Consider the following 144179-nt stretch of genomic DNA (forward strand, 5'->3'; position numbering starts at 1 on the left):
GCATGAGAGGATGTCCGTGACGTACTGTTGTGCCGTCAGAGTTCCCTTGATTGATTGATTGATTGATTGATTGATTGATTGATTGATTGATTGATTGATTGATTGATTGATTGATTGATTGATTGATTGATTGATTGATTATGTGACCACTGAAAACATGGCGTTCGTTCAATTAGCGTCATCCAGGAAGTGCTTCCGCCTCTATATGTTATTGCTGCTCAATGAGAGATACACAAGAAGAATTAATGCAGAAATTCGTCGCTGACCTGGCCTCACCTGAAGTGAGACTTTTGGCCCTTCATCAATCTTCTTTTCAAAACAAAAACAAATCGTACATTACAAAATAATGCTGCCGCTTACATAAATTTCAGGAGAGGCGTGTGTGGCATCTTGCAAGGTGACCAACCCAGAGAAATTTGAAGCATGCACCAATCATTGACAATCTTACTTTATTTTATTCGAGAGTCGAAACTATTGAAAATATCTTCCTCCTTAACCTTGTTGTGATACGTATTGAACTCTTCTGAAAATGAAAAACGAAACTGTGTTCTTTCTCTCTGTAATGCACTTACTTCAGCCATGTCGTGACGCCGGTCAAAATAATAAAGAATTTATTGCAGCCAATGGTCATAAATTACACATAAATTACGGTAAATAATTAGGTTTAAGATAATTTTGTTAGTCCCATCTGTCCCATAATACAGGACACAACTTGATATATGCCGCAAGTCTCTTTGCAAAATATACTAATACATTCCTTGTTCGGAGTGTGGAAAGTTTTGTTGGTGCACACTTGGTGATGAAAACTGTATGTTGCTACTCTAGTCACTATCTGCCTATGTTCACAGTCTGCCTTCATCCAATCCGTACTAGCCATGAACTCTGTGGTATAAAACGTTTCCCAAATTTCTTTCTTAGTAAGGAGCTCTGCCTGTAGTGGATTAATTGCATCTGGGCATGACAATATTAGTTTGTATCGGAGATCTTCTTTGTAGAAAAATTCTCTTGTGAACTCATAACATAATCTTAATGGAGTAAATTTAGACAGGCATAGTCGAATTTTCACTTTGTTCTTAGCCAAGAGAAGATTTCTTTTGGTGAAATATTCCCATATATATTCCAGTCCATAGGCCTACGTGATTATATTTTTGCATGGGACAGCTTCATTGCTACTTCAAACTGAAGCTTGCCGCAGCCACTCTATCTTGATTGTATTGTATTGTATTTCATCCAACTGATCATACAGTGATATGGGGCATGTCAGTAATATGTACAGTAACAAAGGATAAAACAGTAATATACATGCCATGAGAAATAAAAAGAAATCAACAATAACACAGATAAACCAATTTTTAAGAGCTAAGTATTCTTCAATATAATAAAAACAAACGTTACAAACAAATTTGAATAATTCTTTCTTAAATCTTGAATATGGTTTTATTCGCTTGCAACTTATTAAACAAATGCACTCATGCATGACTCAAACTTACTTCATAAACCTTATTTTTGTGTGGTTCTATGTGCAGACTGTGTCTATTTCTAGTATTATAATTATGTACATCTGAGTTTGTGCTGAAATTGATCACATTCTCTTTCATATATACAAGTGTTTTGAAAATTTAAAGGCTAGGCGATGGTAAAATAGAATAAAGTTAAAAATATTTCTTCTTCAACTTGAAGATGACTTCCCTATATCGTGAATTCCCCCAGTAAATGACTCCATAGGTTAGTATGGGATGGACTTATGCAAAATACATTATTCGACTAGTCTCTAAATTAAAACTATTTTTCAAAGATATTATCATGAAATAAATTCTACTATACTCCGAACGGCTCTACATCTCAATTGACATTTGGCATATTTTGGCTCCGTCTGGTGGTTATGTGCTGAAGCATAGACATCCAACCAATATCAATCTGCCGTTCATATCGATTTATATCGGCAGATCACGATCTCGAAACCTAGTTGCCAACTCTAATATGTACATTCGCCACCTGTGGTTAACCTATCTCGCTTAGCGTGTGGTATTCAGTACGGTTTGCGATCTTTGTCATTTTCCTTCAGTAATTAATGTGTTTTTCATATTGTTGGAGGGTTATAGTGACTCTAAGATCAGTGGAGTGTTCCCTTTGTAGGCCTTAACCTCCTTCCTGTGCCAGCCATTAGCGCTGAGTTGTGTTTTATTTCCTCATTCTCATTTATTCTTAATATTATATTCTCTTATTAGTGTCAGATGTTGTTATTAAGTGTAGTTTTTGAGAATTTGTTTTCAATCCATATTCATTAGTTTTTCTGAGTACGGTATTAGATTTTACAAGGAATGTTTACCGCGGTACCATTGCATCAGCTGTTCTCGCGGGCGTAGCGTGCTGGCAACAGAGGAAAAGCATTGCACAATTGTTTTGTGAAACTTCAATTTAGAAGTAAGGCCGAGCGGAGTATAAGTTTTCCCCTATAATTTTTTAATATTTTCCCAGGTTAATGACTCTTCCATCCACAAGCTAAGAAACTTTGTTGTGGTGAGTACTCAACTATGGCCTCTCCAAATGATATTGGAAAAATGTCTATGTATATATTAATCTTATAGTGAAATCTAATAACAGAATGCTCTGTCTACTTAAGATTAATTTATTATCTTCAAGCCAGCTCAGGATATTGCTCACTACATTGCCTGCCTTTAATTCTAACCCTTCATCGCTTTCATCAGCTAAAAACAGTAATTCATCTGCAAACAAATTTAATGCACTCCTTGCATATTATCGACAATTAGGTCTATATCATTAATAAATACCTACAATAATAATGGTCCTAAACGGACCGCTGTGAAACACCATGATCTATATTTCTGGCACAGGAATACACATTCTTAGTTTCATTTTTGCTCAAATCAGTATCAGTATATGATAGTTAAGCAATCTGTTTTCAATCCACTAAAAATTATTTGAACCCGTTATAGGCCATTCGCCGAACTCCATACATGTATAACTCTTGTCAATTATATCAAAATATTTCGATAAGTCTCAGAAATAACTTAAACATGCATCATCCCATCTATTGTGCCATATATTCGTTCAACAAAGTTAATGAATGTTGTGGTAGTAGATCTATTTTCACGAAAGCCATTTTTTCAACCAGCTAATATATTATGCTTCTCTAAGAATGATAATTTTCTATCGTACCTAATTCTTTCCAGTATTTTGGAGAATACAGATGGAAGGCAGACAGGTCTATAGTTACCGGCAACTTCTTCACTACCCCTTTTATGTATCAGAACAATTTTAGTTACCTTGAATTTGTCTGGAAATTTACCAGTGGTTAATGACAAACTTATGAAATAACAGAGAGGTTTGATTATGTATTGGTAACAGCCTTTAATAAGGTAGTTTGAATAACCATCTAAACCAGGAGATTTCTCATTACCCATTTGTTTTATTATTTTCTCTATATCTTGCTCAGTCGCAGGAGTAAGAAACACAGATGATACATTCCAATGAACGGATAGTATAGATGAAAGTAAGGAGCCTGGCACAAGTAAGTGGATGCAATACCAGGATTCAGCTGTGGGCCCCGTAATCGCCAACCCACGCTCCCAAGTTAAGAGCCTCTGGGGACCTCTTAGTCGCCTCTTACGACTGGCAGCGGATACCGTGTGTGTTATTGCTTTGTCTACAGAGAGCGATCTTGTATGACATATATTACTCATAGTACGAATTGTAGCGACTGGTCTTTCTCTGACGTGCTGGTTAAAACTCACTCCGTTGGACTGTAATCCTATGCCTAAATATTTGAAATGTCTCACTTCTTGTAGTGCCTCACCGTTATAAAATATTTTGTCGCTCTGTTTTTTCCTGCCTTCTTTTTGGAATGTCATATGAACGATTTTATTTTCGTTTAGTTATAGCTTGTTCATATCTGCCCGTACTGCCATGTTGTCCATGCACTCTTGTAGGTCATCAAGATTAGTTGAGCCACGGCCATCTACCAACAGTTGTGACGTCACGCGTATAGTGTTCACTCTCCGTCGTCGCGTTTAATTCCTACATTGCTGATACGATACTTTTTATCATAATTTGACAAAGAAAATGCAATAATAAGCCTATAAACACAAAACACCGAAGAAACACTATCAAAAGTATACATACGAATACACACGAATATGCACTCAAGGTAATATATTACATATTGTAAAATGTTCAACTGAAGGCTACTCACCTGGACTGTGCGACGACGGTGAATACGGTAGGCGAATGGTTTTCTCTCAAAACAATGCAGTTCTTTTATGCTTGTCTGAGCACATGAATAAATTAAGAAACGTATTTTCCAAAATATGACAGATCTTGGTCACAACACTCATTAACTCAGCAGCACACACCCACACTTGTCAAAGGTTCTTCAACTTTCATTATCAAAACATTGAAAACATTGAAAGAAACATCCCTAGAATTTCCACTGTCTAAAAATATCTTTGAATCAGATATCAAGGTATGATTTAATGTGTAGCTTTCCACAATTTAAAAAGTAGTATGATGGTCACTAAGCAAACTGTTGCTGTTTCTAAAATGCCATTATATTACACTTATTTGACCACATAGTGTTATTAATTAATTATTTATGAATGACAGGAAAATATTTGCTATGATATGATAGATCTTGGACACAACGCTCATTAAATCTGCAGCTCACACCCACACTTGTCACAGAAATTACCAGGTTTTTCATTTTTCATTCTAAAAACATTGAAAGAAAAATCCCTACAATTACTACTGAATGAGGTATCAAGGTCTGTGTTAACGTGTACCTTTCCACAATTTGAAAAGTAGTATGATGGTCACTCGGGTTGTCCTCTCTAAAATGCCCTTATATTACACATTACACTTATTTGAGCATATAGTATTATTAATTATTTATGAATGACAGTTAGCAAAATATGTGCCAGGATATGATAGATCTTGGACACTCATTAACTCTGCAGCACACACCTACACTTGTCACAGAAATTACCAGATATTTCAACTTTCATTATCAAAACATTGAAAGAAACATCGCTAGAATTACCACTGAATGAGATATCAAGGTCTGAGTTAATGTGTAGTTTTTCACAATTTGAAAAGTAGTATGATGGTCACTCAGCAAACTGTTGCTGTCTCTAAAATGCCCTTATATTACACTTATTTGAGCACATAATGCTATTAATTATTTATGAATGACAGTTAGGAAAAATATTGGGCATGATATGATAGATCTTCGACACAACACTCATTAACTCTGCAGCTCACACCCACACTTGTCACAGAAATTACCAGGTTTTTCAACTTCCATTATCAAATCATTGAAAGAAAGATCCCTACCATTTCCACTGTTTAAACATACATCTTTGAATCAGATATCAAGGCCGAAATTAACATGTAGCCTTCCATAACAAATCATTTAATGCTCAATAGGCGAACTGTTGTCTCTAAAATGAATCAATTTTGGTAGAAAATTCAAGTACATTTAGGGTTGTTAACTTAGCCAACAAGTCCTCACAATTTGATATCTTGTCTCCTTCTTCTGGCGATTTTCGTTTGGCAGGTGTTGGTTGAGACATATATGACGGCTGCCCAGGAAATATAGTTGGCACAGCTAGGAAACTCAAATGTTGAGATAGCCACCTCCTTATTTGAACGCTAATTGGATTTAGGCCGACATCCAGGCACTCTACACGTTCGTCCCATTTTACAAAGAGGAGCATACACTACACTAACACACTGTAGTAATAATCATAATTAAATTATAAAATTTAGAGTACTTTAGACAATTCATAATAGCTCACTGGGTACACTTAACCTATCACATAACCTAGCAATACTTCCTAACATCAGGCTGCTCAAATTAGAATTCTGTAGTATTTAACACATACTATTGCTGAAAATACATCCTTTACTGATGCATTTTCATACAGTTATGACTTTTAAACACGAACGAACACTTCTAATAACGTTGAAATAACAACAACGGGCTACAAAACCACCATGTAAACAAGACTCGTGCCTATATATCGCTGCACTAAAAAACTGACGTCATCACTATGGAACTGTCATGCCTAAGGTTACGTCGGCGTCGTCTGCGTAAGTGAATAGGAAAGATTGCCCTTTAAGTACCGTCACTACGTCGGTTGTTGCCAAGTTGAACAGCAATGTGCTGGCTGGACCACCTTGTAGAATGCCGATCATCTGTTAAATGGGAGAAGATGATTGGAGGATATCTTCGTTTGTAATTTTCATTATGGATTAGAATATTAGCTAGGATACTGAGTAGGTCTAGGTGGCTTTCTTCTCCAAGCATATTTATTAATATCTGTCTGTCCAGTTGGTCAAATACCTTCGTGAAGTCAACAAAGATGACGCGGTATTTTCCTCTTTGATATTGCGAGATATGCATTAAAAGCCAAGACTAAACTTCTTTGAAAAAAGAAAATAGAGAAATGCCATCTCGTCTCTCAGTCTCCACACCGGAGGAAAGTGTGATTCAAAGGGGTAAGATTAAAGAGGTTTTCTTAAACCCTCGTGAGTCTTGTGTCATGAGTGCAGGCTATGAATCCAACCAATCTTTGTAAAAAGAACAATCGAACATACGATCCTCTATGATGAAACAGGGGGAAATAAAGTCTCAAAGGAACAGGGAAGTAGAGGTTGCAGACAAAATGCTGACAGCCTTACCAAGTAGAGATACCTTCAATGCAGAATCGACAAACAGTGCTAGTATTTTCGAAGAAGATAGGCTACTGATGGCTTCACAAAAGTGTCGTATAGAAGGGGACGAAGACAACTTACCCGAGCCATAATAGTATCCGGATCCACTGAAGAAGTCTCCATTTAAGCTGGAGTAAGAAGTTAGTGGCTATATGTTGGGTGGTTAACTCAATACACGACATCAGAAGCAATGACAGGCTTCTTATTAAACTAATCATCTTACTCATTTCTGTACCAATAAACTCTTCGGCCACAAAATGCTTCGAGCAGATTTTCTCTGCTTAGAAGCCACACGGAAAAAATAACAATTGTCAGGCATTGCAGATACTCTCGCTCTTCTTTGTAGTTATTTTACAATAAGAAAATGAATAGCATCCAACTATTTTTAATTAAGCAACTCTCAGTCACTGAAAACTTTATAAAACCTCCCAGTCAATGAAGAGAGCACAGTAAAAGCTAAGAAAATGGCCAACTAGCAACACATACCTCTATTATCTACCAAATCAAATCAAAATATTTTATTTGCAAATTAGGTCTCTACCGCGGTGGCAAATGATACACAAAAATACATTATTGTCGACAACTACATTTTAAGTTAAAAAGAAAATAAGCCATTTTCCTAAAATACAGTATTATACAATTTACATTAACATGTTTTCTATTAAAAACTTAGCTCATCCTTAATACATTTATATCATTTCCAAAATTATTCTCCAGAATCTTCTGTAATTACACACGTAATCAACTCATATACAGTTTGTGGAATCACTTCAAAAAATACTATACAATATTGCTGTAAGATTTAAATGTACTTTGCTTTTTATAACCCATTTTGCTATCTAATGTTCATAACGACCTGCTGCGTCTTAAACGGAGCCCCTTTTCCCACAGCTTTTCAGAGTTCCTGAAGGACCTTCCCAGCTACTGTAGAGGTCCTAGGGCCCTCGAATTCCCCACTGTACTTCACCCCTACAGGCAGTCCCCTACTTCAGATGTCCAGTCTCCATAGACAAGGAGATACATTTAATTGGTTCACAAAAATTCTTTATTACAATAACCTACACAGGTCGTATGCCCTCTAACAATGGTTTTCTCTGTTGGCGTTTATTGTTTTATTGAATATCAATACAGATTTTGGAAAATAATCAAACACCTCCCCTGGCAAACTGTTCCACTCCTTCACGCCCTTCCCAATGAATGAAAATTTACCCCAATCATTTCTGCTAAGATCCCGTCTAATTTTATACTTGTGATCAGCCTTGCCGATATAATTATTTTCCAACTGAAGCCTCTCACGGATTTCTCTCAATGCTTCATCTCCTGTATAGGCTCTGTATAATCCTATAAGTCTAGTTTTCTCCCTTCTCTTACTTAAAGCTTCCCACCCAACTTTCTGTAACATTCCTGATACACTACTTTTTCTCTTGAAATTCCCTGTTAGAAATCTTGCTACTTTCTTCTGCATAACATCTATTTCTTTTAATAGGTATTCCTGGTGAGAATCCCAAACACTGTTTACATATTCCAATAATGGGCGAACCATACTTAACTCATTTTTCTTTTTTAATTCGTTGTTGCATCCTTTAAGTAGCCTCATTACGACATGATGGCTTTCCCAACAATGTCATCAATATGACCCTTCCAGTGCAAATTACTTTCAAATCACACACATAATTATTTGCACTTGCCATGTTTTGGGACAATTACCTCATCCAAAGTATATTTAAACTCAGTTTAAGCTCCTGTTTGTAAATGTTGTGACAATTGATTTGCCTCCATTAATCTTCATATTATTCTATTCAACCCATTATTAGATACTGTCAAGGTCCCTTTGTAATTCTGTACAAACCTCTATGTTATTTATTTCCCTATAAACAATTATATCATCTGCATACAATATTATTTTTGATAATATATAGTTCCCTAAATCATTTTCATATATTAAGAATAGTAATTGGCCGATTTTACTACCCATTGGAATTCCTTTCCAAACTTTCTCTTCTCGTGATACATGATTTCCTATTTTGACATTTTGAACCCTTGAATTTAGAAATATACTTATCCAACATATAACCCTTATGTCCAATCCTATTCCCTCCAGTTTCTTTAATAATATTTAATGTTCCACTCGGTCAAACGCCTTGGGAAGGTCTATAGCTACGCAATCAAATTGGCCTCCCGAATCCAACTGATCTGATATGTCCTGTTGAAATCCCACCAGTTGTGCCTCAGAAAAAATATTCTTTCTAAATCCATACTGGCTCCTCATGAACCAATATTTATCTTCACATACCCCTCTAATATATTTTGCTATTAAACTCTCCAGTATTTTACGAACTATACTGGTCAGGCTGACTGGTCTGTAGTTCTCAGGTTACATTTTATCACCCTTTCCTTTATAAATAGGTATTATTATAGATTCTTTCCATTCCTTTGGAATTACACTCTTACTTATGATATAGTCAAAGAGAAATTTTAAATAAGCCACTAGGTACCACTCCATTGTCTTTAATACTTCCCCAGTAATTTGATCACTCCCTGCTTCTTGTTTCCTCATGTGTCTCTCCTTCTCTATCTTCTGTTTTGGTTTCCACTCCTGACAATCTTCTACTGAATCTATGAATTCCCTACTAAATAGATTTTCTTTCTCATTATCTGTTAAAAATTGTTTACCCTCTTTTCCCGCCGTTGTGGGAATTTTGATTCCTTTTCCCTTTTGATTTCTAATATATGAATACAGCCTTTTCCATTTCCCTTTGTGGTCATTACCCTCATGAAGTACGCCATTCATGTAATTTTCTTTTGCTTCCTTCTTCACTCTATTAAGTTCCCTTATTAGCTGTTTTCTAGTTTTTCTGTTCCCCCTACCCGTTTTGATTTTCCTGTTCACAATTCAACATTTTCTTTTTAATTTTCTTATTTCGTTTGTTTAATAAACAGGGTCTGAGGTCATTTTACCCTTCCTAATAGGTACAAATCTCTTCTCTCCCTCTCAAATAATTACTTTAAAGTTTCCCAAAGTGTATCTACATTACTCCCTTCACTTATCCAACAAATGAATGTGATTTAAGGTAAGTCCCGAAATCTTCAACTTTAGTTTTTCTGTACAATTTCTTATCTTTATAACCCTCTTATTAACCTTTTTTGCACCAGTCCTATATCCATTACTACAGCCTTATGGTCAACTATCCCTCAATTACCTCCCCCTCTAGGGACACCATGACCTTGACGTCGGTGTGGGGGCTTGTGTGCTTGTTGATCCCGAGGGCTGTGCCAGCTCAGGGTTACCCATGCTGGAGAGGCCTCGGTGTAGGGCCAGACTAACAAGGTGTCCCCCGAGTTGCTTGAGAGGTGTCTGTGCTCTTTATTTTTTCATCACTATTTCTACCCTTCTATTCTCACCATCTTTAATTTCATTCCTCTTCCTGTCTGGCCACCCTCTCTGCCTCGGGTAGATTAGGTTAGACATTACAGAAAAATAAAAATAATAAAATAAAAAAATAAAAAAATAATTAAAAAAATTAAATTAAAAAAATAATTAGGTTAGTACAGAGGTTTTATCCTCCCCCAATCACAAGTTTCGGGTCGTGGCGAGGTGATGCATGGCTACTGGGAGAGTAGTTCCAAGCGACCCCCTCCAGATACCGGGCGCCCTCTGGAGTATATAGCCTTGCCTCCGGTAAATCTCCTTGGCTCTGCCGGAGGTCGACCTCTTATTTCCGTGAGTACTCGTGGGACAAAAGACGGAACCTCTTTCTCTTCCTTCTTTTACAAAGGGTGGCACCCTTCAAAAAACAGCGTCAAATATAGGTAAAAAACGTAAGCGGTATACTCCAGTTCCTGTAGACTACATGAGTGACGAACGTCTTCCTCGATTCCTGGTTGCTTCCAGGGTCGATGGTAAAAGTTTCCTTGACGAATGTCCTTTTATGATAAGCAATTCAATCGAAGAAATTGTTGCTGGTGAAGTCGACGAGATGCGCAAGCTCCGAGATGGATCCGTACTTATCAAGACATCTACGGCTGAACAGTCCAGACGGCTACTTAAAGCCAAGTTATTCGGTAAGGTAGAGGTGAAAATCGAGAAGCACCAAACCCTTAACTCCTGCAAGGGAGTTATATTCCACAGGGATTTGGTTAAGTCTTCCGATGATACAATGATCCGGTACCTAGCACGTCGGGGTGTAACCGACGTGAAGAGGTTGAAGAGGCGTGTGGGTGATAAGCTACTCGATACGGGTGCTTTCATCCTTACCTTCGACGCTGAGACCATACCTGAACGAATAAAAGTAGCTATGTATCGTCTGACTGTTCGTCCGTACATTCCGGCACCAATGAGGTGTTATAACTGTCAAAAGTTTGGCCACACCTCATTGCGATGTACAGGTTCGGCGACCTGCAAAATGTGTGGGACGTGCGAGCATGCTGGGGTTGAATGCACACCACCACCTGTGTGCGTCAACTGCCCGGGTACGCATGCTCCAATCTCCAAGGAGTGCCCCACATTCAAGCGGGAGAAGAAGATCCAGGAGATAAAAACGCTGGATAAGCTATCTTATCCAGACGCCCGGAGGAAGTTCAAGTCCATGGCTGCTCCGGAGTTCTCCATCTCATTCGCGGAAAAGGTCGCACACGTACGGATCACTCCACAGAGTTTTGTACACAACACCGGTACTGAAAATGCATTGAAAAGTCAAAGCCAGCAACAAAATTCAGTAAGTAAAGAAACTGGAGTTTCACCATGTGAAAAACCGAAAAGAGCGTTACTGTCGACGTTGCCTGGGAAGGGCCCTTCCCAGGAACGTTCGGCTGGGAAGTCCTCCCCCAACAGGGCGGGGGGAAAGACTTCCCCAAATAGGGCTGGAAAGTCCAGCCCTCCTTCCAATGCCAAGATCATAAAGGAGGAGAAGGTGAAGCCACAGAGCTCCCTTAAAAAACTGGAGAAGAAGCCTTCTCCAACTCAGTCGGGGTCCACAGGATCACCGAAGAAATCCGGCAAGCCATCTGCCGGCTCTCCTCCCAAAAAGAGAGAAACGGTGGGCAAGAGCGAGAGGCCCCGACGCCCTCTTGTTCGATCACTTTCTGGAGAACCTAGTTCTCCCAGAAAGAAGGCCCACTGTTCCAGACCAATGAGATCACCGTCCGCGGAGGGTCCAGTCACTGCGCCTCCTTCTTCTGAGGAGACAATGGAGACTGAACCACTCATTGTCGTGGATGGTGACGACAATACCGACAACAACGGCGGAAAATGGCAGGTAGTTGACAAAAAGAAGGGCAAGCAATTGTCCTAATTTCGCAACACTACCAATCCACACAATGGCACTATTGCAGTGGAACTGCAGTAGTTACCACTGTCGCCTGGCTGAGTTACGTCAACTGATATCCGTCTACGCGGCCTCCATAGTCTGTCTACAGGAATCTCGCTTGAGACCTGGACACGACACGACTATGAGAGGATATCGTCTTTATTCCAAAGACAGAATAGCTGTGGATGGCGCGGCAACTGGGGGCGTTTGTACCCTAGTTCGCTCCGACATCTTCAGCGAAGAAGTACCGCTCCGTACTCAGCTAGATGCAGTTGCAGTTCGCAATCCGTTGCCAGTAATGACAACGGTTTGCAACGTGTACTTTCCACCGGATTATAACCTTGATATGCATGCACTACAAGATTTGATCGCTCAGTTGCCTCCTCCTTTCCTCATGCTGGGGGATGTGAACGCCCGTAACACACTATGGGGTTCTCCGTCTTCCTGTTCTAGGGGAAGGAAGCTCGAGCGAATGATCAACCTATTTGATCTTTGTGTGCTCAATACAGGGGAACCGACACATTTCAGTAGCGCGCATGGCACATTCTCACACCTGGATGTCACTTTGTGTAGCCGTGCGCTAGTTCCCCTGTTACGGTGGCAAGTTCACGACGACCTCTGTGATAGTGACCACTTCCCGATAATTCTGTCTCTCTTGAATCAAAGACAGTCCGAAGTACCCAAGCGCTGGTTACTTCGGCGGGCAAATTGGCCAGAATTTACAAAATGCGCAGTGATGGCTGATGATATGCTGGAGTCTGTTGACGACCACGTCTCTTCCATTACTACTGGAATTTTGGAGGCTGCAGAGGAAACAATTCCTTCCTCGTCCGGTATTCGTCGCCGGAAACAGGTCCCATGGTGGACGGACGAAATTGCAGCAGCCATACGTGATCGCCGACGGGCTTTTAAGCATTATCGTCGGAATCCTACAATGGCCAATCATATCGCATTTAAGCGTCTGCGCGCGAGGGCCCGTTTTTTGATTCGAGAAAGTAAGAAAGCTACGTGGGAAAAGTATGTGTCATCCATCACGGCACATACTCCGTCATCACAAGTGTGGACAAAACTCCGCCGCATTGTCGGAATACAGAATGTGCCCTCAGTACCCGGAATCTCCATGAATGGAGATATAGTTACGATTCCTTCAGTCATTGCAGACCACATCGCGTCACATTTCGCAGATACGTCCAGCTCTAGGAGATACGACCCTGCATTTCTTCCAATTAAGCGCGAAGCAGAGGCCCACCATCTCTCTTTTGCCTCTAGTGCTTCGCATCCCTACAACGTGGCCTTCACGGAGTGGGAGTTGCGAAGTGCACTTGCGCTATGCAGAGATACGGCTCCTGGACCGGACAAAATCCATAATCAAATGCTTAAGCATTTGAGTGACAGATGTCTCAAGGATATCCTCACCCTATTCAACAGAATATGGAGTGAGGGAGTGTTTCCATCTCAATGGCGTGAGGGAATTGTAATACCAATTCCCAAGCCAGGTAAAGATCCAAAACTTCTGGATAGTTATAGGCCAATATGCCTTACAAATGGCCTCTGTAAGCTATTTGAAAGGATGGTTAACCGGCGTCTTGTGTGGGCCATGGAAAGGGAGGGCCTCTTGTCTAACTACCAGTGCGGTTTTCGCTCTCATCGGTCTGCCACTGATCATCTGGTCAGACTGGAGAGCGCCATTCAGGAGGCCTTTCTCCGGAAGGAACACCTAGTCGCTGTGTTTTTTGACCTAGAAAAAGCTTACGATACTACCTGGCGATATGGGATTCTCTCCACTCTATACCAGTGGGGATTTCGGGGAAATTTGCCAACGTTTATTGAGAACTTCATGTCCCTCCGTCTCTTTCGAGTCCGAGTAGGGAATGCATTTTCTCAATATTACGTTCAGGAAAATGGAGTACCTCAGGGATCGGTACTGAGTGTCACGCTGTTCGCAATCGCCATCAACGGCATAGTTGCCGCTGCTGGGCCCGCAGTCGTTCCATCGCTGTATGTAGACGACTTAGCTCTACATTACAGCTCCGGAAGGGTGGCGTTTGCAGAGAGACAGCTACAGCAAGCTATTAACCGAGTCGACAGATGGGCCCTGCAACATGGTTTTCGATTTTCAGCAGCGAAAACCTCAGTTGTACACTTCTGTCGACGTCGGCCTGTGCATCCCGAACCAGAGCTCCGCTTGCGAAACAGTATCTTACCAGTGGTTGACACCTGCAAATTCCTGGGTCTCCATTTTGATAAGAGACTTACGTGGCAGCCCCACATCCGTCAGTTAAAGGTTGCCTGCATGAAGAGACTTAACATGCTTAAGTTTCTCAGCGGCACTTCGTGGGGGGCTGACCGTGCGGTACTGCTACGATTTTACACGGCGACGATCCTCTCCCGGATTGACTATGGAAGTGCGGCTTATGGCTCAGCATCAAAATCTACGCTGAGCCTTTTAGACAGTATTCACCATAGTGGAGTAAGGCTGGCAACGGGTGCTTTCCGTACTAGCCCCATTCCCAGCCTGCTCGCTGAAGCGGGAGTTCCACCTTTACGGATACGGAGGCAGCAGTTACTCCTAACGTACGCTGCCAAAATTCGTGAAATGCCGCTACATCCAAGCTATCAATGCATCTATCGCACCCAATACCACCAGCGGTGCCAAGACCGGCCGAATGCCACACGGCCGGTTGGGTTTCGGATTGATAGCTTGTGTCATGATTTGAATATTGATATCGGTGGTTGTCTTGAACGAACTCATAGCGAGGTACCTCCGTGGTTGGTTCCGCGACCGGATATACGTCTAGATCTGCTCCGTGGACCCAAGGTGAACACGGATTCCTCCGTTCATCGGAGGTATTTCCAGGACTTTGTTCACCAATATCCGGCCGCAAGACTTATCTTCACGGATGGTTCTAAAATCGGAGATAATGTTGGTTGCTCTTTTGTCATTGATGATATGAGTACGAAGATCTCGCTCCCTAAAGTATGTAGCGTGTATACTGCAGAGCTTTACGCCATCTTAGAGGCTCTGCAGTTTGCACTGCGTGACGAAGGAAGCCACTTTCTGTTGTGTACCGATTCGTTAAGCTCTCTGCAGTCTATTGAAACCTGTTTCTCGCAACACCCACTGGTGCAGCAGATACATGACCTTCTAGCCAGGTAAGCGATGCTAGCACCAGAATTACTTTCGCGTGGCTTCCAAGCCACGTTGGGATTGCGGGAAACGAACTTACGGATGAAGCAGCAAAGGAAGCTGCACTTTTACCTCCAAGACCCGTCAATGTACCTGCTAAGGATATTAGTTCTCAGCTACGTCGAACCATCTTGGCGTTCTGGGAATCGGAGTGGCTAGATATCCGAACTCCCAACAAGCTGAGAGCAATTAAGAAGACAACTACCGTGTGGCGGTCCTCTTTCCGACCTTCACGGAGAGAGGCCATAGTACTGTGCAGGCTGAGGATAGGTCATTTACGATCCACGCACTCTTATCTCCTAAAGAGGGAAGACCCCCCAGTGTGTTCTTGTGGTGCCGAATTCACCGTGGCCCACATCCTCAGAGAGTGCGCCGATCTCTCTGGCCTAAGACGGAGCTTCGGCCTGCAGGAAACACTCGAACGCATACTAGCCGATGACGCGACTACTGCTGATCTCGTCATCCGCTTTATGTGCGACAGTGGACTTATCAAAGGTATGTAAATTACAAGTGTACTGTTACTCAGGGAACGTAGTTCCCTTTTGATACGTTAGTAATCCTTTCGTCCTAGTTTTATAATTATGTTTTGTTTTATTTTGCACTGCGTTTCCAAATTCCTTTGTTGAATAAATAATTTTGTTTTATATTTTAAATTTCTTTTCCACTTATTTGTTCAGAGAGGATGATTATACCTCGTTGTACTTCCTCTTAAAACAAAAATCACCACCACCACCTCAATTACCTCAGTATTATCAAAAATTTCGCGTAGTTTAACCAAGAATTCATCTAGTAAGTTATTGAGACAAGTACTAATTGTGTAAATCCACCCTCCCAAATTAACTTATTTGCCAGTTTCTATTCATGGGCTTCACTTACATCTCCATTCCATTAAATTTCCGGCAAGTTTATATCTCCTCTAATTATTACCATATCATTATTGTTGTTTTCATGAATATAATCTATTAGTTTCCCAAATATTTCCATGTCACTTTTCTCTCTTCCAAGCCTATATGTTCCTATTATTCCCATCTGCTATATATTATTACAAATTAATTGTATCCCTAATATTTCATCCCTTTCATCGGTAAACCATTCATGAGGGCAATAAGTTTCCTTCACCAGAATAAACACCCCTCCTCCAACTTCATTTCCTCGGACTCTGCGCTGGAAATACTTCTCTATTACCCACCCCTTCTCCCAACCATGACTCCTCTTCTATCACCACATCAGTCTCATAAGATTTCATCAATGTACCGAATTTTAATTGCTTATTTACTACAATTTGACCGTTTACTAGGAGAAATCTCCGACACCCTTCCTCCCTTTCCATTAATTTATTACTATCAAGATCCTGTTGACCCTCTGCCATACTGGAATTTTCTTTATTATCCAAATGATCATCAAGAGAATTTAAACTAAATTCCTTTACTGTTGTTTTACATATGGGCTGGTGCCCTATGATGCATTTCCTTAAGTTGCTAATTGATAACTATTTACATATATTCTTGGATGATTTTACCTTTTTCCTAATAAAGTGCTACCTCTGGGGTTATCTCTAAATTTTATTGCCCATCGATCTAGCAACGTTGGTTTGGCCCGTTCTGATTATTATTCTATCTAATCCTCAGCGGCATATTGAAATCCTTGATCAACTTTCCTAACCTGTCACACACCTGCTTTTCCCCATGCCTGTTCAAGTGACGATTATGTCTTGTAAAATGATGCAAAGATAACCTCTCAGAATTAAAATTAATTCCTATTCTTTCCCTGTTTACAGTTTCAGATGCATTAACTAATCCTATCATATGTTTGTTAGCTCTCTCAATAACAGGATTTAAGTTAGATATATCACGTCTGTGTGCTGCAGCATGCAAAATTACATTGGTTTTGTGTGCTAATTTTAGCAAATGATTTGTGGCATGATCCAATTCCTCAATAATTACATTTTCATTTAGGCCTGCATCATTTGTTTCCCCCATTATCACTAGCACATCTTTCTCTCCTAAGTTTTCTGTCTTACTTTCAATGTTTTTCACAATTTCCCTTACGGATTCATTCGATTTAACAATACTTTGCATTTCATTACCTGGGCCTAATTTGGAACGAAGAATGCCATTACATTCCGTGACTGTCGTCGATCAGCAAGATCTTCCTCATATGGGTTGTATTCCTCGCTCCAGTTGGCGACCCCTTCGGTAGCGTTGTTTTCCATCCTTTCGTGTCGAAGTCGTTGTTCCAGTTGTCTTCTTCTTTTTCGCCTCTAAAATGAATTGTGCACTATTTGTTTCATTAGTGACCACGAATCTGTTCAAAAGTTTAACTGGATTTGAGTCCGCTGTAGCTAATGTAGTAGACCTAATTTTCTCGCTTAACCTAGGTCTAAATTCGGTCTCCCTACGAAGTTCACTAACCTGTTGTGTAAGATCGTCTTTCATTGCCTTCAGTCGAACGATTTCCATTTGTGCAGCGTTTAAATCCTCTTCCATTTCCGTGATTACCGCTGCTTTATTTACACAGTCCAATCGCAATTCGTCACACGCTGTATACTCGCCATCTGTAGCATCCTACATTTCGTCTGATACCTCGTCCACACAATGTTTACAAATCCATGCGTTACTATTTACACTATCATTATCTACTGAAATGTATTCAAAATTATACCATCTAGAACAAACTCTACACTGTAAACCATTTCTCAGACGCTTTTTGTTCAAACCGCACTTATTTCCACTCATTTTACAAAAAAAATAAGGACCAACACACTCCCATGTAGGCGTACACGTTTCCGCCGCCATTTTGACTATTAGTATATTTCTCTTGATAACCATTGTTCAGTATGCTGCTCTAATATTCTGTGCTCCGCTTTTTGTAGCTGATGTAGAACAATTCTTTTGAAGATATGACATTTTCATCGTTATCTGAATACGAACTTTTTGTCAATTTTGGTCGCAATACGTTATTTCAGGGAACTGGATCCTTTCTGCGTTTGACACTTTTCTGTTTGTGAACAGGATACACACTACAAACAGAGGGAAATTTGTTGGGACTATCATAATAATAAACTGAACTGACATTCTGATCTCGCCATCTATCAGTTATTGTTTGCTGGGCGTGACTGTCATTTCAGTATCTTTCGAATCGGATTGTGATTGATTGTGACGTTGCCTACGAGATACACAAGGGTGGGACATAACTAATAATTTATGGCTGAAAAGAAGACCCGACCATGTTCACGGTTTGGTCGGTAGATATCAAGTTTCTGTTCTATTCTAGACGGATTTTAATATTGTGATGTGCGGAGTAATTGTGATGCTGTGTTAATCTTGTGCGATTTATTGTGAGTATTGTTTCTCTTGGTGGGTGTCTGTGACGGTCTGTGAAGGTGAAAAGACGGTGCACTGTTGTGTTCCTCTATGTACTTCTGATACCTTTAAAAGGGTCCATATTTCCCCTTCGGAGTGTGGTTTAGGAGAGAAATGCAGGCCAACTATTTCGAGGCAAGGTGATAAAGTTGGATCTCTTAGATACCTAACAATTCTTCCCGAGTGTGTAAATTGCATTTTAATACATCAGATTTCAGTGTAAACACATCAATCAAACGAATTCTTCCCAACAAATTTTCTTCTGTTTGTAGTGTGTATCCTGTTCACAAACAGAAAAGTGTCAAATGCAGAAAAGATCCAGTTCCCTGAAATGACGTATTGTCATCAAAATTGAATAAAATTTCGTATTCAGATAACGATGAACACGTCATATCTTCAAAATAATTTTTCTACATCAGGAGTACAAGTCTAGTTTCTGTGTCAAAGAAAGGCTACGAGTAGCTCTGTTAAATCTAAATATATATTGATGAGAAAATCAAATATCAGATTAAGATTAATGTTGTTAGTTTTACGTCCCACTAAATACGCTTACGGTTTTCGGAGATACCGAAATTTAGTTCGGCAGGAATTCCTTTACTAACACGAGGCTGACGTATTTGAGCACCTTCAGATAACACCGGATTGAGCCAGAATAGAACCTGCCAAGTTGGGGTCAGAAGGCCAGCGCCTCAACCGTCTGAGCCACTCACCCCGGCTATCAGATTAAGAAATAATAATCTTTAAATTGGGAAGTGGGATACGGGCAATTAAATCAGAAAAGTTTGAAGGTATCTGAACGTCACGAAATAGTAAACCAAATTGCAAAGTACCGTGTGGTAAAAATGGTCATTTAGGAGCTTGTCCCCTAGCAGTGATAGTTGGCTATTTTGGTAAGAGTGGCTGAGGAGCATACACACTGTGAAACCTGCCTACAAGGACTACCATCAGCCACCAGTGATAGTCCTCTAACACACCTAATTAGAATGCGGTAGCCATCAAGAAAGCTTTGAATTTCCTAAGAAACATTTTAAAATATGCGTGCTCCGCGAATTTCCTTGTCACCTCATCCCCTCTGCCAACGATACGGAGTAATATGAGGACTTTTAGCCCTATATCACCACTACTACTGGAGTTGGCTACGTGGTTTGCGTCATATAGCTCTTATATTGCATGCGGGATATAGTGAGTTCGAATCCCACTGTCGACAGCCCTGATAGATGGTTTTCCGAGGTTCCCATCTTCACATCAGGCAAATACGAGGGCTGCTGTGCCTTAATTACGGCCATTGCCACTTCATTCGCGGCCCAAGACTTAGCCTATCCCATCGTAGCGATAAGACATTTCTGAGTGCATGCAAGATAAGGCAAATAAAAAGAATCGGTATTACCAAAATCTTCGTCCAAAAATATCGAAGTGAATTATTCTGGAAAGTATGTGATTTAAAATCATTAACACATGAAGGACTGTCCTCTTTTTAAACAAATAATTTTAAATTGTTTATTCTTCTACTTCTTGTTCCGATTTCATTATTATTATTATTATTATTATTATTATTATTATTATTATTATTATTATTATTATTATTATTATTATTATTATTATTATTATTATTATTATTATTATTATTATTATTATTATTATTATTATTATTATTGTGCACATTGCATTTTTGGGACGTGTTCCAAAATGCGCCTACGGAAGGTATAGACCACTGAAGCTAAAAGAGTACATAACAAAGTCTTAACATTTAAACACAGTAGGAGGCCATGACTTACTCGAAACTACTATATTACGAAGGCGGTGCAGAACAGAAAAAAGTCAAGTAGCTTGTTTCAAAAACAAGTAAAATAGAAGAGATTATTGAGAAAAATCACTTGAAAAATTTAACCCGAGAGAATAAGAAGTGAACTGATATTGCTCTGTGGAAATAAGTAGATTACCAAGATTCTGGTAGAAATACCGAGGAAAAGCTTCGATAATATTGAAGAAGACGGCGAAACAACGTATAAAAATACAGTGGAGGATATAAATTACACTGAGAATTACGAAAATTCATCCAGATTCGTATACTGATTGTCCCGAGGTAGAAGATCAGTTATACTACGAAAACAGAAACTGGAAGCCGCAGGAAGAAGAAACGATAACAGAAAATTACTGCATTAAAAGAGAAGTCGGGAAAGAAATAATATTTCTGAAATTAAATAATTTAATTCTGAATATTTGAGCAAGACGAGGCGCAAATTATTTTACGCGGACCTAGAAAATTGGATGATTATTTTACGGAAGAAGACTGAGAAAAATATATTTTAAAAGAAATATTAATTTAACAAAAGTCTAAAATGAATATGTACTTCTGAGAAATATTTGATTTTATCGGCAGTTTTACCAAGAAGATGATGGTCTGCTAAACACCCAGATAGACCGACCTGGAGGGAGATATCATCCGAGCAGTTAAAACTACCCGAGATGAGAGGAGGATGTCGCCCAGCCAGATCAACCTAAGATGAGGAATCCAACCAGACATCAAACCATGGCCAGAGTACCAGCCATGTGACAAGCGGAAGAAGAGCAACTGAGGCCCGAGATGACCAAAGACGAGCTAAATGTTTATATTAAGTAATATCATTCTTAATTCACATATTTTTATTTTGGTATATGCGGTAGAACAGAATAGCCTAAGCATGAGATAATTAAGTGTGCAAGTGAAACGTTGAAGTGAAGTGCATTATATTTAAGATCCTAATGATATATTAAGTCAGTGTAGAATTAGAAGGATATCTCGTGGAGTATGGTTACGTATTAACAAGTGATTCAACGAGGTGATGAGAATACGGTTAAGAAGGAAAGTAATATAACAGCTGATTTCAAAGTGTGTCAAACGATGAATAATATCTATGAGTTTCGTAAACCATCCAGGCATAGATTACGTCATAGGTGGATCGCGTATTGAGAAGTGATATTTAGAGTCAAGTTATTCCTTGTCGAATAATATTGTTAAAAGTACATATACGGTATTTAGGGTTATGCATCGTATTTTTAATAATGAATTGGTCAATGAAAAGGAATATTTACGCGGAGTAAAAACATTATGTCTCAGTAGTAGCAAATGAAATAAAGAAGGTTATACGTGTTGAGTATAGATATTGAGGAAGTTAAGAGTATATTAATTGAAGGTTATAAATGATAATATGGAGTTTTATGAGATGATTTAAGTATAACATTACGCGTTGTGTTAGTTAATGAGACATATATGTGATAATAATAATAATAATAATTGTATGGCCTCAGCTACCGTGTGCAGACATTTCAATTTGACGCCATCTGGCTGTCTGCTCGTCAATTTCGACGTTCCTTTTTACTCTAGGCCACCACTAGATGGCAGACCGAGTAAACCGAAACTCTCTTGGGCGTCTATGGCTGAGATTTAATTAATTTTGTCGGGTAAACACCAAATGTGTCACCAGAGATATTTTACATGCCGACATCGTACGACATGGAGTGTCGAATGGACTTTTTTCCGCCCTTCAAAAATCCGACTACCTCTGCCGGGTTTGAACCCGCTATCTTGGAATCCGGAGGCCGACACTCTACCGCTGATCCACAGAGGCAGCTATATATGTGATGAATAGACGTTAAATATGAATAGAATTGATGCAGTTAGACGATGCAAATACTGAAAAGGAATACGCCGTGGAAGTTACTTGTAATAAGGTATGGATGGTTAAAATTCGTATACAGTTGAGAATTGAAGATGATTTGGTAGTAATTACAGCTGTTAATAGATAGATATATGTGTTTCGTGACGTATTCTCAGAAAATATAACATGTGAGGTAGGCAATATGATATATGTAGCTGACGTACAAGCATAACACCGAGATGTCACACATCATGTACTTGTTGAATTTCTTGCACACGTGGTATATTTAAGATAAGCTTAATGGCTGAACGCATATTGAACCGAGATACAATGAATTAAGAATTATACAGGTAGAATAGGGAGATATATTATTTTATATGTTGAGTATTGTTTTATATTTTAAGTTAGAATTTTAAATTAAGAGATATTAGACTAGGAGCCGTAATTTAAGTGGCAGTAGGGTCGAAAGCCTTAGTACGTCAGTCGTCATAATGCTGTTCATCAGATTGATATTCGACGCTATCGAATTTAGTTTTTAACATTGTAAAACATGTAAATTACGTGGAGGAATCCTGAATTTTTCTTAATGATGATGTAATTGTGTCATATTTATGCACATGAATGATTAACTTAATTTTTCGAGGATAATTAGAGAAGATTTGACTTCATTTCAGAAATATTGAATTCACAATATCATGATAATTTAAAATAAGCCAGCGCTGACTTCAACTTTAATTTCTACGAAATAATATTTATTTTTAAAACAATAATTATGGGGTTCATGAAGATATTTATTCTCATTCCTTTCAATAATTTATTAGGTTAATAAATATGTTTCTTCATTATTTTCATAATTCAATGAGTGATCATTTATAATGGTAGATAGTAGACTGACTTAGTATGTAAGGTAATTTTATGTGAGTTGCGTTATGAAATTATGGTCGAAGATGAATTTGCGAATTTATGCGGTAAGGTGAAGACGTTCATCAAATAGTATCGCATACGGTCGTTGCGTCTTTCTTGGAATTCACGTAAAACCTAACTATAGAAAAATTAAACATTTTTCTTGCTTGTGGATACACTAAGACTACATCTGACTAGCCGGAGTGATAGCTGTGTCTCACCTGGACGCGGGTTGGGTTCCTTATTATTATTATCACAGTCGATTGGAGCCCTGCAAACGAAGCAGACGTGTGTGCGGAGTGCTGAGTGTTGTGGCGTAAGCATAATGGGAATAAGCATAGAACTCTACCGAGCGGTCATCGGCCGATGGAACAATCGAATAAAATATCAGATATGTGGTTTAAAATGTGATATAAAATACTCTGAAATTGTGCTGGCAGCGTTAGTGATTGCTGCATTATTAGTAATTGGAGGAGTGGAAAGCAACCCTGGGCCACTGAATTGGGAAGATATAGCTAAGATCAAGGAGGTGATAAAAGAGGGCAGCCAAACAGACACAACGAGGGAGCTCATTATGGCACAGAATAAAGATATTCAGGATATGAAAGACAGCCTTCGGGGTGATATGGCAGGTATAAAAGAATCTCTAGATAAATACCAGGAAGAAATGAAAATTGCTAAGGAACACCGACTGGTATTGGAGCAGCGCACACGGGAGCTGGAGATGCAGGTCCGGAGTTCAGTGCTTGCCCAACGTAGCAAATGTCTGGTCATACATGGGATTAAGGACAATAGAAGCGAGGACAAACTGGCGTTACTAGATGCTGTGTTGGAAGTGTTCACACAAGGAGTGAAAGTAAATTGCACGGAATCCGATGTGGACGACGTGCAGAGAATAGGAAGGATCCAAGGGAACAGGCCGATTAAAGTACAATTGGTATCTGGAATGAAAACCCACCAAATTCTCCGGAATGCCAGGAATTTAAAAGGGACGGAAGTCTGGATCCAGAGAGACCTGGGAGTTGAAGAAAGGAAAGAGATGAAAATACTACGATTTCACTTGGGAAGAGCAAGAAGGGAGGGCCTTACAGCGTTTATTAGAGGCAAGAGACTATTCATCACAGGCGATGGTTGGAGAAAGAACTACACGCCATCCCAGCTGGAAGCCCTGGCGCGAGGAGGAAGTGCGGTACCGGCGCAACACGGAAGAAAGAATGATGACGTGCAGGAAACAGGAGCAGAGCTCGTGTCGCCAAGGTTGCTGACACCTACTGACAGTGAGGGCGTTGCCACTACTACGGAGAGACGACCTGTAAGTAAATGTTTAACACCTGATGAGGAACCGGGTAATAGCTCGTGTACTACCCCGGTAGCTGAAAAAAGCAGCTGCAGGACAGAGGACGATAAGAAAAAGAAGCAGGGACAGAGCTTGAAGGACTTATGGGCTAAGAAGTGAGTGTTCTCAGATGGAAAATGTAATAAACGGGAAGGAAAGAAGTTAGGGGAAATTTATAGTTCCCCTCATGGAAGTATAGTACAAATTGATAAAACAATAAACACACGTAGTAAAACAGGTAGTGTCTCAGATAATAGGAAAGTGAAATAACTAGCATTGAAAATTGGTTTTGTAAATATAGAAGGCATATTAAGTAAACTGGGGAATGATGGAGTGTCTGAGCTTGTGGAAAATTTTGAGATATTTGCTTTCTTAGAAACATGGATGCCGGAAGGAAAGATTTTAACATGGAAGGGCTATGTTACGAGAAGTGTAATAAAAAGAAAACGAGGGACTCGAGGGAGAATTCCGGGAGGAATAACACTTCTGATAAAGGAAGAGTTTAGTAGTCAGATAGAAGAATTGCCTAACGATATGCAAGATGTAATTTGGATCAAACTTAAACTGGAAGGGAGTAAACAGAGAGACATATGCTTAGCCTTTATATATAACCATCCGATGGGGTCACCATATACCAATGTGAACTTTTTTGAGGATTTAATAGAGGAGATTAACCTAATGAGAGGTAAATATGAAGAAGCAGGAATCATTATGTTGGGGGATTGGAACGCACGAACTGGAGAGTCAATTCCAGCATATAGTAAAGAAGGAATAGAGCCAGTGAGAGGTAGCAGAAACAGCCGGGATAAGGAACGTAATGTATATGGGGATAAACTACTAGAACTATGTACCGCAGAGAATTTATATATTCTAAATGGATGGTGGCGGGGAGATGAAACGGGAAAGCTAACATATATTACAGCGCAGGGAGGTAGTGTAATTGATTTGGTTGTGTGTACGGGAGATATTTTAGAGATGGTAAAGGAAATAGAGGTATTAGAATGGGCCGAATCACATCATTCCCCGGTATCTGTTACCCTAAAAGTGTATGAGAAAGAACAGGAGGAACGTAACACTGTAACAGAAAAAGATAATATTAGGATAATCAATAAATACAAGTGGTGCGAGAATACCCCAAAAAGAGTAGAGTCATATTTAAAGGGAGAAGAATTCCAGATAATTAAGAGTGGAATAGAGGTTGCGTTACTGAGTAGTAAGGTTGACTTAGCGGTAGAACTGGTAGAGAAACCCTTTAAAACTATAACTCATGTGAAAAGGAAACAGAATAATAATAGTAAAGATAAAAGGAAAGGATGGTACAATGATGTGTGTAAAACAAAGAAAATGGAGGTGATTAGAGCCCTAAAGGCATATAGAAAAGAGGGGGACCCTAAGGTTCGGGCACACTATTGTAAACTAAGAAAAGAATATAAAGTGTTGTTAGTAGAGCAAAAGAGGATATGGAAACAGGAGGAGGCAAAATTAATAAACATAGACTGTAAGAATAATCAAAGTGATAAGGTATGGAATAGAATTAACAAAATAAGTAGAGGTGAGAGAGGATATGCCAATGTTAAAATTGAGAATGGAGTCTGGATTGATTATTTTAATAAATTGCTAGGAGGACAGGATACTTGGATAAATAATAGAACATGTATGGATATCTCGAGGGGCTTAGAGATTTGTATCCCCTGCTTAGATGAAGAAATAACAGAATGTGAGGTTTTAGAAATGATTAGAAAGCTCAAATGTAGGAAAGCGGGTGGCTTCAGTGGTATAACTAATGAATTTTGGAAAGAAGCAGTAAAAAGTCAACAAATGCTGGAAATATTAGTAAAATTGTTCAATAGGATATTTGATTCTTTGGAGTTTCCTAAGGCATGGCAGACAGGTATAATATGTCCAATTTACAAGAAGCGTGGGGAGAGAAGTAATTCAAACAACTACAGAGGTATAACACTATTGGACTCCCTAAGTAAATTATATACAGGAATTCTGGCAAATAGACTGATGAAATGGGCGGAAGAATTCTCCATCCTCTCGAAATATCAAAGTGGTTTCAGAAAACGCAGAAGAACAATAGATAACATCATGATTGTAAAAACAATAATAGATAAGTATATAAAACCGAAAGCAGGAAAATTATATATATATCGGCTATAGATTTTGAAAAGGCCTTTGACACAGTCAGCAGGGGTGCATTGTTCGCAAAATTACGCCTATTAGGGGTATCTAGTAAGATGGTACAAGCATTGGAGGCAGTTTACCGAAGGGTGCAATGCAGTATAAGGGTAGGTGACGGGGTAGCATGTGGTCAAATAGATTCTTTAGTGGGTTTGAAACAAGGATGTAAGCTATCTCCTATTTTATTTCTGTTATTTATAAACGATATATTAAATGGACATGGAGGTGATAACTGGATGAGTCCAGTTTTAGTAAATCAAGAAATACCAGGCCTAATTTTCGCGGACGATGTCCTGCTGATGACGTTAACGGCCGGAGGCATGCAAAAAAGCATTAATGCTGTGACAGAGTTTGCTAAAATGTGGTCATTAAAAATCAACATTTCCAAGACGAAAGTTCTGATCTGTAAGAAAGGCTGTAAACGAGCGAAGAATGAACAATGGACGATTGATGGTTGTCAAGTGGAGGTCACAAATAGATTAGAGTACCTGGGAATATATATAGCAAACAACGGGAAGTGGATCCATCAAATAAAACAAGCCAAATGGAAAGGTCTTGCAGCATTATCAGTAATTAGAATTCTTGAAAATAAATTCCCAAATATAGACTAAAAGATTCAGAGAAATGTCCTGCAAGCCGTAGTTAAAAATCGAATGCTTTATGGAGCTGAGCTATGGGGTGTAGAGAAAGAGTGTGTGATGCTGAATCAGGTTATAAGTAAGTTCTGTAAAATTGTAATGGGGTTACCAAATTGTACAGCAAATTGTGGAGTAAGATTAATATGTGAAGAAAATATCCAAGTAGATGTTCTTAAGAGAGTTCTGAAATATCTGTTGAGATTGAAAGGAAGAGAGGGTGGCGAGCTTCTGCAGATCGCATATCAACATCAGAGAGATAATATCCAGGGAGAGTATTGGTTAACGAAAATCAGAAGTATATTAGATAGGTTGGGATATGGAAGTTATTGGGAGAGGTTGGAAAGATCAACGAATAAACTAATCATTAGACGACTCAGAGATATTCAAAGACAGTGGTTGGTATCCGAGTGTAGAAGCAAGGCGACCCTCTCAGAGTTTATTAGGATAAGGCAGGATATGAACATAAATATTGTGAGTGTAAACAGAAGAGAAATCAGGGGTTTGATATGGTGGTTAATGGGAATTTACAAGAATAGGGGATGGATTAAAGTGAAAGATGCAACAAGGTGCCTTCTCTGTGGTGAAAACAGAGAAGAATTTCACATGTTGAAATCATGTAAAGAAACCATAGCGGTGAGAAGGAAATTTTTGAATAACAAGGAACAATATATGATAAATGAGGATGAGAATGGCTATAGGATTATTAAGATGATAAGCAAAGAATGGTATAAACCTGGTAATCTCAGTAAACTGTTAATTGTAATTAGAAATTCATGTAGAAGAGTGTTGAAAGAGCCTACAATGAGGGTAGGTCATATTACGGATGGATGATTGTGTTGCGAACCGATTAGTTAAGAAATTGCCAATAGGGCTATGTAGTAAAAGGAATATTAGTATATATAGCACTGTAAAGTCGATATGTTAGTAAGCCATAACGTAATTAACTGTCAAACTGTTTGTAATGAGACAGGGCCCAATGGATATAATGTTTCATCCTCAGCTGCTGGTGATCCGTGGCTGTAGGTTGATAACATTCACTCATTCATTCACTACTCATTCCACATATATTATTCATTCAATCATTTATTTAATTCATAATAAGGGCTCTCTCCCTGGTTATCCGTACTGAGAGGGATGAGTATTTTTTCCTAACATGCATGCATGAATATCCATATACCCATTCATAAATCCATCCATACGTGTTTTCTCAATACAGTTAGGGAATTGGTAATTAATTAATTAATTCATTTATTCATACACTCATGTAGATAATCGTAGGCATGGCCCTTGCATGTGGAATGGCGATCCGCCTGTGCAAAGGGCACTATTTTAGATAGGGAATCATAGCCAATTAATTAATTCATTCATTAATTCATACACTTATGTAAGGCTATAACCGAAGTAGGACGGGATAGGACGGGCCTATCCCAATCGAATATGTAGAGTGATCTAAATGCAACAGAGAAAGAAGAATAGGGAGGGGGGCACATGGGGTGCGGGATTTCCGTTTACGTGTGCCTCGCAGAAATTAGGGAATGGTGAGAAATTAGTGTTTGACAGCTATTAGATCAGGTGGGGTCTTCCGTTTGGGCCTCAAGGGAAAGGGCCGGACGTGTTATCCTTGGGAAGGTGGCTCCTTTTTCTCACCAGGGTTGGATAACACGACCGGGCAGTAGTCATACATAATCCCATCCATGCATTTATCCTGCCAACCGAATGCTCTCTCCTCAGTTGGTGGCTATCCGTGACTGGGAGGGAAGTGTTCATTCATTTATTCATGCATGCATGACAATATTACTCGGTCATGGAATCATTAAAAAAACTCATTCATGCATTTATGTACACCCATGTATAGTGTCTGTGAAAATGGAGGAGAACTCTGTACAGACTTATGACAAATAAATATATATTATTATTATTATTATTATTATTATTATTATTATTATTATTATTATTATTATCATCATCATCATTATTATTATTATTATTATATGTCCCACTGACTATTTTTCGGATACGCCGACGTGCCGGAATCCTGTCCCGCAGGAGTTCTTTTACGTGCCAGTAAATCTACCGATACGAGGCTGACGGATTTGAACAACTCCAAATACTACCGGGCTGAGCCAGGATCGAACCTGCCTAGTGTCCGGCTCCTTCCTTGGCTTCAGAGACCCCAGATTCGACCAGGTTGAGGATGTTCAACTGGGTAGTCGATAGCTAATTCCTCTGGAACGAAGACTGGATAACCTTCTTCACCTACACACAACAGAACATACTACAAACCACCACAGAGACACTCTATAGTGAATACATCACTCCACCTAGGGTTGGCGTCAGAAAGGGCATCCGGGAGTAAAATTAGGCTGAATCCATATAAAATGCCAAATCCAGGTAACTGGGAATAGACCAGGAATTATTATTATTATTATTATTATTATTATTATTATTATTATTATTATTATTATTATTATTATTATTACAGTCATATGAATTATTTCTCGATGTTGTTGTCGTGTTCTCATTTTCTTCAAGGTTTTCTATTTTATATTTTCATTGTGTGTAAGTAGGGCTAAATTTGCTTAATGGCAATCAATCAATCAATCAATCAATCAATCAATCAATCAATCAATCAATCAATCAATCAATCAATCAATTCTGATCTGCATTTAGGGCAGTCGCCCAGGTGGCAGAATCCCTATCTGTTGTTTTCCTAGCCTTTTCTTAAATGATTTCAAAGAATTTGGAAATTTATTGAACATCTCCCTTGGTAAGTTATTTCAATCCCTAACTCCCCTTCCTATAAATGAATATTTGCCCCAGTTTGTCCTCTTGAATTCCAACTTTATAGTGTGATATTTCCTACTTTTATAAACGCCACTCAAACTTATTCGTCTACTAATGTCCTCCCACGCCATCTCTCCGCTGACAGCTCGGAACATACCACTTAGTCGAGCAGCTCTCCTTCTTTCCCTCAATTCTTCCCAGCCCGAACTTTGCAACATTTTTGTAACGCTACTCTTTTGTCGGAAATCACCCAGAACAAATCGAGCTGCTTTTCTTTGGATTTTTTTTTCAGTTCTTGAATCAGGTAATCCTGGTGAGGGTCCCATACACTGGAACCATAGTCTAGTTGGGGTCTTACCAGAGACTTGTATGCCCTCTCCTTTACTACCTTACTACATTGTATTGTGATTACTTTGTAATTACTGGAAATGTGTTAATTTTCCTATTTTATACAATATGTACGTATGAGTTCTTCCTTAATTAAGAAAACTGTGAAACGGTATTTATTCTCGCAGCCTCTGTATAGTACGCGAACCTTTCCTTGATACCAAGTTTCGATTCAGCGCTAGAGAGCTCAGGTATCAAGAAAAGGTTCGCGGTAAAACACTCGATGTCGAAGTGGCCGATAGTGATATCGATGCGTGTCATAGACTACCCTCCAGAAAGCCTGAATTTCCACCACCTCTCCTTGTGAAATTTTGTAGCCGCCTCAAGAAAGAAGAATTTCTTTCGGCCAAGAAGATGAAAAACATTAAGTCAAGTGAGGTAAGCATTCAGGCTGCCCCTAGAACTGTTTACATAAACGAACACCTGACACCAACCAATAAATACCTACATAAACTGGCGAGGGACCTGAAGGGGCATGGTTATAAATTTGTGTGGAATAACGATTGCAAAATTTACGTAAGGAAATCGGAGAATCACCGATCAATCCGCATTCAGAACACCGAGGACATTAAACGCCTTCACGGGAAAGAAATTACCAAGTCTATGCCATCCAGGCACATTATTCAACCTCAAAATGGCCAGTGACAGGACTACTTTACGTAATCTTATAACAGGATACCCAAAACTTCCTCTAGGTTGCTATGAAGTCAAATTCAACTGTTTGGACGATTTCATTCAGCAGAAACCCTTGGATATTACCGTGAACACGTGCATAGTTCAATTTCAGTTAATTTACTTAGTGAGGTTAGGATTTTGCACCTTAACACCAGAAGTATCAGAAATAAGCTTGACGATATTGAGTTGTTGTTATTCCTCATTTGTGAAGTGGATATTGTGGTTGTGTCTGAAGTTTGGATAACTAGCAATGAAGCTAAATTCTATAATGTAAGGAATTATGATTGTGTATTTGCTCACAGAGATGGTAGAGAGGGAGGTGGAGTGGGTATTTACGTATCGCATAGTTGGAAAGTAAACTTGATATCAGAATGTGAGTTGAATCATGGCTTGTTGTGAATTGAGATTTACAGATATCAGTTCAAAAGGAAAGGTTGCAATCACATTAACATTATTGCTGGATACAATCCTAACCGGAATAATGCCATTCCATTCCTGAGTTCTCTTGAACAATTTCTCAGTCAGCCTAATAGTCCTAACATGCTGTGTTTGTTCCTAGGTGATGTCAATATTGATGTTTTATCCAGTGGCCAATTAGAAAGGAAGTATCTCAATCTTCTAACTTGCTATGGTTTTGCTCTGTGCGATAGAACATATCCTACCCGAATAAGTGATTCTGCTGGCACCTTACTTGACCACATATCAGTGAATAATTCTGAATTATGCTATTCAGTATCAAATCTTAATAATGACTTAAGTGACCATAATATTTTAGATTTTGACATGCTATGGCCAAACCAAAACACTCACCTAACATATCCTCACTCTTATATTTCTGCAATACCTAGTAGGTGTAAGGAGAATGAATCGAGAAATACCTACATGAACACTGGTGTAGGCCTACACATGTCAGATACATGTCTTGCGAACAGGGGCCTATTCCACGAACGAACTTTGCAACTTTTCACTTTGCACTTTGCACTTTTCAGTTCAGATTTTGTTCCACTATCGCTTTTCAGATTTAGCTTGCAAAGTGAAAAGTGAAAAGTTAGAAATCTTTTCACTTTTCAAGCCTGTTATGTTCCTCTATTGGTACAGAAATGCAAAGTGCAAAGAAATGAAGTGAAAAGTTTTCATAAATCTTGCAAAGAGATGATTCCCTTTTCATATGTTAATGAACAAGTATGTACATTAGTTTCTCGGCGTAGAATTTGGTTTAGCGATATAAACACATCACGACGTGAGCTTTTGTTAGCATCAAGTGAGGACAGTGATGAAGAATCCAATAATGGAACGTACAAAGACAGGATTAATTTTCATAACCTCACTTCGACGTAATAACGCGAGTGATTTCGTATTATCCCAAGAGGCTGACTATATTCTTGAAATGATCGGTAATTTATTGAAAGATAAAGAAGTAAACTCCTTTCCAAAAAAGAACAAATTCTTATGTTTACATTTTTTAGTAAATGGTACCCAGCTGTACTGTGTAACAGCAATGCATGGGACATCAAAATCAATTATTTGCAGAACTGTTACCAAAGTCGTAGATGTTATTGTAAATGTAATATTTGCTAACAGTACGTTGGCCTGATAATCCACTTAATATAGCGACGGGATTTCTAATGAAGGGTGAATGTCCTTCTGTGTGTGAATGTGTTGACGGTACTCTCGTTAACATTGATGTGTGTCATCATTTGAGAGGTTATCTTTAAAGTTGTCAAAAAAGGATGTCACGTTTCTCCTTGACAACTTCCAGCACAGCCAGCTTCTTGTAATAACCTTTCTTTCCCACGATAAAAACTTAAACGGTACGACAATTATACCGCCAAGTTCGCCGCGAAAAGTAAAGCATGAAAATCATAGAGTATTAGGCCTATACAGTTTGCTCATAGAATAAACTCGATCGGATCACTCATTCGCAAAGACTTTTCACTTTGCGAAGAAATTGAAAAGTACAGCCTAGTTCATGGTGGAACAGAAAGACTGCACTTTGCAAGAATTGAAAAGTGAAAAGTGCAAAGTTGAAAAGTTGCAAAGTTCGTTCGTGGAGCAGGCCCCAGGTGCCAAATATATATATATTGGATGATTCATTCATTAACGAAATACGACAAAAGGATAATTATACGAGCTGGCCTAATAAATACAATACAACATTAAAGGGCACAAACAAACCTAGGAAAATTCCGTGGGTTACTAATGATCTTCTTACCATTATAAAGAGACGAGACTGCTTGCATGCGAAACTCAAACATCCTACTCACAAGAATAACATGCTTCTGAGACAAGAATACTGCAGGTGTAGAAATACAGTAACTAACTTAAAAAGAAGACTCAAACATGACTACTACTCAAACCTTTTCAAATCTCATAATAACAATCCAAAACAGACATGGAAACTAATGAACGAAATCATTCATAATAAAAAAGTAACGAATGTCTCGTGTACCACGCTTGAAATTGAAGGCAACGTAATAACTGATAAACAGGTTCTGTGTGACTCATTCAACTCCTTTTTTATATACATTGCCAAAAACCTAGCTCTAAGTATTCCTGAACATAATACTGTAACTTTCAGTGAATTTACTAGTCTTGAATCCCTTTACCTGTACCCAACGGATGTAGCAGAATTAAAGTCAATCATATCTAACCTTAAAAGTATGAATAGCTGCGGAATAGATGACATTACTACCTCACTATTAAAAAAAGCAAAGCATACAACAAACTTCCTGCTGATGTAAAAATTGCCCCTACTTTAATAACTTTCAAACGAAAGGCAAAGGAATATTTATGGAATAGATACTTCATAGGTGAAATATAAATATGTAATGTTTAAAACAAACACTCGCCCCGCTTTGTCAATCCTGTTGCATTGTTACTCGCTTGTAGTACTAAGTATTTTAAGTATCTTAGTATAATTAAGGAATTATAGAATGGTATTTTATTTTTTACACTTTCTGTATTGATGTCTCTACTTTTACTGTTTAAGTCACCTGATTATATCATTGTAAGTATTCAGTGTTTGTAGATCCGCCATTGAATATATTATTCATTGTACAATTCCTCTGTATGAGCCTTTTGCTCGTTGGAATTAATTATTGAAATAAATATCTATCTACTATACTTGATTCATCACCACGCCCACTTGAACTGATCGCTTACAATATGGTGGACGCGGCGTTCAAGTAAATTCAAATATGGCCACTCTAATCAAACCAACACCTCCTAGATAATAAGGCCTAACAACAGCGTAGTGACGTCACGCTACGGAGGCGATGGCAATGCAGAGAAACGCGGAACATAGTTAAACACAGACATGAATTTAATATTTTTTGCCAATGGAATAATTTATTTACTAACAAATAGCGTTTCAAATTTGAAGGATATTGAATTATACTGTCGTTATTACCGTATTTTAGTGACTCTGCCATTAAAGATAAACAGCAGACAGTTGTAAAACACGACAGCATTTTGCAATGTTAACTCACTTAGGCCGAATTGCTAACATCACAACAGAATGTTACAAACATATTTCAATTTAAATAGGTATTACGTGATCTTAAAAGAAAACTAGCACGTATAATATTAGCATAGGCCTAACATCTAAGCTGATGTAGCATCACTGGCAGTATTTGCACATGAGCCTACAATGTTTCCTCTCTTGAAGTTCATGTATGGTTTAATGAGAATTTCACCTGCCATCGATGTTACTAATTTGTAATTCTGTTCGAAACCTTTATGTATTCCAGAAAGTATGTAAGTTTCTAACCTAATATTGGACTACCATTCGGACTGGAGCCTACTCTTTTAAAAGTATTGACATATTGTGGCAACATTAAATTGCTACTGTCTCATAAATTTGTAAAAATCGCACGGCGCAACAGCCCTGAAGGGCTTGGCCTTGATCCTGCTCAGCCCAAAGGCCTGCAGATTACGAGGTGTCTTGGGTTCCGCATGACGAATCCTTTCAGCCGTTATTCTTGGCTTTCTAGACCTGGGCCGCTATCTCACCGTCAGATAGCTCGCAAATGTAAACACGCAGGCTGAGTGGACCTCAAACCAGCCCTCAGATCTAGGTAAAAATCCCTGACTTGGCCTGGAATCGAACCATGGCCTCCGGGTAAGAGGCAGGTATTATATCCCCTCACCACGGGGTCGGCCATAAATTTGTAAACATGAGGAGATATCAGACAGAAGGTTGAACAAATAACAAGAAAATCATGCACATACTCCTTTATGAACTAAGAAATGTTTTAACTATGGCTATTAAATTAACTGTGGGGACATCATCCTCGGTGTCTTTTCTTGACAGTACCTTCTGTCCATGTGGCCGAGTAGTCGGTACTGTAACTCCCATCTTTTTTCACTGTTAGACATATGAACATCACCGTCGCGAATGCATAGGTACGCTTTTTCATGAGGATTACCAACTGTCGTTAAATGTTTCGTGTTTCGTGTCCTAACCGACTTTTCACGTTGTGGACTTAATCATCAATGTTTTTTTGTTGTATGTAACATCCATTTGTAACCTTTTCCTTTCATCTGGGTACGGACTTGCACATAATCACCCTTATATGTGGTCCGGTTTTTGTTTGTTTGTAGTAAGACGTCGTGGCAGACCACACAGACGTGAAGAATTAGAACCTTGTGTCCCAGTGTTTTTGTGCTCTTCCCTGATCGTTTAGCCTATATATCATTGGTATTTTCCTAAGTTTCATCATTAACCGTTGCCATTTGCTTTTTTACATAGCTCTCCCTCCTCTTTCGTAGTGTACTACTTTTTTTTCATTGTTGGCACCTCTCCCCGACATTCATTAACCCGCAAACCAGTGACTGGACGTAGCGTCTTACGACGATGTCCAACAACTAACCAAGAAGAAGAAGAACTGTCCGGTTGTGACCTGTGACAGTTGTGAACTCCTTGGTATTCGTTGTTGTTTTGAATGTGTTACTTGTCGCGTGGTGAGGTTATGTTTGTTTCATTAATCTGTTACATCTTACTTATCAAGCAGCTTTCCGTTCTGAGTTAGAATAATGAAATGGGGAGGGAAGGAACACTAATTGACTTCTAGGTGCTAGAGTCTCACGGACACATTTCATGAAATATATCACCTTTTATATTTCTCTTGGGAACTGCATGCCACCGCTGTTTAAAATAAAGCCCTCTGTTTAGGAAATTGTGGTATGAATATGCTTCACTTCTACTTAGCCACTCTAAAAAACAGCAGTAGTCGGGCATTGCAGTTTCTCTCCAGCTCTCTTTGGCCGGGACGTGATTATGACTGTCACCATTTGTATCTTGTAGGTATTTCTGTGGGTTAGGGGCATCCTGGCTGATACAGTTTGATGGCACACCCTGTCACTCCTCTCCTGTTATAAATCCAAATTGTCACTTACTTGAACGTAACTTATAATACTAATAATCTGTTTCTCTGTAGAGCCTAACTGTCACGGTTCATTAATAAACTCCAGACAAAGCATAACACTTGAAGCCTCTCTTCACTTCGCATAAGTTATGTGCTGCAGACCTAAGATCAAACTACCTGTATATCATTTTCCAGAACTTGGCCTAATTTACTTTTTATACTAAATGACACACATACTGGACATGCATACATCATCTGCATTCTTCTTTCCTTCTTTTCCATTTACCCTCCAGAGTTGTTTTTTTTTTCTTTTTTTTTTCTTCAGACTCAGCGAGGGATCCCTTCTCTACCGCCCCGAGGGTAGTGTCCTGGAGCGAGAGACTTTGGGTTGGGATATACAACCGGGAAGGAGGACCAGTACCTCGTCCAGGTGGCCTCGCCTGCTATGCTGAACAGGCGCCTTGTAGTGGGATAGGAAGCTTGGAAGGAATAGACAAAGAAGAGGGAAGGAAGTGGTCGTGGCCGTAAGTTAGGCACCATCCCGGCATTTGCCTGGAGGAGAAGTGGCAAATCATGGAATACCACTTAGAGGATGGCTGAGGTGGGAATCAAACTCCCCTCTACTCATTTGACTCCCGAGACAGAGAGGACCCCGTACCACTTTTCAAATTTCATGGCAGAGCCGGGAATCAAACCCAGGCCTCCGGGGGTAGCAGATAATAATACCAACGGCAAAAATTCAGAACAACTAACATTTTCCAGCGCACGCATGACGTCATATCCCATTGTGTTTCACCCAACGGAAATGCTGGTACGTAGTTAGGCGATGGACTATGGCGCGTGATAAATTCTGTTAGGTTATTAAAAAAAAATTACTTCTGGGGGACGGTGGGTGGGTTCTTAACTGTCACAGTGAACACATCTATCCTCTACAAGGTATTCCACTGAAGATTTCCAACATATTACATCCTTATCATGCTATAAAAGTAATTTAAGTTTTACTGAATTTCTACCGTATGTGTGATTTTGCTAAATGCCTCCAGAATCCTCCATTTGCAACTAGCTCTGTGGCCGTTTTTAGTTCCATACCACGTATCTTTAAATCATTAGAAACCGAGTCTAATCAATACAATCTTGGTCTCCCTCTACTCTACTTCTCTTACCCCTATGACCGAGTCCAAGAAAACGTCAAATAAGCTCAGACATAAATAAAATACGAACCTGCATAATTGTGCGTACACAGTCTCAAAGGGATATTTGTCGTTTATTTCACATACTTTGCGGCTTACATAGGTAGACTTGCGCAGCAGAAATAACTCCATTTGCACCCCCTGTGTGTGGAGGATGCAGACGAAAAATACACCCACTGTATTCCCTGCCTGTCGTAAGAGGCATCTAAAAGGGGCAACCAAGAGATGATTGAATCAGAACCATGAAACTACTTGTGATTAGTACCATAAATTGAAAGAAGTTATATAATGGTTCAACCTTTTCAATACATGTGGAATTAGAAATGTAATGTTATATTACTAGTTGATTATAAGCGGTATCGGTTTCAACCACTGTTCCGGGTCATCATCAGCCGATCACATAAAATATAAAAAACATTGCACAGGAAAATACCAGGCAATGTATAAATCTTCCACCAGTTGCAGTTCATGAAGTATTATAACACTTTTAATAGTAGCACTGCGTGTTGAAAGTTCTTAAAATCTTGGAGAGGTCAAGGATCAATCATAAAAATGAAGCCAAACACAAGTTCAAGGAGAGCAGCAAAACCTATGTGCTAATGGCACCATGTTTTTAACTGTTTATGAAACTCGATGAAAAATTTATATAGCTCCAGGGTCAAGCTTGTAAACGTTGCTAGGCGTGAAATCGTATAATACAGTGTAATATACTTGACAATAGAAATTTCTATTGTCAAGTATATTAGAAATTTCAAGAATTCAAGAATTTTTGATGAACACAAAGACAGTTGTGCTTCCTCATCCACCCTACTTACCTGACCTAGCCCTCACTCTCTTTTTCCTGTTTCCCAAACTGAAATTCATGCTGAGCGGATGACATTTGCAGTCAAATGCAGCAATCAAACCAAAATCATAGGCAGAACTCTGTGTGGTCCCACAAATTGCTTACCAGAACTGCTTCCATAAGTGGAATCAGCATTAGCACTGAATTAATAGAAGAGGGGAGTATTTAAAAGGAGACAATGCTAAGTAAACTGCCGATAAGCCCTCTAATTAATTATTTTTGAAGTTTGGATATTTTTTGAACAGGCCTCATACTACAGTGACTCAAAGTTTGCTTTGCCATCTGTTTAGCATTGCACTAACACAAATAATTAATCTTGGTGATGTTGGGATAGAAAAGCATTAAAGCTGGAAATGTTGCAACTATTATTCTAATTAAGATACAACTTTGGCATCTGCCGGTCATGAAAATGAGAATCCATTAAACCATCATCTGAGCTTCCATCAGTGGGGTTTAAACCTACCATCTTTCAAATGCAAGCTTACAATTAGATGACCTGTACAGCAAAGCCAACTTACTCGATGACATAAAGGGTGAAGAAAATCTACTATTAAAATGTTATATAAAGGCAAAGGTGATACCGCAAATCCCAACTCATATAGAGGAATAGCGCTAGAATGTACTCTACTAAAGACTTTAACTTCATTAGTAGGTAAACGTCTCATTAAACTGGTGGAAAATAACCTACCGGAGTCGCAATTCGGATTTAGAAAAGGAAAATCAACGACTTTAGCTATCCGCTGTCTCCAGAATGACATAGAAGAAGCCTTAAAGAAACCAGGGGGTAAATTGCATGCCATCTTTATAGATTATTCGAAAGCTTTTGACACCATAAGCAGAACCATACTGTTAGAAAAATTGGAGAGTATCATTGGTAGTACGAACTACCTTATACCGCTGATTAGAAACTTACTGCTCAACAATTCAATAGAAGTAGATGATGGCATTACCAAATCTATTATTTTGGAACAAACAACCGGGGTATTACAGGGATACCCGTTAAGTCCATTATTATTCATAATTGCGAGAGCAGACATAGTAGATTTGGTAAACCAGGAAAGCGTCAAACTATTAATGTACGCTGATGATATGGTCTTAACATCAACGTCAGAGAAGGAACTCCAGGAATCATTCAACCAAACAGTAGGCTGGATAAATAAAAATGAGCTCAAACTGAATGTAGAAAAATCAGTTTCCATGACGTTTAGAAGAGGGGGGCCTCATGGAATCTTCTATTATGAAGACCAAGAACGTAAGTCCGTAAAGCATTTTAAATACTTGGGTGTAATTTTTCAAACCCAAGGTAATGTTTTCACCCTCCATCTCATGGACCGTCTAAATACATCTATGAAAGCAATATCTGACATTAAGCATCTGAGAAACTTGTCTTTAGAAACGGCCATAAAACTCTTTCATCTAAAAATCAGCCCTATAGCAACATATGGCTTGGAAAACATTTGGGAACATTTGAGTATGAAACAGTTAGATAAAATCGAGAAGTTGAAAGCAATCTACTTTGAAACGGGCTCTGTGCCTCTCCAAATATTCTCCTTCCCGGCTCGTGTATGAGCTATTCAGAGAGGGATTTTATGTGGAAGAGCTAAGGTTACAGTTGTTACTTCCAGCAACAACACCCTATATACATCTGCTTCAAGATTTCTACTCTACCGATGCCATGCTAAATCGCGAGTGGGTTCAAGGTAGATATGAACTGCGACACCTGCTGACAAGGTTCTCCGTTCATGGGTTCCATTATAAACTGTGTAATATAAAGCGTTATCATGAACCAGGTTTGAACTGTGTATGTTTAAGATGTGGTGCACACTGTACTAGGTACCATGCTTTAAATTGTAAACAGCGATCAGAATCACTGGTGAAATTTTGCAACGAAGATTAATGTTTTATATAGTAATTCTTTGCACATTGTGCGCATTAAATAAATTATTATTTTTGATGTTTGCAATCCCCTTAAAAATATAAGTATAATTAAAGTGTTCAAATGGAGCATGATAGCTAAGAAGCAGTGTGCATTAATGAAGAGAATGAGACTATTTACCAAGAATGCATACCCCACCTGAGTGAGAGATATAATCTAGCTGCAAATGCACAGGTCTTCTCTTTGCAACTAGAGGATCAGCCTTCAACTACACGGTGGCATTATAAAAGAAATTCGGCATTACTGAAAACCAAATTGATGATATGAATGGAAACATTTTGAAAGATACAGTTCACATATTGCACAACCATTTGTGTGGCAATTTGTAGTTTAAATCTTGTTGTCATTTCTTAGTAATTAATTATAAACCATGGATGTATTTTTCCTTCTGGACCTTTGTGGTCACCTGGAATGCCAGGCAGATGTTACACTTGAAATATGTAGCTATAAATGAAAGAAGAACCAGCGAGTGAACTCTGTGGGGAGAGCCAAGATTAAAAGAGCAGACTGTTGTTGCCCTTTCTGTATGTGGATGCCCACCTCTGTAGTTTAACGATTAGTGCTATTAACTGCTACCCTTGGAGGTCTGGGTTGTTTGATTCCCAATATTGTCAGAAATTTAAGATTAGCAGGAGGACTGGTATGGGGTTAAAAAGGTACATGCAGCTCGCTTTGTTATTTCTTTTGGTATTTCTTCTGATCGGGGACTGAGTGTTTGTACTGTTTTAAACATTAGATTTCATTCAAAGTAGCGCCCCAATCCTTACAGATATATAGGTCACCTATGGGTGTCAACTCGAAAGACCTGTAATAGGCCTTTCTGGAGGCCACACACCATTTCTGTTAGTATGTGGATCTATTTGTTCGTAAGCACATCAAACAAATTATGTTGATTCCCTTTATGGTTGACATAGGTTATCTTAAAAAGATTGTTGAGTGTTTATTTCTCTTGTTATAGAAATTCAGTGTTATCTAATCTCTCAATTTTCTTTTTTTTTTCAGTTACAACTGATATATCATAATATAAAGCTGTTGGATTCTTTGTGAAAGTGCATCTGATGCATTTTTTCCTATGCAAACGGATCCTTGGATTAGAAAAGAGTTGTTATCAAGAGATTTTGTTTTCGTCTTTAAACAAGAAACTATTACATAATAAAACTATAGGCCTACCTGCTAATTGTGCAACTTTGCTTCCTTCTTTCCTTACATCATCACTTGTAGATTGTGCAGTGGTTTATGAAAGATCACAGGGCTATTGCTCAAGATTAAATCCAGTTATCATGGAAGATGCTCAAGTTACAGGTTTGCCACTGAAAGTAGTAGTCGATAAACTCAATCTTTTTGCTCCAAAGTCATTAGCTGAATCTTGGGATAATGTTGGTCTTCTCGTGGAACCTCTAAGGCCTAAAGTAATAAAGAAGATCCTTCTAACTAATGATTTGACTGAGGAAGTGATGGAAGAAGCTATAGAGTTGGAAACTAATTTGATTATTTCATATCATCCTCCAATATTTGCTCCTTTGAAATCTGTTACCACTAAGACATGGAAGGTAAGTTTTAGTGCTGTTGTTGAAACAAAATTTGTTGAGATTATTAAATCATTTACTTGAAAATGTTCATGTAGATTAATAATACATTAATACTTTAAAAAGTTATAGCTTGAAGGAAAATTAAGAAATATGAAAGACTTCACACTAAAATCTTCTACATTCCCATGCTATTTTCATCTGAAAACATCAGTAGCATGAGAAACTTGATCCCTCCATTGCTTTTTGTATGAATCAACTTTGTATATGTCATGAAAGTTTTTGAATGCACCCAGGAAATTTTAAGTTAATTAAAATTACTGAACATTTTCATGTAAGGAAAAAAAGATTGTGTGTAATTTTTGTACATAGTTATTATTGTTTTATTATGTTCTCTTGTAGCTGTACAGAGGCTATAAAATCTCCGGCCCACCTGCCCAGAATGAACATTATTATTATTATTATTATTATTATTATTATTATTATTATTATTTTTTTTTTTTTTTTTGCTAGGGGCTTTACGTCGCACCGACACAGTTAGGTCTTATGCCGACGATGGGATAGGAAAGGCCTAGGAGTTGGAAGGAAGCGACCGTGGCCTTAATTAAGGTACAGCCCCAGCATTTGCCTGGTGTGAAAATGGGAAACCACGGAAAACCATTTTCAGGGCTGCCGATAGTGGGATTCGAACCTACTATCTCCCGGATGCAAGCTCACAGCCGCGCGCCTCTACGCGCACGGCCAACTCGCCCGGTATTATTATTATTATTATTATTATTATTATTATTATTATTATTATTATTATTATTATTATTATTATTATTATTGAGTGTTTCAAGTTTTCCTGGGAATAACTACACTTAAGCTTTGTTTTAATGAGAGAAAAAGTTTGGACTATTATAATATTATTAAGTAGAATCTCTTACTTATAAATAAACTGACTATTGTACTTGTCGTTGAAGGATTAGTGTTTACACATTTGCAACTGTAATGCCATCTATTGGAGATGCATGACTGCAGAAGAGACAAAGCACATGTCTATTAATAATAGTTATTGCAGTAATGTTATAGTTGATTCATTTTTAGGGCTTAGGGCATTCTTAGCCTTTCACGGACATGTACTTGAGAATGTCAAAATGTGCCTGATAACCAGTGTTATTATGGTGGATGTAATGGTGTGGATACTTAACTACAGTGAAGTCTCATTAATCGAAATCAATTGGGACCAGAGTCTGTTCGGATTATGAAATTTTCGGATTAACCAGAGGGAAGTTTCTACAATACATAATTTGAAATGTCCATTCTTTAGCAGTTGCATTAATAAATTACTGTATAAAATTACAGTAGTTAAGAACCTAGAGGACAAAACTACTAAAGTTTTACAATTTGCTTTACATTGCACCAACACAGTTAGGTCTTATGGTGACAATGGGATAGGAAAGGCTTAGGAGTGGGAAGATATAAGCTATGGCCTTAATTAAGGTACAGTCCCAGCATTTTCCTGGTGTGAAAATAGAAAACCACGGAAAACCATCTTCAGAGCTGCTGTGGTTTGAACCCACTATCTCCCGGATGCAAGCTCACAGCTGCGTGCCCCTAACCACACAGACAACTCGCCCGATGAAATGACTAAAACTAGGTTATAACTCGTCTCTTAAAACTGCTAAAGTACGGTAATGGGTTACACTTTTGTTTTTGTTTGCGTTTATTTAAAAGTTCTGCCGCGCTCTCTCAGTGTTAGCACTGCATAACGTGATCACGTGGCTCTCATCGCAGCACGCCACAATTGTGAAAGTCTCTGGATGATTATGTGTCTTTGTCTCAGCTTACTAGCAGCGGTATACTGTGATAAATTCCATGAAGTTAAAGCCTCAAAATTGCAAGCAAACAAAAGCAAAGTTCTTGTACTCTTCAGGAAAAACTTGAAATACTGAAACAGTTAGATAAGAGTGACAGTGCATCAAGATTATCTGTCAAGTTTGGTGTTGGAAAAGCTATGATTTCTGACTGGAAGAAGAACTGTTCTAAAATCAAGCAGTTCTGTACAGCAACATCAGCAGACACACTCAAAACCTGCCAAACATCAAAAGTGTCTAAATTTGAAGAAGTGCTTTATTTATGGTTTTCACAGGAGAGGCAAAAAGGTACTCCATTAAGTGGATCTCCTGTTCAAGAAAAGGTGCTTCAGTTAAATAAATTATTGAATGGAGATGTTTCATTTACTGCCAGTACTGGATGGTTCGATCAATGAAAGAAAAGGCATGGAATATGTTAGTTAACAATAACGGGAGAACAGTTATCATGTGATCATGCTGCTGTAGAAGATTACATAAGTAAATTTAATGACTTGGTAGCATCAGGAAATTATTCACCGAAAGAAGTGTATAACGCCAATAAAACAGGTTTAAATGTCAAGGCCCTTCGCAATAAAAGCCTTGAATCTGCGGAGGAGTCTCGTGCATCTGGGTTTAAGATGAGTAAGGAATGTGTTACTGTATTAGCATGTAGTAATGCTGCAGGAACAAATAAATTGCCCCTAATGGCAAATCAACAAAACTAAGGGCATTCAAGATTGTAACATGAACACTCCTCCAGTTTACTACAGGAATCAAGGAAAGGCATGGATAGATGCACAACTTTTCAAGGAATGGTTTGAAGAACAGTAATAAGTTAAAGTGGTTTGCCTTCTCAGGCATTGCTCTTAATTGACAATGCTCTAACGCATCCAGCAGTGAGTGAATTAACTTGCGGTGAAATAAGAGCAATTTTCTTGCCTCCTAATGTTACGTCGATATTGCAACCAATGGACCAGGGCCTTCTGCAAAATGTAAAACGTGTATAAGCAGAAACTTCTCAAGTATGTGACTGAGAATGACCATTCACTTACTATTCTTAAAAAACTGAAGAACATGGATATTAAGGGCGTGATTTACTGGGCAGCAGAGGCATGGGAGGGTGTCAGTAGTGAGCAGTTCATGAGGAAAATATGGAATAAATTGTGGCTGAGTCTCGCATTCATCGAGAGTCCAGTGGAAACATCTGTATCTGTCAGTCTCCTTGAACTCGTTCCGGGCTGTGAGGAATCCAATGAAAATGACGTTAGTGAGTGGATGGAATCGTGGTGTTGTATTGTCAATTTATTTTGTATAATTGCACTTCAGTATGGAACAAGAATGGAATTTATAGCTTATAATAATGGATGGAAGCTGACGGTGATCAATTCCAAACAGACCAAGAAATTGTAGCTGTGGTGGGGAAAGAATCTGGCGTTAATGGGGAACAGAATGACGACGAAGAAGACCACAATGAGCAACTAGTGTCACATTCAGATGCTGCGGCCGCCTTAGAACTTGCCATACATTACGTCGAGCAACACTCTACTGCTATGCCCACTGATGTGATGTTTCTGAGACGCTGGTTTAAGATTGCATCGTCAAGTAGGTTCCAATTACTGTGGCAAAAGAAACTAACAGACTTTGTAGAGATAAACGACCAGTGATTGATGGTTTACGATGTTTACATCAAATTATTTAGTAAAGTATGACTAACAAAATGCAAGTAAATCTTCGTTCTATAATATGTTCTTTCATTTCATTAAAGAGAAAAGTTTGAAAAACCAGAATATTTCAGTTCAAATTAACTGAATATTCAGATTACAGGGGTTTGGATTAATGGGACTCCGCTGTATAAGTATTAGGGCTTTTAAAAAATTATATTTGTTCGTGGTGTGGACCTCTGCAGATCTAGTATTAGGGCTTACTATCCGAGCATTTTCCTATATAGTGTGGAATTCCTCATGAGAAAACCAGTCAGTATGGTCACATCATAAAATAATATTCATATTATTATGTCCGTCTCCGTGGCCAAATGGTTAGCATGCTGGCCTTTGGTCACAGGGACCGCGGGTTCGATTCCCGGCAGGGTCGGAAATTTTAACCATCATTGGCCTGGGGGCTGGGTGTATGTGTTGTCTTCATCATTTCATCCTCATCACGACGCGCTGGTCGCCTACGGGAGTCAAATCAAAAGACCTGCACCTGGCGAGCCTAAGTCCTCAGACACATCCCAGCAATAAAAGCCATACGCCATTTCATTTTCATTATTATATGTTGAAAAACTGAGAACATTGTTACTGGTCTCCAGTTCTTTGAATCATGAGGGTGACTGCCCTTAAAAATAAGAACTGTTCTTCCCTTTTTAAAATCGTCTGAAACAACTCTGAAATGATCTTTCCTGCCTTCAGGTGTTTTAAAACTTTTATTGATATTCTATTTAGGCTTGGTACTGTGGTTAGATGCATGGTAGAAAGGACTTTATACACATCTTTCTCGGGTATTTTCAAAGTCTTCAGAACGTTATTACAGTCAATTAATCAATTGTCTTTGATTTCCATTAGGGCTGTTGCCCAGGTGGTAGATTCCCTATCAGTTGTTTACCTAGTCTTTTCTTGAATGATTTAAAAGAATTTGGCATTTATCAAACATTTCCCATGATAAATTATTCCAATTCCTCTTCGTATAAATTCATATTTTCTCCCATTTTTCCTCTTGGATAATGACTTTATCTTCAAATGATCTTTCCTACATTTAAATACTCCAAAGTTATTTGTCTACTAATGTCATTCCACGCCATCTCTCCACTGACAGCTCAGAACATATTACTTAGTCGAGCAGCTCGTCTCCTTACTCCTAAGTCTTCCCAGCAACTTTTATGTTATGCTACTCTTTTGTTGAAAATCATCCAGAACAAATTATGCTGCTTTTCTTTGGATCTTTTCCAGTTCTCATATCAATTAATCCTGGTGTGAATCCCATACACTGAGACCAAACTGTAATTGGGGCCTTACCAGAGATTTATACACCCTCTCCTTTACATTCATACTGCAACTCCGAAATATCCTCATGGCCATATGAAGAGGTCTGTAACCTTTATTTACAACCTCGTTAATGTACAGTAATTACCCCAATGAAGATCTTTCCTTATATTAACATCCAGGTATCTACAGTGATCCCCATTAGGTACATTCTCTCCATCAGCACAGTAATTAAAACTGAGAGGACTTTTTGTCTTGGTGAAACTTACAGCCTGACTTTTCATCTCGTTTACCATCATATCATTATCTGCTGTCCAACTCACAACATTGTCCAGGTCTCTTTATAGTTGCACACAATCCTGTAACTTATTTACTGCTATATACAGTATAACATCATCTGCAGATAGCCTTATCTGTTGTTCCAGTTCTTTACTCATATTGTTTATATATACATAAACAGTACTTATAGTCTTACCATAAGTACTGTCCCAAACATTTAAGTAAATTGACACAAAATGGTTAGAGATGTTTTAATATCCTAATAACAAGTGTTACATAGATGCATTATGAACCATAACCACAAATAATTATTCAAAATGGCCACCATTTGCACACACACAGGCCTTAAGTCTTTGTGGCCACTCATCAATGGCATTACGCAACACATCAACTGGAAATTCTGCAACTGCCTTCCGAAGAGACTGCTTTAAGCTTTCAATATTGGAATGTCTTTTCTTGCAAGCCATCTCCTGAAGCTTGGACCACAATTTGTAGTCCAAAGGGTTTAAATCTGGATTTGCAGACGGCCAATCTGAAGTGGAAATGAAATCAGGAACATTTGCCTCCAACCACTGCTGGGTTGCCCGTGCCTTGTCCGCTGGGGTTGAGTCCTGCTGGAAGCTCCAGTTCCGTCCATGGAAGAGGGTGCTTTTGAGATTCTTGACCAGTCCCTCAAACACTGTCTCCTGGTACACTTTAGCTGAAGTTTTGACTCCCTTTTCACAGAAATGGAGCTCCATTGTGCCCTCGAAGCTCACACCCCACCACACCATAACTGATGAGGGATGATGACCCCTCTGGATCCTTTTCACCAGCTTCTCTAGAGGAATGGGCATATACCCTGTCATTTTTTGGGCGTTGAAAGTCTCCTCAACACTGAAAATCTTTTCATCCATAAACAGGATTCGACGATGACCATTAGCCGCGTAACGCTTAAGCAAGCGGGTTGATTTTAGGAGCCTCTGGCGCTTCAGTTCATTTGTCAGGAGATGTCCTTTGCGTCGTTTGTAAGCATGGAGCCCCAGGTCTATCTGTAATTCACGAGCCATCACTGACTGTCTCCTTACCGGATTTCGTCACACACGAGCCGCCACTGCTTTGATGAGTTCTGGCGTTCATACTGTGCATGGTCTTCCTTGCCGTGGGCGATCTCTCACATTTCCAACCTTAACAAATTGATTTATAGTACGGTAAACAAATTCCTTACTAATTTTCAGCTTCTGTAGGGTTTTGAAAATCTCCCCTGGTGATTGCCCTACCACGTGTAATGCTATCACGGCCACACGATTCTCATACTACCCCCCATTCCATCTTGAAAACTTCAAACTGACAACTGTACACTTCTGCAGCTCAACCAACAATGACTCACACCTCACGATACCAGTTTTGTAGCCGCTTCCTCGTTCGGGCGGAAGTACAGCCACCCTCAAAAGTTGGGACAGTATTTATGGTAAGACTGGGTATATATATAAGAAAACATAAAGGCCATCTTAATCATTACAGGATCAAATAGCACTTAACGTACTCTAATTCTCTGAATTCTAGTTTCTAGAAATTTAGCCAACCATTCAGCCACTCTTTTGTCTAGTCCACTAGCCCTCATTCTTATCGGTAATTTCCCATGATGTATTCTATCAAAAGCCTTGGAAAAGTAAATAAAGATAAGAGTCCATTTGACATGAATCTAAAATATTTGCTATATCTTGCTGGGATCCTATAAGTTGAGCATCACTGGAATAACTTTTCCTAAACCTGAACTGCTTCTATCAAACCTGTTAATAATTTGGCAAACATGTCCAATATAATCGGAAAGAATGCTTTTCCAGAGCTTGCAAGCAGCACATCTTAAGCTGACTGGCTTGCTGCTGTGTGGAAATCCCATAAATTAGTACAGATTTCATGGGAAATAAATTTACAGATCTTATTACAGAACCTAATCAGTTGTAATCCTAGTAGTTTAGCTTCTCTTACACTCATCTGATTGAGCTTTAAGTTGATTAATGATGATTAGAAGATACAAAAACTAGGTTCTTTCCATGGTGGATGGGCAAAACCCTGTTAGAAGCTCTTCAGTTTGTCTGTGTTACACCAAGCAAGTAGTTGCGCGGTTTGGGTCTCTTAGCTGTTGGCTTGCTTTCGGGTGATGGTAGGTTCAAACCCTGCTGTGGGCACCTCTGAAGGTCATTTGTGATTTCCCATTTTCACACTAGGCAAGTACTGAGGCTGTACCTTAATTAAGGTCATGGTTACTTCCTTACAACTCCTAGTCCATACCTATCCCATCATTGTCATAAGACCTGTTTGTATCATTGTGATATAGAGCAAAAATAAAAGAATTAAAAATGTATTTGTTAGTGAAAGAAGAGTTCCCTTAAAATTTCACAGTGTAAGCACAGACAGTGCTTCTGTGTATGTAAGGTGACTTTTTGTATGTGAATTTGTGTTTGTGTAAAAGTGAATGTAGGAGATTTAAGGTGACACTGATAAAGTTTTCTACATCTTCAGGATTGTTTTAATCATAAGGGCTTTATAAATATGAAGCAAACAAAAAACTGATCACATATTTTACACTTTGAACAAAGCTTTACATATGAATCAGCTCAAGTGATGAAAAATTTCTCAGTTCTAAATTATGTTGTCCACTTTCTGTGCCAGGGACACAAACACAGAGGTATGAAGAATTCGTAATCTGTTTATTTCCTACAAGTGCTTCTAAACTAGTTAAAAGATATTTACCAATAATTTGTTTCCACCGTTATATCACTTTGGTATGTTATTTAACCACTGATGTGTCTTTTTTTTTTTTTTTAAGTATAGCCTTGTAAATTCATAATATTATGTTGTCTCCTGTAATAAGATGCAATTTCTTCTCTATTAGGAAAGACTGATAGCTGCCTGCCTTGAGAACAAAATAGCCTTGTACTCCCCTCACACTAGTTTTGACTCTGTAAAAGGTGGTGTCAATGACTGGCTTGCCAGTGCCTTTGGTAAGTTGTTTCTAAATTAAATTATGCTACTTGAATGGGATATTTCTGTGGGATGTCACAAACCTGTCCTATGTGCTCTTCTTAAGCGTATTTTTAGATCCTAAGCAGGTTAATTGATCTCAGTCTCTTCTTTCTCTTGCTTCCTCATCCCACACTGACCTACATATCATTAGTTTCTTTGTTTAATAGTGTGTATTTTTATTCCTTGTTTAATAGGTGTGTTATAGTGTAATATTGGTCCGACTCGTTGGTTGAATGGTCAGCGTACTGGCCTTCGGTTCAGAGGGTCCTGGGTTCGATTCCCAGTCGGGTCGGGGATTTTAACATTAGTTGGTTAATTCCAGTGGCTCGGGGGATGGGTGTGTGTGGTGTATTCAACATTCATCCTAGGTAGGGCCCTCATTTTCACAGACATGCAGGTCGCCTAATAGGCGGTCTCCGAGAAAAAGACCTGCACCAGGCCTCTCCGGAAGCCATACGTCATTATTATTAGTGTAATATTTATGTGATGTGTGCTGCGAGACTTTATATATTTGGGCTACTTAAAGGAAATTTTGGATCATTTAAAAAGTTGTATTACCAGGCGAGTTGGCCATGCTGTTAGGGGTGTGCAGTTGTGAGCTCGCATCCGGGAGATAGTGGGTTCGAACCCCACTGTCGGCAGCCCTGAAGATGGTTTTCCATGGTTTCCCATATTCACACCAGGCAAATGCTAGAGCTGTACCTTAATTATGGCCACGGCTGCTTTCTTCCCATTCGTAGGTCTTTCCTGTCCATCATCGCCCTAAGACCTATCTGTGTCGGTGCGACATGAAGCAAAATAGCAACAACAAAAATTGTTGTTTATTGTCAACATTTGTGGGATTCCCTGTACCGTACATGTCAATTTTTCTGGGACTTGCACAAGATACAAGCTTCGGGAAGTTTCCAAGGACAAGACAACTAGCGTCAAATTAAACATTTTGATTTGATTGGTTAAAATTAATCGAAAGGTAACTCCTGTGCAGTCATTGGTCATTAATTTTGCTGTGCCATTTCCTGTTGCACCACCCAGCGCAGGTTACTTTCGGGAGTATGTCGCAGTGTGTTTAATTCTGTTTTTGGCATCATGTAGAGCGGACATGTTGTCTGGGAGGTCTGTGCTCCATGGGAGCTCTGCCTTCTCTTGGGGTAAGCAAATCTTAAATTTCTTAATGTAACTTAATTTTATTTTATTACAAGTTTTAATTTGTCACAGGTCCATTGATCCTTTTATCAGAAATCAATTGTAATTTATGATGGTGTTCAGATATCTTACAGCCATCTTCACGTTGGCACGAGGTCAACTTTTTCTAAGTTTTGTAAATTAAATTAAATTTCTCACTAAGTTTGACCTCAGTAAATCTGCTTCATTTGGAATTATTTTCCTTTGACCTGTATTACTTTTTGGTGAAGGTGGTCGCTTCACATTACAAGTATTTTGCATGAAGACTAGTATCTGTAATATTGTAGACTGCAACTTCATTTCATCTGGGTATTTCTGTTTTGTGTTTATGCTACCGGTAGTGTCCCTTATTTCCTTTTCTTTGATGTTTCTTTATAATAAATAGATATTAACTAAATTATTCTTTGTTGAAGTTTCAGCCATAAAAGTCCTTCAATCCACAACCTCCTCCTGCTGTCCACATCCTGCTGTTATTTTCCGTGTTTTATTTAATGCTCCAAATGTTTGTTCTCTTGTAATTGTTTTAATAAGCCCCCAGTTGCCACTACAATTTATATTGAACTTGTGTGTTCGACAGACTGAAAAACTTTTATGTTACCTTCAACTGAGTCGACACTAGAAAGTATGGCTTCCTTCAAAATAGTTTGTGTGTATTCATACTAAGCAACAATAATGAATCAAATAGAGCTTTTTGGTTGCTGTTGAATTCATTTATGTCTGAAACTATTGTTTGGAATACACTATGAATACATTTTGAGCAGTTAAATAATGCACAGTAATTCAGATGGATGAAATATTAGTGGACAGAAAACTGTTGCACACATATAATTGAACCAGATATCAGTAACAAATTACTAATGGACATTAAAGTAAGTGGGCATACACATTAATAGATGAAATATTGAAATATTAAGAGGGCAAAAAAAATATGGACATACAATGTAGTTGGTTGTAAGTAGGGCCTGGACACGTAACACATTGGACAAAGAAAAGCGTGGACAAAAAGTTAATTAATGAAAAGTCTGCTCATCATGATCAGCAGTTACAGCCAGTTGTTTATGGTTGGCAGAACTGAAATCTTGCATTGTAAGTGACGTACATTGTGGTAAACTTGCAGCTTTTGTTTTTGTGCATGGAAACCGTTAACTTTGCAGTACACTTTCATGCTGGTGTTTGTCATGTCAAAACAAAAACAATTACTGAATTGTTTCTAGGCACATTGTTCTGAGATTACAGGCAATGATTATAGAAATGGACGTAAGCAGTGAACTGAAATATGAAATGGAACTTGTCATTTCTGGTTGCAGGGGAACAAGATTTAATTGCTGAAAAGTAAATGATCAGATTGTGGTATACCCTGAACCGAATAAATAAATTATTGGTCATCCTCTTAGCATTGTATGTTACTGCTGTTGTGGAATAAAGTTTTCCTCAATCAAGAGAATAAAAACATATCTGAGGTCAACAGTACACCTGCAGAGATTGTAAACTTTCACACTCTTACCAATAGAAAGACTGCTTGTTGCTATTTTGTGGTGGATGTAGTATTTTTGCATCTGTCTCGTGGCACAGACCAGAGCAAAATGTAGCTTCCACTGAAGTCTCAGTCACGTTTGTGACTGTGACAGTGTGAAAGCTGCTGAGGTATGTGTGGTGCTTAGTAGACATTCAGAGCACGACTAATGCATCAGAGTGTTACGAAAAATGTTACTACCAAGCAAGTTTTCTGCGCGGTTAAGGTCGCATAGCTGTGAGCTTGCACTTGAGAGTTGGTGGGTTAGAATCCCACCATCGGCAGCCCTGAAGATGTTCTTCCATGGTTCCCCATTTTCACAACAGACAAAATGCTGGGGCTGTATCTTAATTAAGGCTATGGCCACTCCCTTCCCAATCCTAGTCCGTTTTCCATCCTTGTATCACCGAAAACCTTCGATGTGTTAGCGCATTAATAAACCACTAAGAAAAAAGTGACTTGTAGGGCTGATCGAACTGGAATAGTACTTTCTGGCCCAGTGAGGAAAGCATTGTCATCTTCCATAGTACCCCTTATTTTGACACCACCATAAGTTTTTTGTGTTTCTCTGTGACTGCATGAACTTTGGCAGTGCTATTTGAGAATCCAATCAGCCTTTCTTCTGTACCGACATTACTTGAGTCTCGGATATGCTCATTTTCATATCACCGGGCGAGTTGGCCGTGCGGTTAGGGGCGCATGGCTGTGAGCTTGCAATACCAATATAAATGGTCCGTTATTGGACATTATCAATTTTTCAGCTAACTCATTCCTGGTTGCCAGCATTTCACCCTCATGTGCTAGGTTGGGCTCATCAGTTGGTACCTAGCACACCTACCAAGACGCATGGCTAGTGCATACTGTGGAGGCCACTGCATAGGCTACTTAGAGCCACCGGTAGTGCCAGTACACTATGACAGACTTTGTCTCATTACCAAAAATTGATGCCTGCTTGACCATCAGAGAATATAGATGTTGATTCCCATAGGGAATCTGAAATATTTGTCCCAAATGAGTAAATTTATAATACCAATATAAATGGTCCGTTAGTGGACATTATAAATGTTCCAGCTAACTCATTCCTGGTTGCCAGCGTTTCACCCCCGTGTGCTAGGTTGGGCTCATCAGTTGGTACCTAGCACACCTACCAAGACGCATGGCTAGTGCATACTGTGGAGGCCACTGTGTAGGCTACTTAGAGCCACCGGCAGTGCCAATGCACTATGAGAGACTTTTTTTGTCTCATTACCAAAAATTGATGCCTGCTTGGCCATCAGATGATATAGATGTTGATTCCCATAGGGAATCTGAAATATTTGTCCCGAATGAGTAAATTTATAATACCAATATAAATGGTCCCTTACTGGACATTATTAATTTTCCAGCTAACTCATTCCTGGTTGCTAGTGTTTCACCCCTGTGTGCTCGGTTGGACCCATCAGTTGGTACCTAGCACACCTACCAAGACGCATGGCTAGTGCATACCGTGGAGGACCAAGGACCAAGGGGGATGTTTTCATTCCCCTCCCCAAAGGGGAGGGGCGGGCCACCTAGAAGGTTACGCCTTCTCTCTGGCCAGGAGATTTGGCTGGGTTTGGGGATTTGGTGGGGGTTTGAAGTTAAAAAGGAAGAAGCTTTGTTTTGGAGATGCGAAAGGGTTTGGCCTCTTGGCTAAGGGTGCAGTATCTGCTCTTGTGCTTTTTATTGAGATTTTGCATACAATTGGTTACATAAGATTCACAATACATATAGGTTATACATTGGTTACATACATGTTACATTAAGTTGCTTATCTGGTGCTAGTGAGTAGGAGGGGGAGAATTTGGTGGTAGAATGATGTGATGTTACCTAAGGATGTGAGTAGAAGGTGGAGGAGATTGGTATTGTGGTGTGGATTCGGGAGGTGGTGTTGAGGACGGGACTGGTTGTGAGGTGGGTTTGGGCGATTTTCAGTTTTGGGAGGGGAGCGGGATGGTTCAACTCGGTGTTGCTTCCCGAAGAGTTGGATCCCGTGTTCGATGAGGCGCTGAGTCTCTTCGGGAAGCTGGAGTTGGAGCCGCACCATATAGGTCGGCCGGGCTGCGTTCTGGATCCTTGTTGCTTTCTTGGGTTGGAGTCCTGTTTTCGGATTTCCTGAAGTATGAGTTCTGGTGGGATGGCTGGGTTGATGCCTCGGATGGCGAAGCTGGTGGTGGTTTCTTGTGTTGATGGCGGCGGAGTTGTTCTGTGAGGCTCGGACTCGGACTCGGGAGCTGGTGGCGGTGGTATCGGTCGTTTGGTTTCCATAGTGCTGTTGAGGGCTTCTTCTTCTGTCGGTGGCCGGGTTGGACTGGGGAGGGTTGATGTAGTGGGAGACATCATGATGGGAGTGGAATGGGCCATGGTGGTAGTAGTTATAGGGGTATAGGGACCGGTTTGGGCGGGGGTAGTAGCAAGGGTGGTGGTGATGGTAGTTACTGGGGTGGTGAAAGGATGGGTTGACAGCTGGGGTGGTGGGGTATATGGTGGTGGAGGTATCCTTGTTGCTGTTCGTGGTGAGTGGTGGGGTGGCTTGGTTCCCGGGTCTGGTCCGAGGTCATTTGCCATGTGGGGTGGGCATACAGCTACTGTGTAGGCCACTTATAGCCACCGGCAGTGCCAATGCACTATGAGAGACTTTGTCTCATTACCAAAAATTGATGCCTGCTTGGCCATCAGATGATATAGATGTTGATTCCCATAGGGAATCTGAAACATTTGTCCCGAATGAGTAAATTTATAATACCAATATAAATGGTCCCTTATTGGACATTATAAATTTTCCAGCTAACTCATTCCTGGTTGCTAGTGTTTCACCCCCGTGTGCTCGGTTGGGCCCATCAATTGGTACCTAGCACACCTACCAAGACGCATGGCTAGTGCATACCGTGGAGGACCAAGGACCAAGGGGGATGTTTTCATTCCCCTCCCCAAAGGGGAGGGGCGGGCCTCCTAGAAGGTTACCCCTTCTCTCTGGCCAGGAGATTTGGCGGGGTTTGGGGATTTGGTGGGGGTTTGAAGTTAAAAAGGAAGAAGCTTTGTTTTGGAGATGCGAAAGGGTTTGGCCTCTTGGCTAAGGGTGCAGTATCTGCTCTTGTGCTTTTTATTGAGATTTTGCATACAATTGGTTACATAAGGTTCACAATACATATAGGTTATACATTGGTTACATACATGTTACATTAAGTTGCTTATCTGGTGCTAGTGAGTAGGAGGGGGAGAATTTGGTGGTAGAATGATGTGATGTTAGCTAAGGATGTGAGTAGAAGGTGGAGGAGATTGGTATTGTTTTGTGGATTCGGGAGGTGGTGTTGAGGATGGGACTGGTTGTGAGGTGGGTTTGGGCGATTTTCAGTTTTGGGAGGGGAGCGGGATGGTTCAACTCGGTGTTGCTTCCCGAAGAGTTGGATCCCGTGTTCGATGAGGCGCTGAGTCTCTTCGGGAAGCTGGAGTTGGAGCCGGACCATATAGGTCGGCCCGGCTGCGTTCTGGATCCTTGTTGCTTTCTTGGGTTGGAGTCCTGTTCTTCGGATTTCCTGAAGTATGAGTTCTGGTGGGATGGCTGGGTTGATGCCTCGGATGATGCAGCTGGTGGTGGTTTCTTGTGTTGATGGCGGCGGAGTTGTTCTGTGAGGCTCGGACTCGGACTCGGGAGCTGGTGGCGGTGGTATCGGTCGTTTGGTTTCCATAGTGCTGTTGAGGGCTTCTTCTTCTGTCGGTGGCCGGGTTGGACTGGAGAGGGTTGATGTAGTGGGAGACATCATGATGGGAGTGGAATGGGCCATGGTGGTAGTAGTTATAGGGGTATAGGGACCGGTTTGGGCGGGGGTAGTAGCAAGGGTGGTGGTGATGGTATTTACTGGGGTGGTGAAAGGATGGGTTGACGGCTGGGGTGGTGGGGTATATGGTGGTGGAGGTATCCTTGTTGCTGTTCGTGGTGAGTGGTGGGGTGGCTTGGTTCCCGGGTCCGGTCCGAGATCATTTGCCATGTGGGGTGGGCATACAGCTACTGTGTAGGCCACTTATAGCCACCGGCAGTGCCAATGCACTATGAGAGACTTTGTCTCATTACCAAAAATTGATGCCTGCTTGGCCATCGGATGATATATAGAAGTCTCCGTGTAAGGACGTACCCTAAGGGTGCAACCTTACCCTTTCTCCTGTGTAATATTAAGATATTGATTTCTAGTTACTTTTCTTGCTGTTGGGTCTTTTTCAGTGTCGGTAACCATACAGTTTAGGGACCCTACTTGCCGATACGACGTCTTACATTTACCGTTAATCTGGCACGTTGGCAACGTTCAATCACTGTTCTAGCGTGAATTGTGTGTTGCCACCGCATTGCCATTAAAGTCACTAGTGATACATTTGCGGTAATATTTAAAGCATATTTTCTTTTTCTGTGGGATTTTAAATCTATTTGGCTAATACCAGGTAAGTAGAATTGTGGCATGTTCGGATAATGAATTTAATAACATAGTTTGTGTGAAATGATGAAAGTGCTCAAATACGCCAGTCTCTTGTCTAGATCTACCGGTACAGGAAATAACTCTTGCGGGACGAAATTTTGGCAGTAGAACTTATAACATTATTATTTTCAAATCTGCAGTGAACTTGAAAGCTGACCTAATTTCCGTTCACGGAGCTTGGCACATTAGTATTCCTATATGTTTCCTGATAAGCTTGAAGATATGACCAGCCTGCAGGCTAAAAATATGCCCAATAATCTCTCTCCTTACTGGTTACCGGTATTGAAGAGAGAAGGAAATGTTCGCGCAAAAGAAAGGGAAGTCATTGGATGTCTGGAACTTTCGAAAATCACACTGCAAAGACTTATTAAATAAATTGCATCGTTTAACACGCCCCTCTTTTCAAGAATATGGTTATAGTACGCCTGCTGTATATCAAAATAAAGACAGATATATGTAACATTAATTTGAGTAAGAAAGTGTGTTTAATTCCTTAATTCCTCATTGAGTGTGGAAACTGACTTAATTATGAATATCTTGATTTATTTCATCTTAACTTTTATCATTTACGAGGGTAGGGAAACATTCATTATCGGTGTTTACATTGAGGTTAGTTTGTTATGGTTATGTCCGGTGATTTTAATATGTAACGAGGTAGGTTGGCAACAGTGATCAGCCATTACAAAAAGAGAAAAGAAGAGCATCGGGCGGCGATATTTACTTTCTGGGTTATTGCCTTACGTGGCGATTACTATAGATGTTGATTGCCATAGGGAATCTGAAATATTTCTCCCGAATGAGTAAATTTATGATACCATTATCAATGGTCCGTTATTGGACATTATAAATTTTCCAGCTAACTCATTCCTGGTTGCCAGCGTTTTGCCCCCGTGTGCTAGGATAGGTTCAACAGTTGGTACCTAGCACACCTACCATCATCTGATGGTCAAGCAGGCATCAGTTTTTGGTAATGAGATAAAGTCTCTCATAGTGCATTGGCATTGCCGGTGGCTCTAAGTAGCCTACACAGTGGCCTCTATGGTATGCACTAGCCATGCATCTAGGTAGGTGTGCTAGGTACCAACTGATGAGCCCAACCTAGCACACGGGGGTGAAATGCTGGCAATCAGGAATGAGTTAGCTGGAAAATTTATAATGTCCAATAACGGACCATTTATATGGGTATTACAAATTTACTCATTTGAGACAAATATTTCAGATTCCCTGCGGGAATCAACATCTATATCATGTGAGCTTGCATCCCGGAGATAGTGGGTTCGAATCCCACTGTCGGCAGCCCTGAAGATGGTTTTCTGTGGTTTCCCATTTTCACACCAGGCAAATGCTGGGGCTAAACCTTAATTAAGGCCATGGCCGCTTCCTTCCAACTCCTAGGCCTTTCCTATCCCATCATTGCCATAAGACCTGTCTGTGTCGGTGCGACGTAAAGCCACTAGCAAAAAAAAATTTTCATATCATACTCACTGAACCTCTTTTCTAGCACCAGGATATTATTAGACAAGCCAAAATAATTGTCTCTTCTGGAATTATTTCATTTACTAACGATTCCAGTACCTAATCTCATCTTGTGAGAGAGACTTCTCCAAAATTATGGTTATGTATTAGGTTACCATTGTTTCATGTTAATAAATAGAGATGTTTATTTGCTTTGCACTTACAGCACAAAACACACCAGCTGTAGAATCATGTTATGTTTTTTCTTTACGGTGGAAGCCATTTCTTTTCCATTTCAGTTAAAACTGTTAGATTTTTCAGTCTGCCAAAACTCATTTATGATTAAATAAAATGTAGAAAATACCTGAGAAGGAAAACATTTTAACTACCGATAAAGAAACAGTTTGATTAAAAATAGGATGACATGTTTCAGATTCTATCAAATCACAGTTTAAAAAAATTATTATTATTATTATTATTATTATTATTATTATTATTATTATTATTATTATTATTATTATTGAAAATGTAAATCCATAGCCTGTTTCCAGTCATTTGACCGGGTCAGGAATGGAGTAAATGACCTGGCAAGGATGGGAATTGTGCCGGCTGCCGAAGCCTTTTGCATTCCTCTGGGGCAATGATTAATGACTGACAGATGAAATTAAATGATATTGGAGAGTGTTTGCTGGTATAAAAATTGACAGGGAAAACCAGAATACCCAGAGAAAAACCTGTTCTGCTTCCGCTTTGTCAACAAATCTCACATGGAGTGACGTAGATTTGAACCACAGAACCCAACGGTGAGAGGCTGGGGTGCTGCCGCCTGAGCCAAGGAGGCATTATCATCATCATCATCATCATCATCATCATCATCATTATTATTATTATTAAATGTAAAAGCATTTTTGTTAAAATCTGTGCCCACTATCGTAATAATTAGAATGTTGTAACTTATATTAATGAAGTGCTCCCCAAGTGGTTCTTATCTCCTCACTGGTCCACATAGGAGTGCAATGTGGTGGAATGCACTGTCATTGGCATTGCACTAACTGGCTTGTTTACTGGTAACTTTCTGTTATGTCAAGCTTCGGTGACATCATTGCCTTTGCGGAATTGTAATTATAGTCTGTTGTTGATGTTGTTGTTGTTATTATTATTATTATTATTATTATTATTATTATTATTATTATTATTATTATTATTATTATTATTATTATTATTATTATTATTATTATTATTGCCATTGATGCTTTCACGCCCCATACTTATAGACATGATGTAGGCTTTTGGGCTTGTGCTGTGTCAAGAAAATAAGATGAAATTCTTTACTTTTCGCAGAGAACTTTGTTCAGCGCCATCAGAAGAAAATCTTGACTGTCCACGAGAAAGGCTTCTCAAACAATGAGGTTTGAATTTAGACGTTATAAGTGGAAATGGTACATTTATTTGTCACCAGATGGCTCCCCGGATGCGGTACAGTACTAGCGTTCAAAGCAGAAGCTGGCGGAACCATCAGAATCAGTTTGAGAGCGTCACATAACATGTGTACACACGTATGAAGGTCGACTAAACCAGACAAGTTTTTTATAAACCGACCCGGCCTATTTTATGGTCAGTGTTCAGAAATTTGTGGGGCCAACCATAGACATTGATATAAGCCTGGAATTAAACATCTGGCGATGAGGAATGTACGAATTTGGAAAACACAGAAATGAAATAACAAGAGTGAACGGACAGGGAAGGGAACTACCTACGTAAATCCTTAATGGCTGGCAACTAGGTATTACTTAATTGATAGCCAGTGTCCCTGTTGAAATTGTTAGGATTTCTACGTATTTCCACAGCTTGTGATACAATTCCTTTAGTTTTGCCAATTGCCACCTTTTCAATACAATAAAAATATATTACAAACTTACATATTTATTATGATGTTTATATGGTACAGTACACGTTTCGCTCCTTTTCGTGAGCATCATCAGCCAAACTATCATTAATCTAAGATTGTATAAGATCATAAAACTATTCTTTTGGTTCAAGATTACTCCTATAAAACTAATTGATAATCTTATAACATTTTAAAAGTCACACAACAATAAAACTATGTCTTAAGCTAACACTTTTTGTCTAAAATCTTCTTCAGTCTAACATTTTATTGCCGAAACTCATCTTGTGAACATCTTTTAAAAATTGTTTAAAAATAAAAATAAAATAAAAAACTTTTGAAATTTGGCTAGTTGTGTTGATTCCTGTTGCTTAACTTGTATAATTGTCATTAAAACTTCATAACAATATTGAATATTTTCTGCTTTTGATAATTGTCATTATGGTCGATAGACTTGTTCTCGTTGCTGGAGTAACATTAATAAAATGTATTGGTATTAATTTATATTGTCAATGGGGTAAAATTGTTCGTGAACAAACTTGTTGGTGAAACACTTTCTGATGTGATATTGGATTTAAAATGTTCTCGAACGTTCCATAATGGCTCGTTGGTGTATCTGTAATGAAAGATAAAAATTATATGTTTATGGTTTTGATTGTATTTCTGTATAACATCTTATTGGAAGAATTGTCACTTACTTTCCTTTCTGTTGCGTTATTGTTTGGTGTTACTCCTAGCCTCTTGAGAACTACTTGTTGTCTTTTTTGCACTTCTTGTGTTGTATGAGTGAGTGTGGATGAGTTCACGTTTTGGCGGGGAGGGGGAAGGGGAAGTTAAGGTAGACGGCGTATTGATAGCTGCAGTAGACTGTGGAGGGGATAGTCTAGGAGAAGTGAGGGGAGGAGTTGAGTTTGTTTGTGTCAATAAGCCATTAACTTTTATTGGATTAAAATGTTTATAGAATTTATTTATATCTGATTTGAGTATTTGTATTAGTTCTGGTAATTGTAATAAGATAGGATTCTTTATTTCTATTTTGTCATTTAGGTTTTTATTTTTATTGTATTGTTGATCTAAATGAATGTATATGTTTTCCAATTCCGTCATTTCTTTTCCTTTTTCTACTCTTCTTAAGATTTTTAAATCCCTTTCAATAGTTGTAAAACTGTGTCCAGTTTCTTGCATGTGTGTACTCATTGCAGAATGTTTCCTGTGTTTGGCTGCATTTACATGTTCGAGATATCTTATTATAAAGCTTCGGCCAGTCTGGCCAACATATGAAAAATTGCACTCTGCGCACGTGAGCCTATATATTCCAGATCCTTGATATTGATTATTATTTATATTAACTTTATTGTGGTTGAAGGAAACGTTTCGGTTCATGTTTTGGGTCTTGAAGGCAATGTTAATATTTTGTTTTTTGATGGTATTAGTGATTTGGTATATAGCTGGGTTAGTAAATGTGAAAGTTGCAAATTTGGATTTTTTATTTTTATCTGGTACAAGATTAGTGGCCAATTTTATTTTCACCTTATTAATGATTTTGTTAATCATTTCTATTTTGTAACCGTTATTGAGTGCTAGATCTTTTATAAAATCAAGTTCTTTCTTTAAATTCTTGTTTGTTAGTGGAATCTTTAGGGCTCTGTAAACCAAACTCAAAAATGCTGCCTGTTTGTGAGAGTTGGGGTGGAGTGACTCGTTTTTGATCGTTACTGGAGTAAACATCGGTTTTCTATAAATCTGGAAGTCAAATTTGTTTCCTGCTCTCTTTACACTTATATTTAGGAAACTTAATGAATTGTTCCTTTCATCTTCCTTAGTGAATTTTATATTACTGTCTAATTTATTTTAAAAATCCAAAATATTATCACTATTGTTCAGTTTACTGTCTATTATAACAAATGTGTCATGCACGTATCTCAGCCAAAGGTTTAGTCCATCTATGTTATTTAAAATTTTAACATGTTCTAAATGATCCATATAAATGTTAGCTAGTATACCTGATGCAGGGTCACCCATTCCTAAGCACATTTGCTGATATATCTTTTGATTAAATGTGAAGTAATTATTATTTAAAGTAAATCTTAATACATTTATGAATTCTTCTATTTCACACTTACTTAATTTACTATGATTGAATAAATTTATTTTGATTATATTAATGGTTTCATTGATCGGTATGCAAGGGTACATGTTAGTTATATCATATGAACACATTTTATGATGTGGTTGCAGTTCAAATTTATTTAGTTTATCACAGAATTCTATTGAATTATTAATTGTGGAATTATTGTAAAATGTATAGTGCTTTTTAAAAAAATGATGTATAAATTTAGAGGTCTTATATGTTGGGCTATTCATGCAGTTGATTAAAGGTCGCATAGGTATGTCCGCTTTATGGATTTTAGGCATGGCTCTGGCTGCCGGTATCTTGGGATTCATATTTATCAGCTTCTGACATTCTAGATCATTAAAGAGAAAAGACAAGTTTTTAAGTAATTTCTTTAGCTTTCGTTGAATTTTGATTGTAGGATCTTTCTGTATTATCGAATAGGCTCCATTTCAGAAAAATTCTTCTGTTTTCTTAATGTAATCTTGCTTATTTAAAATAACTGTAGTTTCTCCTTTATCAGCTTTGGTTAATATTATGTTGCTTTCGTTGATTTTAGTTTTTAATTCTTTGATTTGTTTAGTGAGGTCGGGATTTAAGTTGTTAATTTCTTTTACTAAGGTTGGAAGTTTCTTTTTAACTTTGAATCTTGTATTACTTTGTGATTCTAAAGGCAATTTCCCTATATTAGATTCTACTTCAGCTACAGTGGTTATTACGTCTTCTATTTGATGATGGTTAGGCCAATTAAATTTTGATCCTTTATTCGGTAAGCTCATTTCACTATCCGTGAAGGTGACATCTGATAAATTTACGGTGGTTGGGATGTTTTTAAGGTCTGAGTTAGTCTGTTTTATTCTTGTATTATGTTTTTTGGATTTTGTTTTGTTCTCTCTTAAATGCGATATTTTGTTTTCTATAGTTCTTTGTTTCTTCTCTAATATACCGACGAGTTTCTCATTAGTAAATTGTTGTACTGATTGCCATTCTAACGGGGTTAGAAGGTCAGAGATTTCTAAATGTGTACGATAAAGTTGTAAGTTTAAAAACTACTTTTTTCTGTAATGTGTTTTTATCTCCTTGTTTAGCCAGATTTAATTTACTTTATTTTGAGTATCTACTAAATTTGGCATAGATAAGTTTCGTCTTTGTGCAGATTTCAAAAACTTTGGTACTAGTTTGAATTTTAAACATTCTTTTAAAAAATATATGTCTTTCGCGATCTTACCAATCTTAACCTTAAGATTAATGAATCTGTTTTTAATATTATTAGCCTGGTTGGCCATTACATTGCAGGTTATAAACTTCATTTTCCTTGTCCATATTGAAGATCTACTTGTGATACAATTCCTTTAGTTTTGCCAATTGCCACCTTTTCAATACAATAAAAATATATTACAAACTTACACATTTATTTCCACAGCTTCCCGTATAATCCTGGACCTGTAGTGTCTTGTGTGAGTAAGAGCACCGCCATCTTGGAACATGACATCATGACCCGACGATAGAGTGTGCTCAGCTATTGCTGATTTGTCTGGCTGGTTGAGACGAATATGACATTCATGTTCCTTGATACGAGTACCAATGGACCAGCATGTTTGGCCAATGTATACCTTACCGCAAGTACAGGGAATTTCGTATACCCCAGGATGTAAAATTGGGGACAATTTGTCCTTGGTTTTACCCAGCCGTGTGAGCAATTTTATTGATGGTGCCAAACACGGTTTTTATATTGTGTTTGCGGAGGACCTTGACAATTCAATCTCTGGTGTTGTGAATGTAAGGCAGGTAGGCAGTTCCCTTCACTTCTTCCTTCTGTGAGCTTTGCTTGGTCGTTTCTCTGGGATGTGGGGCTCTATGAATCAGCAAATTGCTGTAACCATTACCCTTGAATGTGACTTTGAGTGTGTCCATCTCCACCTGGATCTTTGATGGCTCACAAATTTGTCTTGCCTCTTGGTGAGTGTCATGAGAATGGCTTGTTTTTGTGCTGGATGGTGATGAGAATCTGCATGAAGATATTGTTGAAAAATAAAGATGAGAAAATAGCGCATAACAATAAGGAAAACGCAGAAATCATGGCGGAAGCATTTAACAAGCTCTTGAACGGTGATGAACCTGAAAAGCTCTTATTAATTGATACACATATCCCAATAAAAACCAAACCAGAAAATATAAACCCACCTACCGCAAATGGAGTTGAAACAGTGCTTAAGGAAATGAAGAAATACAAAGCGTGTGGAGACCAGGTTTTTGCAGAGATGTGGAAATATGCTAGCAGTGCAACTCAGACATCCCTCCATATGATATTACAGAAGATTTGGATCTCAGAAAAATTCCCAGAACAGTGGACAACAGCTGTAATTAATCCACTTCATAAGAAAGGTGAAAGAAGTAATCCAGACAACTATAGAGGTATTTCCATCCTTGACTGCACGTATAAGATTTTTTCTAAGATACTTTATAATTGGATTAAAGAACAACTTGATCAAGGGAGGCTTCAGACCTTGGAGAAGCTGCTCTGAACAAATAGTAACTTTGAAGCTAGTCATGTCATTATACAGAAAACGAAACAAGCCCCTTTCAATGATGTTTATAGATTTCAAGAAAGCTTACGACTCCATCCACAGACCATCATTATTAAACATTTTAAGACATTTTGGACTTCACCCAAAGCTAATCAAATTGATTGAACTTACTCTTACTAATATGATTTCTAAAATTAAGTTCAGAGAGGAACTTTCTGAACCATTCTTGGTAACAACTGGTTTAAGACAGGGGGGCATATTATTGCCTCTTCTTTTTAACTGTGCACTAGAGTACGTTATGAGGGAATGGTACAAGAACAACTCGAAAAATATAAAAATTGGAACCCAGAAGGATAACATACGTTTGAACTGTCTAGGATTTGCTGATGATCTAGTTCTTCTGGCCAATGATAATCAGGAAACAAAACAACAAATAAAATCTTTACAGGAAATAGCTCAAAATATTAGTTTGAAAATTTCATGTGAAAAAACAGAAATTATGATAACACAACTTCTGCTTACAAAAAAAAATTAAGCTGGGAGACCAAGAAATAAAAATTGTGGAAAAATGTAAATATTTAGGAAAAATAATGACATACAACCTGAACGAGAAACAAGCATGACAAAATAGAATAGATAAACTGGTTACAGCACAGCATGTTACCAAGAATATATATAATAAAAAGTGTCTCTCAATAGCAACCAAATTGAAACACTACAAAACAGTCACCCAGCCACAAATTACATATGCATGTGAAACATTATTCAAAACAACAAACACAGTTGCATTGGAAAGAGTACTGAAGTTAGAAAGGAGAATAGTGAGAATCTGTTGCCATTGATGCTTTCATGGCCCGTACTTATAGACATGATATAGGCTTTTGAGCTTATGCCGTATCAAGAAAATAAGGTGAAATTCTTTACGTTTTGCAGAGAACTATGCTCCATGTTATCACAAGAAATTCTCGATTGTCCTCGAGAAAGGCTTCTAAAACAATGAATGAGCTTTGAATTTAGACGTTACCCAATAGAAGTGGAAATGGTATGTTCATTCATCACCAGATGGCTCCTTGAATGCGGTACAACACTAGCCTTCAAAGCAGAAGCTGCCGGAACCATCAGAATTAGTCTGAGAGGGTCACATAACATAACAGGCATAAGCACGTATGAAGGTACGACATTAACACAAGTTTGGAATGAAACATCTGACGATGAGGAACGTACAAATTTGGGAAACACCGGAACAAAATAACAATAGTGAAGGGACAGGGAAGGGAACAACCTACGTAAATCCTTAATGGCTGGCAACCAGGTATTACTTAATTGATAGCCAGTGTCCCTGTTGAAATTGTTAGGATTTCTACGTATTTCCATAGCTTCCCATATAATCCTGAACCTGTAGTGTCTTGTGTGAGTAAGAGCTCAGGCATTTTGGAACATGACATCATGACCCGACAATAGAGCGTGCTCAGCTATTGCTGATTTGTCTGGCTGGTTGAAATGAATATTACGTTCATGTTCCTTGATACGAGTACCAATGGACCGGCATGTTTATCCAATGTATACCTTACCGCAAGTACAGGGAATTTCATATACACCAGGATGTAAAAGTGGGGAAAATTTGTCCTTGGTTTTACCCAGACTGTGAGCAATTTTAGTGACGGTGCCAAACATGGTTTTTATATTGTGTTTGCGGAGGACCTTGGCAATTCGATCTGTGGTGTTATGAATGTAAAGCAAGTAGGCAGTTCCCTTCACTTCTTCCTTATGTGAGTTTTGCTTGGTTGTTTCATTGGGATGCAGGGCTCTATGAATCTGCAAATCACTGTAACCATTACCCTTGAATGTGACTTTGAGTGTGTCCTTCTCCACCTGGATGTTTGATGGCTCACAAATTTGTCTTGCCCTCTCGGTGAGTGTCGTGAGAATGCCTTGTTTTTGTGCTGGATGGTGGTGAGAATCTGCATGAAGATAGCGATTTGTGTGGGTAGGCTTACGATAGACAGTATGCCCCAAGGAGCCGTCCGGTTTCTTTCTCACTAGAACATCCAAGAATGGAAGACATCCATCCGACTCCATCTACATAGTGAATTTAATTGAAGGATGTTGCTGATTTAGGTGGTTTAGAAATAGATGAAATTTCTCAGGACCTTCTGTCCAGACCACAAATGTACAAAGGCCATCCGGAAAGTGGTACCCGTTTGTGTAATAAAGACACAAGAGTAAATATTAGCAAATATACACATTTTTGTTGGAAAGAGCATACTTTACACTACTTCTCCACATAATCTCCAAGCAAATTTAGGCATTTGTCATAACGTGGGAGTTTTTGTATTCCAGCGTCATATTCCTCCGCCGCCAGCATATTGAGATACATAGTTACGGCTCGTTTAAGTTCTTCATCGCTGTCAAGTCTTTTTCCTGCCAGAAAGTCTTTAAGCTTCGTAAAGAGATGAAAATCCGAAGGGGCCAAGTCCGGGCTATACGGGGAATGGTCGAAGGTTTCCCACTTGAATTGCTGCAAAAGTTGTTGTGTTATCACAGCTGCATGAGGCCTGGCATTGTCATGAAGGAGAATGACGCCTGTAGACAATAGACCTCACTGTCGATTTTGTATTGCCCGCCGTAATTTCTTTAATGTTTCACAATTCGCATTAGCATTAATTGTGTCTCCACGGGCCATAAAATCAATGAGCAGTACACCTCGGCGATCCCAGAAAATGGTTGCCATGATTTTCCTGGTGGACAGAACTGCCTTGAATTTTTTTGGTTTGGTTGGTGAATGAACATGATGCCACTCCATTGACTATCATTTACTCTCAGGAGATGCATTACAAACCCATGTTTCGTCACCAGTAATGATGCGAGTCAGGAAAGAGTCTCCTTCATCGGAATAACATCCCAGAAACGTCAGTGCTGCAGCCATACGCTTGGTTTTGTGCTCCTCTGTAAGCATGCGAGGGACCCACCGTGCACAGATTTTTTAATAATGCAGATGGTCTTTGACAATTTCATGAACAATTGTTCGAGACACATTAGGAAAATGTTCACAGAGTTCATTAATTGTGACGCGCCGATCATTCCTCACGCATTCGTGGTGATGTAGCGGTGAATAGCCTTATGCTTGAAGAATGTATTCGTAACAGCTAAACCCATACCAGCACAGAAGTCCAGCAAATGCTTCCCATTCCCATTAGCTTCCATATCTTCCCCACATTTACCAATCACCCTTTCGTTTCATTCCAGACTTGTGTTAATGTCATACCTTCATACGTGCTTACGCCTGTTATGTGATGTGACCCTCTCAGGACGTGACTACAGTAACCCACAAACATGAATCACAATCACCAGAAAAAAATAATAGAAAAATTATGGAAGAGTAAAAATAATATTAGATGGATCACAGAACTTCCAGAAGACATGAGAGAATTGCATATTACAATAGAAGATTTAAAATACAAAACAAATACACTCAACATATTAAAAGAAAAACACACTAGACTACAGGCAAAAATCAACAAGCATAGAATAGGAAGAGTGGTTCCAGAAGCAGAAAGAAAATTACGTTCAGAAAGGATGAAACAGTATTGGGCTGACAAAAAGAAGAAACACCTCCATAAACCTAAGTAGTCCTACGTTGGCTAAAAAATTAAAATAAATGAATTATTATTATATGAAGTTGTTTTGAATAATTTAGGTGGATGTTTAATGAGCATTATTGAATTGATGAATTGTGTAATTTAATGGAGTTTGAATTCTTACAGTATGTTTTTTTTTAAAAAATATGTGATTTAACTAAGTAGACTGAAGAGTGGGGAATCTTGGGTGTGTGTAATTATTGAAGTTATTCTGGTTGGCTTATCTCGTGATGTGAATTTCTAGTGCCTCTTTTATTTTTAAAGATTTAAAAAAATTATTTTTGATGTGTGATTTGATTCTATGTTGATTTCTGTAAAGCATTGGGCATTCTCAAGTACATGCTCATAGAAATCCAAGTGTCTGTTGTGTCTAATTGCGATTTTGTGTTCTTTGTATTTAATGTGGAAATTATGTTTGGTTTGTATGTTTGTTTCTTTTTCAGAGAAAACCTGTTGTTAAAGGTTTTCTTTTTCCAGTATTTTCTAAATTTTATTTGATCATAAATTAGTTTTGGCAGACTGAAGAATGTAACTGTTATAGAGTCATGTAATGGACATTTTGTTAGAAGTCTTGGATTTTTAATTGACGATCAGTTTGGCTGTTTACTCAAATGTGGAAGAGACTTACATGTTTACTGAAAGACATGATTTTTGGGTGTAATATGCCGTTGTACATGGACTGATTGGTGGAAATTTGTTCTATTCTGTGGGTTTCTTGGGGTGTAGTGTATGGTGATGTATAGGTTAATCCTTGTTGAGTTACCTGTTATAGAGATTTGCATGGTGATTGTTTTGTTTTTGTAATAAAGGTACGGTACATTGATAATACTGTTAATGAAATCTTGTGAGCATGTTCAGATTTTACTTTCAGAATATCTTGTAGTTTTGTTCTAAAAATCTGGCAAACTGTTCTGCAAATTAATTGTAGAATGATTTCCTTTCTGTTTATTGTTCATTTCTGTTCTGTTCATTGTAAACTCAACTGTATTTATTCAGTGGTCTTTATAAACGATATGTAGGCTATTAGACTTACAATACAATGACTTAAAATGAAACCTTGAAAACAGGAGTAATTATCATATGCCTTAATATTTTATCCAGAGACAACAGAAGTGACTCCTCTTGTCCCAGCAGTGAACAACTATGATTCGTACTTGGTGGAAGTGGTATTACCTAACACAGCAAAAGGACTTGCAGCAGCTAATGAACTTCAGTCAAAGTGGTCTGTGGTCAAAGGAGAACTTGATGGGGAAACTGATTGTCAGACGTTAGTACAGCTGTTTATTGTTATTGTAATTATACAGTAGTGTTTCCTGCCATTCTTTCTGCATTTAATATGAATTACAACAATTAATTTATGGCAGTAGAAGGATTATATCACTTAAATGACCTAACTTTTATTTTTTGTAATTTGCTTTATGTCGCACCGACAGAGATAGGTCTTATGGCAACGATAGTACGATAGTATAGGAAAGGGCTGGGAATGGGAAGGAAGTGGCTATGGCCTTAATTAAGGTACATCTCCAGCATTTGCCTGGTGTGAAAATGGGAAAACACGGAAAACCATCTGAAGAGTTGCGGACAGTGGGGTTCAAACCCACTATCTCCTTGATGCAAGCTCACAGCTGCGCGCACCTAACCGCATGGCCAACTTGCCCGGTTCAATGGCCTAACTAGGGGAATTCAAATCATATAGGATGCTCTCTCTTTCCATACTGATCACTCATTGTGTTTATCCTATTACGTGCTTACAATACAGTGGCTTAAAATGGAACCTTGAAAACAGGAGTAATTAATGTTTGCTTTAATACTTTATCCAGAGACAACAGAAGTGACTCCTCTTGTTCCAGCATTACTGATTACATTCTTCTTCTTCTTCTTCTTTTATGACCACATAGGATCACTTTAGTCAGTCCGTCGTTCAGGTCTCTTTGAAGGGATTGTTCGGGCTTTGCGGTCCTCCCAGTACTTCTTCAGACGCTCCGATCTTCGTGCCCTTTCCTCAGTTGAAAATGTGCGTGTTGTTGGTTTGTTTTGTGTAAGGGTAAAGCGGAGGTTTGTATTCTTGAGTTTTGTATTCAATTTTATCTTATTTTTGGTGTCTTCTGTTGTAAGGCCTATTTCCTTCAGATCCTCTCTTACTTCTCTGATCCATTTACATCCTGTTGTGGTATTTTTTGAGACGAGATTGTGTTGTACTAGTTGTTTCAGAAGTCTCGAGTCCTGCATCCTCATGATATGTCCAAAGAATCCCAGTCTCCTCTTACGCATAGTATCTGTAATGGGTTCTAGCTCTTTGTACACAACTTTGTTAGGTATTAACCGCCACTGTCCATCTTTCTGATATTTTTTGTTGATACAGGTTCTTCCAATCCTCCTTTCAATTTTCTGAAGTCTGTCAGTCTTTGATTGTTTATTCAGGTAAAAGAGTGTTTCTGCTGCATATGTAGCTTCGGGTTTTATAACTATGTTGTAGTGTTTTATTTTTGTATTTATTGATAGACATTTCTTTTTGTAGATATCCCATGTTAATTTTTGTGCTTTAGCTAATCTATTTGTTCTTACTTGGATTGAGATTTTTTCATTTAAGTTATGTGTTATTACTTCTCCAAGATATTTAAACTGAGTTACTATTTTGATTTTATTACCATTTATGGTGACTTCTTTTAGGTGTGTTGGTTTTTGGGGCATAATTTCTGTTTTTTCAAATGATATTTTGAGGCCAATTTTATTTGCAATGTTTTGAAGTTCTGATATCTGGGTTTTTGCTTCTTTTATGTCCACTGCTAGTAATGCTAAATCATCAGCAAAACCCAGGCAATTTGTTTTGATTTTTCGGCCAATCTTTATTTTGGGGGGACATTTTCTAAACCATTCCCTCATTACCATTTCTAGAGCACAGTTAAATAATAGTGGTGAGAGCCCATCTCCCTGCCGTAGTCCAGTTTTAATTTCAAATATCTCTGATGTTTCACCCCTAAACTTCACTTTTGACTTGGTATTGGTGAGAGTCAATTTTATCATGTTTATTAATTTGGGGTGTAGTCCAAGGTGTCTTAAAATTTTAAACAGAGATTCTCTATGGATGCAATCATAAGCTTTCTTGAAATCTACAAATGTTATCACCATATCTCTGTTTCTTCTCCTGTTATAGTCCATTATCAACTTAAGACTCATGATCTGATCAGGACAGCTCCTCCAGGGTCTGAAACCTCCTTGATATTCTCCTAGTTCTTTCTCAAGTTGTAAACTTATCCTATTAAGGATGATTATTGAAAATATTTTGCATGTTATGTCTAGGAGAGAGATTCCCCTGTAGTTATTAGGGTCGGTTTTGTCCCCTTTTTTGTGCATTACATTAACAAAAATACATTATTGTTATCATGATAGTCTCTGTAAGCACGTAGAGTATTACGTTTATGTTGTCTTCTGAATCTCGTTCACTATCACTCGTGTCACTATTAGAGAGAGTCGAGACATGATGAAAAGTAATCATTATAAACTTCGTGACTATTGTCAGGAATATTGGCAGCACTAGAAGACCGAGCAGAGTGACCACGCATGCTAATGTGCTACAGCTATGGGGCCAAGCCCTGTATTCGGAAGATGCGTAGGTTCGAACCCTACTGCTGGCTGTCCTGTGGTTTCTGTGGTTTTCCATTTTCATTTCCAGGCAAATGCTGGGACAGTTCCTATTCATAGACCACAGCCAATTCCTTCCACCTCCTTACCCAGTTTCGTTCAACAGCATTCATTTCACTTTCGTTAATTCGTAATCCAAAAAGCTTCTTCTTCTTCTTCTACTTCGTCTTCTTCTTCTTCTTCTTCTTCTTCTTCTTCTTCTTCTTCTTAATTATCTGGGATCTTTAAGTCCAGGTTTTTTTGGCTGGATGTCCTTCATGATGCCAACCCTGTGAAGGGGTGTATATAGTCACAGTTGCATGTTTCTGTGGTGATTGGTATTGTGATGAGTTGTTTCAAATACCAACTAGAGGAATTAAGCAAATGCAGCTAAAATCTCCAGCCTGACTGGGAATCGAACCTGGGGCCCTCTGAACCGAAGGCACTGTACTGACCGCTCAGGTATGGAGCCAGACCAACAGAATACCGAAGTGTCTGGGTAAAACCTTAGATAGAACCCTGTCCTGTAAGAAGACCTTAACTTATTTTGCTGGTAAACTAAAAATCAGAAGCATCATCTTGCATAAACTGTGCAGTACAGTGGGGAGCTTCTGCTACAACTCTCAGGTGCTAAGCCTGTTTTTCTCAACAGATGAATATGGCACTTCTGTCTGGCTAAATAGCCCATACATTGGTAAAGTTGATGCTCTGCTGAACGACGAATTGCAACTGATATCTGGTACAATCAGAGCCATACCCACATACTGGCTGCCTGTCCTAAGTAACATTGTGCTCTCAAGCCTGTGTTGCTAACAAGCTTTTCTTTAGAAATACAAGAAAGTAATCAAAAACTCTGTCCTTCCTATCCATTTTGATATTTCTGATGATAAAATCTGAAAACTTAAAATACCAAGGGTGCTTCATTACAACAGTCTAACAATTAATTAGAAAATTTCCATGTTATATCAAAGTGGGAAGAACAATAGAAAATCCAGACCAACCCTGTGCTGCATGGCTTCCTAGATACATGTCAGCAAACCCCTGGCTTTGAACTTGCCAGAGGAAGCTGCTTAGCATTGAATAGGGTCAGGACTAGACATGGAAAATGTGCAGATTTGCTGCTTACATGGGGCAAGATACCACCTCTGAAAGGTGACTGGAGCGTCTCAGTAAACTACCTTGCTTAAAGTCACAGAATGTCCCCATCGATCTTACCATGGAAATACTGAATATTTCCTCAATGCCACTCCAGCATCAATCCAGTGGATTACAGTAATTGTAAAATTACTGTGTAGTAGCCATATAATTTGTATTTGTATATGATAATGCTGGATTTAGAACATTAAACTAATACTGTAGTATTTATTATAATATTTTATTTCCATGGGATTGCTTGCTGTACTCGTTGTTGTTGGTTAATTATGTTTTAACTTTGCATTATTATTACACTGTAAGTGACCATTGCTACCGGGATATTTCCCAATTGCAATGTATTTATTATTAATATAATAATAGTAATTATAATAAGAAAAATAAATAGTATCAAACCTCCATTTCCAACTTGGAAATGTTTGTCCTTGTGTCCTCTTCCTCTTGCTTCCTCTTCCTACACTGACCTGCCATTTTGTTCATCCTCTTACGTGTTCCTTCTCTTGTTCCTATCTCTCTTTATACACGACTTATTTCTGAAAAATGTGCATCTGCAGGGAACTTGTGCTCATTTTCTTCTTCTTTTTTTTAGTGAATGTACGTAACAATGAGGTAAATACCAACAAATATAAATAACAAAATAACAAAAATAATATTTCCATTCCTTTAGAATGCCTGACACAGGAGTCTTAAAGCTTATCACTCGCTGTACATCTCCTTCAGTAACAAAGTTAGTCGACATACTCAACTCAACAGGATTTGGATCAAATGAAGATCATATAAAAGTGATGAAATATGAAAAGGTTAGTAAAAATCTAATTACTATGATTTTGTGCTTACATTTTATCTTATCTGTACTTCTCTCTTACACTGCATTAAGTGACTAGTTGTGTAGCTTGTCTTTTACATTAAAATGTGTATGATTGAATTCTTGGATAGTATTTGAGACAGTTCAAATGCAAATACAAGAAGCATGTTACTGAAATGAACACATCTTGTATGCAATCGTGACTTCTGATTTGAAACGTTTTGGCATGTTGTGAAGGCTCAAGCGGAGAGGAAAGGGAGTGAAAAGGATGAGCAGAGGATACACCCTATACTGGAGTGGAAGAGATGAGGCAAAAAATGGAGTAGGAGTGATTGTTAACAAAATCATGGATGAAAATGTGGATAGGGTAGAGTATGTTAGTGATACAATAATCAGAGTATGACTGAGGATGGAAGGAGGAGTGAAACATTTCATCCAAGTTTATGCACCCCAAACTGGTAACAGTGAGGAAAATACAGAGGAATTCTTGAAAACACTTGAGGAATAATCACTGATGTGGAAGTGATAGTCATGGGAAACCTCAATGCGCAGGTTAGAAATGACAGAACTGGTAAAGAAGAAGTTATTGGTCCATTTGGATATGGAGGAAGATAAGTTGATTGATTGTTGTGAGAGAAATGGAATGATTGTGGGTAACACTTGGTTTAGAAAGAAGAATAGTAGAAAGATCACTAGATATGGCTGGGATGAAAGAAGGACAAAGAGAGTTACTGAATTTTTTTGGTTGAGAAAATAAATTGTAAACATTTAATGGGTGTAACAGCACTACAAGGTGAGGCATTTAATGGAGACCACAGAGTTTGTTTGTTTGTCCAACCCTTGTCCCATTTCTCTACGGGGTCGGGTATGAGGTGAGATGAATCTGTCGTGACGGGTTTTTATGGTCGAAAGCTCTTTCTGACATAAAATTGTGAGAGTAAAAGAAATAAGACAGAAAATAAAAGTATAGAAATTAAAAGATAAAAGAACTCAGGAGAAATTTCAGGAGGAATTAAAACAGCACATCCCTATATCAGAATTAGAAAGTGTAGAAGAAGAATGGACCAAATTTAAAAACATGTTTGTAAGCTGTGCAGAGAAGATTTTTGGCAGAACTTTGGTGAGAGTGAAGGAAAAAGAAGACACCTTGGTGGATTGAGAAAGTGAAAGAGGTTGTTAAACCAAAGAAGAAAGCGTGGCAAGAATGGAATAGAGATATGAAAGAAGGAAGTAAGATTAAGTATCAGGAAATTAAAAGTAAGTGTAAAAAAAGAGATAAATGAGGAAAAGAAGAAATGTTGCGAGAGAGATTTACACAAGAGTTGGGAAAGGATGTAAATGGATGTATTGATTGGTAAAAAAATAAGAGGAAAAATATCTGCTCAAAACAAGTGAAGGAAGAGAGTTATTACATATCAGATCCAGAGGAGATAAAGAATAGGTGGAAAGATTATTTTGATAAAATCCTGAATGTGGGAAATGATGCAGAAGAGAGTGTAGTGGTAAATCAGGATGATCCAGAAGTAGAGAGTGATATTACAATGGCAGAGGTGGAAATGGCTGTTAAACAAATGAAAACAAGAAAAGCAGCAGGGATGGATGAAATATGTGTGGAAATGATGATGGCAGCAGGACCTATTTGTCTACATTGGTTATTTAGGCTGCTAAGGTGTATATCGAGGAAAAAGCAAGTACCTGATGATTGGTGTAAAGGTGTAATAATATCAATATTTAAGAAAGGTGGCAGGGAGGTATGTGACAGTTATTGAGGAATTACACTGTTGTCACAAGTAGCCAAAATATTAGAAAGAATAATAAAAAGGAGGTTGAGAGGAAGGGTGGATAGAAATTTAGAAGAAGATCAGTATGGATTTCAACAGGGCAGGTCAATGATAGACTTCATATTTACCATGAGATTAATGATGGAAACGTATATATGTTCAGTCCTTAGCCCAAATCAATCATATAAGTTCTAGGTCAATATTCCTAATTAGCCTTAAGATTTTAAAAGTGGCTGAAAATGCTCAGAAAATGAGCAAAACATATACCATATTTTAATAATTTAGCAATAAAATAAGAATGAAATCCTAATTTTGTAAGCTAGTTGAGTATTGAATAAGTGGAATAATAAATTTATTGTTTTTACTTTCATTTGATCTTCAATACGGATTTTAAAATGAGAATAGTCGCTTGCAACATACCACTTAGTCGAGCAGCTCGTCTCCTTTCTCCCAAGTCCTCCCAGCCCAAATTTCAACATTTTTGTAACACTGCTCTTTTGTCGGAAATCACCCAGAACAGATCGAGCTGCTTTTCTTTGGATTTTTTCCAGTTCTTGAATCAAGTAATCCTGGTGAAGGTCCCATACACTGGAACCATACTCTAGATGGGGTCTTACCAGAGACTTATATGCCCTCTCCTTTATATCCTTACTACAACACCTAAATACCCTCATAACCTTGTGCAGAGATCTGTACCCTTTATTTACAATCATATTTATGTGATTACCCCAATGAAGATCTTTCCTTATATTAACACCTAGGTACTTACAATGATCCCAAAAAGGAACTTTCACCCCATCAACGCAGTAATTAAAACTGAGAGGACTTTTCCTATTTGTGAAACAATGTGTTGTACAAATTTTTTCATTTTGTCTAGCAAGCCTAAGCCATCAGACATGCTTCGTATATTTGTGATTTGCTCAATTGTCAGCATTCCAGTTATCACAAATCAAGGGGAGGTTTTGTAACTGTACAAGAGTATGATCCTCAATTTTAGGTTAGGAAATATTTGTATATGACTATGTCCCAATTTTAGGTTAGGAAATTTTCATAAAATAATTTGTAATATTAATGTAGTGAAAAATTGTATAATTTTGTTAATTTATACTGTAAAAACGTAATATTATAAGAAGAATTTGTAGTAGGGAATTTTGTATCTGTGTATCATTATATTGGTGTAACTTTAATTTGTGTAAGAGTCTGCACATGGCATGGCAGTGTAGATTGCTCAAGATTATGCAACATGGAAAACAGTGGCTATATTGCGAAAGACGGTTGAAGTCAGTTGAAAGTGTTGCAACAAAGTGGCTTGGAAACTCAGGGTATGGCCAGGAAGTATAGGCTGAAGATGGAATTGATCAATGTGGATGTACATGAATGGACGTTCTATGTCACATCAGCCACTTGATAGCCAATACAAGGGCTTTGTTTCAAGCAAGGTTGGGTTGACCGAGTGATGCGTTAAGATGTGCCTGTAAGGGCATTGCTACACATAAACATTTTGGGATGCTATAACCACGTGTAGCAAGCCTATATATAAGTGTGTACGCGTGTGCGGCAAGAATTCTGATTTTATTCTCATTCGACACTGGTGATCCTATACTATTGTTCTTCAGTATCCATTACAGAGTGAGCACTCTATAATTACAGATGATTACAAGTTTCAGGTGGGCATTCTGTAAAAGACACTGCTAAGTGTTTATTTGTTAGTCAAACTCTGTTTTATTCTTCTGTGAGATAATGTACAATGGGAGTGGTGGTGTATACTGCATGCACATTCTGAAGTGGATGCGTTGTTGTGCACAGAGCTAATTCTTGCTAGAGGAAATCATCGGCCGAGTATGCAGTTCTTCAGTTGGAGAAACATGAGGGGCCACATTAACCTGTGCTGGAAGCTGGGATGACTCAAGACATCGATTAAGAGGAGTGTAAAATAAGGTTAGGGATAGTCTTTGTAAAGAAGAGTGTATCCGTACGTATAGAAAGTCATCTTATTTATCTTATCTAGATAAGGGTTCTTCTTCTGTAGCAGTAAGCAGTGCAGAGGGACTGTTACCTGGAGGTATGTCATACAAAATGTATATAGTGAAAATAATTGTATTTAAATTGTGGGTAGATGACTTACTGGTGGTTTGTAGATGTTTGTATATTTGCCTTTTGGAAACGGCAAAGACGAGTTGGTCTCATCAAAATGTATATATTGAAACTAATTGTATCCAAATTGTGGGTAGATGACTCGCTGGTGGTTTGTAGATGTTTGTATATTTGCCTTTTCTAAATGCCAATACGAGTTGGTCTCATCACATGATGATTATTGTTGGTGCTTGTCATGTGTTATTTTGTTTTGGGAGTAAATTCATGTAGTAAAACTAGAGTTAAATCTTCTATTGGTGGAGTACTGGTAAGGAAAAACCTGGCATGCTACCCAAATTTAATTTCAGGGGTAAACAGTAACAGGTAAGGTTATAAAGCAAGTTTGGAGCCTTGACAGCGTGATGACCGTCGCCTTGGGAAAGGGAGTTCCTTTATGCTATAGAGAGTTAATTATTCCTGTAAATCTTTTGCAGGTGGCGCCCAATTTTGTTATTTATATTTTATTCTAGTTACAATTTATCCATTTAGTATTTTCAGTGTTGCCAAAATGTTACAGTTTTGTCCAGATTTATTCACCCTTCCAGTGCTTTCACTGTTCACATAATCACACTCACTTTCATTATCTGAAGCTAACAGATAATCACCTGAATCATTATTGTGCAAAATATATATTTCTTCTTCTGGAATCGCCCTATTATTACAAAATTTACTTCTGTTTGAAGCTTTGTCTACTATACAACCACCTTGAACTCTTCTGGTCTTCAAAAACACAAGCATGTCGGAGCGTGCTACACTAAACGAGCGCTAAATGACTTTACTGGTAACTCGTAAGATTGATAGTAGTTAAAAGGATGCTATTCACATGTTGAGTATTCAGCCTGAAGGCTGATCCAATCCCCAACAGCTCTGCCACCAACTGTCATAGATGGCCTTGGCATCACTGAAGGGGTATACTAGGGAAATGAAGATTGAGGTAGTTTCCCATTTCTTTCTTCACTGGGCCCTCTGAAATGCATGAAGCAACCGACCCTATGAGTAACATTTTCATACCATTCATAGAGGGACTGGCTGCATAAGGAATGCCATTACTAACATCATTCATACTGTCAAAACCAAGAATGAGACTGAGACTGATCAATGAAAGGAACAAATTTGTTCTAGACCATATCAGAAGACATAGTGCAATGTAAACACTAGCTCTCGCCAGCAAGGGCATGTTTACCAGAAATGACCACTAGCTTGGATATTAAATCCAACAAGATCGGTCTACATACAAGTACAAAGAAAGCCAAGTTCATGCAGATTGGTAGAACCCAAGATAAGAGGCCCATAACAGCCCATGGTCAGGCCATAGAACAAGTTGAACAGTTCACCTACATTGCCAGTGAACAAAGAGGTCCCAAAGTGAGCCTAGTATTGCTTATGTTACCGTGGTTTAGTGGTAGGTAGAGGTGAAAGAAGGTGCGGGCGTGAACGGGTCTCAAACTACGGAATCAAAGTTAATGTAAAATTTAACAAGGTTATATTTTCTTTTCAAAAACAAAGAAATAACAAGCATGGCAGGTACAAAGTAGCAAATCAAAAGGGGAGTTACAATATTTACAGGATTTGGGCTTCGCGCCCTGACTTTACACAGCTTGGGCAATCAGCTCAGTTTTACCCCAAACACAAGTTTCAACAGAGGGGCAGAAAACCCCATTCATGCCTAGGAGCCCTTGCTCCAAATTACACTGAAAAGCCTCCTCGAGGCATACAACACTCAATTTTCAAAAGAGCCACACGCTCTCAAATTTAAGCCTCTCCCGGGCCACACCAAACTCCACCTTCAAGTTGTCCTCACTGGACATAGACACAGGGGTAAAATACCCAACCTACTGAGGTCTATTAAATGAAAAGGGGCAATTACATGACCTCTAAAATAACAATTTGAGAGGAGGCGATCTTGCACTCCTAATACACTTGTTTTTAAAACCTAATCTGGCTCTAGGCCACTAATGCAAGGGCTAATCCCATACTACAGAGGTGACTTTAGAAAAGAGCAATTGGTTTTACATTAACGAAGAATAGGTTGAGAAAATAAGTTCACCTCAAAACAATGTGAGTGGGAGGTCGAGAGGGTTAGCACTCTCTATCCCAATATGCAGCTTAAAAGAGAATAGATGAAAAGATTGGTTACATTTTAGGAAAAGGTTACAGGGTGGAAACGCTTCGAACCCGCCCCGAGAGTTAAACTGCCAACCTAGCAAGAAAAGAAGTTATTAAGAGGCCACTACCTGGTGTTGAACAGCTGTAGAAGAAAGAGGCGCTTCCCGCCCCCTGCTATGTACTTTACACACTGAAAGATGGAACAGAAGTGGCCCGGAGACCCAAAAATCAGCAGTTTATATCCTCTCGCAGAAATTTCGAGGCGTTAGGGGAATGAAAACACCCTCCCGCAAATTCTTTATTGGCTAGGGTACAGAAACATATCCAAGTTGGGGGAAGATACATCGGATTGGTCGGAAATAACTCAAAGAAATTCGGGATTGGATAAATCTAAAACAAGGGGAAAAAGAGGGGTATACAGCCAACTTAAATAATAACAGAAAGAAATTTAGCAAAGAACAAACATTTGAAATAAAAATTTCTCCAACAAAATAGTTCTTTGACTCCGCACTAGGTTGCACTATTGTTGATCTTCAGTAGTGTCCTCTAGAAGAGAAAGTTCACACTTCTTACTTCAAGCGAAACAAAAACACATCAAAAATGACACCGTTCAAAAACTCAAAGTTTTCCATGTGGTGACATCTTCAGAGAAAGTAGAGAATTGATAGCGTAGATAAAGTTCAGACTTCCTCCAGCAGAGGAGTTTCAACAGGCGCAAATTTTAAATTAGCGGCGTGGAGGTGTACCGCCCGGTACAGCTTATATTTATTTATAGCAGCCATAAGTTTGTTATGAAGGGTCTTTGATTTTCCAAGACAGTTGCTGCCTGTCAGGATGGCTAAGCAGATCAATTGGTGTCATATGATTAGTATATTAGCTATATTGTATGACTTTTTTTGACTGAATTTGCTACTTCTCATATCAGATTGTTCTTGATGAGACTCACTCGACCCAGTTCCTGCTATCGCACAAGATTAAAATTCTTGGATGAGCCAGAAATTGAACCTAGGACCTCTGAATAAGAGACTGTTTTTGCTATTTGATTTACGTTGCACCAACACAGATAGGTCTTACGGCGACGATGGGACAGGAAAGGTCTAGAGATGGGAAGAAAACAGCCGTGGCCTTAATTAAGGTACAGCCCCAGCATTTGCCTGGTGTGAAATGGGAAATCACAGAAAACCATCTTCAGGGATGCCGACAGAGGGGTTTGAACTCACTATCTTCCGGATGCAAGCTCACAGCTGTGCACCCCTAACCGCATGGCCAACTTGCCCAGTTGGAATAAGAGACTGAGATCATACTCGATCTAATAGTGGTCATTAGCCCACTGGGAACAGGGATGGTTTCCTAGTTGTACTTCTCTTAAAATAAAATAATCACCACCATCATCTACCCACTTTATTATATTAATGTAGTATAATACCTGGAACTAGAACTTGATAGGTACCAAAAAATTAAAAATAGGTTGCGTAGAGAGTACTGCAAAAAACAAAAAAATAGGCACTTTAATAGGCTCTAAAACAAAAATAAGCATTTAAAGAAAGGGTGAAAACTTAACTCAAAATGTCACTTATTGTATTTTTAAGCATTTTACATTGTGCATAAAGTAAAATTGTTCATAACGAGCTGTTTCTCCCACAGTCACTCTACAAACTTGGGTGATAATGAATAACTAAACATTTCTCACTGCTGTCCAAAGTGAAACGACATCTCTTGTCACTTGCGTAAAAAGATATCTTTTGACCTGACAAGAGCACAGAGGAGCATATTTAATTGAAGTGATATCATTCAGCTCCAAGTCAGGGATTGTTAGGCACTGTCCGTTTAAGACGAAGTAGTGCTTAATAAAGTATCCAGACCTGTATTTTCTGAAGCTTTTTTTTTTTTTCTTCTTTCCCACATGCCTCTGTACTTTGGTTAAAGTATCATGGAAATAATGTTAGTGGGTACAGGAAGTGGCAACCATCTTCCTTTGTGTATTGTCAAGATCCTAGATATGTCACCAAAATTGACCTAGATTTAGGTGAGATGCGCTTGAAGTTCAGAATGTGAAAGCACCTGTTACTTCAATTCACTACTTGCAGCTGCATTGTTGCTATCAACAGTTCCAGTAATTTGCAACAACTGTACACCGAGAAATGCATGAATCTAATAACTTGTACCTTACCTTAATATGAATAAATTTCACTTATGTTTTCAGCATTCAACCATGTACCCCCCACGGTGGTAGGGGCGTATTCAGTAATATTTCTCTGAAAGCAGCTGTTTTGTGATGCTACTTTGAGGAACACTTCTTTTTACAGTTATCAATATGTTGACATCTTGAACATTTGTGAAAGGTAGTATAAATGCAAATTCATCTAAATGTAAATTTTGCATACCTAATTTTACTCATACTTATGAAAAGCATCTCAAACAACCTGTGTTCTTGTTGAGTTATTTGTTACCTCAAGTTGTCTGGTTGTAATTAAATATATATTTCCAGGCTCTGAGCATTTGAGCTTTCCAACAACCATATTTGCCATAATATGACAACCTAAGACATTTGTGTTCTTACCGATGAATAATCAGAATTACAATTACAAACTATCCACTTCATGTCCATATCGATATGACAAATTAACAATCAAAGAAATATTTTTATCCACCTAATCGATACTTTATATGCCTTTGGCAATTTTTATAAAATTATTAACAGTACATGCTTCGACTGCTTTGCAGTCATTATCAGCTGTATTTACATAAGTTTAGGTGTAAATAAGTTAAAAATAAGCACATTATATGTTCTTGTAATAGACTTGATACTTTACATTTACATGTTCTTGTTACGTTACATTTAGAAAACATTCACATCCTTCTTGATAAGTTAACAAGTAAGGATCGGAATTTAAACGATACGAACGAACAAAGAAACCCTCTATATGAACATATACTTGGATATATGGAATTATTAGAAAGGAAGCAAACAAGCTTAGCAAATAAAACGAACAAGTATGACATCTCTAAGTCACAGCTAGCACACCCCTCCTCGTGAGAAACAATAACAGATGATGACACGCCCTCAACTCCCCTCTCCCTGCTGAACTGTGCTAGCAAGCAGGCTGTAACACATCGCTACTATACCAGATCGAGGACGGAGGAAACAGACCCACACCCAAAATAGCGGGAAGTAAAGAACTGAATCCAGACAGGGGTAAGTTAGAATTTTTCAAAACACTACCCTCCTTTTTTCATAAGAGATTTCTAAATGCAAAACTTTCGGAAAAATCATTTTTAATTATTCCCACTTATTTTCTGCTGGTTGCAGATCGTGTTGCAAGCTACCCAATTATATGGTCTGTGGATATAATTACTATTTAACACATCCTAACAGTGAGATGCAAGGACATTCTAGAATCTACCTTTGACAATAAGAAAATCAAGCTAATCAGCTTTTTCCACAAGTCTTCAAGCACAATATGAAAGGGACTCAGAAAAGAAGATTTTAACTCATCGACTGGAAGCCAACATGTTTTTATGAATATTTTAGTAAAGAATATGTTTTAATTATACTTCAGAAACATCCTAAATAGTTAGTTGGTGAAAAGTCAATCAGTTTTTTCAAATACGCTTCCGAACAGAAGCAATAAAAGACACTTAAAGACGTTTTTATCTTCTTCTTGGAAGAAGGAGATTTAACAATATTTTAGTTAAGAACTAGTTACTAAACACCTTTTAAGCATTCTGTGTTAAACATAGTGCTCTTTAAACAAAGTTAGACATTTTTTGCTTGTTTGTAATACTAAGGGTTAAAGTTAACTACTCTCAGTAAACTTTTATAACAAGAAAGAACAGTAGTCTAAATTACTGCATGTTACCTTTAATGCTTTTGTGATTCCCCTGTTAGCTTTACATGATTAATTTCTGGTATTATGAGTAGCTTAAAATTATGGTTCATTTACCTATACTGTATATCTTCCCAAAAATGAACTAAAAGTGACACTTGTGGATGTATATTTGAGTTCAACAAAGTTTTTTCATTAATGTGGATTCATTGAAAATCATCTTTGTGGTGTATTTATCTAGGAACTCCCTCAACATAAGGTTCTGCACTTTATTGAAGGGAATGTTTGTTGCCAGCAAAGATTTGCATAAATCAGCCTTGAAATGTTGCTGCTCTTGGTTACCAAACTCTGCTGGGGAAAAAAAAAGGCTGAAAGATGATGTGTTTTTCTTGTTTGCTTTATGTTTGTGTGTGGCTGATCTAAGTGATATTACTTTTTATATTTTATCAGAAAACATTTAGCTTACTATAGTTCAATCATGCCATAATTTTGCACAAATTATTATATGGTGAATTGAAGTAAAGAGGGGCTGCCTGGCCGAGGCGGTAAAGGCGTGCTCGGCTCGCCCCGAGTTTGAATCCCCGTCAGGAAGTCGTAAAATTTAAGAAACGAGATTTCCACTTCCGGAGGTGCATATGGCCCTGAGGTTCACTCAGCCTACACCAAAAATGAGTACCAGGTTACTTCCTGGGGGCAAAGGCAGCCGGGCGTAGAACTAACCACACTACCCCATCAAGTGCCGAGGTTACGAATAGTGGAAGCCTTTACCTTCTACTCCTCCAAGGGTCTTCATGGCCTGTACAGAGATGACTTTGCTTTACTTTGCTTTTGGACTGAAGTAAATTTACTGCACTTTGTTGAGTATTCATTAGAACTATGAATCAAACTACTTGAAAGGACAAAATTAGGAATGAAGCAATTAGGAAGGCAGCTGGGATTGAAGTCCCTATTGTCAGTGTAATGAAGAAATATAGACTTTAGTGGTTTGGACATATTATGAGAATGGAGAGCAAGAGACCTGCCAAAAAATACTTTGAACTTACTGTCCAAGGAAAAACACCAAATGGAAAGCCAAGGAAATGCTGGACAGAGACAGTGAAATCAAATGAGGAGGAGAGAGGTATCAGATTGGAAGAAGTCATGGATGATGATGATGATGACCATCACTTTACAACAAATCAGGCAGAAGATAATCCTTCTATCTGTAGTAAAATGCAGATCTTCTCCACCACTCCATTGTTTGAGAATAACACTTCTAGGAATTTTGTCCTTCAGCATTATCACTGAAGCACCAGTTACACCATCAAAAGATGTGTTGCAAAGAGAAGTGTTGAGAAAGTTACTTAATAGTAAAAATCCAGCTAAAAAATCAGATTGACAAACACTTTCATGTAATTTTTCACCAAGAAATTGGGGCAATAAACATAAAATCACCAGGACAGCAAAACGCAGCACAGCATGCAAGATAAAAGCAGGACAGAGAAGGCAAGCAGCAGCCACCATTATTGTAACAAACTCTTGGCTGCAAATAATACTTAATTTTTGTCAGTGAGAAAGTAAAGCCTTGTCATTTGTAACAGTATTGAATGTTTGAATATTTAATTTCCAATGTTCCAATACCTCAATATTGCTTTGCCTCTTTTTTTTTTTTTTTTCATGTAAATATCCATAACCATTCCCCTCTACTATAAAGTAAGCTATGTTTTTTTCTTGCAAGTTGCTTTATATCGCACCAACACAGATAGGTCTTATGGCGACGATGGGACAGGAAAGGGCTAGGAGTGGGAAAGAAGCGGCCATGGCATTAAATAAGATACAGCCCTAGAATTTGCCTGGTGTGAAAATGGGAAACCATGGAAAACCATCTTCAGGACTGCCAACAGTGGGATTCGAACCCACTACCTCCTGAATACTGGATACTGGCCGCACTTAAGCGACTGCAGCTATTGAGCTCGGTAGCTATGTTTGTTGAGTACTCAATTCGAAGATTGGTTGGATCCTGAAAAGCTATGTCATCAGCTGTCATAGATGGCCTAGGCGTCATTGAAGGGCTTACAAGGAAAATTAGGAGTGAAGTAGTAACAATAGACATTTGTAGGTCCAGTGAAATGTCGGTAAGTGCACTCAATTCGTATGTTCTAAGTTAGTGAATGATACTAGAGAAATATCGCTAAATATACATTTTCAGTTGTATATATTTTAACATTTTGTTATAGTGATTGTGTTAAGGTGTTATCTCGTAGGTGCTTAAGCTATTTCTTGAAGATTTCGGGGAGTTAATCCGCACGTCTTTAAGATTTGAGAGGAGACATCTTGGACGCAAAGAGGGTAAGCTGAAAGATATCATGCCTGATTCACTTAAAGATACAAGCAGTAACAGTAGCCACCAGCACTGTGGGAAATGTAGCGGAGATTTTGACAACATAGGTAGCGCTGTTTGCTGTGAGGGGAACTGTAAACTATGGTTTCACAAATAATGTACACAATTGACTTCTACGGAATATAATGCGTTGAAAGTGAAGAAAGGCAATCTGTTATGGATGTGTAATATCTGTAGAACCCAACTAGAGTCCTACGGAGTGAATACGTCCCCGCCAGAAGATCTTGAAATAATACAAATCGTAACAGAGAACAAATTGTCTTGTGAATCCTTGAAAGGGAAGTTGGAAGAACTGAGTGAAGTCTTTATGTCAAAAATGTCCCTTATCCTCGAGGCACAACTCCAACAAACCGAATGTCTATCAACTTACAGGAAAGAAATAACTTACGCAAATCTTACCTCTACCCAGACAGCCCAAATCCAACCCGAGATGAAAAGTCGCAGGCAGCTTTTGTCAAGAACAGATAGATCGGTAGATACCAAAACAGTAATAATAAAAATAAGGAGCGAATACAACTTTCAGAAGGTAGTTTTCAAAATAGAGGAATAGAGAAAAGGTATGATCAAGGCGGGGAACAGCAACAACTGAGGGAAAAGAGACATGGTATAGGTACCAGAAAGAATGTTGGGAAATTATGTGCAGCAGAACGTCTGGCATGGTTCTATGTCGGAAAAGTGAACACGGCTGCAACAAGAGGAGACTTAATATCCTACCTAGAAGAAAACAGAATTGCAGACATCAGGGAATGCACACTCCTGAACTCCAGGTCTACAACAATGAAAGCTTTCCGAATTGGAATTCCGTTTTCCGACAAGGATAAGCTCGATAATGAAGATTTTTGGCCAGAAGGAGTGACTTTTCGTCCCTATAGATTCTACTAAAGATAGAAGGCATGGAACAATAATAAAAGACATGACAACAAGCAAGACAAATGATGCAGGATCTGACATAAAATGCTTAGTATGGAACGTAGAAGGACTGGAAAGTGTACTTCGAGCACTGCCATTCGACATTTTTTCTGTGTATGATGTAGTGTTGCTTTCAGAGACTCTTGCAATCAAGGATCCATGTATTAATATGAGATACGCAGTTCATGTGCTAGCTACAAAGGGTGATTTGGGGAGGCCAAAGGGTGGTCTTTCTTGCCTATTGTCAACGAGAATGTCTCCTTTTAAGCTATTATATAAGTCGGACAATGTGTTAATCATCCAAACAGTGCTTCTCGCAGTTATGTGTGTGTATTTTCAACCTGAGTGGAAAGACTATGACATTATTAGTGAGCTGATGTCAGGGCTATCCAAAATAAGGAAAACAGATCATCTTATTCTTGCTGGCGATCTTAACTGTCGGATTGATATCTCAAATAAAAAAGCAGATGCTGTAATATCCTATTTGGAGTCGGAAGGTTTCTCACTACTCAATGAACGGACCGAGAAAACATACTTTTGCCCCAGTGGAAGTAGCACGATCGACCTGATTTTCAGTAACAGGATTGGACCAAGAATAATAAGACCCTCAGTATTAAGAGATGTGGCAATTAGGAAACACCTGCCTGTAGAAATTACTCTCTCAGGCTTCATCGACCCACCTATCATCATCGCCCCCCTGAAACCACCGGTGCGGAAACTGGATTTGTTCAAACTGGAGGCGTACTCTGATTCGGTGAAAGCGATTATGGAAATAATACATCTCGGCGACCCGAATGGATCCCTTCGAGCTATAGAAGATATCATCAAGGATTCTGTTATACCAAGAAGTTTGCAGGAAAGGAAAGCTAAGCCCTGGTTTAACCGAACTTGCTACATTAAAAGGAAAGAAACGTTACGGGCCCTTCATCAAGTAATGGAAAGCCAAACTCAGGAAAGACTCATAGAATATGCAGTAAGAAGAAAAGAATACAAAAGGGTAGTTAAAGAAGCAAAGAAACAGTTCCAGAAAATATCTGAGGAAAATCTGCTAAAGAAAGCCGAAGAAGAGCCTTTTTCAATTCTGAAGCAGAGGCAGCCGAAATTCACAAGACAGATCCCATTGGAAGTCTGGGAAGATCACTTCACCTCACTACTCCAAGCAAAAGAGACGCGAGACTTGATCGACGAAGACGGCAATGACAGAGCTTCAATCAAACTTTTTACGACAGATAAATTAGAAGACATCGTCTGGAACAGTGAAAACGGTAAAGCAGGGGGACCTGCTAATATATTTTACGAACATATTAAAGACAGCTGGGCTATACTAAAGGACTCAATTACAGAACTCTTGAATCAATGTCTCAGACAAGGGAAAATTCCAGATTAGTGGAGAGATTCAACTATAAAGGTGATGTATAAAGGCAAAGGAGATGTGAACAACCCAGATGCATACCGAGGAATTGCTTTAGAGTGTACACTTTTGAAGATATTAACGAAGGCTCTAGCAAACCGTCTGAATGATCTACTAGATGACAAATTACCGGAAGAACAATTCGGGTTCAGAAGAGGTCGTTCAACGTTGCAGGCAGTACATTGTTTGATGGAAGACATTCAATAGGCATTTAAAGTACAGAAAGGAAAATTGTATGCGGTGTTTGTTGACTTTCGCAAAGCATTCGATTCTACAAGTAGAAAATTGATCCTCCAGAAATTAAGAGAGATTTGCGGTGAAAACTGTTACATAAAATTGATAAAAAATATATTATCGGAAAATTATGTAAGAATTGATGATGACTTAACAAAGTCTAAGCCAATCCTACAGACTGTAGGAGTTCTTCAAGGAGATCCTTTGATTCCACTACTCTTTAATGTCGCAACATATGACATAACGAAAGCCATCGTCACAGAGCAGACAAGTATCTATCTATACGCAGACGACATGGTAATTGTCGCGTCTTGTAGAGAAGAACTACAAACAGCACTTGATAGACTGTCAAAATGGTGTGAAGAGGCCGGTTTGGAAGTTAACAAAGAGAAAACAGTAGTGATGGTTTTTAGAAGAGGAGGAAAACGAGCGGCTGCAGATACTTTCTATTTTGAAGATTCTCTTCTAAATTCTGTGAACTCTTTCAAATACCTTGGAATAACTCTCCAAATGAACGGCAAAACATTCTCAGCTCACGTGAAAGAAAGATCTCTTGCAACAATAATAGCAATAAATGATATAGAGCACATCGACCAATTATCAATTGAGACAGCAATGAAACTGTTTCATCTAAAGATTACTCCAATTGCAACTTACGGTTTAGAACTAATATGGACCTTCTTGAAAAAGAAAGACCTAAAGGAATTAGAAAGGGTTAAAGCTACCTTCCTTAAACGAATCCTTTGTGTGTCCAAATACACGCCTTCAAGACTTGTTTACGAACTGACAAGAGAACTGTTTTTCATCGAAGACCTACGGTTTTCTATGACCCTGCAATCGACAACAGATTACCAAGACTTCCTGCGTAATTTGAAATTTAAAAAGACCGAAATATGGAGTGACTTCTACACAACCGACGCAATGACTACAACTGACTGGCAACAAAGTTGTTTTGAACTGAGACACGCGGTGACCCGTGCAGCGGTCCACGGATTTCACCACAAGGCTTGTGCTACTCTCCGCTTTCACGATCCGAATAGTGACTGTGTATGTCGATGGTGCAATAGACTTTGTGGCCGTTACCACACTTTGGAGTGCCCAAAGAGAGCCTACTCTCTGAAAAGTCTCTGTAGTGAATGGTGCTATGTATTCTATTCTTTTATTTGACCATTGGTTGCAATAAAGATTTATATTCTTAAAATAGGCAGTAATCTTTAAAACAGGCATTTATACATACATGCATCATACATTATCATTATAGACCGTTATGCCATTCAGCGTTCAGTCTGCAAGCCTCTGTGAATTTACTAAATGTCACCGCAAACCTCTATTTGCAACTAGCGCCGTGGCTTCATTTAGTTCTATACCTCTTATCTTTAAATCGTCGGAAACTAAGTCTAACCATCATTGTCTTGGTCTCCCTCTACTTCTTTTACCCTCCATAACAGAGTCCATTATTTTCCTAGGTAACTTATCCTCCTCCATTCACCTCACGTGACCCCACCACCGAAGCCGGTTTATGCGTACGGCTTCAGAGTTCATTCCTGACTTAGCCTTTATCTCCTCATTCCGAGTGCCTCCCTGCCATTGTTCCCACCTGTTTGTACCAGCAATCATTCTCGCTACTTTCATGTCTGTTACTTCAAACTTATGAATAAGATATCCTGAGTCCACCCAGCTTTTGCTTCCGTAAAGCAAAGTTGGTCTAAAAACAGACCGATGTAAAGATAGTTTCATCCGGGAGCTGACTTCTTTCTTACAGAACACTGTTGATCGCAACTGCGAGCTCACTCCATTAGCTTTACTACACCTTGATTCAATCTCACTCACTATATTACCATCCTGGGAGAACATACAACCAAAATACTTAAAATTATCTATCTGTTCCAGCTTTGTATCACCAATCTCACATTCAGTTCTGTTTAATTTCTTACCAACTGACATCAGTTTAGTCTTCGAAAGGCTAATTTTCATACCATATGCATTACACCTATTTTCAAGTTCCAATATATTAGACTGCAGGCTGTTGGCACAATCTGCCATTAAGACCAAGTCGTCAGCATAGGCCAGACTGCTTACTACATTTCCACTAACTGAATCCCTCCCTGCCATTTTATACCTTTCAGCAGATGATCCATGAAAACTACGAACAGCAAAGGTGAAAGATTACAGCCTTGTCTAACCCTTGCAAGTACCCTGAGCCAAGAACTCATTCTACCATCAATTCTCACTGAAGCCCAATTGTCTACATAAATACCTTTGATTGATTTTAATAATCTACCTTTAATTCCATAGTCCCCCAGGATGGTGAACATCTTTTCCCTCGGTACCCTGTCAAAGGCTTTCTCTAGATCTACGAAACATAAACACAGCTGTCTATTCCTCTCGTAGCATTTTTCAGTTACCTGGTGCATACTGAAAATCTGATCCTGACAGCACCTCTGTGGTCTGAAACCACACTGGTTTTCATCCAACTTCTTCTCAACCACTGATCGCACCCTCCCTTCCAAGATGCCATTGAATACTTTGCCTGGTATACTAATCAATGAGATACCTTGATAGTTGTTGCAATCCTTCCTGTTCCCTTGCTTATAAATAGGTGCAATTACTGCTTTTGTCCAATCTGAAGGTATCTTACCGACATTCCATGCTAATCTTACTACTCTATGAAGCCATTTTATCCCTGCCTTCCCACTATACTTCACCATTTCAGGTCTAATTTCATCTACACTGCTGCTTTATGACAATCCTTTCCACTTCCTCAAGTGTAATTTCACCAACATCATTTTCCTCCTGTTCGCAACACCACCAGGAAGATTTCCTTTTACGTTGAGAAGGTGTTCAAAATATTCCCTCCACCTCTCCAGTGATTCCCTGGGATCTATTATGAGTCCACCTAAATTACTCAAAACACTGTTCATTTCCTTCTTCTCTCCCTTTCTAAGATTCTTTATTACTGTCCAGAAAGGTTTTCCTGCTGCTTGATGTAGCCTTTTCAGGTTATTACGAAAATCTTCCCATGACTTCTTTTTGGATTCAACAACTATTCGTTTCACTCTGTTTCTTTCATCTAATTACAATTTCTTGTCTGCATCAGCCCTTGTTTGGGGCCATTTCTGATAAGCCTTCTTTTTATGTTTACAAGCTGCTCTCACTTCATCATTCCACCAAGATGTTCACTTTTTCCCATCTTTGCACACAGTTGTTCTTAGGCATTCCCTTGCTGTTTCTACTACAGCATCCCTATATGCCACCCATTCTCTTTCTATATCCTGAACCTGCTTACTGTCTAATGTTCAAAACTTCTCACTAATCATATCCATGTACTTCTGTCTAATTTCCTCGTCTGGAGATTTTCTACCCTTATTCGTTTGCAGACAGATTTCACTTTTTCTATCCTAGGCCTAGAGACTTAGTTTACTACAGATCAGATAGTAGTCTGTATCATTGAAAAATCCACGAAAAACTTGTACATTCCTAACAGACTTCCTGCATTCGTAGTCGGTTAAGATATAGTCTATTATGGATTTGGTACCCCTAGCTTCCCATGTGTAGCGGTGAATAGCCTTGTGCTTGAAGAATGCATTCGTAACTGCTAAACCCATACTAGCACAGAAGTGTCCGACTCGTTGGCTGAACGGTCAGCGTACTGGCCTTCGGTTCAGAGGGTCCCGGGTTCGATTCCCGGCTGGGTCGGGGATTTTAACCTTAATTGGTTAATTCCAATGGCACGGGGGCTGGGTGTATGTGCTGTCTTCATCATCATCATTTCATCCTCATCACGACACGCAGGTCACCTACGGGTGTCGAATAGAAAAACCTGCACCTGGCGAGCCAAACTTGTCTTCGGACACTCCCGGCACTAAAAGCCATACGCCATTTCATTTCAGCACAGAAGTCCAGCAAACACTTCCCATTACCATTGGCTTCCATATCTTTCCCCCACATTTACCAATCACCCTTTCGTATCCTTCAGTTCAATTTCCAACTCTCGCATTGAAATCGCCCATTAGCACTATCCCCTCCTTGCTGTTGTCCCTGACTACAATGTCACTCGATGCTTCATAAAACTTGTCAAATTCATCCTCATCTGCACCCTCAAATGGCGAATACACTGAGACATTTCTTGTCCTAATTCCTCCAACTGCCAAATCTACCCACATCATTCGCTCATTTACGTGCCTAACAGAAACTATGTTGCGTGGAATGGTATTCCTGATAAACAGCCCTACCCCATACTCTGCCCTTCCCTTTCTAACACCCGTCAAGTACAGTACACTTTATAATTTCCCATCTCTTCCTCGTTATCTCCCCTTACCCGAATATCACTTACTCCTAGCACATCCAGATGCATCCTCTCTGCTGACTCAGCCAGTTCTACTTTCTTTCTTCCATAAGCCCCATTAATATTGATAGCTCCTCATCGAATTCCATTTCGTTCGCCAAGTTGTTTCCAAAGAGTCCCTTGCCTGTCATATGGGAGTGGGACTCCATTAACTCCCATAGGTCCGAGGCTTGCGTAAAATGTTCTGAGCTCGGTAAATTCATGAAGCAGGACGCTACTTGCACATAGTCCAAGTGAGGATCTCTCCTCTAACGGGTTAGGAACCACTGGTGTATTGTATAGTCCTAGCCGTCTGAGCACAAAGAGGGCCAAGACTCAGAATACGTCCGAGATGCCCACCCCCATTCCATAGCAACTGGTATCCCGACTCTTAGGACTACTTACTAGGCCACTCAACTGTTGCCCACAGTTCATGAACTAGGACGTGACTACAGTAACCCACACCATGCACCATAGGCATTTATAAGTGCTATAAAATGTAACTACCTGCAAGCAATTAGCATGAAATTTATTTATCCGTAAAGAACCTACAAATCTGGGCAAGGGAATCAAATAGGCAAGAAGGGAAAAATCCAAACTTAATAATAGCACACCTGCTACCCTCTAATATCTTCTTTAGGATAGTGTAATAGCTTATTTAGGAAGTGTAGCCTACAATTTTTATTCTGTGTAGCACGAATCATTCAGCATATCTACGATTTCCTATAACAATGGTTTAGGCTACACACAGAATGTTACCAGATGCATGAATGACTGTTTATAGAGATTATCTGGTTAGGTTTTTTTAATCATTGTATTTTGCCCATCAAAACACAAAAATCCTTACCTTTTGTTTTGCTTCTCCCCCTCTATCACTACTAATGGGTGATAACAGAGTTCCCTCCTTGCCTTTATTGGTATTTCTTAAGTAATAGACAACTTGTTATGTTTCAAACAATGACTTCTTCCACGATTTCCCATAACCTCCATTATGAAAGCAGAAGAGTACTACTTTTGTAGACTAATTAAGTTACCGTATACATAACATTCATTCTGATGATTGTTTGTCTGTTATTACAGTTGCTTGTATATTATGTTTTCAGGTTGCTATTCCAGGTCATGGTATGGGAAGATTGTGCTCTTTGAAACATAAGCTGACTGTAGAGAAAGTAGTTGAAAAGGTGAAGACTCTTATCAAAAGACCATATGTAAAACTTGCCCTTGCAGTTGGAAAAGATATCAGTAAGTCCTTGAATAATATTTTTAAATTAGCAATATCACAAATAGAAGTGAAGTGAAAAAAAAATTGAATCTTAGTGTGTCTGAACCGAAGCAAGTATATTCGAGGAAGGAAGGCATGTACTGTATGTATGTATTACGCCCTTCCTGCATCCAGGTCAGTCAACATAAAGGATCCCCAGCCAGCTTCTCAGGGAATATCAAATTTGGTTCAGTTTAAGATGGGATCCAAGAAAGTATTCGATGCGCCGATTATCATGTCATCAACCTTGACCTCACTGATGGATGTCTCCATCTGACACATCACGGCAATGATATCCAACTTGAAAGAAATGCAATACCTTATTTCTAATACATCTTATCCTACTATTATTTTCATAAATAACACTTCAAGTTATCCTTTACTTGTCACTATTTATTAAACATAATGAAGTAATAAAGAATAGGAAGAGAAAAATATCCTTTTACACAGATCACCTTCCAGTAGATAAACAATCATTGAACAGCTGATTCCTCACTTTGTGCAACAAGCCTTCATGTCTTACTTTCTAATTTCTCTGTGTCCTTAATTGAAATGGGTTCGCTTTTCTCTTTTTATGCTTTCTTACAATTTGAAATTGATCCGTTACAATTTACTTCTGACAATTCACATTATTCTATATTGATTTTTTTTTTTTTTGAAATTTCTATTTGAATTTTATTATCTGAAATTTATTATGACCTCAGTCATCTACTCAGGTTTTGGAATGCTCAATAAGTTAAAGTGACCAGACATCCCGTTTTGAATGGGACAGTACCATTTTTCAACCTGTTGTCCCGGTGTCCCGACAGATGTTGTCGGGATGCCTCTTTTTCCTGTTCTGTTAGAAAATGAATTTTAATTTTAGTCTCTATTTTAATCAACGTAATATTTTAAATTATTATAGATACAGAAATTCATGTATGGCAAGGTACCTGTTTTTATGTCCATAACAACTAAGCTAGCTAAGAGTAAAGAGGGAATATAGGAGGCTGTGACAATATTCGTTACGAGCAACAACAAATATGGCAACCCCGCTACTCTGCCTGCATTTGTTTTCCTTGACCACTGAGACAGGAAGCAATGTGAAAATTAGAGGAGTGACACTACAGCTATGATCCTTGAAAGAATCTTGGATAAACAAATAAGAGGTAGAGTAGAGGGAAAATTGACAAAACACCAGTATGGATTCAGAAGAGGCATGTCCACATTTGACCCAATATTTACATTGTGTCAAATGATGGAAAGTTATTGGGAACATGGAAGGGACATGGTAGTAACGTTTCTAGATATTGAAAAGGCATATGACAGTGTCCCAAGGAATTTGGTAGGGAAAACATTGACAGAGCCACAGATTGGGAATGAAACAATGCAGATGATAATAGCATTGTATAAAAATTGTGAAAGCTGGATTTTGAACCCCTTTAGACAACAAGCATCATCGATTAAGGATTGTGCTATGGAAGCAGTCCCTTGGTCAGTTTTATAGTTTCTGGGAAGGTGAGGCATTGTTTTGAATTGTTTTACATTGTTTTAAATTGATTGTTTCATTTTCATTTTTCATTCACCCATTAATTCTTCATCATCTTGTGTTAGAACCAAAGTGAGTCAAACTGAATGGTTCAGAGTTGAGACAGGCTTAAGACATCCTTAAGACAGGCTTAAGACAGGGAAGTGTATTGTCTCCCTTACTCTTCATTATCATCATGGATAGAATTCTACATAATGTCAAGGAGGAGATGATGGGCGAGCAAGTAAAAGTCTGTGCTCTTTGCTGATGACATTGTAGTTTGGGGAGATATTGAAGAGGAAGTACAGACACAAGTTGATTTATGGAATGAGGAGATAAGAAATTTTGGAATGAAGATTAGTACTGCAAAAAGCAAGACTTTGATCATGACAAGGGGTAACAGAAAATCCAGGGGAGTGATAAAAATAGGAAATGAACCTCTTGAAGTAGTGAAGAATTTTAAATATTTGGGCAGCACAATGTCACAAGATCGAAATTTGGATGGAGAAATTGATTTAAGAACACAGCAGTCTGCAGGTTTCTATCAGTGTGTGAGAGACATTGTATGGAACAGAAAGTTGCCAGTGAAGTGCAAGAAGGTTTTATACTCGTCCTATTATAAACCTATACTGACCTATGCTTCAGCAGCCTGGACATTGACTAAGTGGAACCAAAGTAAGATACAAGCAGCTGAAATGATGTTATTGAGGAGCATACAGGGAAAGGCAAGATGAGATATGTTCGTGTGGTAATAATCAGAGTTGTTGCGCTTTACGGTTCTCTGCACGGGTCTATTCGAGTTAAGGAATCGGTGTGTGCAAGTGAAAAAGTGAGTTCTCCTTTTGCATGGCTACTAGCAGAGAGAAACTACTACATTCCGGCGTTCTCTCTGACTGGATGCGCCATTTTCCAGACTTATAGGCGCCTCCCTACTAGCTCAGAGCCAAACAAGCCTAGGCCTGGTCGCTCAGCGATTAGGGGCTTGCTTTGCCTCCTACTACTGGCTGGAGATGTCCACTTAAACCCCGGTCCCACCACTAGTGAAATGAAAACAGACATAAACATCTATTGTCAGAATGTGCAAAGCCTAAACAATAAGTTGTCTGATTGTGAACTATTTCTGCCAGACTTAAGAGAAGTTGACGTGATCGGACTTACTGAAACATGGCTCTCTTGGGCTAGTGACAGTGAACTACCACTCAGTGCTAATTACAGCATATTCCGTCGTGATCGCGCTACTCTAGGTGGTGGAGTGTTGCTAGCAGTGAACAGTGCTTTACCATGTAAACGAAGGACAGATCTCGAACGGAACTGTGAGTTAGTGTGGGTGGAGCTACTCTTTCCTCGACGCCCTGTACTTGTGGGATGTTACTACAGACCACCAAACAGCCCATTCAGTGACCTTGAACAGTGCCTGGACTCAGTCATTGCAGTGCTCCCTCATGGTGAAGTAATTTTAATGGTCGACTTTAACTTGTCGATAAAGTGGTCTTCTCGAACTACCGGACTGTCAGCTAACAACTGTGACACATACTTTATAGACAGTTTTATTAATGGCCTCGGACTGAAACAGTTTAATATGTACCCAACCCATGGACCCAACACCCTGGACTTCATACTCTCCTCATTAGAACTCAAAACAATAACCCCAGGCAGAAACCTTTTCCTGTGCGACCACCAGTCCCTCGATGCTACATTCCTCCTTCCCCACCCCTCCTCAAAGCCTCACAGCAGGACCTCCTACCGCCCTACCTACATCTGGCGCCGTGCCGACTGGCCTGCAATGTGTCGTGCCCTGGAATGCCTTCCCTGGAGTCTGCTCGAAATAGCTGATATCGAATCGGCTCTTGCCCTGCTGTACGACTGGCTGCAAGCTGCAATTAAAGACTTCGTACCTGCACAACGGGATACTACTAGCAAACATCAACACTGGATATCACAAGAGACCAGACTGATACTATTTAATAAGAAGAGAGCTTGGCGCCTGTGGAAAGACTTCCCTAACCCACACACTCACAATACCTTTGTTAAAATCCGCCGCCACGCGAGGTTTATGGTCAGAAGAGACTACAAAACACACGTAGACACTGTCACTGAAAATGTCCGCAGCAATCCCAAGCGCTACTGGAGTCTCATCAACACACGGAGAAGGACGGAGCAGATTCCTGTCAGTGTGAACCACAACGATGCAACAGCAGATGGCGCCGATCGCAATGAACTGTTCAACAGGTATTTCTTCTCCAACTTCTCCCCTCCCTTACAAAACCAACCGCTCCCTCCCGTTGGTACAGCTTCAAACAGAACCCTATCAAGCATAACTACCACACCAAGTGAAGTTCATAACCTTCTTCAAACTCTTCGTAACAACAAAGCTACCGGTGCCGACACTATAGGTCCTCTTTTCCTAAAAAATACTGCCAGCACTCTTTGCGTCCCTCTCTCTAAATTATTTAACAGATGTTTTGCCGCGGGCTATTTTCCTATTACCTGGAAACAGGCAAATATTGTTCCACTTCTCAAATCAGGCAACAAATTTAATGTTTCATCTTACCGACCAATCTCTATTCTCCCCACACTATCCTTTATCTTTGAAAAAATTATACACCAGCGTCTCCTCGCATTCACTTTGCCGTATATCTCAACCAAGCAGCATGGTTTTCTACCAGGTGGCTCTTGTCTAACAAACCTGGCCACTCTGCATAGCTTTGCATCACACGCCATTGCAGCTAAATCACAGCTGGATATCTTCTACGTAGACTTTTCGAAAGCTTTCGTTTCTGTAGACCATACTCTGTTGCTCCATAAACTCTCCGAACGATGGTAATATCAGGCACTTCATCCTCATGGTTACCAGTCACCTCCGGTGTCCCACAAGGCAGTACTCTTGGCCCCTTGCTGTTTTCTTTGTTTATGGACGATCTGCCGTCCGAACTCAACGAAACAGCGAATACCCTACTCTTTGCTGACGACTGCAAGATATTTAGGGAGATCAGGAATCCAGCAGATGCAGCTCTGCTACAGTCATCGCTTAATGCCCTCTCGAACTGGTGCCGTACTTGGAAACTTATCCCCAATCCACAAAAATGCAGCCACATGACCATAACACTGCGTAAATCTCCTCTACCGACATCATATTACCTACTCGACAAGCCCATCACCGTGGTTACGCAACAGCGTGACCTAGGTGTAATATTCGATACAAAATTACAATTTAAGACCCATATAGAAACATATACAACCAAGGCTATGAAATTACTAGGCATTCTCTATCGCTTCACAGAAATTTCTGACCCCGTTGCTCTTCGCCACTTCTTCCTCACGATCGTTCAACCTCTCTTAAACTACTGCTCTCCGATTTGGACAACAGCCGCCCCCTCCAATACCAAGCAGTTAGACAGAGCAGTGTCCTTCTTTGCTGCAATTGTAAGGAACAGAATCCCCAAGCTCAGAAATCTGTCTACGCAGCAGGTATTAATGGCAATTAATGTGTCACCGCTGCACATCAGGCGACAGGTAGCTGACCTGAGTTTCCTCCACGAGATCTTAAATGGACATTACCGCTCGGAACATCTTGTCTCACTCTTCTCTCTCCGCGTTCCTTCCCGCTCCACCAGAACCAAAGACCTTCTCCACATTCCTTACACTCAGCACTCAATTCTTCAACGATCTTTCCTAATCCGCCTCCCAACACTCTTTAACAATATTAATAGGAGACAAGAGCTTGATATAGCATCAAATAAAAGTGTATTCGAGAGGTGTGTAAATAGTATCTTAAAGATAAGTTGATGTGAAGGGATTATACCGCCATCTTGATCCACGACGACTTGGCTATGAACATGGACATTCTCATGGTTTTCGATTTGGACAGTTATTAGTAGGATGTGTACCTGATCTTGTTATATTTTGTTATGTTTGTTATATTTTATTATGAAAGTTTACGTTTGTTAAATAGTCTGTTGACAGTGCAAGTGAAATTTGCTCAGTGTAGCTGTATCTTGTGCTTCGTGAATAAATAAATAAATAAATAAATAAATAAATAAATAAATAAAAGAAGCATGGAAGTGTGTAAACTTCAAGAAGAGATTGATACAACAAAGCTAAAATGGTTTGGACACATGATGAGAATGCCAGGAGAGAATACCAAAGAGAACATTCATGGATACAGAGACTGCAAAGAGGCCTAGGAGACGGCCTAGAATGATGATGCTTGTTGTTTAAAGGGGCCTAACATCTAACGTCATCGGCCCCAGGCCTAGAATGAGATGGAGGAGCTCTGTTGTGGACTGTATTGCAAATAGAGGAGTCAATAGCAATAAAGTACTAGAAGAGGAGTGGTGGAAAGATCGAGTAAGGTGGAGGGCTTTGGTATACTACCCTACCCAGAAAGAATTTGGAAGAGGGAATGGATGATGATGATGATGATGATGATGAAGAACAAGAAGAAGAGGGGCTGATGACCTAGATATTAGGCCTCTTTAAACAATAAGCATCATCATCATCATCATGAAGTTTCTGGCTTATTACTCAGGGCCTCCATTCCATACAATAGCATCAAAAGCACATAGTCTCTTACCATACATGCAGAGTGAGATACTCGTACAGCCAGGAGATTAAGATCAGAATAGGACAAGCATGAAGCACTTTTGTTAAAATTCATAATCGTTGAGGAAGAGTGTGATTGGAATAGAGCTGTTGATATCCAACCATCTGCTAATTTCTCTCTCAACAGACTGAAGATTCTTTGATTGTAGCATATCAGTGTTTCTGATATAGCATGCCTTTCCAGTTGCAATGGGTATCCTGTAAAATCTTTGTCACTCTCATTCTCCGCAATCACTGCCATGGGCCATACTTGAAGACAATTATGTTGTGTTGCTTTCGGTGTAATGTCCCACCATGTGACTGAGAAAAATCTTTCCCAATCCCTTCATAGTTGACACATTTCCATATGAAAAGAGACTAATTGTTCATTTTGAAATTCTGGATAATACAGTAGTGATGGGATGTTCGATTCATTTTACTGAATCGATTAATTTGATTCCGTTCACGTTACTGAATCGATACAGTGATCCGATTCATGGCACATTAGTCACCGCTTCTACTGCATCTGTGTAGTATGTGCTGGTAAGACAGCAGCAGCAGCATTCAGTGCTCGCAGCTGCCATCTGGTCTTCATACTATGAACTCCTTTCTTAGAAAAAAATACATCGAAGGTTTCTGGCGACGCAGGGTGGGAAAGGTTAGGGATTAGGAAGGTAGCAGCCATGGCCTGAATTAAGGTACAGTCCCACCATTTCCTGGTGTGAAAATGGGGAAACTACAGAAAACCATCTTAACGGCTGCTACGCGATACTAACCGCACGACAACTCGCTCAGTTATTTTTGAAAATATGTATTTTTCTATCAGCTGAGGATTTTTTAAAATCATCATATTTTGTATAGGCTACCCGAGATGTACAGTAGCCCGCTGGTTTTCTGATTCAACATACTGTTGGTTAAGTTATTGCGTCTGTCCACATATGATTGAAGTCATGTGCAATGATGTGACATATGAACTGAGAGAATACTGAGCCGTTCTTCCCAATATAAAACAGGTACTTTTGAGTGGTCATGAGCATGACTCGTCATAGGGCAGGCTAGAGTCGAGTTTAATTGTCAAATGTCAACTAAGTTATAATACTAAGATTCATTAAACTAATAAATAGTATAAATAGTATAACCTAATAGCCTACCTACTTACTAGCTACTTCAGAATTATGTTTTGACTACCTTTTTAACACTGCAAATAAATCCATCTATTATATAAACCTCCCTGTAAGAAGAGGACAGTGAATGCAAATGGGTATTATTTTCAAATGAGCTGAGATCGAGAGTCCATTATAGCATACGATTCTTTCAGTGTACCATGGCTCACTGTATGTCTCGCTGCAGCGGAAGCTCGGCTCTCCGCCAGTGTCCAGTGAGCCGACAAGGAGCCGTTTGTATCTTGTGTCTCACTGAGCCGTGCTCGTTCAAGATTCTTTCGATGTTCCATGATTCACTGTCTCGCTGCAGCGGAAGCTCGGCTCCCTTTCAATGTCCAGTGAGTGTGCCACTCAGCACTGTCCGCTGGGAGTAAGCTGAATCATGTGCCGTGAGCTCGCCGTTTCTGTGAATCGATTCACTCGGACACTTGAATGAATCGATACACTGCTTCGAATCATGCATTCAGTAGCCAACACTATAATACAGTATCTTGGTCCATAGGCTGCAGGTGACTTGTGACATTAGGAGGAAGAAATAGCATCTTCAGCAGGATGTTGAGTCTGACATTTTCCTAGCAATAAATGCACAACACTTTTGGCTTTCCTCAGATAAATGTGCTTTGAAGCTTGACACAGACACGTTACAAAACCCTGCTGTGAATAGATAACATCCACCCAAGCATTCTTCTGAGACTTGTGATCCACAGGGGTGCTCATGACATTCTTGAAACATTGTGAATTTTAACTTAACTTTATGCATATATTTAGCATTTGCAAAAAACAGCACGGTTACGTGCCCCTTTTTCTGTTTCATTCTTAGAGCAATGTTGTTGTAAGCTTTGCAACTCCAACCTCCCCTTGGATATCCAACATTTTTCACATTAATTTTATGTATATTAAAAGAATAAAATTAGAAAATCCATAGACTCTGGGATGGTGTAGCACTAATTTCTGCATTGTTTGGTTGATTTCAGTTGTTCTTTGTCACTCTCCCCTCCATGGGTTACAGAAAACTCAGAGTAGAATTAATGAAATAATTTATATTGTTGTTGTTGTTGTTGTTTGAGTCATCAGTCCATATTCTGGTTTGATGCAGCCCTCCATGCAAGCCTGTCGTGTGCTAACCTTTTCATTTCTACATAACTGCTGCATTCTACATCTGCTCTAATCTGCTTGTCATATTCATATCTTAGTCTACCCCTGTCCGGTTCCATGGCTAAATGGTTAGCATGCTGGCCTTTGATGACAGGGGTTCCGGGTTCGATTCCCAGCAAGGTCGGGAATTTTAACCATCATTGGTTAATTTCGCTGGCACGGGGGCTGGGTGTATGTGTTGTCTTCATAATCATTTCATCCTCATCACGACGTGCAGGTCGCCTACGGGAGTCAAATCAAAAGACCTGCACCTGGCGAGCCGAACATGTCCTCGGACACTCCCGGCACTAAAAGCCATACGCCATTTCATTTTTTCAGTCTACCCGTACCGTTCTTACCACCTACACTTCCTTCAAAATCCAACTGCACAAGTCTTGGATGTCTTAAAATGTGTCCTATTATTCCTCTTCTTCCCGTCAAATTTAACCAGCTGAGCTCGATAGCTGCAGTCACTTAAGTGCGGCCAATATCCAGTATTTGGGAAATAGTGGGTTCGAACCCCATTGTCGGCAGCCCTGAAGATGGTTTTCCATGGTTTCCCATTTTCACACCAGGCAAGTGCTGGGGTAGTACCTTAATTAAGGCCATGGCCGCTTCCAACTCCTAGGCCTTTCCTATACCATCGTCGCCATAAGACCTATCTGTGTTGGTGCGACGTAAAGCCACTAGCAAAAAAACCAGTATATGTGAGATTTTAAACATGTATGTGTTTGAATGCTTCTTTATAATTGTGTTTTTGGCAGGAAGTGTGCGAGTTGTGTGTGTGTATTTATGTATGTTAATGTGTATGTGGCCAGGAAGAACTAGTCTCATTCAGTGAAAATGATAAGCACAGCAGTTTACATGTGTTGGTAAGTGGTAGTACTAGATGGTCACCCATCCAAGTGCTGACCACGCCCAGTGTTGCAGGTCTGTGAACAGTGAGACTGTTACCAATAATGTGCGCAGTAGCGACCACTTTAATAAACGGGGAGTTCGCTTTAGCATGGGTGTGCGGATGTTAATTTGGAAAAAAAGCATCGTTAGTATGCAGCATGTTTGGTGTGTGCACCGCCTCGTCTCCGAAAACCAGTGCTTCATCTGTTAGTGCTAGGAAGGCTGTTTGGTGTTAGAAGACCGTGTGGTGGTTATTTAAGGAGGTGAGAACTTTGTCATTCATTGGTGGGTGTGTAGTTGTGTCTTTGCAGGGTGGGGGGATGGTTGATAGTTGGGTTGTGGTTTTTCAGGGTACTCAGCTACTCAATCCACCAAGGTGGCCCTGAAGTGGGGTAGACTGGTTGTTAAGGTGGTTGGGGAGTAATAGGAGTAAAATATTGTTAACTTGGTTGTTTGGGGGCGGTGTGGGGGCGGGGAGTAGCGGTAGGGGTTTGGGTTCGGTGTTGGGATTTGCACTTGGTAGGGAGTGCTGTTGTACCTTGTGTTTTGCAGTTACTGCCTTCTTGAAGTACGGGCATCCAGGAAACGAAGCCGTGTGACTGCCGTGAGAGTTCACGCACTTGGCCTGGTCCCGAGGCACCTTACATTCGGTGTGATGGTGTGGGCCGCTGCACCTATTGCAGTGGGTAGAGTTCCAGCATCTTGCAGCATGATGGTTCAGTTTGAGGCAGTTATAGCATATTATAGTAAGAGAAGGGTAAGGTGGGGGTGATTGGGGTTTTGTTGAGGTTGGAGGCTGGTTACTGGAGTGTTAGGTGTATCATATACCAAATAGCTTAATATGATAATAGTGGAAACTCTCCTCACTTAGCACGCAGAGCAGCGGCGACAGCACGTAGTGCTGCCATCTAGCGGCTCGCAGGGAACACTAACATAACGCGCCATTCAAACACTACACATTTCGACTTCCAACCCAACGAAATGCAGATTTTAAGACGTTTGCGTCGTTCTTGTAACATAATATAGGGAAGGAAAAAGGTGGATGTTGATCTGAATGAACCAGTGATAAGAATAAAACAAATGTATTATCAAATTAAAACATTACATCGTCATGTTATGACTAGGGCCTACAGTCTTCAAGACCAAATCACACATGCAATATCTTTTTAAAACTGGTATTTTTACAGGCAATATTTTTCACTGTTGAGCCATTGATTCTATTCACATATGCCTTTATAAGAACTTTGAAATACTTGTCAGTCAGTAATTTTACACAGCTGTTACATAAGCCTACACTACATTCATTCAATGACAAAAACCTGTCATTTAATTTTCTTCTAATCCCATCTTTGCTTTCTAACAAAAACTAAAAAGAAACTATCTTCAAATGTTCTTGATATTTTAGCATCTAACTTTCACCCACAAATATTCGGAAACATAATTTTAGAATTGTCATACTTTTTCATTTCTATGTGCAAGTTTCCCTTGCTATAATCATTATCATAAGATGACAATACATCCTTTCACTCAGCATGGGGAAATTTGCTACATGCCCAGCCCGTGACATAATTGTCTGCATTTTCCTGTATTATATCATAGTCATAATCGGTTACCTGATCACTTAACTCACACTGTCGAGTGACATTAGCATCAAAATTGCACTTCATCACATCATTATGAGTCAGTAGAAAGTCTGCAACATCAGATTCACAATTGCTGTCATCAGAAGCACAGATCAATTGATTTATCATAACACTCCTTATGGCACTGCGAAATTTTGTTGCATCTGGAGTTACACTGTTACCTCCTCTTGCTCTGATGATGGAAAACATGCAGTTCTGTGTGAGCCTCCTTGTTAGCAAATAATGAAAACCATAATCACTATATAATTCAGACCACAATAGTTTCAGTGCAGAAATATTGTCTATCCAACCCTGAATACAGAGAGGGTTGCCTTTGCGGTTATTCAAAACTTTGAGTTGTTTTAGACAATCACAAATTTCATCCAGCTTTTTCATATGCCCTCAGTCATTGTTTAAGGGTCTCCTGTACTCTTTAGGGCTACTGAGACTTCAAGAATTAAATATATCAGACAAACTATCACACATTTCTATAAATTCTGCAGTGTTTGCAGCACTTGATTGCAAATAATTGAATGACACATGAACTAGGATTCCAGAAGCTACAGAATGGCTGAGGACCCTGGTGGCTAAACATACCCTCATACCTTTCATCTAAATCTGCCCTTCTGCTCGTCACCCACTGAGTACACCTAAAAATCAATTAAATTCATAGGTTTAATCATAACAATATTTTAAAGAAAGCATGTTCTCATAAATAGAAAAAATACCGGCACGTAAACATTAACAGGTAGGCCTATACTCGCAGCACTTTGTTGTTAGGAAATCTGTAAAACGGCTTGCGATCACTTTGTCTTCTGTAATGAAAACACCCATACACAGCACAAATAACTCCTCTTCCTGCCATTTCCAAAATCGTGATACATAACAAGCACAAAACTATCTGAAATACAAATAAGACACTTCTGGCGTACACAGCTGACAGCAGTAGCAAGAGTAGTTAGCCTCTCGAACCGCTAGATGGCACGCAGAAGCGGTGTCGCCAGTTTCTCGCTGGAGTTTCCACTATTATCATATTAAGCTATTTGCATATACCTATGATGATATGCTACTGAGACATAGCCAGTGACAAAGAAGGATGAAAAGTGAATACATGTGACAGAAATTAAATTGTTGGAAAGTGTGTTACAGAAAACACGAAGAGGAGTGAGAAATGAAGACATCAAATAGAATATAAGATGAGAAAGTTGAGTAATTATATAGAGAAAAGAGATTGAGATATTCTGAGCATATTACATGGATAAAAGAGGAAATATTGCTAAAAATTAGAATAATAAATGAAGGGAAAGAGTCTGCAGAAGACCCACATTATAACATATAGACCTGGTTAAGAACTGTATAATGTTACAACACTTGGATTGAAACATGCTGATGGATGAGGAGTGGTGAAAAAATAGTACTAACTGTATATGCTCCGACCTGGCTAGTAATAAGATAATGATGATGAATTTGGAATTAACAGGCTTTCCTTTCTCCATATCTTTCAGAGAACAGCAATTTTTTCAGAAAATTAATCTTTATTTTCCTCTCCCCTAAACATAAAGTAAATATTCTTTACTGATTTCATACTTTGGCATTGTAATCTACAACATATTTATTGCAATTTCTGTGCTAATGTTTCAGATTCTGCTGTCAGCACCATTGCTATTTGCGCGGGGTCTGGAGCCTCACTTCTTCGAGGAGTCAAAGCAGATCTGTACCTAACGGGAGAGATGTTGCATCATGATATTTTGGATGCAGCACATAATGGTACCCATGTTATATTGTGCAACCATAGTGACTCTGAACGAGGTTTTCTTGAGCCATTCTCTAACACTTTGGCAAACAAATTGCTAGATGGAAAAGTTCAAGTCTTTGTCTCAAAGAAGGATAAGGACCCCTTGATAACTGTGTAATGGTTTTTTAAATTGCATTGCATATTAAAGTTTAATTTATCATATATACTTGAGTTTCTTCTTTTGATTCTTCCTGGTCTTTTCTTCCTACTTATCTTGTGTTGGCACTAATGTAGATTAAGCCCTGTTTTATGGTGAAGTGTCCTCTATACCAACCCTATGTTGAGGGATGTATTCACTATTGCATGTGTATTGGTTGGTTGTGTGGGCGTGTTGTATGTAAATGAATGAATGTTTTAAGATGATCACAAACACTAGGTCCCCAAGCCAGACGAAGTAATTAGATGCTGCTAGAATCCCCAGCCCAGCTAGGAATCGAACCCTGGATCCTCTGAACCAAAGTCATTATTCTACAAAATCCATCTTATTTTACTCCTGGTACAGGGCTTCATTTGTTTTCAGCTACAGGTGCAAAATTTTGCTGCACTGTATTACAAATTCAGACCTTTTATTTCAGAAATGAAAATGCATTAAGAACCAAAACAGTTGAATCCAGGTGATTGTTTTTCTTCCATCCTTGGGTTATTTAGAATATACAAAAGTAAGCAACTCTCTTAACAGCTTAGACTTTCACAACCAGTGTCAATGAATATAGAAGAAAATTTCTGAGCCTGTAGGCCACAATACAGGTTCCTTCCTAGCTCCCAATTGATTCGCTGAAGACTGCCCTAGTTGGTCTATTGTGGTGATTAGTAGTTGCTGGTTGGTTGGCCTGTCCCCTGATTTCTTTCATAGCATACGATTTAATTTTGAAAGTGTCAGTTTATCTAAAATTTGGGAATTGTCCTGGTCTTCTAACTAATTTAATTTTTCTATCTAGCAAAAACTGAAGAAATGATAGATTCCTCATCTAGAATAATGGGATTATCATCATCTTCAGATATATCTGGACACTTACTGCCTCTCTCAGTGCCCACTTTACAAATTTTCCTCACCACCATGTTACCTGGCAGGGTTTAGTCAACCTCAAACAATTGTTCTATATTTTCTCTTTCCAGATTTCCTTAGTGTCTTTCAACATTATGCAACGGTAGTAATATTACCACACATGGTGCATCTGAGTGCCACTGTTAGTAATACTACTACCACGAACTTTGAAATTCAGCCGCTCTAATGTTATTCATGTTATCGAATTACTTGTTGCCTTAACTTGTTGATTTCCTTTACTGCCGACAGATGGGTTATCATTCAATAGTGATTTGTAGTGCAGCCCAGGAACAATGTGGGCTCAGCTAGATCTTACCTCTACCGGGCGAGTTGGCCGTGCGTGTAGAGGCGCGCGGCTGTGAGCTTGCATCCGGGAGATAGTAGGTTCGAATCCCACTATCGGCAGCCCTGAAAATGGTTTTCCATGGTTTCCCATTTTCACACCAGGCAAATGCTGGGGCTGTACCTTAATTAAGGCCACGGCCGCTTCCTTCCAACTCCTAGGCCTTTCCTATCCCATCGTCGCCATAAGACCTATCTGTGTCGGTGCGACGTAAAGCCCCTAGCAAAAAAAAAAAAAAAAGATCTTACCTAATTGCTGAATCCAGACAGTTTGGTCAGACATGCTCAAATTTATGCACGTGTGTTCTAAAAGAGACTGGGTACGCAACTGTAGAAATGGTGCAAGCAATGTACAAAAACTGTGTCAGCAGCGTACAGACTCCATTTGGAAAGACAGAATGGTTTAGAAATGAAACTGGACTAAGACAGTGGGGTGTGCTATCACCTCTTTTGTGTCTAATGGTTATGGACAAAATTGTAAAGGAGATAAAGGAAGCATATGGGAATAAGGATATGAAGGTATTACTCTTTGCAGACAATATTGTGGTCTCAGGAACAAACAGCAAAGAAGTACAAGATCAACTTGATGTACTTAACGAGAAAATTGAAAAGTGTGGTATGAAAATCAGCGCAGAGAAAAGCAAGACCATGGTGATATCAAGAGTGACCCGCCAGCACAATATAAGCACACCTACACTAATGGTCAGCAACAAATGCACCCGCTGGTACCACCTTTAAGCTGGTGACAAAAGGGACAAGGAAAATCACAGTCAGAAATATCAACCACCAAGGTAAAAAAACAAAAAACAGGTACTTACCAATTAATAGGCCCCATAAAACCCAGAGGACATGGAGAAAATTTACTTGTTTTAGCATTGAATTACTCAAGACTATGAAAGAAAACTCAACTTTCAACCAAATCAAAAGTTTTAATCCAAGAAAGAGGAAAGTTAAACATGAAAAACCAAAATGGTCATCGTCCCTTAAAGGAAAACAACAAACTAATTAAGTAGAAATTGAAATTAATAAATTATGCTAAATTTAAAACTAAAGACACGGGCCCGGGCCCGTCTTTCTTAACTGACTTAAATAAAAGACAAGAAAATAAAAGATTGTAACCTTGGGATCAATCGTTAATAAACAACCCTTTAGTGAAATTTGTGTAAGTGAGCATTTGCAAGAGCATTGAATTCTAGCCCAACAGAATTAACTTCAGGAACTCAAATAATTTCCAAGTTAAGGAAAAGCAGAAAATATATTATTATGAGAGATTGAAAGTGTTTCGGAAATACTTTACAGGAGCAAAAGTTTAAAACCAGGAATAAATTACACAACCAACTTGCGAAACCTATAGGACCACACCCACATCAGAAAAAAATTATCGCCATAGCAACAAATACACACACTAGAAACAAGCTAAGCAACCAATCACGGAGTAAAACCACAACAAAGGTAAAAAATATGAATAAAACAAATGAAAATTATACCCACCCAAAGCATTAAATTACCAGAAAAATATAACGGGGTTAAAAGTCAAGTTGTGAGTTTCACAAATAGGAAAAGTCCTCTCGGTTTTACTTACTGCGTTGATGGGGTGAATGTTCCTTTTGGGATCATTCTTTTCAGTAAGATGTCAATCAAAGTCGCCAAGGTGGCAGATTCCCTATCTGTTGTTTTCCTAGCCTTTCCTTAAATGATCACAAAGAAATTGGAAATTTATTGAACGTCTCCCTTGGTAAGTTATTACAATCCCTAACTCCCCTTCCAATAACCAAATATTTGCCCCAATACGAGGGTATCATTCTGTTGTTCAGTGGATGGAAACTATCCAACTCTATGAGTGAATTAGAAAATTAAATGTGTGAACGAGGATATCAAAATGTACCAAAATTTAGCCTGAATTTATTTCCATTAATGAAGGTAAGCATTTTTGCATTGATTTCATGTGATAGACTGCTTTTTCAGTAATATGAATATAAAATTGTGTAATTATATTGTAAAAAACTGACAGAACTGTGATTTTTTTTCCTGAGAGTCTAAATCATGCTGGCACAGGGTAGGGATGCCATCTTGAATCATCGGGGCTCATAGTGTTAATGCAGGGGCGAGGTTCCCCTTAAGCCTCTAAGGCTGAGCCTACACTTAAATCCCCAAATTAGTTTCCTTCTGATTTTATTAGTGTCTTATTTTGATATCTCAAATATTATATATTTGAAATCGCAGTGCCTAGTACATGTTTCTGCTGGCAAAGCCAATAGCTATTCGCCTGCACTCAGCCTGCTACACACACAAGCAGCAGCAACTACTTGATGGACTGAGAGTGAAGAGGAGGTGTATCTCGAAAACATGGGCGTTAGGTTTGCCCAAGTAGCTGCTGGTTGTCGTAGTGGAAGAGACCCACAGCGCTAGCTGTCCACTGAACTGGTTGTTAGGAACTACTGCAATCTAGGAGGATTTGGGAAAACAAAAACAGTACAGTAGCATAATGAAACATTAACGCCTCTGTCATTTATGCACAAAATCTTCTGTGGCCCATAGAGGAGTATAGTCATGTAGCGCACTCCGATGTACTTGTGTTTTCGGAGACCAGAAGAGTTCTACCTAGAAGTGCTTTTTCTTCCAGTAGATGACTCGAATGTCTTCTTTTCTGGACACTGTACAACTTTTCCTTTGTGTTCTTTTACTCATTGTCTACAGGACAAATGTTTGCACTTCTCAAACTAAGCAAAATAGCAAGTGACAGTGGTTGTGTAGTAGACAAAGCTTCAAACATGAGTCAAGTTTGTAGTAATATAGTGAATCAAGAAGTAAGTATAAATAACCACCTAATCGATACTTTATTATTGCCTCAGGCAAAATTGAATATAAATTAACACTTACAGGACATGTTTCGACCACTTAGTGGTCCTCTTAAGCTGTATAAAGAAAGAATTGAGAAGAAAAAACATTAGGACAATAAGCACAAATAAAAGTTCTTTGGAGACTCCTTTGTTAAAAAATGGAGGTCATCAGAACAGGACATCTTGCCTCTCGTTCTTGTTTGGAAAAGATGTTTATTCTGCGCTGTCTAGAGGGTCTGTCTTTGAGCGCAACCTGGTGAAGTAACAATGTGATACAGTCTGACAGTTCATGCAAAGCTCTGGAGAGAAGGGAAGTAGAGTTTTGTCGTCATCTAAAATAACATGTGAGGGAGGAGGGAAATTGGGCTGTGCTTCTGCGATGTCGTGTTTGATTATATCTCTTGTTCGTCTAGTCTGTTTCATGTCTACCCATTCCAAGTATTTACTAATATTCTCGTATAAGATGTTTTTTGCTCGTTGTTTTCGTTAAGATTCTCTTCATCGTTTTCTAATTTATCAAGAACGATGTGGATGTTTTCCAGGTTGTTCATTTGATTTCCTTCATTTATCATACAGATAATTTGAAGGTCCTGTCTGATATTGGTGAATTTGTGGTTGGACTCTTTCATATGGGATCCAATATCAGACAGGACCTTCAAATTATCTGTATGATAAATGAAGGAAATCAAATAAACAACCTGGAAAACATCCACATCGTTCTTGATAAATTAGAAAACGGTGAAGAGAATCTTAACGAAAACAACGAGCAAAAAAACATCTTATACGAGAATATTAGTAAATACTTGGAATGGGTAGACATGAAACAGACTAGACGAACAAGAGATATAATCAAACACGACATCGCAGAAGCACAGCCCAATCTCCCTCCTCCCTCACATGTTATTTTAGATGATGACAAAACTCTACTTCCCTTCTCTCCAGAGCTTTGCATGAACTGTCAGACTGTATCACATTGTTACTTCACCAGGTTGCGCTCAAAGACAGACCCTCTAGACAGCGCAGAATAAACATCTTTTCCAAACAAGAACGAGAGGCAAGATGTCCTGTTCTGATGACCTCCATTTTTTAACAAAGGAGTCTCCAAAGAACTTTAATTATTTGTGCTTATTGTCCTAATGTTTTTTCTTCTCAATTCTTTCTTTATACAGCTGAAGAGGACCACTAAGTGGTCGAAACATGTCCTGTAAGTGTTAATTTATATTCAATTTTGCCTGAGGCAATAATAAAGTATCGATTAGGTGGTTATTTATACTTCCTTCTTGATTATACTCATCGATACGGTCATGAAATGGACAACTTGTAATATAGTGATTCAGAAGAAGAAATGGGATATTTTGCATAATAACGATTTAGGTGATGATCTGATAGCATCAGATAGAGAAAGTGAGTGTGATTATGTGCACAATGAAAGTGCTGGAAGGGTTAATAGTAATCCGGACACGAACAATGACCCTGCTCTCCTTTTTATTGCCCATAGGCTTCTATATTTGATGTACATATGGGTGTATTAAAAATGATGTTATGTCTTTTGTAAATAACTTTTTCAATAATGATTTCTTTAATACTGTATATACTAAAATGTAGAACTCAGCTCTCAAGTAGGTGGCCTTTTAAAAATGGCTGGACCCTAGCAGTGGCAAGCTGCTCAGGCAGCTGGTAGTGAAAGTGTTAAGGATACAGCATTGTTCACAATGTTTAATACAAGATAGCATTGTTTTCTGTCATGCAAAATTATTGAACATGTGACATGTGACATAAAACTGTGCCTGTGAGTGTTACCATAATGTGCTATACACATAAAACTGAACAGGACCCAGACACCTGCAAAAAAATGAATTTAAGGTAATAATATAATTGTGTGTTACTTTAAAATACATAACGTTAATTTGTAGAATGAATGTACCCATTCCGTAAAATATAGCTTCTGAAAGTGAAATCTGGTTTCCATTTTCACTACTATAGTGTCAACTATTTTGATCGCAAGCCTCCTAATTTTCTATGTTCCTCTTTCATTTAGATTTGTTTTAGGTTCACCTGCAGAATTTAGGAGAGTTAGCTTTCTCTATGCAGGCAAGAACTACTTCTACGCATCTTAGTTTTTCAGCAGCCTTGGTGCAATTTTCGATTTTGAACTTACAGTGTCATATCTATGGCTTTGCTTTGAAGGATGTCAAATGATATAATCATATGCTGAAAAATCAAATTTAAAGTTACAGCAGAAAAAAGATGATGTAAGAATGGGAAGGGGCTGAGAATGGGAAGGTAGCGGCCGTGGCCTTAAGGTAGACCTTCAGCATTTACCTTGTGTGAAAATGGCAAAACCAAAGAAAACCGTCTTTAGGGGGTGGGGTACACAGACGAAGACTACACCCACGGTATTCCCTGCCTGTTGCAAAGAGGTGACTAAAATGGGCGACCAAAGGATGATGAAATTGTATGTATGTTTATTCCTCAGCCCGAAGGCTGGTTGGATCCTCAACAGCTCTGCCATCAGCTGTCGTAGATGGCCTAGGCATCACTGAAGAGGCGTACGAGGGAAATGAGGAGTGAGGTAGTTTCCCGTTGCTTTCCTCACCGAGCCAAAAGTTGCTATTACATATCAGTCTGCCAAGCCCACTGAAATGCATGCAACAACCAACCCTATGAGCAATATTTTCACACCATTCATAGCAGGGACTGGCTGCAGAAGGAATGGCATTACTAGCATCACTCATACCTCAGTCACTTTCATTTTGTCAAAGCCAAGGATAAAGCTGAGACATATCAATGAAAGTAACAAGATTGCTCTAGCCCATACCAGAAGACATAGTGCACTGTAAACACTAGGTCCCGCCAGCAAAGAACCATGAAAATAATTGTGATTAGTACCATTACATGTGGAACACCATGGGCCAACGTTACTTGCGACTAGTACTCCCATGCAAAGAAAACCATGGGTCTGCATTATAGAGGAGCAGTACCATTATGTGAGGAACCTATGAGTCTGAGTGTTGCTTCTGATAGAGGTGATCATGTGTATTTCATTGGTCGGCTCCACTGTGTTCAGAATGGGTCTGTGTTACCCATGAGTAATACCACTTTATGAGAAACACCATGGGTTTATGTTGCCTGTGGTTAGTACTACTATGTGAGAAACACCACGGGTTTGGCTAACCCTCGTGATTAGTACCACTATTTGAGGAAAACCATTGGTCTACGTTGACTGAGAGTAGTACCATTATGTGAGGAACACCCTGGGTTTGTGTTGCCTAAGAGTAGTACCATTATCTGAGGAATACCATGGGTTTGTGTTGCCTGTGGGTGTTACCATAATGTGCTATACACCATGGGTCTGCATTGCCTATGATTAGTACCACTATGTGACGCCATGAGCATACATGGCCTATGATTAGTTCCACCAAGTGAGGAACATCACGGGAATACCGGCGCCTGTGATTAGTACCACTATGTGAGTGACGCCATTAGCATACGTGGCCTGTGATTAGTTCAACTAAGTAAGGAACACTACGGGAATACCGGCGCTCGTGATAAGACCCACTATGTGAAGAACACCACGGGTCTGCGTTACTTGTGAGTTGTACCCCTATGTGTGAAACAGTATGGGTTTGTGTTAACTGCGAGTGGTGCCATTGTGTGCGACATACCATGGGTCCACATTGCCTGTGATTAGTACCACTATGTGAGAAACACCATAAGTCTATGTTTCCCGTGATTAGTACCACTGTAGGAGGAACACCATGGTTCTGGTTTACTAGTGATTAATACCATTGTGAGAGGCCAGTGACCTGGATTTTGGACCCTTTTAGATAATAAGCATTAAGATTAAGACATTGTGAATTGGATCCACTAATTTTTTTTTTCCATGATCACTTTTTTGTCACACTTCATTTTGGATTCTGGTCAGTGGATGCATTTTGAAGTTTTAATTTGCATTTCATTACACTTCTAGCTGTTGGGCCCCTTTGGACAGCAATCATCATCATCAACAATTCATACCATTAGGGGCCGATGACCTAACTGTTAGGCCACTTTAAGCAACAAGCATCATCATCATCATCATCTTCAGAGCTGTCGATGGCATGATTTGAACCTCTATCTCCCGAATGCAAGCTCACAGCTACGTGACACTAACTGCATGGCCAACTTGCTCGGTACAAAAAAAAAAGTTTTAACGGGGAATCCTTCGATAATGTGCACTCATTTATTGGTCATAAAATATGGCTCTTTTAACTTCAAACTACTGTTTTGCCAAACATAATAGATCTAGTAATAAAATGTATAACACATTTTAAAGACTCACTAATATATTTATGAACGCATTTACGGAGTCGTTAAGTTTTCTTTATTAATTTGAAATAACACTTCTGCTTTCCTATAATGTGTAAGTGAATAATAGATTTTAGTTAAGATAATTATTCTATTTTATTTTTTTCCATACCTGGTATGAGTAACCATGTGTGTCTTGAAGTGAAGAAGGAGAATGTTTCAACCTCTGACCAGTTAAGGGACTCAACCTTTCCAGTAGTATATAGCCTGTGATTTTTGAGAAATTGAGCACATTACTTTCGAGATTCATTAAACCTCAGTTTATCCTACAAAAAATAGATAGGAGATAGTGGGTTAGAACCCAACTGTCGGCAGCCTTGAAGATGGTTTCCCATTTTCACACCAGGCAAATGCTGGGGCTGTACCATAATTAAGGCCATAGCCCCTTCCTATCTCATTGTCGTAATATGACCTATCTGTGTTCGTGCAACTTAAGACAACTTGTAAAAAATAAAATAATAATCATAATAATAAAAAAAATACATTCACCACTGTGTTAATGTGAAAACTTAGATGCCAAAAAGTGCACATCTTCAACATGTAGATTTTCTTCCTCATTGCTTTTCCTACAGGATATACTCGTTGTTGGCTATCCATCTGTCATGCCTTAACTACACCATCTTGAGATTGCTACCCGAATAGGTGTGTTGGAAGAAAGTTTTCCCGTTAATTCTTCTTCTTTCTTGTTGTGATTATGCTTTAGTACATTGTCAGAGTCATTGCTGTGAAATTTGGAGGTACAGTGGAACCTCTTATCTGAAACACTCCTCCGTAAAAATACCATTTAACCACAACAATCTAAAAAATTAATTTGGTTAAAATGAATTAAAGAAACATAGTTTTTATGTTGTGTCCTTTTTTTTTGTTGCTATTTTGCTGTACGTCGCACCGACACAGATATGTCTTATGGCGATGATGGGATAGGAAAGGCCTAGGAATGGGAAGGAAGCGCTGTGGCCTTAATTAAGGTACAGCCATCTTCAGGGCTGCCGACAGTGGGGTTTGAACCCACTATCTCCCGATTTCTGGATACTGGCCGCACTTAAGCGACTGCAGATATCAAGCTCGGTGTGTTGTATTATGACCATGTAACAGAATGCATGGACTCTGACCTCGAATGCCTCCTTCCCTTCTTTATTGCTAACTCAAGTGTGTTTTGGCTCTTTCATTAGTTCCATCGTTTGCTTTGTTATGACAAAGGGGATGAGTAAATGAATATGTTAGGTTCACCAATTAAAAACTACAAACACCCCATTGAAATAATTATTATATATTCAGAAGAAAAATAGGCACTTATACAAGTCATCCATTTTTTCATTTCCAACACATGTGTGCGCACACACACACACACACACACACACACACACACATTTTAAATATGTCACCAACTCAACATTCTCCCACCTTGGGTTGTGGCATCATTTATCCACTTGATCAAAACAGCACGATTACCTCTCCCCTTTTGTCCTTTTGGAACTCAAAATAAAAGAACACTTGAAAGAAATGTCACACAGATTTAATGAACACTTGTTAAAAATATCACTCAATCCTCAAATCTTTTTGGTTTAATCACCAATCTCCCATTACTAGTTTTCAGTTTGGAACTACTGGTCGATGATTTAATTGTTCTTTGAAAATTCTTTCCTTTTTTTTTTTTCCACACTGCTTAGGCCTATAAAACTCAGTATTGCAATATGACGGTAGCTTGTTGTCTGAAGGCGTGGTCTTCTGCAGATGTCACTTTGAGTGGGTATATATCTCTGCACCGGTCTCACGAGTTCCCCTCTTGCAGTCTTCAGATGAACAAGTCTCACAACACCACCTTTGCCAAAGATAACTTCCATCATTCTTGCCAATGGGCAATTCAGTCTCTTGGGATTGTCATTGTCTACTAGTACTACTTCACCCACAAAGGGTTTGTACTGATTTTTTTGTAGGGTGGTTCTTCTGAATTAGTTGTCCAAGATATCCATTCCTAAATCTTAATCTTAAAGTGTCCGCCTCCCTAGTGTAACGGTTAGTGTTATTAGCTGCCGTCCTCGGGGGCCCGGGTTCGATTCCCGGTACTGCCAGGAATTTAAAACTGGCAGGAGGGCTGGTATGTGGTTGAAATGGTACATGCAGCTCACCTCCAATGGGGGTGTGCCTGAAAAGAGCTGCACCACCTCAGGATGAGGACACGAGTTTACTTTTACCTTAAAGTTTCTTTTATTTTCTGTCTATATCTGTATCTTTTGTCAAATCTTACATTTTGCATCATGTCGATATTGGGCATTCCGACCTCCTTGACCTCTTGTCAGAAACATTGCAGGGGTTATTGCCATTAGATCACTTCCATCATTGGACAGGTAAGTGGCCGAGACTTCATCACAGCTTCGATGTCACACAAAACTGTCATTATTTCTTGGTTCGAAAAGCATGAATTTCCCAGAACTTTCCTGAGCATTTGCTCGAGAACACCAATCAACCTCTCCCACCATGGTGCAGCGGGAGGATTAAATTTCCATCAGTCTCATTTACAGAACTATATTCAGCAATTTTATCCCATTGAATTGTCTCCAAGGCATTACAGATGCCATGAAAATTCATCCCATTGTCACTGTAGACTATTGCTGGCCTTCCTCGTCTGAATACAAAGCGTCGAAAAGCCTAGAAAAATGTTGAGGTAGCCAAAGATGTCACAAGCTACAGATGGATCACACGAAAAACAGCACACATGAACAAACAGACCCAGCTTTCTTTCTTCCTCTCAAAATCAAGGGTCTTGAAAAGTCTACCACTGATATCTCAAAACCCGAAGCCTCTCTCACTCTGTCAACGGGTAGATGAACCTGTTCTGCTTCAAGATGTTTTCCATGGCATCTTTGACAGACAACACATTATGCACTTGCACTTTTCACCATTCTTCTTCCACCGAGGATCCAGTATTTCTGTTGGAGCCCACTGAGTAGAATCTGTCTTCCAGCATGACATAATTCTTTGTGTTTTCCCCTAATGAGAGCATGAACTAAAGCATGTTTTGCAGGAAGGATAATAGGACAGTGGAAAGCGTAATCATCCCGACGTGCTATTATCTTTGTTTTCAGTCTCATCACTCCCTCGTCATCAGTGAAAACACAGAGTGAGCTAAATCTCTCGTCCTTTAAATCAACAAAACACTCCTTTTGTATGAATGTCATCACAATTTTATCTGCCCTTGTCATGTTCTCAACTGTTAGTTCTGAATATTTTCTAGTCAATTTTTGCTGTCGACAATTGTACAGAAATCTCAAGATCCACCCCATCATACGGACTGTTTTCCACAAGCTCGAGAAATAGTCGAGGTGCCTCTCTTGCGTATTTGACTTATTTCCTAATGCGGCCATAGTATTGACTTTTCTTCTTTTTTCTTCAAACACTTCTTCATCGTTTCTTGTAACTTCGAAACAAGGCCATTGTGTAGGGGATTGTGTCAGCCATTTCGGACCTTCCCACAATCTCTGTTCCAGTAAATGCTTTGGATCACATCCTCTTGATGCCAGGTCAGCTGGATTCATGGTTCCAGGAACATGTCACTACTGTTCAGTTCTGGATAATCTTCGGATTTCTTAAACTCTGTTCCATACGAAAGTTCCCCAAGGTTCGTCTAATTTTATCCAAGATAACACTCTCCATGAGTCACTCCAATAATAAACAGTAATTTCTTTTATTTATTTATTTGATTTCGTATGGCATATAGAGGGTACAGAGAATATATATATATATATATATATATATATACACTTAAAGCAAATAGAACAACAATTGGACAAAGGATCAATGGATGGAAATATAACTTATAGTTTAATGGCCAGAGAATTTAGCCAGTTCACTGCCTCTTCACTTGCTGCATGAAGTTCATGGTATCCTCCCTGGAAGCTCCGAAGTGGGCACATCATCACAACATGGTGGACTGTCTGAGCCATGTCGCCGCAGTCACAATGGGGGCTGGAAAGTTATTTTGACGTTAATGATGGTAACACTGATGTGGCAAGTCTAACACCTACAGTAGCTGCTAATAATTCCAGATGTGGTATAGTGATCTTCTTCTTGGGTGCCACTCATGTTTTTGCTTGTATAAGTCGTAGATCCATGTTATCAATACTCTGTACTCGCAAGAATATAACTGCAGCATATGTGGGGTTTTTTTTTTTCTTTGCTAGGGGCTTTACGTCGCACCGACACAGATAGGTCTTATGACGACGATGGGATAGGAAAGGCCTAGGAGTTGGAAGGAAGCGGCCGTGGCCTTAATTAAGGTACAGCCCCAGCATTTGCCTGGTGTGAAAATGGGAAACCACGGAAAACCATGGAAAACCATCTTCAGGGCTGCCGATAGTGGGATTCGAACCTACTATCTCCCGGATGCAAGCTCACAGCCGCGGTTTTTTTTTTTTTTACATCGCACCGACACAGATAGGTCTTATGGCGATGATGGGATAGGAAAGACTTGGGAAGCAGAAGGAAGCGGCCGTGGCCTTAGTTAAGGTACAGCCCCGGCATTTGCCTGGTTTGAAAATGGGAAACCACGGAAAACCATCTTCAGGGCTGCCGACAGTGGGGCTCGAACCCACTATCTCCCGATTACTGGATACTGTTTAAATCTAAGAATTTCATTTTTTGTCCGTATTGAACTGAGAACGTAAGATAGGAAACTTAAAAGGGTCCACCTTTTCAATACAAATAAATGTTATAAGTGATTATGTTTTTGAGCTCTAACTCATGTTTATACAATTTTTACTCACCCTTCATGACCATTTTGTAAACTGACATTGTAATTCACTATTTCATGTCTCTTATTTAATCACACTGATTTAACATCTTGTATAATGAAAATGTCTGCATACTTACGCCTATGCCTATTTTCCCACATTTTGGCTGAACATGACGCCAAACAGCGTCGAAACTAGTTCCAAGTGTAAATGTATGTTGTAAATAAACTTATAACATTTATTTGTATTGAAAAGGTGGACCCTTTTAAGTTTCCTATCTTACTGGATACTGGTCGCACTTAAGCGACTGCAGCGATCGAGCTCGGTACATATGCGGTTTGACTTGCATCGCAGAATATATTCAACTGATGGCAGCATTCCAATCGGGCATCTAGGAATCTTAATGTCAGCCAGGTGAAGTAGTTCTGCTAACCATTTCAGAAACCTTTTCTTTGATGATTCATTTAATTCAGTGTCCCAGTCCAGCTCAGAGGCCCAAGGTTCATATAGAATTAATTTAGGGCAGAGATATACAGGGGATGAAAAACCAATAGGATCAAATACTCTATGAGCAGCTCTTAGTATTGCCCTCTTTGTTATTATGTCAGGTATGAAATCAATGACGTGTCAGATTCAACTCAATAGTATCGTTTTCTTTATTCCAAATGAGTCCTAACACTTGTGACAGGTTTTCAGTTGTTTTGTCGTGAGAATACTCCCATCCTCGCAGATTGAAAGATGCCTTCTCCGTAATTATATTTGCCTCTTTCATGAATGAATTGAGTTCAGTTTCATTGTTAACCCACGGTTATTCGCACGGTGAGCGTGGCGCTCACCTCTGGAGTATATTGCTTTTTGTTGGAATTTTACAAGACCTCTACGTGTGAAATTCCCTATACCTTTCAAACACATTATTAGGCCTGATAGTGCATGTTTGGTGAGTGGTGCACTCAGTAGCGAGTAACAGTGCTACTCATATTGTGTGCTTTTTAATAAGCCAAGGTTTGTCTTATGCTTGTGTTTAATGCGATCTGTTCATATTGTGACTGCTGTTAGTGAATTTATACAAGTTATAATGGCATCCACTGATCAAATACCTCCTTGTTGGGGTGAAGCGGTGGAGGAAGTGGACTTGAACACTGAAACAAGTGAGGTTTACGGAAGTGATCATAACTCTAAAACAGAGTGTCTGCAAGCTCTGAGGAAGAAGAGGCACTTTTGTTGAACCTGCAAACAACATTTGCAAAGTGTTCCAGGAAAGATGCTGAAAGCAACAGAAGTGATGACTATGTACAATTTTTGTTTCCTATTTTGCAGGATTATATGTTTACATTATTTAGCTCATACTAAGCATACTCTTTCTATCTCAAATTTGTTTAAATTTAACCCATAACGCGACACGTGAGTCTATCAGACTCATACGATTTCTTTCATGTCAAGTGTTGGCTGCCCTGCGCCTCTAGGCAGTCAGAAACACCTACGTAAATTCGCTACAGTCAATTGTCATGCATCTGTGGCATATGACGCACCGGATGACAGCAGCCGTTGAAGGTAAGGGAAATATTTCTAACATCTAGCGAGTCTCGCAGGCTCATGTGTTGCAACAGGCTATAAAATAATATAAGTCTGGTGTACTCACGTGTCATCACGGGATGGTGACAAACTGCAGTTACGTGTAGATGTGTGTTTCCTGACCATGAATACTTATTTTTTTCCTAGTAATTCACATTTATTTTTCATTGTAGTAGTATTATTACTATTCCTATGTATGAAAATAAGTGAGATTTTTGTTCATTACATGGTAAATTTGTTTTGTAATTTGTACTTTTATTTCCTTCTTTATTCATCGCTTTTTTGCAAGTGGATAGGAACAAACTGAGAACGGACGACCCCAAATTCGCAAAAAAATTCAAGATTTGATTTCCATTAGTGAAAATGAGGATGATTTAGCAGCCTCTTCTGGTGGTGATGATTCAGACTTTGGTGATCATGATGCCAGTGATCTTTTGTACGACAGGCCATCAACAAACAGGATACGATCAGATACATTTTCCGAAGATTCTGACCCCGACTTTCACCCATCGTCCTCAGACCTGGAGTTGCATACCAGCAGTGATGAAGACAGCTCAGTCAGAGATACAAGGTTTGGCATGTGCAGGTAGTGGAAATAAACTTTTGTGTGTTTCAGATAGTGAGAATTAATATACAAAAGTAAAAATGGATTGCAGTGAACATCCGAGGAATCTCAAAGAAGGGGACAGCCCCAAGCCCACAACACTTTGAAATGCAAATTGTTAGGGCTAACTAGCTATGCTTTAGATACTTTAGGGGAGTCATCCTCTGAAATAGATGTTTGGCGGTAGTTTATAGATGGTGAAATGATCGAAGACATTCGTAAGTTCACTACCATTCACATGTCACAATCCTGAATAAAGGCAAGCCTTTCTAACAGGAGGAATTACTATGATATTTCAGATTACAAAATAACTGCTTTTATTGGTTTGTTACTGCTCACGTCAATTTATAAATCGAATGAAGAGAGTAGTAAGACTCTTTTTGCTACAGGCTATAAGGGTCCCAATCTTCAGGGCCATCATTGTCTTACCGTCTATTCGCTGTATTGCTTTGATGATCCTGCCACAAGGGCTGTTAGAAGACAAGTCGACATCGCTGCACCCATTTTGGAAATGTTTTCAAAACTTGTGGCAAACAGCCAACGCTTGTATAATGTTAGTGACAGGTGCACCATCGACGAAACCCTTCTTCCCTTCCGGGGTCATGTAAAATTTTGGGTCTTTATGCCCAATAAGCTGGCGAAGTACGGTATCAAGCTGATGACTATGACAGATGCTAGGACCACCTATTTTTATAATTCGTACCTTTATACTGGATCAGATGGAAAAGGCTTCTCAGATGCAGAAAAGTCTCTTAGCGTTCCAACACAATCGCTGATTAAGTTGTCAAAACCTATTCATGGTAGCAACAGGAATATTACTGGTGACAACTTGTTCAGCTCAATGGAAGCGGTGGAGGAGCTTTGTAAAAGAGGGTTGACATACGTAGGTACTATGAAAAAGAACAAAAGAGTGTTGCCACCAGAGTTCACGACAATCAAGGGCAGAGCTCTGAAAGATGAGTTGGACGGTTTTACCCTCGACGGAAAAACAACACTCTTTTCGTCAAAGGTAAAGAACAACAAAGTTTTGAACATAATTTCTTCAATGCATCATTCCAAGGGTAAAAGTGAAGATGGAAAGGCTGTCATGAAACAGTTTCTACAACGAAACAAAGGGTGGCGTAGATGCTCTTGATTACAAGTGCACTCTACAGCACGCAAAGGAAGGATGAGAGGTGGCCGTTATGTGTCTTCAGTGCCATGCTGAATATAGCACTGGTTAATTTCTTTATAGTTCACAAATGCTTCGTTTCAATTCGAACCCAGATTCAACTTCATCGAAAAGCTAGCCTTACAACTCATAGAGCCTCACCTGAAAGACAGAGTTTTGAACCCACACATCAGTAAAGACGTGAACTTTGAAATGAACTTCATAAACAGAAAAAACTGTTACCACAAAAACAGCACAAGTGTCACTGAACTATTTTACCAGTATAATGTAACTGTTGAAGGATATGAAAAGTGTAAAAACTGTTCCTCTTCAGTCTCTGTTTATGAATATTATGTCTTACTGTCTCTTTTGGAATGGACATTTCTTTTTCTCAAGGACAGTAAGGTGAAAGGTAGTACCCATGAAGCAGGTACCCTTTATCGGAGTGTTACAATATTCCTGATACATTAAGTATTCACTTTTGACTTTACTGGAATTTGCAATCAATATGGTCATTCACTAATGTGTTTGATGTTTAAAATAATTTTGTTTTGAATGAATGAATCAATAAATCAATCACCCCTTTGAGTGAGAAAAAAGGACCCATAACTTGTTGGTGTGGCAAGTGGCAATCTCAAGCTGTATATACTTGTCACTGGTAAATTGTTTATAAGAGCTTCGTCACATCCTTTCTTTATTCTCTTTTTCATATTTCAGTCATCATTCTTGTTATGAGAACAGTATTAAGTTACAACTATTTTTATTATCTTCCACTGATGTACAGAATATTTCAGTAAACACAAACTATTTTATTTAAAAAGAGGTTCTTGTGTATGGAACCATTTGTCTCTGAATTGATTTGACTTGTGAATTTATTTTGAAGATCTGGAATGAAGGGTAGAAAAGTATAAATTTAAAGAGTGATAAAATAAATCTTAGTGATGGTGGTTTCAAAGGAAACATCAACTGGATTATTATTCTCAAAAACAATACATATTAAAGGTAGGTTTCAGTATTTCTTTTATTTACTTTGGAATAACCTGACAAACACTTTTGGCAGATATAGCAGCAAAAGCTGGTCCTATAACAATACCTTCTAAAAATACTTCCAAAGTACACCACAAGATTGCTGCTCTACTACAGATATGATACATTACAAACAGAAGTTATCCATCTTGGAAGTGCACATGCCAACATGGATAGCAAGAATGTAAAGTGTAATATACATTTAACAGCTTTTGTCTACAGATCAAAAGCTTCTTACATTCTATTTAAAAGATGTCTGTTTAACATTTCATCCATTTGAGAGAGACAAGATTATATCCCACATTTTGTAATGTCTGAAATGTAGTACCTAAAAACACCAATTTAACTTATGACAATGTACAGGTAGCAAATATAGTTACTGTGAGGAAAACAATCCAAGTCACTAAGTACAGTACATGCTAATCAGCTATATTTATATAGCAGAACACATCTTAATAAAAGGGACTAACTACAATACACAACCTTAACAGATCTTCCCAGAAATCATTCTTATGCAAAACTGTTCATTTTGTTCTCGATAATTCACTTAAAAGTACGCTGATATTTGCAGAATTGTAGAGCAAGCCTCTTCAATTTGAAAGGTATACTTTTCTACGGTATATTAATTTTGCACCATCAGATACGGTGTCAGTAACGAGAATACCTATAACCAAAAAAGCAGTCATTTTGACTGCTGAATTAATTATAATAAAATGTATTAAAATACGTTTGAAGCTCTTGTTGAGATATAATAATCTACTCATAATTATTCTATCAACGATGGTACTCAGATATGTTATTAAATGTACAAGCATTGTTTCCTCTACATCTTCGATAGCGTTGTCATTTGTTAGATTGTCACAGTAAACATGTCTCATAGACCACCGCCTCTCATCGATGACGAGTTGCTGAGTCTACTGCATGACATTCCAGAACATATCCCTGATGCAGAGTGTGGTCCAGATATAGAGGACCTACAGATGAAGATTACTGATAATCAAGTGATCACTCAGAAAGCAGTAATTCAGATCACCCTAAAAACCTGATTGTTCATTGTTAAGGTAAATTGTTATTGCTATTATAACAATCAGCTTAATAACTTTGATGAAGAATTCCTTTTCCTTTATTTATGCCATATTTTAGAGCCTTCGTGGCTCAGGCGGAGTGCCGGCCTCTCACCGCTGGGTTCCGTGGTTCAAATCCTGGTCACTCCATGCGACATTTGTGCCGGACAAAGTGGAGGCGGGGCAGGTTTTTCTCCAGGTGCTTCTGTTTTCCCTGTCATATTTCATTCCAGCAACACTCTCCAGTATCATTTCATTTCATCTGTCATTCATTAATCATTACCCCAGAGGAGTGCGACAGGCTTCAGCAGCCGGCACAATTCCTATCCTCGTCGCTAGACGGGCGCTTCATTCATTCCATTCCTGATCCAGTCGAATGACTGGAAACAAGGTGTGGATTTTCATTTCAAATTGTAATGATGCCCTCACATAAGACAATTTTCAACTATTGTATTACAGCTGTAGAAACAATAATCTATAAAGCATGGTATCCGAGGGGACGCGACAACCCAGGGTCAGGTACCACGTTACTAGGTACTGATGACATCACAGAGTGGACTGTAGCAGACTTTGGGAAGACAACACCTGGTAGGTTTGTTCGCCATAACGTCTTGAAAGAAAATCCCTGACCTACTCCATATTCAATGTGGTATGTTTCTGATCTTTTTTTTTTTTTGCTAGGGGCTTTACGTCGCACCGACACAGAGAGGTCTTATGGCGACGATGGGATAGGAAAGGCCTAGGAGTTGGAAGGAAGCGGCCGTGGCCTTAATTAAGGTACAGCCCTAGCATTTGCCTGGTGTGAAAATGGGAAACCACGGAAAACCATCTTCAGGGCTGCCGATAGTGGGATTCGAACCTACTATCTCCCGGATGCAAGCTCACAGCCGCGCGCCTCTATGCGCACGGCTGTTTCTGATCAAAGTGCAATGAGTGCATGGCGTATTTTTATGGCGTATACTGAAACACACAAAACAATGTACAGAGATAGAGCTAAAACATGTTCTTGGGGACAATTCAAAGAGTGTAATTTAGAAAAACTGGAGGCCTTCATTGCCTTACCAAATGCTCGTGGTGCTCTTGTTGCCTGTAACATTGAACTTGATGAACTGTGGACTAGAAAGTAGGGGCCACCAATCTTCAGCAAAAATATGGAGAGGAAGTTTTTTTTTTTTTTGTAAAATTGAGAAATTTTTGTGGTTTGACATGAGAAAAACAAGATCAGAACCCTTGAAGACAGATAAATTTGCACTAGTATCAAGTGTTTGGAACAAATTTATTGCAAATTATCAGTTGACCTACATTTCACATGAAAACCTTACAGCTGATGAAGCTTATCCCAAGCAAAACAATACATGCTCAACAAACCAAATAAATCTGAGATTGAATATTGGCTACTTGTGGATATTGATTCAAAGTTTCTTTGTAATGGTTCCCTTACTTAGGAAAAGATTAGCTCAGACCATGTGATGAAACACTTCCTGAGAATGTAGTAATGAATCTGATGATGCCATTTCAAAGGAAGTTGCAAAATGTGACTACAGAACACCTTCTTACAACAATGAAACTCGGTAAGATATTGAAAGATAATGCGACAAGCATGGTTGAGATCAGGAAGTGATCAAGGAGCCCCTCTTTAGAATTCAGTTCTCCTGAAACATTCCAATGTCACTCTCATAGTGTATCAAAGTAAACTGAATAAGAGTATCCTTGTGTACAGTACATTGCACTCAGAAATTGAACCTGAAGCAAATCCCAAAATGGAACTAGAAACAGTTGGCTTCTACAACAATAAAAAATATGGTGTTGACGTGGTTGAACAAATGATAAGAATATTATACAGTTTGATCTGGTCCATGCAAATGGCCAGTTCATGTATTTCACAATATCCTTGACTTGGCAATGATCAATTCCTGGATCTTTAAAGAGAAAGTGATGGAGCAGAAAATTAGCTGCCAAAATTACATCCTGAAGCTGGCAAAGGAGCTTTGTACAGGGTACAAGGGATCGAAACTGAAGTCAGTGGGAACAGAACCCCAATTTGGAGATCCTGTAGAAGGAGATAAATGGAGGCGGCAAGGCCGAATGAAGAAATGCAAGACTAAGACAAGCTAACTGCAATAAGTGCAAACAGCAGGTTGTGTGGTTTTAGCTCAAAGGAAGTAACTAAGGTTGTGGTATGTAGTTCCTGCATTTGAAGAGACAGAATTCACATCAAATGTGTGCAAAATGCATTCGTATAGTCTATACCCAAAGGAGAAATAAAACAACATTGTGTAACTATGACTGTGGTAAGTACTGGTAGTTACTGCATATAAAACAACTGAATCAACTATAATTTGTCATGGCTTAGTTTCCAATAACTGAAATCTTACAGTGGTTTTCTTTTCTAATAACCAAGCTCGATAGCTGCAGTTGCTTAACCCCACTATCGGCAGCCCTGAATATGGTTTATCGTGGTTTCCCATTTTCACACCAGGCAAATGCTGGGGCTGTACCTTAATTAAGGCCATGGCCGCTTCCTTCCCACTCCTAGCCCTTTCCTGTCCCATAGTTGCCATAAGACCTATCTGTGTCAATACGAAGTAAAATAACTTGCAAAAAAAAAAAAAAAAGTCTAATACTGAGTGACAATTATTGAAGCAAAATTTGTGATTGTTTAATAGATGCCTTTTTTTTGTGTGTGTGTGTGTGAGAAATTACATTTGTGTTTTTAATAACTAGGAAAATATTACATTTCAGACAAAAAAATTAAATAACTTGCCCCTGTTTAGTGTTCGGTTCCAAAGTCAATGTATTTTAAATTTAGTATAATTGAGTGGAGTGGTCCTACATGGCCATAAAATATTACAAGAGGTACATATTTAATATGACAATAATGAGTAATGAGTAAGTATACATTTCGAAAACAAAAATATAATCATTTCAATAGCAGTCAAAATGAACGCATTTGGTGGTTCTAAGTATATTTCAGTGGCTCTAGTGTTATCCATTCAGTAGTTAGTCAAAAAGAGGTACGGTACATACTATATTGAAAATGTGGAATGCAAGAAACTACAATCAATGTACTTTGTTATGAATACAGATATAATGAAGCACTTAACTGTTAACTACGTATATCACTCTAGACAGTCATATTTATTATGACAATATCATCCTCCTCCTCCTCCTTTCCCCTTATCCAGCTCCTGTCAAGTCGGGGCATTTATGGCACTTCTCCACCTTCCTCTCTCCTTCCACTATTTTGTCCCAGTTCAGGTTTTTCTTCTTGCACTCCTCTTTACTGAATCGATCCACCTTGTTCTCTCTCTCCTTCCCTCGAACTTCATCTCCATTATATGTTTTGGCATTATTTCCTCCTCTATCCTCTTTACATGTCCAAACCATCTTAGTTTACTCCTATGGTTAAGTGTAAGAGAGGGCCAAGAGCCCTAACTTCGCCACCTACAAAGGCATAATAAATAAATAAATACTCTCATTTAGGTTTTTATTCTGACCTCCTTTCTCACTCTGCCTTTTCTATCATGCTTCTTAGGTATTTCATTTCACTGACTTGAATTCTATTCTCCTCCCTACTTGTAATTGTCCAGGTCTCAGCCGCATACATGAATATGGGTGCATAATACATTTTGCACAAATCTCTTAACACCTCCTCGATACTTTCTTATTCTAGGCAAGGTTTCTTACACTCCGGTAGAATGCATTGCCCTTGTCAATGCAATCACTCTTCTCTGTCATTGCTGACCTTTTCATTTTCATGTAATTGACACATCTTAAGTCTCTTCTCAACGCCTTCCAAGTATTTCTTCCTAGATCGTCCTCTTCCTTTCTTCCCCAACATTTTCCCTTTAAGAATGTTAATGATGAAAGTGTTGTGTCTGATCATAAGTCCAATAAATTTGATTTTTCTCTTTTCCATTTCCTTCAATAATCTTCTCTTCATGGACTTGGCTTAAAACTTCCAGTTTGGTGTTTATTTCCTTGTAATGTTGCACCACATCCACATTTTTGCAACTTCAAGGTAGTTCCTTTCTAGTTTACCCAGAGTAAAACTTTCACTTCCACAGAGCAATGTACTGTATTCCATACAAATGACTGTGCAAAGGATTTTCTGACATCTATTTTAAACTATAAATACATAAACATAAAAAAATAATTTATCCACAATGTTAAATTATTTTGTAGAATGAAAATCTAAAAAAGTTAGTTTCCTATTATTAAGAATCTTACTTCCTTTAGTTATAATTACTGTTACTAGGTGATGCGAAACATATTTCCTTTAAAGCCCCTACAGCTTACTCTTTAAACTGTGTCATTCTTTAAAAACATGGACTTCTTCTAGCCAACATGTACATAAACCCTTGATTCCATTTGTAGTAAATTCTGATTTAAAAGCATTTGCATGTCACTGATATGCTTTATGTATGACAGGATGAAAGAAAGAAAAAAATCATCAAAAGTAATATTAATTTATGAATCAAAATAAGTTCAAAATACACAGAAAATTATACTCATATTCTTTGTTTTGGGCTACACAGTGTGGAAGCAAATATTCAAATATGAAGAAAAGGCATCGGTGTTTCGATTGACCTATGTGAATTTTCATCAGCTGACAAATGGAATAGCACTGGTTGTCAAGATGTGCTCTCTGTGCTGCTGACTATTCGAAGCCAGATTGTTGATCTCCAAGTGATTACTGGGAACCAAACTGTATTAAGGATGTAACCAGCATCTCTAATGAAATTACAAGGATATTCTTAAGGCTTCTCTTACAATCCTAGAACCATTGTGTTTCACTCGAATCAGTACTTCGTTATCTTTATACATGACGTTGTGGTCGGGTGACAAGGCAGGATCTACTAATGCCAATTTATCTGTTTGGTTAAGTTGAATGCATCTGTTATGCTCCTTGATCCATGTGGATACTAATCTCAAGGTCTATCCAACATAAACTTCACCACAAGTGCATAGAATCTTGGAATCTTGTAGGCACCAGGATATTGTAGTTTGGGTACCTAGTATTCAGTTGGACCAAGAAGTTGTTGAACCTCTTTGCATGTTCCATATAGAGTCTAAATATTGTGCTAGCGGAGAATCCTGGCTAAGCGATCTGCTGTTCCTGGAATGTATGGCATATACACTCTACCCCGTACCCTAGCATTAAGCTCATATTCTTCTACTACTTTCATAGTACCTCTAAACTGATTCAAATTGGTTACAATAATAATGCTGTGTTAGTATAATTTTACTTTTCATTCTGCAAGAGACAAAAATGTTGACCAGAAAAGAGGTTTGTTGATGTTCCACTACGTACTCACATAGGCCTTTTGCATTTAAGCATGACGAATGTAAGACCAAGTGTGGGGACTCAGCCATTATAACATGGTAGTTTGTGGTCCCACCACTGCAAGCGATTATATGCAACCTGTGCTCCAGTACTTCCGGCAAGCCAGGTATAGGAAAATGCAGGAGATGTTACTGTGCGAGGTATTTCAGTGAACAAGTTGAATTTTCTTTGCTTTCAGTACCTAAACTCAGTTCATTGTGTTGTGTACTTCACGCACGTATCTTATATGGTTGATTTACTTAATAGTTCAGCATCCTGTACTGTTGTCTGCCTGGTTGTAAGTCAGGCTATGGTAGAGTAGTTGATGATATGCGATTTTTTTCATCACCGAAGGATAGAAATCAATTTGAAAATGTTGGTGAATATGCATAACCAGACAGTGAAACAATCAGTGGAAACTTTCAATAAGCAAAACATGGTGGTTCAAGATGCAGTACATATCAAAGACTGAGAAAACTCTGTACCTGAATTTGATAGCACAGTTTGAAACTCATTTAAGATGTGTTTAGTGTACCATTTGGCTGCGTACGTTGTTAATCACTCTTCTAAATTTATTAAGTGTTCACCCTGTGCCCATTCTCTACATGAAAATAAAGTAAATTTTCAGTTACCTGAAATAAAAGACTATGGTTCAAGCAATAATGAAGTAATTTTAACAAGTCTTTCAAAAAGAGTATGCGACATTATTTTCCAGGCTGAGAAAGTAATTAAAGGAAAACTGAACTCAAAATCGATGTGCAGTGAAATATTTTTTGATTGTATTGATTTCATCCAAAAAAGTTCAGTTGATCCTTCAGGAGCTGCCTGTTGTCTTCAACATATTATGGATATATTCCCCCAGACTTGTTTATCATTATCTGAAGTGCTGATTTTTCTTCAGAACGAAGGAAATCCAACAAAATTTACAATCTCGAACATCTGCCAAATATTCACGCAAGCTTTTGAAAGTCCAGTAACCGACAAATTGAGTTGGTAAGTAGACCATTACCTTTAAATAGTTCATATGTGTTTGTTTTAATATGCTGGGAGTTATGTGCTATTTATGTGTACAGTATATGTAGACTCCATTAACCTGTGCTTTCCGCAACATGTAATGAAGGCTGTAGCTTTTATTTCCATGTATGCTTTTTCCACAGTACCCTGCCAGGGTATTTTAATTGTAATCTCTCATCGTTTTTTAAACTTATCAATTACGGTGTAATACGTTTCCTAATTGTTACTGTGGAGCTTGCCCACTCTAGCGCTGCCTGGTGGGGTGCGCTTGAACTCGAGGAGTCCTCATGCTTGTTCTTATATTCGTCATGATTTAAGCACACTTTAAATATCAATCATCTGTGTCAGAATTAATCTCTCAATCTTGAGATACGAGGCACGAAAACACATGGCATATACACTGTACTTTCCTTCAACGTCATGCAGCAAGTTGAACAAAATGTTTAATAAAAGAGTAAACTAACCAAAATGAACAACATCTTGGGTAATTAGTATGGAAGTATTTGTAACATTTTTAAAGCAGACCTGACCATCGCGGTAAATTGAGACATTAACTTGTCAGTGATGATGATGGGACAGCTACTAGACAGTGATCATAGGATTCATTATCACAAAGGATCATCATGAACAGCTGTTTTCAATGTAAAAATACTTCAGAAGCACTGATCAAAAATTCAAGAGTACACTCGACTTGCAAAGTTTTCAGTCTTTGAAAGCCTAATAGAAGAAAACAGTTGAAAATTTCAACAACCAGTCATAATAGATTCTTCACTCCTAAAATAAATACAATTATGGGAAAGCTACTATTTTTTATATTACTTCTTTCAACAATATGCTTGAAAACTGTTCAAGAAATGTAGAAGAATTACGTTTTCAAATTCTGAAATCTTCTATCCAGTTTATACCAGGTAAAATAATAATAAATTGAGGCAGTTAACTAATAATCTTAGTTGATACATATTTATTTTTTTAATTCTGAAATATGGAGGCACATGAACCAACTGTCCTTTCTATGGCTTACTGCCTGTTGGCTTCTGGCAATTACACACCGTAGTATACGCTGTCATGATTATAAACTGTTCTAAAGTTTACCCACTTGTGAACTGAGAAGTCATCCATTATTACTATTTTTTCTTCGTTATTCCCGTTTACAGAGCGCGTCGGAACTTGTTAGCTTGATGATGGTTTTCCTTTCTTCTTCTCCTCTCAAAATCTCTTCATGAACTCGCTATGCTATTTCTTGCGTTCTTCTGTCCATTGTTTCCCTGTGGTTCTTCTAGCCTTTTCTGTGAACGTGTGCTTTGCAACCAGAGTTCCAAAAGACTTGCGATCCCTGATGGTATGTTCTGTGATGTTCATTTCTTTTAAGTCCTGCTTTATTTCCTCTAACCAGCTGATTTTGACCTCCTTTGAATTATACTAAGCAGTTTTTTTGCATATCTAGTCTTGTCCATTCTACAGATGTGGCCATAGAATTTCAGTCGTCCCCTGCATATGGTACTGGTGAACTTAATACCAATATAGTTGGTCTGTTGTCGATTGCTTTGTACAAATCTACAGGTTTTCTTTTGATCTATATACCATTTAAATGAACGGGGCCATATATTTTCCTAAGAATTTTTCGTTCTTGTTTTTCAATTTCATCAATTTTAGAGTGGCCTCCTAGAGATATGGTTGCTGAGGCATACAAAGCTTTTGGAAGAACAACAGTCTTGTAATGCCGAAGTTTTGCATTTCATGCCATTACACTTTTATTGTAGTGATTCCATGTTATTCGGTATGCTTTCAAGAGTTTGGTGGTCTTTCTAAATTAGCTTTCCTGTCCAATCCGGATGGTACAATTATTTCTCCTAGATATTTCAAGGAAGGGACCCGTGTGAATATTCCATAATATGTCTGTAGAGGCGATCTTTGGATATTCTGGTGTTCATTAGCCATGATATGAGTCTTCTCATACGATATTTGGAGACTGCCTCTTAAAACAATTATCACCACCATTTGATGCTATCTCATGTAACTTTTCTATGGCATGCCTCGTTTCCTCACTAGTCTTGGTAAAGATAGCTAGATCATCAGCAAAAGCTAGGCACTTCACATTAATTCTTTGTCCCCAAGTACCAATGTTTATACCTTTGATTTCTTTTCCCCATTCCCTGATGACTTTGTCTAACACTAAGTTAAAAAGGATCAGGGAGAGGCCATCTCCTTGTCGAACTCCTGTATTTGTATTATTATTATTATTATTATTATTATTATTATTATTATTAAATGGCAATGCAATGACTCATTAGGTCGGCTCTGATGTTATAAACAATTATTTTTAGTAAATAAATATTAAATATATTAAAACTACAAATTATCCAGAAATTAGAATGTAAACTGGGAAGATCTTTTTACATATTAATTCATCAAGCTATTTGGAGGGAGCTGGGGAAAGGTACAACTGGGACAATACAGCATGGGCACAGCCTGTTGGATCTCTGTTCAAAACCAGCAAGAGACCACTCTCAATATTATTGGCACTGACTGAAATTATGCTGATGTAGACTGCAATACATTCATTAAAATCTTGCAACAGTTCAAATAAGTTTGCAGCATTTCCTTATTCCTCACAAAGTACAGCATTCTTTCTTCTTAAGTATCTGCCAACTACTATAAAATCTCCATTGAAGCACCTCTTAGAAAATTGTATCCAAATCAACTTAAATATATGTGTTTAATTCAAACATCAATTTTATCAATTTTATAAGACATTCTAATGTATCCACTGAGATTTTACCATTCTGATTCAGAAGATGGTATTTGCATATTATATGGGTCAACTTCAGTATTTTAGTGGCTGAAATGTATAATTTAATAAAAGAAACTGGAAAAATAAATCTGATATTGAACAAAATAATGTAACTGAATCAGTGATAACAATCTGAGAAATCATTATATAAGCCTTAAATTTATCACTTTTTCCTTAACTAGATATAATTTGAAGACATATATCACAAAAACAAGCAAGCAAATTTGGAGTTGTACATGCCTGCCAGGTTTATGATCAATAACAATTAAATGAAAAAAGAAAAACTCCACAAAATAATTTAACTGAAAATTTCAGACATCTTGGGACTCAAATTTTGAAACTGTAACTAGTAAAAGTGAGCCTTTTGAGTGTTGGTCATTCTAGAACAGTTCAATAATGTGTAAAGCCCTGAAGGAGTCTAACATTTTCAGCAAAATTCTACCAGGAATATTCCAAGTTTCTGAAAAAGATGTTCTCTAAAACCATCTTCCAAACAGTTTTATCACACAGAAAGTAGTTCAATCAATGGACTGTGAAACAATTCAGAATGTCATGTTTCCAGACATCATATTTATAAAATAAACAGGAATAAAGGTAAAACTGATATTTACTGCAATGATACACTCATTCTATAGTACCTAGTATGAATATCAACAACATGAGATTGCTTGAGACGTATTTACAGTTGCCAGTGACAGAGTTGTGAGTCGAACATTCATTAGGTGACAGATCAAAGGTCCTTTAAATCACTGTCCACATGCTTAAAGAGCTGAAAGGAACTTTCTATCCCATCAAAAGCAGTGTGTCCAGATGTTAGAGTACTAGTAAAACAGGAAGAAAAGTAACTGACTTGAACCAATATGTATGAAAAAGGGTCAAACCCAAGAGATCTTATGATTTATACAGAACATTCTTAAAAATTATCAGGCTGAATAATAATAATAACAACAACAACAACATTAGGTTTCCTGTCCCACTAACTTCTAATGCGGTATTTGGAGATGATGGTGTGCCACAGTTTTGTCCCAAAGGAGTCCTTTTACGAACCAGCAAATCTGATGCTGATATAAGGCTGATGTATTTGATCATCTTCAAATACCATCAGCTGAGCTGGGAGCAAACCCGCCAGCTACCGTTTCACCCACTCAGCTCAGTTTTCCAAAATTTAAAGACACAACTGTCCCTAGCAAAATATAAAATGTAGAAAAATCAAGATTCATATTCATCTTTCGAGACACAGATGAGTAATTGGTCATTAACAGGGTTAAGATGAGTAGACATTAAAAGTATTAAAGTTATGGAGACAAACAAGAATCATAAAATTTCAAAATAAGCACAAACTATACATTTAAAGCCATACTCAATTTGAAATTACAGTGTCTGTAAAACATAATGAAGAGATTATTATGGCTTATTATGTGAAGTTTGATTGAGATAATAATCATTTGCCTCCAGTTTTACAATAAATTCAAACCGTGATGTGATCTTTCCATTTCAAACATTTCAAACATCCCACATACATTGGCCAGGATATGAACAGCAGCCTTGGTGAAAAGCCAGTGTCAATGCCATTTTGCTATCAACTACCTAGCATTTGCTGGGTGTAAAAATGGGAAAACCATCTTCAGGGCTGCTGATAGTAGAAATTTGAACCCACCATATCCTGAATGCAAACTCGCAGCTACATGAACCCAACTGCATGGCCAACTCGCTTGGTACTGTTGTTACTTTCTTTTTTTGCTAGTGGTTTTACATCACACCGACACAGATAGGTCTTATGGCGACGATGGAATAGGAAAGGCCTAGGCGTTGGAAGTGCCCATGGCCTTCATTAAGGTACAGCCCCAGCATTTGCCTGATGTGAAATGGGAAACCACGGAAAGCCATCTTCAGGGCTACTGACAGTGCGATTCAAATCCACTATCTCCCGAATGTAAGCTCACAGCCACGCGCTCCTAACTGCACGGCCAACTTGTTCGGTACTGCTGTTACTGAACTTGTTGCAATGAACATTCACTTCTTCGAAGACAACTTAATCTGAAAAGTATAACAATGAAGTACTAGTCCAGCCGGGCAGTTGATTTTAACTGCATATGGTTAATTCCTTCAGTTCGGGCACTAGGTGTTTGTGTTCATCATCTATATACAACACACCATACTACAAATCACCACAGAAAAACACAACAGTGAATACATCCCCCTGTGGAGGTGTCAGGAAGGGCATTCATCCATAAAACTGAACCAAATTGAGTGCTAACCGCAATAAATTGGAAAGAAGAAGATAACAATGAAGTATTGCACTGTAACCAACAGAATAACACCTTGAACAACAGAAAAACATAAACTGAAAGAAGAAAGAAAGAGATACAAAAGAATAGCAAATGTTATGAAGACTGCTTATTCTAAACAATTTGATGCCGATAGATGAAGAAATATCTCTCCTTAACTTAATCAATCTGGAAAAGAATGGAGGTAGCAACAAGCTTGGTGAAGTTAAACTCAATATTAACTGGGCTATTTAAGGATAGAGCCTCAAACTTCAATAAGCTTTTCTTCTGAACATCATTAATATCTGAGATTTTAACGTTAAATTTTCTTGTGCCTTGTGCATTTTCTACATTCTTCTTTTAATATATTTAATGCATAATATATATGACAGGTTTGCCATTTTCACACCGGGCAAATGCTGGGTACTGACACTGGCTTCTCACCAAGGCTGCTGTTCAAATCCTGGCATAATTTTATTACATCATTAGTAAACCTAGTTTTTTCAATCAGATTTATAGAAGGAAACTCTTCATCCACCTTGCATCCACTATTGGAATAAACATTATTTGAATTACACCAGTTTTGAGACGTTGGTCCATCCTAGAATAAACCTCATGCTTCAGAGAGCAACCTAAGCAAAACAATGACAATATTTAACAATAATCAATAGATTTTTCTTACAAGTTAATATTTATTGTACATAACTAGGTCAAATATGTATATGTTTAAAGCACATGTCAAAACAATTTTATATCTGTCGTGAAAATTATATGTATATCTCAATTTCTCCCTCTTCAATTTCACTATATACATAACCAAATTAAAAAAAAAAACATTAATTAAAGAATCTCTAAAACAGAGTCAGAACTGAATTCACAGAAATATGGAAGAAATTTCAAGCAGAAATATACTTCCACAAATATGCCAGTGATGTATCTCAGCAGAAAGCAGAGAGAGCCATACAATATTAATCTTTCTACCCCTTCTTGGAGAAACACATCTCATGCTACAGGTGACACAAAGCACTAAACTGCATACACTAATATACTTGTTTGACTACGAGAGAGTTAGCGGAAGTTGAAAGATGTGAAAAGGATTGACATGTAGATTATAAATACACATACAATATGTAATATTGTCAATTGCGTTGTAATCCTATAAATGAGCTGATGTTACAATCACAAGTGAGCATGCTTAAGATCACATAATTGTAGTTCGTTTAGCTATTTTGTCTGTTATTACTTTTAAAAAATGACACTGAATTGTCAGGCAGAAATTAAGTTTAATCAATCAGTCATCATTGACCTGCACTTAGGGAGATTCTTTCTTTTTTGCTCGTAGTTAAATGTCGCCATAACACATTGAAGGTTTTTGGTGACACAAGGATGGGAAGGCAGTGGCTGTGGCCTTAAGTATGGTACAGCCTCAGAATTTGGCTCGTGTGAAAATGGGAAACCATGGAGAACCATCTTCAGAACTGCCGACGATGGGAATCGGATCCACCATCTCCCGAATGCAAGGTCACCAATTGTTTCCTCCCTAAATGATTTAAAAGAACTTGGAAATTTATCAAACATTTCCCTTGATAAATGATTCCGATCCATAATTTCTCTTCCTATAAATGAATTTTTGTCCTTCTTGAATTCAAATTTCATATTATGATCATTCCTACATTTTAAAAGCTCCACTCAAGCTTATTTGTCTACTTCTATAATTCTACACCATCTCTTCACTGATACCTCGGAACATACTGCTTATTATTACAAGTAATCATGCTCATATTGGTCCGTATTGACTATATAACTTGAAAAAAAATATAGATAGATTAACCACCTAATCAGTACACAATATAATCTAAAAAGATTATTTATCTAACATATGTGGATATGTTTCAGCACTTGGAGCCATCATCAGTATACAAACACTTAAAAAAAATTAATAGCACATAAATAAACACTTTTGAAAAGATATCATATTGCAGTAATGACATATCTTGATGATCCTCCTCCATAGTTATCTATACCATATCTACGAAGGATGATCATCAAGATATATGTCATTACTACATTGCAATTTCTTTTCAAATGGGTTTATTTGCTATTAATTTTTTAAGTGTGTGTGTGCTGATGATGACTCCAAGAGCCAAAACATGTCTACATATGTTAGATAAATATCGTTTGAGATTATATTGTGTATTAATTAGGTGATTAATCTCTCTATATTTTTTTCTCAAAACATACTGGATAGTTGAGTAGCTCGTCTCCTTACTCCCAAGTCTTCCCAGCCCAAAGTTCGCAACATTTCTGTAATACTACTATTTTGCCGGAAATCACAAAGAACAAATCGTGCTGCTTTCCTTAGGGTCTCTCCCAGTTCTTGTATCAAGTAATCCTGGTGACGGTCCCGTACACTGGAACCACACCCTAATTGGAGGGTCTTACCAGAGATTTATAAGCCGTTTCCTTTATATCCTTACTAAAAACCCTAAAAACTCTCGTAACCATATGAAGAGATCTATAACCTTTATTTTCGTTGTTAATAAGATTACTCCAATGAAGATCATTCCTTACATTAACAAAACCACCACCCCATTACCATCAACATGGTAATTATAACTAAGGGGACTTTTCTTTTTGGTGAAACGAAGAGAAAAGAAGAACACAGTCAACATGTTGACCTGAGCTGATTCAGACAAAATGAAATTTATAGCTTATAATAATGGGAAGGTAGTGGCTGTGGCCTTAAATTTTTGGCCTATTGACTTTTATCTAATAACAACAACACTGAGAAATCACTGGTAATGAGCCTGTCTTGCCACTATTTAAAGAAAAGCTATTTAATCCTTATTAATGTATGACAGATTAATTATTAAGGATTAAATAGTTTTTTATCGTATTGACAAGGTGGATACATTACCATTATTGCCTGGTGTGAAAACAGGAAACCACGGAAAACCATCTTCAGGGCTACCAATGGTGGAAATTGAAACTACAGATCTATGAAGACATCTTTGTCCCACATGCAGTGAAAAGTTTCTTCTGGTTGACATGCTTGGGAGACGCAGTGATAGAACTCATATAAATGCCATCCGAACTCCTGTGCGTGCACATTATCTTCTGCCACTCAATGCGTTAGATAATCAACAAGGGATCCAATGTGTATACCAACTGATCAATTCTCTTCTCCTGTCCCCAGATATTTTGTTACATACTCCTTGACTGTAGCTGTAAATTATGGCTACACCGTCAGACCAGAGAGGTTTCAGACACTCCTCAGGTGATGCCTGACATTGAAAAGCAGTGTGATTAAAACGATTGCCTGCAGCAAAAGATGGTGAACTCTGTTTCTGGGATTCATATGTATATTTCTGAGACATGAACAACTTCATAATCTTTTACCAAGAGCCACCAGCAACCCATCTTTTGAACTCTGTGAGTTAACATATAAAGTCACTCAAAGAAAGGAATAAGCACATGTTATTATACAATTCATTATTTTAACCATTTTTTTTTCTTTTTGTCCTATTGACTTTTATCTAATAACAATAACACTGAGAAATCACTGGTAATGTTTCTGCCTTGTCAATACTATTTAAAGAAAAGCTATTTAATCCTTATTATGCAGGACAGATTAATTATTAAGGATTAAATAGCTTTTTAAAGTATTGACAAGGCGGACACACTACCAGTCATTTCTCAGTGTTGTTATTTTCATGGTATTGTACAAGTTCCTTGCAGATAAACTTTCCTCAGAAACAATTGCACTTTCAGATATAATGTTCATTATGTGGGTATTCAGAGGTTTTGTATCTACATGGGAGATGAATTATATTTGCATAATATTAAAATTAAGTCTGATAAAATATTAAATGTGAGGAACATGCCCTCATTCTTTTTTGAGCTAATATACATGGGTATGGCACATAATTTGTATATATTATTGTAATCTACATATCAATCCCATCCAAATAAACAGCAACTCTACTGCAATCATGATCACAACTTATGCCAACTCTCTCGATAGATAAAGCAAGTTAGAGAATTGAACCAAGTAATCTATACTCTCCATTCTCTCACTTTATTCCAAGACTTGCTGTCTGCCCTTTTTTTTTTAAACAAAATATCAAGTCAGAGAATTATACAAAATTTCAACGATCATCATAGCATCAATTAGTACAATAAAAGAATACAAGTAGCATAAGAAGATAACCATTCTTTTGTCAGCAATGAAATATAAGCAGCCAAATAACATTACATTGGTAGTCATAATCCTGGAACCTTTTTGTATTTGCATTCAATAATCATATCAGTTATTACTGTTCAAAAGTTCTTGGTGCTCCGTGTCCACCTTACCATGCTTGTGTGGGGTCAAGGCAGCACTGAGTTTTGTTTTGTTTTCCACTTTGGCCGGGGATGAAAGATCAGGAAAAGATATTAAAGATGTTCAGGTATATTCTGCTATTAAATATGTTTTCTTTCTCAGGTATTTTCTAATTTTACTTATTCTGAATTAGTTGTGACAGATTGAAGAACATCACACTTATAGATTAGCTAAGTTGAAACTGAAAAAAAAAAAAGGATTGTACTATGGTGGTTTGAGTCATTAGTCCACAGACTGGTTTGATACAGCTCTCCATGCCATCCTATCCCGTGCTAACCTTTTCATTTCTACATCACTGCTGCATTCTAGATCTGCTCTAATCTGCTAGTCATATTCATACCTTGGTCTACCCCTACAGTTCTTACCACCTACACTTCCTTCAAAAACAAGTCCTGGGTGTCTTAAGAAGTATCCTATCATTCTATCTCTTCTTATTAAATTTAGCCTAATCGATATCCTCTCGCCAATTTTATTCAGTATCTTTTCATTCATGATTCGATCTATCCATCTCACCTTCAGCATTCTTCTGTAACACCACATTTCAAAAGCTTCTATTCTCTTTCTTTCTGAACTAGTTGCCATCCATGTTTCACTTCCATACAATGCCACACTCCAGATGAAAGTCTTCAGAAACATTAATTCCTGTATCAACGTTTGAAGTGAGCAAATTTCTTTTCTTAAGAAAGCTCTTCCTTGCTCGTGCAGGTCTGCATTTTACGTCCTCCATAATTCTGCCATCATTAGTTATTTTACTACCCAAGTAACGATATTCATCTACCGGTACTTCCTTTCAGACTTCATTTCCTAATCTAATATTTCCTGCATCACATGCCTTTGTTTGACTGCACTCCGTTACTTTTGTTTTGGACTTATTTTTTTTTTGCTAGGGGCTTTACGTCGCACCGACACAGATAGGTCTTATGGCGATGATGGGATAGGAAAGGCCTAGGAGTTGGAAGGAATCGGCCGTGGCCTTAATTAAGGTACAGCCCCAGCATTTGCCTGGTGTGAAAATGGGAAACCACGGAAAACCACCTTCAGGGCTGCCGATAGTGGGATTCGAACCTACTATCTCCCGGATGCAAGCTCACAGCCGCACGCCTCTACGTGCATAGCTAACTCGCCCGGTGACTTATTTATTTTCATCTAGTACTCCTTACCCAAAACTTCGTCCATACCATTCAGCAGCTTCTTGAGATTTTCTGCAGCCTCAGATAAAATAACAATATCATCGGCAAATCTCAAGGTTTTTATTTCCTCTCCTTCGATTGCGATTCCCTTTCCAAATTCCTCTTTGATTTGCTTTACTGCCTGTTCTATGTAAACATTGAAAAGGAGGGGGGGAACAAACTGCAGCCTTGCCTCACTCCTTTCTGGATTGCTGCTTCTTTTTCAAAGCCCTCAATTCTTATCACTGCAGACTGATTTTTATACAGATTGTAGATAATTCTTCGTTCTCGGTACCTGATCCCAATCACCTTCAGAATCTTAAATAGCTTGGTCCAATCAACATTATCAAATGCCTTTTCTAATAAATCTAAATAAAGTAGGGCATTATCTCCACTTAAGAAAACAGCTACAGAAACATCAAAGTCCATACAAAGCATTACACTTCATTCCACTATCATTAGTTTTGAAAACATATTATTGTATACAAAAAGTGAACTTATTACAATGAAAAATTATTGATTTTATATTCTTAATTTGTACAATGCAATCTTAAAATCATTGGCAAAAATAGTATAAGTGCTTGAAAAAGAGATATCATCAGATTTCTTACCAAGTTTTCAGAATTACGGTCACCAATACATATTTCTTGAGGTATTTTTTAAAAACATCTAGTTTTATGATATTTGTTACAAATTGAAGAAGTTCTCCAAAATTAAATTATCATCCACATGGATTTATATCACAACTACTTAAAATCAAAAAATTATCTTGCCACTTACTCCCAATGGAATACTATTTCTTGCCATGCCTGCCTATGACCAGTGTACTAAATGCCCACATCAATCAATGGCCTGCACTTCGGTAAAATCAGTGTTAATAACGTTATAGTACTCATTACTGATAAACTATTACTCTGCATGTGTCCAACCCTTGTCCTGTTTCTCTAGGAGATTGGGTATGAAGCAAAGTGA

At 38.6% G+C, this 144179-nt stretch overlaps 1 protein-coding gene across 1 annotated transcript; it reads left to right on the top strand.

Annotated features, from left to right (window-relative positions):
• Positions 1-36012: 36012 nt before the first annotated feature.
• On the top strand, positions 36013-107701 carry LOC136872499 (NIF3-like protein 1). Its single transcript, XM_067146306.2, has 7 exons — positions 36013-36094; positions 41471-42018; positions 49965-50073; positions 69998-70163; positions 74337-74469; positions 94683-94821; positions 107386-107701. Exons 2-7 carry the CDS (start codon positions 41527-41529, stop codon positions 107655-107657), a joined length of 1311 nt encoding a protein of 436 aa, XP_067002407.2. The 5' UTR covers positions 36013-36094; positions 41471-41526; the 3' UTR covers positions 107658-107701.
• Positions 107702-144179: the final 36478 nt, after the last annotated feature.

The sequence above is a fragment of the Anabrus simplex genome, chromosome 4 (assembly GCF_040414725.1).
Source record: "Anabrus simplex isolate iqAnaSimp1 chromosome 4, ASM4041472v1, whole genome shotgun sequence".
NCBI classification, from domain to species: Eukaryota; Metazoa; Arthropoda; class Insecta; order Orthoptera; family Tettigoniidae; genus Anabrus; species Anabrus simplex.

Bases quoted from the DNA above. Each gene is read 5' to 3' on its own strand.
- LOC136872499 (XM_067146306.2), top strand. From the start codon at position 41,527: ATGCATTTTTTCCTATGCAAACGGATCCTTGGATTAGAAAAGAGTTGT. The intron at 42,019-49,964 runs GTAAGTTTTAGT...CTTCTCTATTAG, and splicing joins TTACCACTAAGACATGGAAG to GAAAGACTGATAGCTGCCTG. The intron at 74,470-94,682 runs GTTAGTAAAAAT...TTATGTTTTCAG, and splicing joins AAGTGATGAAATATGAAAAG to GTTGCTATTCCAGGTCATGG.